The 144,179-nt window shown below is 44.8% G+C and overlaps 2 protein-coding genes across 2 annotated transcripts in view; both read right to left on the bottom strand.

Annotated features, from left to right (window-relative positions):
- TMEM132B (transmembrane protein 132B) overlaps positions 1 to 21,150 on the bottom strand; it is a 391,123-nt gene extending 369,973 nt beyond the window's left edge. Inside the window, exon 1 of the mRNA XM_032791201.1 lies at positions 20,887 to 21,150. Within this exon, the coding sequence (XP_032647092.1) occupies positions 20,887 to 20,968 (82 nt within the window). The 5' untranslated portion in view covers positions 20,969 to 21,150. The remainder of the gene's footprint in view (positions 1 to 20,886) is intronic.
- A 52,628-nt stretch (positions 21,151 to 73,778) lies between these two features.
- Positions 73,779 to 141,343, bottom strand: AACS (acetoacetyl-CoA synthetase). The gene is made up of 18 exons (XM_032791200.2): positions 141,167 to 141,343; positions 136,780 to 136,883; positions 134,255 to 134,375; positions 130,272 to 130,385; positions 115,889 to 115,986; positions 105,529 to 105,643; positions 104,526 to 104,607; positions 102,963 to 103,110; positions 95,687 to 95,767; positions 93,099 to 93,223; positions 88,997 to 89,061; positions 88,713 to 88,835; positions 87,192 to 87,305; positions 86,194 to 86,319; positions 83,533 to 83,602; positions 81,702 to 81,760; positions 79,240 to 79,442; positions 73,779 to 75,136 (listed from the first exon to the last, which is right to left on the bottom strand). The coding sequence occupies exons 1-18, from the start codon at positions 141,282 to 141,284 to the stop codon at positions 74,999 to 75,001; spliced, it is 2,004 nt and encodes a 667-aa protein (XP_032647091.1). The 5' UTR covers positions 141,285 to 141,343; the 3' UTR covers positions 73,779 to 74,998.
- Between the last annotated feature and the right edge of the window lie 2,836 nt (positions 141,344 to 144,179).

Below are 144,179 nucleotides of genomic sequence, written 5' to 3'. Positions count from 1 at the left end.
AATTCCCATTTTACCAATAGGAAAATGGAGGCACCCCAAGGAAGTGACATGCCCATGGTGACCCAGCAGGCCAGTGTCAAAGGCAGGAATAGAACGGAGCTCGCTTGACTCCCAGGCCAACTCTCTGTCCGCTATGTCACACTCCCTCCATGGGTAGCCACAGCCAGTTTTCTGGAATTAGCAGCACAGCTCTGTTCCTCCAATCTATCATATTTGTTTGGCTGAGCAAACTTTTCAAAGAGGCTTATTCTAACTATTTTAAGTCATGTGGCAAATACTGACTCCTCTCATATAGGCCCCAGTTAAGCAAAGTATTTAAGCAGTCACTTAACTTTAATCATGTGCCTTTGTCTCAGTCAAATCTTAGATGCTTTGCCGAACAGGGATGAACTGCAGAATCAGGACCCTCGTGGATCTCAGAGTTTCCCTGTTTTATAAGCAACTTCACTACAAATCAAAATAGTGTATGCATCTCCCTTTCCAACACCCTTGGTTCCCACTGCCTGGTTCTGGAAAAAGCATTTAATTCCACTAACCACTAGGAAAACTATTGGTGGCCTAGAGACCACAATTCCAGTCGCTTAAACTACATAGACTGGTACAGCTGATAAAATGCTACAGCCAGTGGCTATTTTTGGATCATAGTCTGCATCATGGCATTGTAGAGAATTCCTGAAATATAAATGAAGTTCAGCCTACAAGGTCCCCTCTGACTCGAAGTTTAGCTTTTAGCCTGGCAGCAAAGAGGACAGAATGCAAATTGAAGAGAAAGGATCAAAATCACAGCTATTAAAAAGGTAAGTGTTACAGATTTTTTATTTATTTATTTTTTTAAGAGCCATGTGCAACTTTTCATTTTAGCACAAAGATCTTAATGACTAATTTTACCCTGAGCAGAACAGGAAAATGATTGCTTTTTAGCTACTTGCCGCACTGCTAGTACTGAATTGAGGTCAGCAGGAGACGGTTAGAAATCCTCCATTTATCCAAACAAGTATAATTCTTAACAAGATTGCAAGCCTGGGGTAGGGTGGGGAGAAATGTCTAGCAGCTTGGCAGCTCTGCCATCATCATCAGAAAAAACAAGAAACCCAGCTATTAAACTCTACATTCAAGGGCCTTCAACACACTCCATCTACCAGCAGGTGAGTCAAAGAAGCATTTTCAAAAAACCAGTGAAGAGGCATGTAGTCAGCCCAGGACATCGCTCATGGACAGTTAGAGACATTTAAAGAAAAAATTAACATTGGGAACCAATTTACTGTTGCTGCTCTGTGAAGCAATCATGCCGCAGGAATTGTGAATAAATGGTTGGAGCTCACATCACTGGAACAGCAAAGAAAACAGCATAGAACTTTAATGGCTGTATGAAATTCAGTTGAAACTGATGGCTGGAAAAGTAAAACATTTAACATCCTGTCAATGTAACATCAACATAAACACACACACCCAAAGGCTGGGGACCAATTTCTCCCAACACTGCAATCTGTTCACAGAGACACCATATAAGTGTCCATCATTCCCACAGGGCAGTCAGAAAGGTGGGAGGGAAAAAAAAAATCTTCTCTGCCTTCACACAGTAACTTAAGCAATAAATGAATTTTCACCACTAAGATTTTTATTTAAAGCCCATACATTGTGAAAGTGGCAATCCATTATTAAACCCTGTCCCATCCATTTCTCGGAAAGACTGGAAACTGCTTTTGTGTTTCATTTTCGTTTGGAGCCATAACTCATACGATGTTGCTGCTGTTTGAGCAGATTTTGTATAAACCATCTGCGGCTGACGTACTTTTCAAACACTGATCTCCTTTGTTATGGAGTCTGTCTCCGGCAAACAAATGGAAATACTGTTGATGGGGGTGTACTCTTCTAACGTCTCAAAATATTGTTTTGTAGGGTTGTTTTGTTTTTAAGAGTTTGGCAGAAAGTGGAGAAAAAGACAAAATATTTTGACTGAGTAAAGAAAAATAATTTGTTACATTTAGGCTACAATTTTATTTTTTTAAACTAAGTTACGTTACTAATTTTGGGCCCAAGTCCCAAAGCCTTTTCTCAGGCAAATCTCCTGTTAGAGCGTCACTGGGAAACTTGCCTGGGGAAAGCATTCTGAATTTGGCCCAAACATTTCAGAATTATACCTTACATACACGGGGTTTGAATAAGTACCTAGGATAAACATTTCCAAAAGCTCCGGTGATATAGGAGCTTAAGTGCCACAGACTTTCCATGAGACTTGGCTCTTAACCGTGTAAGGCACAGTTAACACTGAAAACCTAGATCAATATAGTTACCGCACTACGGGGGTATGAAAAACCACACGACTGAATGCTGGAGTAGATGCTTCCACCAACCTCGCTACCATCGCTTGGGGAGGTGGAGTTCCTGCAGCCACGGAAAAGCCCCTTCCGTGGCTGTAATCCGCGTCTACGCGTCGAGGCTACACAAGCATTGCTCCCGCGCCATTGCTTTGCCCCTGTAGTACCCGTTGTGGAGACATGGCCTTGAACATAGGATGATGGTCAATTCCTAAATCATTTGGGTGCTTTTGAAAATATTAATCTCCAGAGCCGGATTCTGAAAGAAGGAATGAACCCCATGAGGCAGATGTTAGTCACATTGCTTAATGCACTGTTGGAAGGCGCTTAGATACCATAGTGATGAACACAGAACCTATGTAATTTTCAGAGGTTTTGACTACCTACAGGTCCCACATCTGAAAACTCAGCACCTGTGAAAATCCGTCCATGGAGTTACACATTACACTTTCTACAGAAACGCCCTGGCATGAGCAGAGGGAAGTGCTCACATGGGCAGTTCACACCATTACCGTATAACTGAACTTGTTCCAGCGTGTTGTTCCAGTTGATTCATGGTTAGGCTTTGAAATGCAAATTAATCATTATAACTTTTAATTGAGCTAATGTAAGCATCATATGTTACTAATTACACAATGCAGGAGGAAAAAAACTATTGCAAATGAATGTAACTGCTTAATCTAATCAGGATGGCAAGTTGTGTTTTAATTACAAATTGGTATGTACAGGCGAAGCACCTGCTATGATTTAGTGGCTATGGTCCAGATGCGCAGAAGACTTGGTATTCTGATATTTCTGCGCATGCTGTTCAAGCCTATGAGTGCCAAAAATCAACCACTTCCTTTTTCCTCCCCACGCACAAACATAGAAACCCACATTCTGAATATGCCAACATGCCCATGGTCCCACTGCATCATTTACTGGGGGCTCTTTCCACGAACACATCTCTGGGATTTCAGCATCTCAGACGCTGGTGCTACAAGGGACCATCTAGCCTCCTTGCTGTTTCTCCAGCAAAGGAAACCCTGCCCTTAAAACTGCCTTCACTCACCATCTCTCCTCTCCTGTGCTGTATAATCAAGGCTGCCTAAGGACTCCTGTACCACTCTGCACCTGCAGTCCTGGAGAACTCAAACTTAGCCCTTAGAAATTACTCTCCATTTTAAGTTGTGTAACAGTTTTCACACATCCAGGCTGAGATTTTCAAAGGCACGTAAGGGAGTTGGGCACCCAATTCCCATTAAAACTGGATGGCGACGGAGTGCCTAAATCCCATAGGTGGCTTTTAAAATCTCAGCCTGAGAGTAAAAGTTTGTACACTAGGTCTTAATTTAGCCCCAAAAGATTGAATCCTGCTCACCTTTCCTCCACATTTAGCCCCATCTGATAGGCTCCAGAGATGGGAAACAACATGTCAGAGATGAGCACACAAAGCCAAGAATAATTAGTTAAATGTGGGGCTAGCATTTAGTTTCTTATCTTTTATACATAGATTAAAAAGAAACCTTATTTAGTCCAGCTCAATATCTGTCAGTTGTGCTTCACAAAAATGAAAGTGCATTTGGAGTTCATTTCCTTGACACTCTTACAGCTCAAAACACTGGGAAATGCATTCAGAAAATAAAATCACTCCCTGACGAAGACTTTGTCATCCGAGCTAGAGCCTGGAGCAAATTTTTTATAACCAGATTAAAACCCCTGCATATTGTGGATTTTAATGGAAAGGCTGATATAACTGAGTGACTATAACATATGGGAATCCAGTTGCATAATGCATCTTCTTGAGTCTGTATTACTGTGAGAAATGGGAAGATGACAATGTTTGCTGCCCGACTCTACTGGAGGGTCAGAAAAATAGTCACTTGCCGACAACTCTGCTCATAATTAACTGAAGCATTTCAGGGAGGGAAGAATACCTCTGAAACGTTATGGGCATTACAACATGGTGTCTAAAAAGCAAAGGCAAGCAGTTTTTTCCTCTCATTTTTTAATCTGATATGGTAGCTCTGATTTGCCAAAAGGATTAATAAAGCCTCATGGTTTCTGCGCACACTCACGTGTGTTTCAGATTTGCCCAGTAAAACACATTAAAGCTAAAAACCATTAATCTTTTTTTTTTTAAAAACATTAGGGGGCGGATTACTGCGGAACAATCTCCATTTCTCCCACTAAGTGGACAGATGGATTGCTACTTTGAAACTGGGTACAGTGTGGAATTTGGCAGAGGTCTCTGATTTCTTTCTTCAAATTCACTGTCTTGCAGAGGTTTAGTGTATGGGCAACACTAAGCAGACAAGAAATTAAAGGAGCTCTTTTAAGGCAAAAAAAGTCTTAGTCTCATTAAGTATTATTTTTAAGTAGCAGAACTAGAAGTTCTACGGAAATGCTCATCACCACCACCTGTTTCTAATGCCCAAGTTGGGTAGGGACAGCTTCTGTTGGTTTCTTGGCTTTGGTTCCTGGATTGCCAGCCACTACAAGTCTCAGCTCATTTTACAGATGGGAAACTGAGGCACTGAGAGCTTAGTGACTTTCCCATGTTCACACAGGAAGTCTGTGGCAAAGCAGAGTCTTAAAGCCAGGTCTCTCATGTCCCAGGTCAGTGCACCAACCACCTGACCATCCTTCCTCTCAAGGAAATGATCAGTTTCTTTAAAAATCAAAGAAAACTGCATTCTCCAAAAAAAATTTGTAAAGGCTCAATCCTGAAACGCTTACTACCCTGACTAGTTCAGGGAGACTACCTGCCATAGTAACTCAGTACAGCAACAAGCATCTTCAGGATCTGCCCATCAGCAGCAACCCTTGTTCTGCTGTCCTTTTTACTCTCACAAGCAAAATAAGGGTGGGCTAGGCCAGTACTTGGAGGGGCGGCTCCTCTCTAAAGAGCTCCTTGCTGCTGCAGGAGGTGGGATTAATTCAGATGGTGTTTCTTAGGGCCTGGCCAGCATTCACTGCCAGACATCATGCTTGCTATGGGGAGCAGGCCCATTCAAGATAATGGATTGCAGTCAACAGCGTCCCTTTCAAGCTGAGGAAAATGGACAGACAAAAGAAATACTAATTTTGATCTCATGAGAAACTATCGTGAACAGCAAATTCCATAGCCGTAAAAACGGCTCTCATCAGTGCAAACCAGAGCCTCATGCTGGCTTCAGCCAACCTCTGGAGCAAACTCCAAGATTACAATAAGCAGATTCAAAAGGCATGAAAGAAATTTCTGAACAAAGCTAAACACATTGTTAAGACTCCAAAGTACATACTTACCCACCCATTTCTTAGCAAGCCTTGCGAATAGGCCGGCATTCTAGTTTGTAAGCACCCTGACTCCTCCGTATCTCCAGCTGACTTTCTGATATATGGGTCAATACTTGTTTATCTGACAAAACATGTCAACTCATTTTTCTTCAGCTTTCAGAGATACCTTTTAAAACAGACATTTATTTTAACCCTAAATTATCTGCCTATGCCGGTCTTCATTCAGAGGGAGGAAACCCAGCAGAGTAAGACGCAGGTAATTCCCCTTGATCTGAAGGCTCGCTTCTAAATCAAATCAATTTTTCCTGACTTAATTTGTCTAATCTAAATCACTGACCCATGCGTGTTCTCACAATCCTTTGACAAGAGCCGCACCAACTGAAGCAAGGCTAAAACGCTTCAGCCAGACCAATTCGTCGAGCTCTTAAGGGGAATTCTTTCATTGCTGTAATTAATTTTTTTAAGTGCCACAGTGGGATGCTCCGAATTCAAACCCAGGCCAAGGAGTAATGATTAAGCTAATGGGACAAGCTGGGCAGTAAATAAGTGTGTGTGCGCCGCTGAAAGAGATCGTTTCCAACAGTGGGCTGACACCACACTTTGTAGATAACCACTTAGATTATAAAGTTCCCATAGTGATTCCCAGACACTAATGGGCTTACACCTCTCCCGCTGTGGGTCCTTCAGGCTTCCCTGGTGATCTGTGCTGGATTTACAGTCCTTCTCTCATTCAGCCCCATGCACTTGAAAATCTCATGGACCTATACGCCATTTTAGAGCACACACGTAATCACCCAGCTCCCAGGGCCCGATCCTGCAGAGGCTGACTGTCTCTTGAAAGACACTGAGCACCCTCAGCTCCCATTGACTTCAGCAGAAGTTAGGAGCATGCTGTACCTCCCAGGAGGTTGCGGGATCAGGGCACTCGCGGGTAATCCTGTACAACTGCTCAAAAAGACTGCAAGCCATAGGCCAAAGATGCAGAAGTGATTTTGGATGTCCAGAAGGGAGACACCCAAGATCCCAGTTCTCCACTGCCTTGCTCCTTGTATAGTCATGGAGATCCGTGCACAGTGGGTGGCTATAAGATGGACACAACCGTACTTCTAATGCACTTTGAGATCTACAGGGGAGAAGCTAGGAGGTGGTATTGTTCTAGCTCTGCCCAGTGTATTTGGGAGGGGAAAGTGTCTCAACTTTAGATGACATTAACATTTATACGACTTGTTTTTAATGGAGATGAGTTTTCTGGCCCAAAGTCACTCATGCTAACATATTTCAATGGATTCCTTTCAAAGGAAATAAAGTCAGTGAATAAGGGCATATTATTTTGGTTAAATAGTTAAAAAAAAGGAAGAAACCTTTTTTATATTAACTCCAGCGGCTGCCAGAGATAAACATATAATAATGCTGATAACTGATATACTCCATCATTGCAAAACAGAGAGGAGGATGTCTTAGTGCAAGATGATGTTTTTAGAGAACGTGGGACCATACCTTCCTCTTCTTGGTTCTTGATGAGCCACAGAGCGTGCTTTCACCGTGTTCAGCTAAATTCCTGTGTCCTTTATTCTACAGATAACCCACCTGCACAGGACTCATTTGTCTAGGCACTGTCCAGCCACCATTTAAATAGGTCCTTTTGTTACCGACTCTTCTGTCAGCTACTGCAAGGTTCTGAAGAGTGTAAGCACTGAAGAGGAAGAGGAATAGCGTAGGGTCATCCAAGGGACAGAGCTGGGAATCATGGAATACAACTGAGGGAAAGGGAAATTTCGGCTGAATATCAGGGAGGTCTAAGACTGTGAAATGAGCTGCCAAAGTATACAATAGAAGCCTCATTGCTGGAGTCATTTAAAAATGGACTAAACAAAGCGCTTAAGAATAGCCTGTACTGAACAATGCAGCATTGTCAGAGGGGATGGAAAAGATGACTTAATGGGTCTTTTCCATCTCTAATTCCTATGATTCTGTGTGACTGATGCACAGGGGTAGCTGAGTGTCCCATGATTAAAAAAAAAAACGAGCACACAGAGTAGCCCATGATCTGTCTTGGTCTGCATAGCCACAGAGCTGCTGCTATTAGAGCAAATGTTTTAGAGTCTAAAATGTAGACCCTAGATTTCAACTTCTCTAATTATAAAATCTAGTTCACTAAATGCACATGCACATGTTCGTCTTTATTTTCACCATTAAGCAATGAAAGAATTGAATAATACTTTGCTCTTCGATGTGATCTTCCTCCCACCTGTGAAATTTACGCTCAGCACTCTGTGAGCTGGGACAGCAGCAGCATCCCCATTTTACAGCTGGAGAACTGAGGAACAGACACACTCATTGCCTGATTTCCAGAGCTGCTGAGCACAGAGTGACTTGACGAATGTTACCAAAGAAGTTCATGGCAGAAGCAAGAATACAATCCAGATCTCCCAACTTGTCCTTCTGTGATTAAAGCCCCAGACCACCTCTCCTCCCTTTAAGGTTACTGTGGGGTTCTCCTCTTCTCTGATTTAAAAATGTCACTTCTGAGTGAGTAGCAAACAGACTACGGCATGGGACAAGGGATGTGCTGGCCGCCACTTCCCGCAGACCCCATTGGCCTGGAGCAGAGAACTGCAGCCAGTGGGAGCTGCAATCGGCTGAAATTGCTGACACAGCACGTAAACAAACCAGCCAGGCCCCCCAGGGTACTTACCCTGGCGAGCCGCATGCCAAAGGTTGCCAATCCCTGCTTTACTGTATCCAGCTTCATAGCATTTAAGGTCAGAAGAGACCATTACATCATCTAGTGGCAGCTGATTTCCATCCAGATACCTCTATAGTTAATCCTTCAACACCTATGTGAGGCAGGGCTACTGGGAGTTCTATGGGTCCCATTTTTCAGGTGGATAAGTGAGACAGTGAGACTAAGGGCTAGATCCACCAAGGGACTTTGTCATCTAATTGACATCTGAGATGCCACAGACCCTCAAAACCCTTAGCTTAGCAGCTTAACCCTGCAGGTACCTAAATCCCCTAGGCCCCAAAGTTTCTATCAGTGAGCAGGCACAAAACCGCTTAAGTCCTGACAACACTGAGCTCCTTGACACCCTAGCTGATGCCCAAGTCTCCAGAGGGGCTTTGGACGCTGTCCTGCCTATCTCACCTGAGCAGCCTGAGCCCGCGGGTGTTCTCAGAGCATGCCTATTGGGCTGGGCCTTACACAAGAGAGAGCCAGCAGTGACCAGATCCACAATGTACTTTGCTGGGACTGGGGTGTGTGTATGTCCCAGAATACCCAATAGCCTAGTGGTTAGTGCACGTCTCCAAGTTGCAGGAGACCTGTTTTCAAATCCCTTCTCTGCCTGATTTCAAACAGGGACATGAACCCAGGACGCCTGCATCCCAGGAGAGCTCCCAGGCTCCTGCACTATTTGGCTTTCTGGGTGCGGGGGGGGTGTGGGTGGGGGAGAGTGTGTCTCAGTCTTTGTGTTGATCCTGTTCTGCTTCATATAAATAAATATTCACTGGGCCAGAGAGAAAGATTGACTTTGTAGCCCAGTGGTCAGGGCACTTCTTGGGAAACTGGAGATGAAGTCCCTGCACTAAATCACTGGGTGGGCTATCATTGTGTGGAAGTCAATCTCCTCTAAAGAAAGGGCAGACCCAGGTGCGGCACCTACCTCCAGGAGGGGTGTCACAGCTGTGAATCTCAGATGGAGTTAGGCACCTGAGTACCTTAGAGGGGTAGGGCCCGAGCCCCACCCTTCCCCCCAGCATTTCCTACTGGCTGAATTAAGCCACTCCCCGCTCCCCTTGCTGGCTTTCTGAGAATCCCATTCATAGGCACCTAACTGTCCCCATGCCTTGTACAGGGAACCAAGGGGGCCTAACTCAGGGCTGAGAATTCCACTAGGGCACCTAAATATTAGGCATTGCAAATTCCTTTGGGGATTCAGCCTTAAGTGACTTGCCCACAGCCACATCAGGAGTCTGTGGCAGCATCAGGTTTCCCCAACTCACAGAGTAGTGCCCCAACCATCAGACCTCTCTCTGGTTGCCGTTTTCCAACTTAGTGGTGGGGAAAGTGATCACACAGAGAGAATCTGCAAAGTGATTTGAGAGGACCACAGCTATACAAATAGAAGATATTGGAAACTGCATAAAAAAAAAAAACAAAAAAAAAAAACATGCATATGCAGTAGGCTCTGGCCTAGTGGAAGACTGATGTTTGCTCCTGGCATACATATCTCCCTCAGCAGAGCCCTTTCATGAGAACAGAACTAAGTGAAATATCTTTCCCAAGCTCTGCAAAATGGTGTGTGCGTGTAAAATCTGATGCCACACTTCGTTTCTGTCTTTGCCTGAAGTGGTGAGAGACAGTGAGTGTTGTAATCAACACTTTTAAAATGATCTCAGATGACAGCCAAATTGATCAAGTGGCAAGTCTCAGCTGCTTTTACACCCGAACAAGCTGGTTTTCTGTGAAAAATAGTGTCTACATTGCCTTTCAATAACTTAACTCCTGAAATATGCGTACCTGCCTTCATTTCAATCACCAAAATTTGGAAGAAAAGCAATTTCCACACAAAATCTGGAGTACCTCATAAATTAATGAAGTTTTCCCAGCTCTAACACCCACTTCTGTAACCAAAGAACAATTGAAAGCCTGTTGCAGGAGTATTTTTTGATTATCATCATCATCAATATACATATATATGTATGTCATGAGGGCAGGGGACTGGACTCGATGACCTCTCGAGGTCCCTTCCAGTCCTAGAGTCTATGAATCTATGAATATATTATAGCACTTGTGCCTAGAAGCCAGCCAAGTTAGGATCCCATTGTGTTCAGTGCAAACATATAACCCTTTCCCCAAAGATCTTCCTCTGAATATACCACTGTGGTCACCCTCCAGGGTAGGCAGGACAGTAGATCTTGCAGCAACCTGAGCCACATAAGGACCTAGACGGAGTCAGATACAGTGTACTCTTTTCCCACTGCTGTAACTCGCCTCAGAGGATGTCTTTGCATGTCAGTTTTGCCTCTTTGCTTTCAGATGTCGACAGCCTCCACTGAGGGACCATTCGGAAAAATTCCTGACAATGTGGAAGGGAAGCATCTTCCACTACCTAAAAAGCACCGAGGGACATAAACAAGTGGTAATTCTCACTGAAAAGCCTTAAAGTGAGACTGTTTGAAGGCTGTATTTGCAGAGTGTTGATGTGCGATAATCACATTCCAAAGAACTAGCAGAGCAATTGTCAAAGGTTAGTGCAATCTTTCTGCTAAAAAAAATTCTAGCCACTGCCTGTCATTAGTAGCATCAAGTGTCTGATGAAAGTTCAATGGGCTGGATTTTAATCTCCCTTATCCCATCGATTTCCGCAGAGTTGGTCCTCACTTAAATTTGTATGAGAGAGTAGAATCGGGCCCACTATCATCAGTAAGTTAGAAAGTGAAGAATAGGCAAGCACAGACTCTGATCCCAGTTACACCACTATGTAAACAACTCACGTCAGAGGAATGAGTCCAGATTTACACAGGAGCGGCGCCAGGGTTTCTGGCGCCCTAGGCAGAATTCAGGGGGCAGCATTTTGTTCACTCCCCATGAGGTGCGCGGGAGCTTCTGGTTCTACTCCCATCGCGCCACCGAAGAAGGATCCTCCGCCGAAATGCCGCAGGCGATAGCAGCAGTCAATTGAGCTGCTCAATTGCCTGCTGCTGTTTTCCACAGCACGTCGGCAGAAGGTCCTTCTTCAGCAGCGCAACAGGAGTGGAACCGGAAACTCCGTGCACCCCATGGGGAGCACACAAAATGCTGCCCCCCGAATCGTGGGGCCCTAGGTGACCGCCTAGAGTTGCGTAATGGAAGTGCCGGCCCTGGATTTACAACTAGTGTAACAAGTAAAGAATGGGGCTTATTAAACAGTAAGTATGGCAGAGTCACAGGCATGTGTCTCTCTGGAAAACATGATCCACTGAGTGGCTGATATGTAACCGATTAAGAATATGCATGGCTCCTTCACGTATGCCAAAAAAACACAGTTACGTGAGCAAAACTTGTATCTTTGCACATACCCATCTGCAGATGCCAATACCATTCTGTGCCCAGTCCTGCTTCCACGGAGAGCATTACAATTGACATCAGTGAGAGCAGCTTGATGAGTTAATGCAGCCTGAAGCTATATGTATCTGGACCCACAGTCACTCCAGCCTGTGGGCAACCCCATATAACAACCAGGGGCAACAATCAGCAAGCAGGTCCTTAGCAGCATCATGGCTTCTTTGGCAGGTACATGTCTCGGTAGCTGGAGTACGGGGCAGGAGGCACAAAGGTGAAATCCTGGCCCCACTGAAGTCAATGGGAGACTTCAACAGAGCCAGGATTTCACCTAACATCTCCGTGCAGATGACAAGCTGGGGATTTAAGGTCTGGACACTCTGCTACTCCCATGGGCAAATCTTGTCACCCTGAAGTCCCAAAAGATTATTTTGGAGGGAACTCAGCAAGTGGAACCTCAGGAGGATTTTCCCTCCCCCATGCCCTCTTCCCACAGTAATTTCTGCAGCAGGGCCAGTCTGGCCCCATATGGTTCCATTATAAAGACTGAGCAGCACCTACTGTATTAACGCCAGTTTAGTCACGGAGACAGCAGTGTTTCGAGTGAGTGTCTCGAAGCCTGGATCATGGCCAGTAATACAGTACAAAAATCCATACAATTAGATTTGGTATGTGTCACTATTTTGGAGTCGAAACCTAAAGAGAGACTATCGATCAGCTAAAAAGTGATTTCAGTGTATGGAGCGTTGAGACCAACCTTGACAAATTGAAGAAAATTATCAAAAATTGAAACACGCTCAGTCTGAATGACTTTCTACTGTTTGAAATATATAATACCAGGCTGCCGTGTCAGTGACTAAAGAATATTGAGCAAGGACAACACTGTACTCTCACTGGACCAGATTCTGATTTCAGTAACAATGCCATCAATCCAGAGTAATTCCATTTATTTCAGTGGAGCTACACCAAATTTACACTGGTGTGATGTGAAATCAGAGTGTTTGAAATATATTCCTTTAGTAGATCTTTCAGCAGGAGGCAGCATATGATTCCATGCACACACATAAAGCTCCATTGTGAAAAGTAACCTTATAAGAGGAAATATTTAAATCTAAAGGATGCTGTACTAATGTGTAAAACATAATCTGCATTTTTAAACTTTGTGTGTGATCACATTTTAGAAATGTATTGTACAACAGAAACTCTGGGTTTTTAGTTTCAAAGATGGCTCTGCATAGAAATGTTCCCGTATTCTGTAGCTAGAGTAATAGGTAGATACATACATATATAATCTGCCTCCACCTCTTCTATTCCAAGTGCTTTTTTTGCACCCAGGGATCTTCATGGCCTGTGTACATTTTACAGTCATTAAAGTAGTAAATTCATTAAACCAAAAGTAAGTTAACTAGGGAAGACCCAGTCCTGAACTCTCCACGTCTCACCCAACAAGCAGACAACAGCAGTGATGCATGCTCACCTGCACAGAAGGAGACAGTACCTCCTGTTGATCAAAAGTGACCACTACAACCAGTTGAGAAATACCTGGAGGGATTCTAAAGAGAGTCCCTTTCAGCTCTTCCAACCTGCAAGGAGGCTAATTGCAATGCCTTAAGGATGGGAAGGGTTCCAGGTGGAATCAGGCAGGCATGTGAAAAGTCAGGTAACTAACCCAGGTCATCCATAGGATACCTGTTCACAGAACCTTACAGACAGCCTCACTGCTGCCAGGCAGAGCCATGGCAACAGACCAAGGACCACCACCAGGAAGATACACTTCAGAGCATGGCATATGGAGCCGCTAGCATCCAGGCATGTGCACCCTGCTTAAAGCCCCATGAGCTCCAGTAATTGTGCCACCAGAGACAGGAGAATGATCTCTCTATTGGAGCCTCACAAAGTGATTTGGGCAACGCACTGGAGAACAAGCAAGTCGAGTGCACTTCAGAAAGCTGTACAGAACACGGTGATGAGAACACAGAGCAGAACAACTGGTCCGAGACACAGAGGTGCCCAAAGAGCTGTCTGAATAAAGCCCCAGGTTGCCATGGCTCCAGGGCTGGCGCTTCCATTTAGGCGGCCTAGGCAATCGCCTAGGGCACCAGGATTATTGGGAGGCGGCATTTTGCCCCGGGGGGGGGGTGCAGGCGGCTCCGGTGGACCTGCTGCAGTCGTGCCTGCGGAGGGTCCCCTGGTCCCGCGGCTCCAGCGGAGCTGCTGCAGGCATTCCTGTGGACGGTCCGCTGCTCCTGCGGCTCCAGTGGACCTCCCGCAGGCACAGCTGTGGCAGCTCCACTGGAGCCACGGACCAGCGGACCCTCTCTGCAGGCCAGCACGCAGGGCGGCAAAATGGCCGTGCACCTAGGGCGCTAAAAACCCTAGCTCCGGTCCTGCATGGCTCTGGGGGTATTAAATAGATGAAATGGTTGGGGTGATCAGTAATGTACCACAGATGATTCCTGAAAGGCATTTGTTAAAATGCTATCACCTTGCAGATGGAAAGCTTGGGAAGATTTCCTGCCTTTCACTGTTCCTCACCTCTCTGGTCCACAAGCAAGTGCACTCAAAGCCTATCAGGCGATGCACAAACGTGTTGTGGGAGTTTGTGAGCAGGGTGTGAACTCCAGCTGCTTTACTGCACACCCTGTATTTCATCCAAAGTGACCTCCTTCCAACAGGCTGAGTTTAGTAGCAATGAGCAATAACACCAAAATAACCATTTTCTCCCTCAAGGTTGGCTGTTCCCAGGGCTTCCCTGCAAAGACCATGTTATCCTAGACCTCAGCTCTTGCACCCAGAAAGACACTTGGATCTCTTGATACATGTTCTGTTCATTCCCTTTGAAGCACATGGCATTGGCCATTGTCCGATCATCGGTATGACCCACTATGGCCATTCTTATGTTTCCTTTCACCAAGAGCCATGCGCCCTTATATCCAGAGGGGAGTTAACATACCACACGTGCTAATGAATCAGGAAGAAATAATCAGCATATCCCTGCAGGATTCCAACACTGCTGCCCTGTGGAGCTATTGGTTGTGCGGGGGGCAGCATTTCCCCTGAAGAGAATGCAATGAGTCTATCCTGAAAACAAACTGTCCACCAGCTTGCCAGTCCCATAATTCCCCTTAAACCTCCTCATTGGGCCTTCACCTGTATCCTTGAGGCCCATGGAGACTATTCATAGAATAAAGCCTGCAAGATCTGGCCCTTACTAATGCCAATTTCTGTGCTCTCAAATGAATGACTGTCAAAGTCGGTAATACTCAGACTGCGGCTCTCGAGCCATGAGTTCCTCTTTAATGTGTCTCTTGTAGCACAATATTAAACAACTGTGTGATTTAATTATTAATTAATCTGAGTTATTAACCAATCCATTGTACTGTGATATTAACCAACAGTAGTTGATAAAATACTTGGTCAGGCATTTTGCTGGGAGAATTTTATATCTATACACACACACACTTTATATAAAACTAAATATTTAAATATGAATATACAGTACTATAGTAAATGAAACAATGAATTCACGTGACTGTGGCTCTTTTGAATAATGTTAATCGCTAATTTGGCTCCTGAACCACTGAAGTCTGAGTATCACTGGTCTAAATTGAGCTCATTAGAAGTGAGAAGAGGAACAGAAAAAACAGGAAGGGGAACCACATTGCTGCTGAAATTGAATAAATTTGTGCACTGCTCCCCATCTTCTGGCTGACAAGGGTAAAAGGCAAATAGTGGACAAACAGATTTCCCTCAAGCAGACATATTGCATTGTCTCCTCGTTAGAGAGAGGAGATGTGGAATATTCTCATTACCTAGCAGTAAAGAAGAGCCACCAGATGCTTTGAGTAGGAACATTTTAAAATATTCTCCCTATTATGGGTAATCATCAAAGAGTTTGGGAGTTTATTTAGCAAAAGAACCCAAACCTTTGCCTGCTTCTCCGAAGCACAGGATCTGAACCTCTTGGCTCTGCAGAACCAGGGCTGGTAGTCTCAGACTGACAGGCTTGCTCATCAAATTCCCTTTGGCTTCTGCTTCTGAGCAGGTTAGAAATGTGCACAAACTCCACTTTCTTGTAGCCCTTTGGCATTTCACCTTCTGCTTCTACTCAGAACCAGCAAACGCAGAAGCAAAGAGACCTATCAGATATAACAAAGGGCAGGGGGGAGTTCTGAGTATTTCCAAGCCTCACAACGTTTTGTGATATCCCAGAAAGTGCTACTTCTGGAAGGTATCAGCCATGCAAGATTTGCAGACTATGCTACTTACCCAGAGGTGAAAGTAAGCTCGTATGGTCTGGCGTACCAGCAAGAGCTGGTACACCGTGCCGGACTGGACCAGCTTCCCCAGTGGTGATTTAAAGGGCCCGGCGCTCCTGCCATTGCGGGGAGCCTCAGACCCTTTAAATCACCTCCGGAGCTCCAGCAGCTGGGCTTGGGCAGGGATTTAAATGGCCCAGAGCTCCAGTCACTGCGGGGAGCCCCAAATCCTTTAAAGCGCTACCGGAGCTCCGGAAGCAGGGCTCAGCAGCAGAGTTCTGGCGGCGCTTTAAAGGGCCCAGGGCTCCCCTCAGTGGCAGAGCCCCGGGCCCTTTAAATCACCACCGGAGCCCTGACACCCCAGGATGGCAGCGGCAGGGCTCCTACGGTGATTTAAAGGGCCCGGAGCTCTGCAGCAGCCGGAGCTCTGTGCCCTTTAATTCACCCCTGAGTCCCGGTGCTCCCAGCTGCCAGGGTGATTTAAAGGCCCTGGGGTCCCAGCCGGAGCCTCAGGGTCTTTAAATATTGAAAGGCCCTGCCTCTTCTGGTTGAGGCCACGCCCCTGCTCAGGACTCCAGTGCACCAGCAAGTCCTTTAAGTTACTTTCACCCCTGTACTTACCACATTTGCAAAGACAAGAATTGGAGGACATGGAAAAGTCCCAAGAGAAGTAAAGTACACAGACCACCCGTGAGCTTCCAAAATCCCCAGAGCTGGTTTGGGTTGTCACCAGTTTTAATGGCCTCATTGGGGGCTCCGAGGACATTTTCTAAAGCTCTGTCACAGGGACCAATGGGGAGAACAGGCAAGAAACAAAAAAGGTACAGAGTGAGAATCCTCCACGTGAGACTCCCCTAGGGCTGGACACTAGATTCAGCTTGCTAATGGCTATATTAGAACAGAATATGGTAGGCACAAATGGTTCCTGTCTTCCCAATGGGCCAAACTTAAACCCTGGATCTCGATGGCCCTGAACTTTATAATCTCTGAAATCCAGCACAGACATGATTTTTGTGACTTGGGGCCATCACTCTTTCCCACCTTCATTGCCAAAATGCAAGAGATGAGGAAACCCCTCAGTATTGTTAGCAGTTTACAACAAGCATGCAGAATGAAGACATTCGTTAGACAGGATTTGGATTAGTCTCTTATTTCTAAAGTAGATTCTCACTCATTCTAACCCCCTCAGCTCACAGACAACAGACTGTCCTGTCATCTACAACCCATACTTCAAGGGTGGCCAACCTGTGGCTCTGGAGCCACATACGACTCCTTGTATAGGCACCAACTCTGGGGCTGGAGCTACAGGCGTCAACTTTCCAATGTGCCAGGAGGCGCTCACTGCTCAACCTTTGGCTCTGCCACAAGCCCGGCCCCTACTCCGCCCCTTCCCAACCCCTCCCCTGAGCCTGCCGTGCCCTCGTTCCCCCCTTTCCCCCTCCGAGCCTCCTGCACGCCATGAAACAGGTGATCGGGAAGGAGGGGGAGGCTCTGATCAGCAGGGCTGCCGGTAGGTAGGAGGCACTGGAAGCGCAGAGCTGATGGGGGGCTGCTGATGTATTACTGTGGCTCTTTGGCAATGGACATTGGTAAATTCTGGCTCCTTCTCAGGCTCAGCTTGGCCACCCCTGCCATACTCGATGGGCATGACACAGGCCAGCTCCAGTGTCTGGTAAACAGGGGCACTAGATTAGACAGGCCAAAGGGACGAGTGAGGACTCTGGAGGTGTTCACCAAACACCAGCATGAACTGCAGCGGCACCGCTCCTTCCCAGAGTGCACAGAGTATTCTGAAGAGCAGAGATAGAACATTACAGAGGTTGGCTAAGAAGGTACAAAGCAGCAACGATGTGGGTTTCCAGACGTAGAAGCACTCAGCATGTTGCAGGAATCACACCCACAACCTACTTTCACCATGGTAGCTACTCACAGAAGTGCAGGGGGAGAAGGCAGAAAAAAGAAGTCAGAAAGGAGATGCACATTACAATGAGTAAGAAACAAAAACCCCACTCCGTTGCTACTACTGCAGACAGAGGCAGCAGCAATGGGTTTCAACCTGTGGTCCATGGACCCCGGGGGGCCACAGACTATATCTAAGATTTCCAAAAGGAACCACATCTCCCTTTGAAATTTTTTAAAGCCTCCACAAATGGAAAAAGAAAGGTTGCAAACCACTGGTCTCCAGCTCTAACTGTCATGAAATCAAATGCTGGGTCTTACTCAGGCAATTAATTCAAAAAGTCAACAGCTTGTAGAGGACTAGCGCATGTCGACAGACACACAGACTCTGCCCAGGCATTCCCCACCCGCACTATGTCCATTAACAGGGACGAGGGATGTTCAGCTTTGGCAAGTAGAGAGTCCCAGGTCTGTTCTCTCACGGGGAGTTGATAAAACACTTTTGCTCGCGTTGCTGGGGAGGGAGATGCAATTTGTGCCTCGCTAGCTGTGAGCTGGCAGAAGGATTTGGGATTAGGAAAAATTTCCCCAATTGATTCTCGCAGGCCAGGCCACTGAGGGGGAAGGTTGAAGTGCAGAGATGCAGAAGGTAAACATGCCAGGGAGAATCCTGTCGGGTTTTTTCATGCTGGAGGGCTACTGGATTCGAGTTCTGTCTGACGCTTCCTATTCTTCCCCCCTTGAAGACATATATCCAGAGAGACTGAAAAGTGACTCCTTTCCAGCTAGCAGTTTACAGCATTATTTTTTCATTCTCTGCTCCCATAACTTAAGGCTCTTTATTGAAATCTGTCCTATTTGCATACAAAGACTCGTGGTGTCCCAGTTAAGAGAGATAACTGGGCTACATTCCCATCACGAGGGTCACTCATATTTAATCTGAAATCCTTCAATAACTAAGTATTCGGTGTGAGCCTTTCTATACTCAGCGCAAGCTAAATATCTGTAACCGAACTTGACAGCCGCGCTGCTCCATGCCCAATAAACACAGAAGAAATGCCGCGCAATTTCAGCACCTGCGCATCTAAATTACATTTGTTTTTAAACTACCACAATTTAGTACCGAACAGCTGTGCGGGAGCCCGCGCCCCTAGTGGAGGGTTCCAGGGTGCCAGGAGAAGGGACTTCTGCAAGCGCACGGGGTGCAATGTTCGCCCTGAAGAGGAAATCTCACCGTTCTCCCACACCGGAGGATGGGCCCAAAATAAAACGCTGCTCTCACGCTCAGTTGCAAATCATAATGCAGATATATTATATAGTTTAAAATCGGTGGCTTTCCAAACATCAATCAATTGGCTCCTCTACTCTAGACCTGATAACCTGCAAGATGCTGAGATTCGCATGGGAGATGCTCAGAGCCCTCAACTCCCCACTCGGCGAAGCTTGCAGGATCAGGTCCTAAATATGCTCGCAAGACTACTGTTAGACAGAGTCTTTAGTCCTGCAAGAGCGGTCCCACTGGACTCGGTGGGGCAGATCAGGACATCTGTTGTTTTAAAGCAGAACCCTATTGTCTGCAAAGATACATTAATGCCGTGCAACGGTCCAAGCGGTTTGTGGGACTGGGACCTCTCTTTCCCAGCTATTCCTCAATCTCTGTTGCTATTTATCAAGACAAGAAAAGCACGCAACGCACTGCGTCCTGGCCAATCTCCGCACATCCAGGAAATGTGGCACTAGCATCATTTTACCTACGAGTTCTGAATTCCTGCATTTTCTTTCAAAGAAACTGCAAAAAAAGGGGGAGCGCGTCCGGTGAGCCTTTCCCACCAGGGAGTCTTCACGGAGCGCTCAGCGACACCCCCACCCCCCTTACACTTCTGTTCACTCGCTTTTTGTTAACTCTGCCCTGGCCCCGGCGCTGTTAAATCAGCACGTCGGAGTAACGTTTCCGCGGGATTTCTTGCAAACACACAGCAAAGTTTTCCTCCAGAAAGCGGCAAAGCCCTCAGATTCGGGGCTGTCCCCACCGATCTGCGGGATGATTCCGGACAGGGGCCGAGTACCTGGGAGTAAACGCCAGTGTGCGACCACCAGGGAACCTGCTCACCTCGAGTGACTGCACCGCATAAGTCACAGGGGAGCAATCAGTGCAACCCCGGGGAGAGAAAGCTGCTCTCTGGCACACGGATTTGCGGGGACATTTCACCTCATGAGTCCCCATTGTCACTGGGATTCGCAAGCCTGGGGCGGGCAAAGCAGGAGCAATACAGATGGCTTCATACTTTCTACAACCATCCCTGACATCTCCCCAGTGCTGGCAGAGGCACTGCCAGACATTCCTCTGGCCACCCACCTGCGCCTTTGGGAGTCCCGGGGGGGGGGTCACACGCGGGAATCGGCCAGCTAGCCATAGGGGAGGAGAGGGCATAGAGCATTCCCACGACCCGAGCCCAGAGGGAGGGGCTGGGCTGGGCGAGAAGGCGAGAGACCCCAGCAGGTGGGTGGAAGCAGCAGCTGTCAGAAAACCCTCTCCCCTCGTTCCCGACTCGGAAAACTGGAGCTCCCTCGCAGCAGCCGCAGCGAGCTTTGCCAGGGGTCAGGCAGGGCTTATGGGGTCGACCCAGAGCTGACAGCTGGGTCCTGAACGGGGGCTGCTATTTCCGGCACACATATCCCCTCCCCAGGAGAATGAACCCCAGGACCGTAGTGGGAGAGAGGGGCCAGGCCAGGCCAGGCAGGGACTGTAACACCAGTGGACAGTGTGGGAGACGCTAGCCCCCCTAGAGTGAGAGATCAGGGGGTCCCAGCAGCCTCAGTCCCCTGCGGAGTTTGCGGACGGGGAGGGGGTGATTCCGCCTTAAGTTTATTTGCGTAACTTTGCGCTGCCCGGATCTTTCCTCTCCAACGCCACAAACGAGGGGACTGAAGGCTGGGGACACGCGTGGGAACGGACACGCCAGTGAGCCCCATCCTCCCCGGGTCACACGAGAAATTCCAGCCCCACGCCCCCCGCACATGCCCCGCATGTCCAGCCTGCAGCCTCGGGGAGCCACAGGTGAAAACCCATCAACTAGAACGAGGATAACTTCGGGGGAGGGGGTGTTACCTTTGCACAGCAGGGCAGCCAGCGCCAGCGCCAGCACCGGGCACCTGGACACCATCCTCTCTGCTCCATCCCCAGCAGTCATAGTGCGGAGTTATTTACTGGGGGGGCGTGTTTGGGGGGGGTCTGAGTAAACAGATCCCCCTCCCCCGCTTTTTTTTCCTTGTGGTTAAACCGAACCCCCCTGAAGAACAGGCTACGGCCCGCTAGCGATCATCACAGCCCCCGGGAAAGCCGAGTGCCCCGGGGAAGGGCCGGGGCGCAGCAGCCCGTCGTCCTCGGCGCAAGGCGGCTGGCCCCGCGGTCTCCTCGCATCCCAGCGCCGCGGGAAACCCTCGCCCATCCCCGGGCGCCGCGGCTAGAACCTCCTGCACCGGCGGGTGCTTCAAATCCTCCCCGGCGGCCTGCCGGCTCCACCCCGGCGGCGGGTTCCTGCTTCTTCCCCCGCCTGCGGCCGGAGCCCAGCCCGGGCGGCTGCTGCGCTCCAGCCGGGGACCGCGGCGCGCCCGTCTCACCTCCGAGCGGGGCGCAGCGCGGAGCTTAGTGGGGCTGCGAGTGACAAGCCGGGCAGGGTCCAAGGAAGGGAGTGGGCCTGCGGAAACGGTACAGGCGGGGGGGCAGGCGGACAGGCTGGACCCCAGGAGTTTGCGGGGGGGGGGATGCCTTTACCTGCCTGGGCTGGGAGCGCGGGTCTAGCTCGGGGAAGCAGGGGGGGAAGGTCTAGCCGGCTCTCCCGGGCTGGCTCGCCCCGCGGGAGGAGGGCGCAGGACGGGGGTACGAAGGAGGAGCAGCCTAGGGAGAACCCGGGAGGGGGGTGGATCTCAGCCAGGAAAACAACCATGGGGAGGCCGGGAGAAGCGGCTGCGCGGGAAGTTGTTCAGCTGCGCTGTGCAGGGGGTGGGGGACACCCCAGAGCCCCTCCTGTGCCAGGGGGAAGCGCGCACACCGCGCCCCGCCGGGGCTCCCTCGGCCCCGTTCGCTCCGGGCCAGAGGAAGGGCAGCACTCAGGGGTTCTTACCAGCCCCCGGCTGGGCTCTTCCCCCTTCGCTGCTTCGCTCCTAGCGCTGCCGGAGGTTTGATTCCTGAGCGGTTAGCGGTAGGAGAGGCCAAACCCAGCCCAGGGTCCCCTGAGGAGCCGAGATCGATGGGGCAGGACCGAGAAGAGGGTTGCTTGGGGAGTGGGAGGCGGCTTTAGGGGACAGTCAGTACCGGGTTGAGGCTGGTTTCCCTCCAGGTTAGCTTCCCCCCGTCTCTGTCCCCTTCAAACTACTTTGGGGGCCCAGGAAAGCCAGCGCCCCACTCACTGGTGTTTCAACAGGTGCAGGAGAGGGGCACAAACAAGGCCCAGGTTTTTCCCGTTCACTTATTGTCACAAAACTCCATAGAGCACCTGGCCACAGGGCTATTTTCGAACCAGCTCATTACGCAGAGCGCAGTTAAGGCAGATCCTGATTTAAAAGCAAATGGAGGGGAGTAGAGCCAGTGCTTTCTTTGAACCCACCTTAATTATATTTGTGCTTGCCACACTGCCTCTTTGTAAATAAGGAGCAGTCCCCAGCTGTTCAGAAGGTCCTCAGCCACCATGGAAAGCTGTCTCCCTGCAGAAGAACAAAACTTACTGCAGAAGGATTGAAGCTATTCTTCATTAATATGAGAGTAGCAGTCAGGCTAAGGCTGGACAGAGGTGTAGCAAAACACACCCCCTGCCCCCACAGAGATACAATCTGTACACAGTCATCAGAAGGTGATGGAAAATACCAAGCACTAACCACAATTTTTTTTTGCTCTAATTTCTCTGAGTGACTGCCCCCCCCCTTTTCATTGTGGTCACACTAGATTGAGTGGGCGAGTGGATGCCTCAGAGATAAGGACAGAAATGCTGCAGCAATTTCTGAAGAAGCCTTTTATTAGCTGAATGTGTGGCAGTGCTTCTGTGGTGGAGGAGTGTAGAATGGCATGTTCCAAAGCGCAGCAAGAAAGCCTCTGTTGGGCCTGGCTTTCCTTTACTGGGAGCCTAAGAGGGCATATCAAGTGCATGGTGTGACTTGCCAACTGGGGACCTTTGCATGGCACCACAATCTCAGGAAGGATTCAGAGGCAGCTCTGGAGCATGGTAAGGGAATGTTCAAAAGCTGCAGCCACCTACAGACCGTAACTTTGCCTTCCAACCCCAAAAGCAAAGTGAAGGCCAATGCTTCCTGCCTTCCTTGGGTCTCCCGTGCTCCCACCAAGTTCAAGCAATGCCATTGGGAGCCTTTTGTGCACTGCAGAATGGATGCAAGTCACTTAAGAACTACACAGAATGGCAAATCAATCCTCTGCGCTTTTCGGTTCCTCTGGATTCACAGCTGCACACCCTCATAGCAATAATATCAAGCACTATAATGGAAGAGAAACAAGGGACAGCGGCTGCCCAGAGCACAAAGCTTCTATTCTCAAAGGGTTTTCTCCAGAGGAAGAAGAGAGAGAAAATTCTACTTTTTGTTTTACTTTCAAATATTGAAGTTGTTTTTCACCATCAGCATCACCCTGAAAAATCCACCCAAGCTAAACTCCATAGATCCATAGCAGCCACTGCTATGTTTAAAAACTACCTGCTCATTTTGCCATGTTGCCCCTTTTGACCCAAGCACCCAGTCAAAGTTTGGGGCCTGATGGGTGTTCCAATTGGGAGTAGAAATTGGTGGTAGGCTGGTATTTCTTTGATAGAGTGTTGTCTATTTACAAAGAAATGACAAAGTCCTGTGTCTCTGAAGCAAAGATAATCAACTAGTAGGAAATGGCTTCTTTTGCTTACACCAAGTGCATGCTTTTCAGCCTGCACACCTGACAAAAATCTTTCCCCAGTTTTCTTGCAGGGTCAGCCATCCTCTTTCCAGCTGCTCCTTTAGGCAGTCTCTCTCTCCTGTTTCTCTTGTCTGTTCTCAGTTTCCTCACGTTTTGCCATGCTGCATGCACCCCCAAAACAATATTCAATCAAAGCTCCAGCATGGCTTCACACGCTCCTTATGTCTAAGGTGTGGGGCCTGTCTCCATCCCCCAACCAATCATGCCCATGAGCGAAGTTCCTTGGGGCAATGTCTATTGACTCCTGAGACACCTTTGAGGAGCAGTGGGTGCTGTCAGGGTTTCTCTGCTCAGTGCCCCCCTCTGGATCCCTGAGTTTTAACCCTCAGTCTCCCCTCCTATTTTTTCATTTGTTGTCCCCAGTGCTCACTTGCAGCCTAGGTCCGATAGCTCCTCCCCCTCAGTGGAGGGGGTGGGCCTATCCTTTGGGCAGGCCCACATGTCCTAGTATATAGGTGGGGGGTTGTGTTTTCAGTTATTATAACTGAAGGGTGAGTTCATATCTATCAATCTCAATCCCATAACATAGTGTCACCCAGCTCATAACGCTGGTTATCATGAGCGGTTTTGTTTTTCAGTTGGTCTCTCCCAGCCCATACAAGCCCAAATATAATTAACATCCCCTTCCCACAAACTGATGAAATGACATCCACTGGATTTTATATAACTAAATATGTATGTGGTTTTCAAAAGTAAAAAGGGTCAGATTACATTTTAAGAGAATTTGGGGCATTTGATAGCATAATTTCTTTGCTTTCAGTACATAAAATACTAAGCCAGATATTAAAACACGCCATTTGGCCATGAGCATCTTCAGAGCCATTGTTAATAGGTGCCCAACTAAGTTTCAGAGAAAAGAATTTGCCATTCCACTTGGAGGAGAATGTGTGTTAACAGCACACTGACAGCTGAGCATAGTCAATCTCGCTGGATTGATTTTTGTTTCTGAAGCATGTTCATCTACCCAGAAAAAGCAGAGAAACAACAAGAGCTTCCTTCCATGAGAACAGTGCAAGAAACCTCACATCCCTAATCTACTGGTGGCAGGATGGCCAAACTACCCAAGGCACAGAACTGAGATTAAATTCTGAGTCAGAGTCTGATCTCCTGTATATTCCATTCTTACTACTTAGTCTCATTTTATGCATGAAGCTTCAAGATTTCTTACCCATCTTTTAACTACAGCAGTTAAAACGTATAACGGCTCCCCCTACGAATCATTTTGCTGCAGTTTCAGACAGGGCTTCTCCTGACAACAGGCTTTTGGGAAGTGCTGTATTTATGCACTTTGCCTCTTGCCTCTTTCCCAAGCATGCATTTAAAACTGCAAACGCTTCCAAATGCAAACCTAGGAACGCACTAGAGGGAAAGGCTCCGCTAGTGAGTCAGAATTTTAAAAGCACAGGATTTACTTATAAAAATTTAGGTTCTGATGCAGGGATACAATAGGCTGCGTTGTATTTTGAATCCTAACTTTAGTCACTAAATCCAAGCCAGGTTGTTTTTCAATTCAATAAATTAAGCAGAGGTTTCCAAAAAGCAGCTGGCAAACTGGTGTGGATTTTTTATTCAACCTGTTTTGTGCATAAACGTAATTCTTCTTTCCTTTTGCACAGCTTTTGTGGTTAAACATTTTTTCTTTATTTTTTTTCATCTGAGGATTGCTACATTTAGGCCAAACTTTGTTTTTACTTCAAGATAAAATGAAGAGTTATTTCCAAGGGGCTTTGCTAGGAAAGGGGGAAGTATAACAAAATCCCCTTCCCTTGGGATCTACTTGGAAACAATTCTTAACAGTTGGGATTACTCACTGTAAATATGCCTATGAATTTGGTGCTCTTGAGAAGGTGCTGACTTCACTGGTTAGACAGACAGGTGTTCTGTAAACTTTAGCAGAGCAAGACAGCCCTGCTGTGCAATCCCAGCCTGGGTCCTTGCTAGTAGAAAATCCCACTTTTGTCAAACTGGGCCAACTTGATGTGTTTGTAAACAACCATCTACTAGGGACTAGGTGGAGCCCACCAAACTGATTTCACTGAGCCCCAAGTAGTACTGAGCTCCCATCGGTAGCAGTAAAATGTTTTTAGGGCATTAGCCCACTGGGTCACCAAATCACCTACTCTAATGCAAAATTAAAATTTGCTCTGATAGTAGGAACAATAGATGACATCTGCAACTGATCTCCTCCAGCTCTGGACTGACTAATGCAGATCCTCCCTGCAATCATCCTTCACTGCAAAAACCCACAAAAACAAAAAAAACCCAAAGGATCCAACTCTCTGTTCTCTACAATATCACTCTTGCCTCTGTTCAAGAGAACATAATTATTCAGAGTCCTCAGTTCCCCGGGCAGAATTTGTCACATCTGTGACTGATCCATAATGTATGAGTGCGCCATTTGCCCCTGCAAAACTGGAGAGAGAGGGGATTGCATGGTCATGTCTTGGAATGAATGTTATCCACATAGTACAGCCACACAGTGTAATCACAGCAAGGGGCAGCCCTTTCAATGCCATATGGCAGCATCTTCTTTGTAACCAGATGGAGGCGCTGAATTGGTTTCTCTGCAATGTTTTGCTTTGCTCTGCATAACCTGCCTCGCTCTGCATTTGGTCTGGTTCCTTCCCTGTTCCTTGCTTTCACAGGGACTCCCTTTCTGGAGATGGAAGAAAGCCTCAGTCCCGCACAGGACCTAAATGCTGATAACAGGTTCTCCCTCCCTTCCCCCAGCAGGCTGCAGTAGCTATCTTTAAGATACTGATCTGTACACTCAGAAGCTATCAAGTACAGCAGGAAACGGGTCCATCCTGCACTGCAAATTTCCACAGTTCAGCTAGGGGCCTTGGGAGGGAATAGGGTGTGTTGATTACACTTCTTCATCTAGATAAATGTCAATGGTCCATCCATACTGCTTAAGTGCAGAAAAGGCAAAATGACCATGTCCTAGATGCAGTTCCAGTGCTCAAGGGGTCCTGATCTTTGCTTTGATTATCATTTAAAATATTTTTAATGACCTAGAGACTCCCCAGCAACTGATGAACTTTTTCTTGCAGGCTAAAAGGCAGCGTCTGGGTGGTCACAATCCAGAATCGGAGCTTTTCCAGTGCATCTGTCCTTACTCAGCTGGCCAAGTTACTGCCTATTGATAAAAGAGCAAGATTCCCCTCTAGCGGTCACTCTCATTATTGCTGGGAGGAAAAAAGTTGAGACATCTGTGGTGGAATAATCTCTCTCACATACATGTGCAAAAAAATCACACACACACACACACACACATGCGGTAAAACAAATCCTAAAACTAATCATAAATTTCCTCAAATGTGTTTCAATTAAAAAAAAATCAAACTACTAGATATTTCCTGAACTGCCCTTTAACAAAATTCACTGGCTCTAGCCCTTGCATCCAAAAATCTGCTGCAGGAACAAAAGTTTCAATATTCACTAAAAAGCAAACCTGACTCCTTTAAGGATTGAGTTTTTAATGCGATTACAAAAAAACTGCTGGGAAAGAAAAAGGAATGAGGAGTTTAGCTAAACCTATGCCCATGGGCTCCTCTGAGCTTTTGCAAACATGTCTCTGGGTTTTTCTTTTTCCCTTTTCACATGAGCCAGCTTTTATGTAGCACTTCCTGTAATCCTGTTTGCCTCCTTAGCAACTATTATTGTCATAAAATTTTTAAGTCTTATTATTTACCACTCCATGCAAATAGAAACATGAATAAATGCTTATCTTCCATAAGAGGAAAATGAAATGTGATGTAATTGTGAGACTCAGAGAAATAAAAGAAGTCCAGTTCATTCAGGAAGAATTAGGCCAAGGCAGGTAAAAGGAAACGCAGGGGTTTAAATTTCCTTAAGGAAACATAAGGTTAATTAAAAGAACCCAGTGCAATAATGAAGATCACCTTGTGGTCTTCTCTTTTACTCACTACAGTAAAATACTATATGGCACATTTAGCTGCTAACTCAGCTTTACTGGACCCCAAATAAGTTTAACTGGATATGATGCGCATTGTTCAACATCCTATTTCTTTCCCTGAAAAGAGACTAGCTACTGGCAACCAGTCAAGTGGTGATAAGGAAACTAATGTTACTGACCTAAGGTAAAATTGTCCTTGACCTGGATTCCCTCAATGACCAAGGCTTCCTTGAGTTAAAGCAGAGAAGAAAGGAACCAATTCTTGTTTCTCTGGAATTAGGTTAAGTATCGCTTTCTTCTCTGAATATCTCTTTGAAGCACCTACAAATGTAAAGCTTTCCAACATTTCCCCCCTTACCTTAGAAGTAGTCAACAGTTATTTGCTAACTCCCATGTGCGCTAGGTGCTGTTCAAACAAAAATGCATTCCCCCTGCCCCAAAAAGGTTACGAGCATACTTCTCCACAGTCTCCCCCTTACTTACAAAGACCAACATAATTTCACATCCTTCATTAGCTTGTCCTAATCCTATCTTCGAGTCTAGTTCCGTGCTGCCCAAAATATTGCAAACAACCTTCCAATCCTAGTGCTCTAACCTCCCCTTTCACCCCACCTCATCTTTTTATTCAAATCCCTTTAAAGGGTTCATTTTTTCCAACCCCCTCCAAAATAGTAACTCACATCAATCAAGGACCTTACATAGGAGAAATTGCAAGACAAGACAAGAGCAGGGTATCTGGAAATCCTCCCATTATTGCTAGGAAATTTTCTATTTAAAAAAACCCCTAACTAGTATTTGAGAGGCAAGAAGATCCAGAGATTCTGAAAAACTCTGATGAGTTCATCAGGAGCACCAACTTATATATGTAACAATGTAACTGGCTGATCGTGATCAGTGGCATTCCATTAGTTGCATACATGATTCATTTGGTCAGCATCATCCCATATCGGAGGGAGAATATAAACATTAAATATGTAGGCCAGGAGTAATCAGTAGGTGGACTGTAGCCAAATCTGGACTGACAGATGCTTTTGAATGGACTCTGAATTATTTTTATTTACTAATTATTGTTATTATCTCTGCAGTCGGGACCTTCACTATACCTTGACCAAGAAATTTGGACCTTGACAAAAAATAATTGACTACCCCTGAAGTTGATTTCTCAACAATTCATGAACTTCCTTGTTGTAAGTATAATGCTTTTCTTTTAAATTTCTTCTACAGCGACCTTTGACTGCAACATAAAACCACTCGGCTAGCTAATAAGTGGGGAAAATGCCTTATTTTCATTTACAAATTGTGAAATGGGTTTTCCCCCATTAACACGACTCTTTCATTTTCTTGTGGGCAAACATATTTGCCTTGCAACAGACAAATCTTAAAAGAGAAAAAGAATGACAGGAAGGCAGACCTTGGAGGATTTTGTCACCAAACGCTAGGGATTCTGTACAAATCAACAGATGAAAACTAGATGTTCTCAGAGATAAAGGGTATCAGAATGAAAGAGCTTTTCAACACAGAATGCACTGTGCATGGTGATCCTCTGGTAGGGAAGTTACTTCTATAATAGGGGCTATTGGGAATTGTTTCAGGCATTTTCAGCATCAGAGCACAAAGTGATACAGAGAATCCAGTGAGTCACTAAGTACAGGGGCAGTCTGGATTCATTTTCCTCATTAAGTCTAAAGCAGTAGGTGTGAGACATCAGCAACACCACCAGAAGGGGATTATTGGGGAATAAAACCCCCCAGGAAGTGTTGCAACTGAATCAATGCAATACATAGTTACAAATGGGCATTCTCATCAAAGCGTTAGAACAATGGAATGCTTATTGATTGAACTTGCTCAATTTATCTGAGCTTTTGGTTTCTGTATCAGTGACTGAGCTGCTTTCAAGCACCTTGGCTGGCTTAGAGTGAGTCTTGTCTTTTCACGTTCTTATGAGGTGAGAGCAGCACAAGCTAACTGACGAGACACTGTGGAAGCAGCCAAGACACACAGAACTGTGGCTGCCATGAGCTGGCTTTTCCCACACCTGGTTCTTGAAACAAATCTTTTCCCGAGACAGTTTTATGTAATGAGGTTGGTACACTGTTGATTGAGCTTCCCTTATGCCCAAGTGATTTTCACACTCATGAGCAAGCTGTATATGAATGATGGGGAAGAATTTGGAACATCACTAAGTCTAGGGTTTTTAATTCACTTGAATCTCAGACTATAGTTTCAGGAATGCCCCATGTTAAACAGTAAGGTTGAGAAATAGGCTTTAGGTATTAAGTGCCCAAGTCCCATTGGAAGTCAATGGGAGTTAGGCATCAATTCTCATAGCACCTTAGAAAATCTCAGCCTAAGATCATGCACTCTTTGTATATTCAATAAACAGAAAATGTTGGAACCTAGCTGTAAGCTTGAATGTCATTAATGATGGGAGAGTGTCAGAAAGTGTCTGAACAAAATCTGATCTAATCAGCCAAAAACCCACTCCCACTCCCTCTTTGCTCTGCCAACTGGGGTGGAAATCTAAAGAGAAAAGGCTCTCATATAGTACCCAGTACCTTCCCTCGTGCTTCTGTATTTCAGTATGTCATCTGGTCCTCTGGAACCTGGAGGAATCATAGCAGTGAAAAACAACAGGCAGGAGACAGTAAAAGGACATTTTTTCAAACTTCAGAAACGTGCAAATTGAGTTTTGGGCTCCAGCCAGGATCTGAACCAATCAGAGCTCATGCCTAAACTTTTATCTCATAATCAGGACAGATCTCCTAATTGAAATCTGTGCCTTCATTCTGAGCCCAGATGCAAGGAGGAACACAATAACAGGAAAGTGAGATTCAGTTTGGGCACTGCTCAGGTATAAGATCAGGATTATACCTGTTCAACATAACCCCCAGTTTCAAAATCATAATAATAAGTGTTATCTGGGTGGACAGAAAAGGGGATTAGGTGTCAGAACTCCTGGGTTCTGTTCACAGTTCTGCCACAGAGTCAATACCTGACCTTGAGCAAGTCACTTAATCCCTCTGTGCCTCAATTTACCCCCCTTTTTAAAGGGGATAAGCCTGTGATGCCTAAGGAACTAGTGTTTGTAAAGTGCTTTGAGATTCTTGGAGGAAGTGTACTGTAGAATTGCAGAGCCATAGTACTGGTAATTATTATTACTTTCGGTATTTGAACTTCGATGGTTAGTGAGAATTCAGGAGGGTTTCCTTTTGACAAAGCAAGCAGGCTCCAGTTCTCATGAGCAGAACAGGAACAACAATACCTTAGGAAATTGCAAGGTAAGGCGAGCAGCCAGTGAATATTATCTCATCCCTGCTTTGTTCTGCTGCTGATTCATAATGAATGGAAAGAATAACATTTAATTACCTATTAAGGTACATTATACTATTTGAAAGCTTCCTACAGCATTTTGTCATCAGCTTCAGTTATGACCAGCATGACCAAATCTGGGTTTATTAAACAGCATTTCAAGCTTAAAAAGCTGGGGCCCAGGATTTTCATTGTCTCTAGAGAGATGACTCCTGCTACCTCCATTCGGCCAACCCCATGCCTTCAAAAGTCATGAGACTGTCTTAAAAAAAAAAAATCTCACACATACTTTGGGTTCATTTTATTTGCCTTCTGGTTGCTGAGCTTTTCAGAGTAGCCGTTTCAGGCTTTTCTCCACAATCCCAAGAGCTGTACACTTTCCCTGTATTTTAAAGGTGAGATTCTCACATAAAGCCTCGGCTTCTGGATGCAGGGTTAAGAAAAAACACCCAATATGAGATTGGTCCACACTGCAGTGATTCCAGAGTCAATGGAGCCTGTTCTCTCCTGCTGTTCAAGGCAGGGCAGGAGGCAGCAAGATCGGAGATAAAATCCTCTCTGTGCTCCATGGCCATTCCCCGAGTGCTGTTTCACATGAGGACAGGAAGCGGGGAATGGGTTGGTGGACTTGATGCTGTTCAGAGCCACCACTTTCTGCAAGCCATCCCAGCTCATTTCCTCAGGCTCCATGCTTGGCTAAGGCCCCCTTCCTCAGAATTTACCTTTAGGCTTCCAGCTTCCATTGACATCAATAGGAGTCAGGTGCCTAACTACCTTTGAGGATCTGGAGCTACAGAGCCCTGCAAGAACTCTACGGGCATTTTCATCTATGCTGGCTCTGTACTTGCTTCCACCTTTGAAGCAGAGAGAGGATTTGATAGGCGTCAGGGAAGAGGCCCCTCACTACATTGGCCTTCCCTTGTTTAAACAATATGAATCCACCCCCCACAAAAGAAGAGACTTTGCTCTAGAGTTGGGTGTGGTTTGGGATTTGTTCCCTCATGTCTCCTCTCCATTGCCTGGAATCAGATCAGCCATGTCCACCTTAACCGAGGCAAAGCTCCCACTGAAGTTAGTGCAGGGAGCATAAGACTCATGTCAGCATCAGGGTCTCTCGTACCCTGCAACAATTTAGCAACACATTCCAATTATTTAACACTGGGAGCTGAGGACTGATGGAATTAAAACATTTAATGCTGCCTCATGAGCTGCCAGTCTGTTTAACCTGGATTGTTAATAGGCACCAACTGGACATTGCAAATCTGTCAGCCAGTTTCCTTGTAAGAAGCAGCCTTCATGCTGTGTTGCGGAGAGATGGTGGCAGGTAATTGTGCCAGGGTGCCAGATGGCCCCATTAGAAACCGTGGTTCATTTTAGATCTTCATTAAATCAGGTGGTCCCCTCAGACTACGTCTGTGTGTTAGCTCACAAGTCGTGAGCTAGCTGGCTAGAGCCATGCGAGAGAGAGCCTAAATCATGCAAAAATGTTGCATCAATTTTGTGAGTTAAAGAGATGGGGGATATTTTATCTTCTTTTAAGCTTTTTCTGGGTATGTCACTGTCCCTTTGTATTGCAGGTGCACCAAAAACTCCATTGGTAGCAGGGCCCAAGCATGCTAAGCACAGCCCACAGACATAGTGAGACAGTCCCTGCCCTGAAGAGTTTACAATCTAAATAGACAGCTGGGGAATGGAAACCAGGGGAGATTCAGTGACTTGACCAAGGTCACAGAGGAAGTCTGTAGCGGAGCCAGGAACTGAACCCAGATTTCTTCAGTCCTTCTCAAGTACCTTAACCCCATAATCAGCCTTCCTCACTCTATTCAATCTGACATCTCTCTGCCTCTGATGGATATTTGATTAGAATAGTGTCATAATCCAGCAGGTAAAGAGTTAACAGCATCAATTCACTGGAGTCTGTGAATTGTTGTGCTCTGATTAGGTAGAAGGGCCTGAGAAGATTAAAGGGTGATATATTGTTGCAATTTACATTCCCTCCTGCACCTGTTTCGTACAAGAGGTTGAAGGCAGATCTGAGCAGAAGATTAAATTTAAAAAGAAATCAAAGCACCCATGCACATAGATCAGTTCAAAACAGACACACACAAAACAGAAGTTATCAAATGCAAATATTTATAGATAAGTGCAATTTTAAAAAGCACTGTCCCAGTTGTCGTCAAAGCCAACCTCTCCCATATCCCCCTCTCTTACACCATCTACTGACACAGTTTGACAAGGAGGCAGAGTTCAGACTCCTCTGTTGATCTTCCTGAAAAAATCATCAGCTTAAGGAAAACGTAAGTGGGTATTTTGAGATTCCTTAATGAACAACTCCTACCCCCTGACAACCCTAAAGTCACTTTTAATATTTCCATCTCAGGTTAGCTGCCACCTTCTCCGCTGCTGCAAACACAAGCATCTACAAACAGAGACAGAACATAACTGCTTGAAACTGCAATTCACAATTGCTTGGAAGAGAATTAAAGTCCTTGTCCTGCCACATCAGACACAGCCAGATTCTGCATTTGGTTAGGTCAGCATATATTAGGAGTGACTCCATAGAAAACAGCCTCCTGGCTGTGGAGAAACCAGAGCAAGCAAGATCAGGATCCAGCCTGTGGGATTTATTTATTTCCTTTTTGGTAAGGGAAGATTCTTTGCTCATGAGGCTTTATTTAGTGGAAGCCGCGCACGGAGAGATGTGGAAGAAGCTATTCACAGAGCTTTGTTTGTCCCAGGAGAGCTCTCAGCAGGTGGGCAAGGAAAGCACTGGCAGGGAACATCTTGCAGTGAGCCAGAGAACATGATTGCCCATTCCTCAGGAGCCAAAGGAATCTGGAAACAAAGACGGGGAGGACACATCCTCATCTTGCCTCAGGCTTGAGCATTAGAGCGATAAGACGCCCACAATTACAGGGAAAAAGAGAAAAGCCTTGGAACTGCTCAATGCCAGCACAACATAAAACCTTTACAAGAAAGAAGTGTGCACGTATCCTGGCTCCATTTCCACCGTCGGGCCCCCTCAGCCGAATACAGCCAGAGAGAGGTGGCTCCTCTGAGGCTGATCAGACCAGGAGCAGGTTAGATCTCATGGTTTGGATCACATTTTCACCTGTATTTTTCTACCCCTAACAGCAGCCTGTTTCTGCCTGACAGCACCCACCCTCTAGTCTGAGTATCATCAGCCCCGCCTTTCCGGAAGCCGTGTGGTACCTTGTGTCCAGAGCAGGGACTAGATCAAAGTGCACCAGGGAAACGTTCCTGCCCGGCGGCAGGATTCCATGGACACTTGGTGCCCGGCAGACTAGATTTAAATCCCAACTTGCCACAAACTGAGTGTGTGTCTAGACCAGCTGCCACCCACCCCTCCATTATGGTTGTTGGAGTGTGTAACCCATTCCTGACCCTTTGTCTCCATTTGAACTCCTGCCGGCCTCGAACCAGGGCACTGGGCTTTGTGGGACAGAGGCACACTTGGTCTGACCCTTGGGACTTTAAAGCCAGCAAGTGTAGTTGAGGGCATGTGCTTGCTCCTTGCCGCATGCCCTACAGGAAAGCACATGGAAGGCTTCCCACCTCCTAGGCATTGGAGAAGATGAGAGACCGAGTATTGAGAGAGAGGTTTTCACTAGAGGAGGTGGGAACATTTTTGACAAAATGAAGTTTCAGATCTGTTTCCATGAAACTTTTGTTGGGAAAGAGGGTGACAGACAGACTTGCTGACTGGCTGGTTAAGGCCCTGACCTGTGATGCTGGAAACCCTGCTCTGCCTGATACACAGTGATCGGGAATTAAAAATTCTGCTCTGAATCAAGCAGAGCACGGACTTGAACGTGGGTCTCCACCATCTCAGGCTAGAGCCCTAACCATGCGTATGCACATGCAACTTCCCCTGGCTTTGCGCACACACCTTCCCCCACCTTTGCGCACGCACGCACACACACACATGCACACACACACCACTCTCCTGCCTTCCTGAAGCAATTTTGCTTTTGTTATGCTGTTCCAAAGGTTGGGGTTTTGTTCCAATGCTTAACAAAAACCTGAAACCTCAACAATTGCTATGAGACAAATTCTCATTCTCCACTCAGATCTAGATTTCACCCCATCGGGCAAAAGAGGGAAGACCTGCAGGGACTTGGAGCCAGCTTCCAAGGTCTGCGTAGCCTTGGAGACCAGGGCTAAGACAAGCTCTGAAGAGCAGTGAAACTGTTCAGGTTGCTTGGCTTCAAATCTTTGCTTCTAAGTTAGTCAGATAAAGCCCTGAGCAAAGGATCTGGAATTATGAAGCTGTTTGCAGCAGGCTATCATCTCCCCACCTACTTATAGTCCCATAGCCATGTCTGTGAACCATTTTCTATCAAGCAAGGTCACGCTGCACAAAGCTAGGCAGCGACACCCGCCGGCTCCAGGCATCAGGCCAGCCTTTCCACCGATTAGTTTGAGGACTGTGAACCTTGATTCCCCAAGGAGATGCAAGCGCCCAGAGTGCTGAAGGCAAAGCCACTGAATGAGCTGTCAAAAAATGAGTGCCAGCTCTTAGAATCACAAACAGGCGCTGAGTGCGAAATAAGACAGGTGGGGTCTATTAAGACAAAGCTGGAATATGCCGAGGGTTTTGACAATAAGCAGTTCCGAGTTTCCAAAGAGAGACGGAGTTATTATTCCAATCTTCAAGAGCAGGTCAGCATGAACTGAACTTTTGTTCTCACTGAAAAAAAAATTATACAAAAAGCTCAGTGTAAGTGTTTCTGCCTACGGTACAGGGCAGCCATGCCACGTTCTCCTAAGCAATCGCTTTTATGCGGATTCCACGTTAACAGCTCTCACAGGGGACAGAGAATCAGCTTAAGTGCAAAGCAAAATAAACTGGTAGGAGGCGAGTAGCATAACAGATCCCTCGGCCCACCCCTTCTGTGGGGCTGTGCTCACCAGAAGCTTATTTGCTTCCGAGTATTTTGCTTGGTTTCTGTCACTGAATTGGATGCCGATGAGCTCAGTCCTAAAGTGTCCTGCCTGTAACTCCCCTCCTACCCCTTGCTCAGACCAGAAGACCAGATTCCTTATTGATTCATGCACTCCAAGCTCCAACCCAGAGAATACGCAAAGACCTGGAGCGATGGATTCTCTCCCACATGATTCCCAAACCAGCTGAGCCCAGATCTTTGAAAGGTATTCCCATATCCAACTCCCCCTGGATTTTAATAGGAGTCTGGTTCCTAAATCCTTTGAGAATCTGGGCCCTCATGATTTGTTTCTGGCAAAGCAGCACATCCATCGCCATCTCAGAAAGCAAGAACATCTGCACGATAAACTCAGAGGTCCCAAACCTCTCTAGCTTTCCCCACAGTATTTGATTTCATTGGGATCCCATGACTTGGTATTTGGCCTGGACCTCTTAGCTTTTATGTGGAGCAATTATTTGGATCAGTTTGTATTTTTTTCTGTTGTGTTTTTTGCTGCTTTATTTTGGTCTGACATCTTTATATATAAGGCTCTCAATAGGCATAACAAACAAAACTAACAACAGGGCTAATTCTTGGGGCATCTCCACAAATTTCACTCAGTGTTACTAACCGCCTTGGAAGGATTCGATTTTTAAGTGATGAAATCGACATTTACCATACGTGCAAGCCAATGAACAAATATTTCCATTGATAATTCAGATTTACAGATGAGAAAAGAAAGAAAAATGCTGCTTGAGAATTTATTAGAATTTGATTTGTATATTTATACTTTTAGCATATTTGCTTTGTATATTTTGACACGGGATGTTCACAATGTCTGTTTTAACTGTCAAAACTTTTGGCTTTATGTCAAGGGTCATTAAATTATGATGGTCTTACCCCCTGTTGTCTTACCTTCCCCCCCAAAATTCCTGCAACTGTAAAACTGTACATTGAAAATGTTTAGAACGCATTATCTGTTGAAATTATAAAAACAAAAAACAAATTCTGCAAGCCTCTTTGCAAACAATCCTTAAGCCTTGTTACAACCCCCTATTAAACAGGCAAGTGTTAGCAAACCCATTTTGCAGCAAAGGAAAGAGGCAAAGCTATTGCGGGGGTCATATTTTCAGAAGAGTGCAGGGCCAGCCAGGGGGGCTGGAACAATTTGTATAGTGGGGTTGCTGAGAGCCATTGAGCCAAACTGTAAACTGTGTGTGTGATGGAAACCACTTCAAGCCAGGGGGTGCAGTAGCACCCCTAGTTCCAGCACCTATGGGCCCAGCGTTTTGAAGTGCTCAGCACTGACAATTGCGGCCAGGTTTTCAACTGAGCCCACTTCCCAGTTTAGGCACCCGGAGCATATCCAGGTCTCCTGACACTCTCTTGTGGCCAGAACATGTCCCTGTAAGTCCCACCACTCCACTAGGGTGATCAGATGTCCCAATTTTATGGGCACAGTCCCCATTTTTGGGTCTTTTTCTTATATCGGCTCCTATTATCCCCCACTCCCATCCCGATTTTTCACATTTGCTGTCTGGTCACCCTAGACTCCACAGTCTTTCAACCCAAAGCCACCCTTGCTGAAGGCTCCTTTATTTACATACCAGCTTCAACTCCACCCAATCATACTCTTTAAAGAAAAGGCCAAGTGCCACAACTTGGGAGTTTTCAGCTGACTCTTGTGATTTGTTGTCCACCCAGACTCTCCTCCCGTCTCGTACAGCTCACCTTTCCAGCAGGAGGCCCACCAGATTGCCTCAGTGTCCCCATCTAGGGTTAAACACGAACCCCACAGGATTAGTCTCCACTCCTCCTGGGCTCCTCTCTTTAAATCCAGCCAGGGCTTCCCACCAGGTAGTCTGTCCTTCATGCAGAAGAGCAGGCTCAGTCTCTTTCCCTTTCCAGGGAACTCTCAGCCTTCTGCAGGGGAATCTGAGCAGCTTGCTCCTGCTTCTTCCTTCCTCTGAGGAATCTGGCTGCCCTGGCTTGAGCTCCCCTGCTCCAAGCAGCACTAACCCAGCAAGGGTCCCTGCATGCCTTCCAATCCCAGCTCTTTTCTTTATAGAGGCTCCAAGTCCATACCCAGCTGTGGCTAACTGAGTTGGCCCCAGGTAAGCTACATAGTCCTGACTGAGAGGTAGATAATGAATCACAGGGGACTGGCCCCATTCCGTCTTAAAGGGGCCAGGCACCTGCCATGGGCTACAGTAGAGCCAATGTACCTGCCTCTGTTTCCATCCTTCAGAGGCCCCAGTAATGCCATAATAGCTTCCTAGCCTCAACAGACTCCCTCATTGGGGCAGGTTTATTACCCACATGTAGGGCAAATAGTCCCAAACATAGCCCATTTCTCACTGTCCAACACCCAGTGTCCTTAAAATCCCATCATCCCTAGCCCATCATCATAGCACATGCTAGCATGTTCCACCACACCTGTCCTCTCCTATTCTTTCACCAGGCAATCACTGCAGCACTTCCAGATGGAGTGCAACCCTGCCCCTCCAGCAGGAACCTCCACAGCTTTTCTCCTGGGAGCCCGTCCTCACTAGGGAAGCACCCCTCACTCCACCTGGCCCTCAGCCCTCTGTTCCCACTCTGCAGCATGGAGACATCAGCTGCTGAGTGCCTCTGCTGCTCCCTGCCTTCAGCCCTCTCCGGCTCTCTCTCTCACCTGGATTCTCTGGCTTGGGGAAGCCAGCCAGCAAACCCCTCTGCTGCTCTCCTACCTTCCCCCAGGAACTTCCCACCATCTCCTGGTCTCTGACAGTTCTCCCCTGCCCTGTTCCTGGCTGTCCTTCTGCCTCACACTCTACCCATTTCTATGGCCCAGGTGCCTTCCGGTGGGGAGGTAGCTGTCTCTCCCCTCTTAAAAGAGCCACTGTCACCCTGTGATCTACAGGTGCTAAATAATTTTGAAAATCTGGCTCAAAGTGACTTACATAAGGGGCTGGCGCATGTGCTCTTTGAACATCCAAAACTGCCATTGCCTTCAGGTCATCACGCAACATTGTACAGCAAGTCAGTGGTCAAACTGGGAAAAAGAACTCAGGACATCACAATCTGCTGCTTTAACTACTCTAAAACATATTCTTTGCCTTAAACTGTAGATGCCTGGTGGGAGTAGATAGGACTAGAGTTCACTGTCCTCAGTGGCAGAGGCAGGGAAAAAATAGGAAACTGCCAGAGACAGAATGGAGCGGGCTAAGAAATTACGTAATTCTGAGACACAAAATTCAGAATATGAACTGGACAAAAGGCAATTGTTATGACACAATAGTGTCACCAGCTGGCACTATCACACAGTCTTACAAGTTCACTGTCTTAGTGTGCAAGTAAGTTTTTAGTCTTTGAAGAAATGCTGTATTGTTGTTAGTTGTTTGTAGTTTGCTCTCTCTCAGTTCTTCAGATGGGTGAGCTTCCTGGGAACCAGGCACTGGGATGTGGGCTGAGATTTCTGGAAGACTGTGCACAAAAAAGCAAGTTACAGTTAGAATACACCCAAGCGGCTCTGCATCGCTGATTTCTCCTCCATAGGGAAGCAGATCTACAAGGCCCTGGGTATCTGCTCTCACTCAGCGGAGGGGAAACACTGGGTGTTATAAGCAGGACACTGCTGTAAGAAGGAACACCGTTAACCAAGCAAAAGACCTGATCTTGATCCCTCTGAAATCAATGGGAATTTTACCACTGACTTCAAGAGGAGCAGGATTAGGCTGTAAAATTTGTATTACATACAGCTAGGGAAAATAGATTTTTATGGGTAGGGAAAGAAGGCTTTAAAGGGAACAGTTTCAATTATATTTTTATTGGGAAAACGTTATCTTTACTGCAAAATGTGTATAGCTAGGCTTGAAATGTTCATGTAAATATGGCTCAGTCATTCATTTTGGGTGTCTCAGCAGTTGCACAGCAGATGACGACATAAATTTGCAAAACTCTTCTGCAGGCAGTGCATGCTTTTCTAAGCATGTTCTATACGCCTTGCAAACAATGTCTGCAGGAAAATAATAGGAGCCCAAGGACTTGTGGAAGCTGATCATAAAGCCTCCTTCAAGTAGTCTATTTATTTTTGCTAATAGCCGGAAATAAAAAACATTAAAAAAAATAAAAGATAATTCAGCATATAAACAAACACCAGTTGTATACCACACAGATGCCATTATTTGCATAATTACAGGGAACCTGATTTTATCTCATAGCTTTGTCAAAATAAAGAGAAATAATTTCATATCATATTCTGGATGCATCATTTTCTGATGGCTTTTGCCTGATCAAAACGGCAAGCTTCCTCATTTTGGATAAAACCAGTGTGTTTGTTTACTTGTCATCAGATTTCTGCTTTTATGGAATGGTACTGAGGATTGGCTGCAAATTAAAAGCCTGGTGCTGCAGCCCTTAGGCAGGCAAAGCTCCCATTGTCTCCAAAGAGAAATTTTTTGCACCTACCTCAGCAACCTGGTGTTCCAGAGCATATTTTCCACTGGGTTTTGAATCCTTTGCACCAAGCAGTTCTATATCATACAATATGGTGCTCAAGATTCTCCAAAGTGACTAATGATTTTGGCTGCTCCAGCTTTAGGCATCTTAGAGAATCTCAAAGCCCCTTTAAAAAAAAAAAATTGAGTCCCTTTGCGGCATCTCAAGCCAGACACCCAGAAAGGGAGGCACACAAAATCACTAGTCACATTTGAAAATGTCAGACCGTAGATTAACTTGAGGCCAAGGGGCCAGAGTTTATAGGGCCCAGTCCTTCTTCCCCTTGGAATAAAACACCCGTCGACATCAGTGGGAACAGGATTGGCCCACAGACTATAGTTAGCACTTTACTTCAATAGGTGACGTACGCAGCTTGTCTTTTTCCTGCTTTTGCAGCTGAGTGGCGGGTGAGTGGCCACTGACAGCACTGGCCCCTGAAATTGAAGCTGGTCTCTGCTCCTGGGAATCCAAATGCTGCTGTTTACCTGGACAACTCCTCTTTGAGCTCTTCTTCATTCACGCCTTTTAACATTCTTCTTCTGGCGTTCAGTGGCGTTCATAACCCAGCCATTGAAATTAGCAACGGGTGAACTGCTAAGGGTTTGGATCTTCACTTCAGTTCTGGGAAACATGTGAGCTGTTAAGTAGCTTATCCGCACCTCTTTGGCCAAGGAAATAATGCTGGAAATCTCATTGATGCTAGACAGGTCACCTCCCTTCTCTCCTGACAAGCGCTAGGCACATAGAGTCCAATCTTGCAGAGTCCTGAGCAGCCCCATGCTCCGTGCTGAGTATCCTCCACTCCCATTGATGTGGCTGGGAACTGAGAGCACCTCAGAACCTAGCAGGACCGGGCCTATATGCTGCTAAAGGAGTTAAGGTTAAAATCCTCTTTTCCATGGAGTTTGGCTCCAGCGTGCCCTTTGTAGGCATCAAAGATCATTTCTGGGGTCACGATTACAGTGGCATTTTCAGGAAAACTCCCAATGTTGACCACCAGCAGGGCACCTGGCTGAACAGCAGCGACTGAGGCTGTGGTAGCATACAGAGGCTGAGGGCATTTTTACAGCCGTGTTGTCCGATTTGTCTCCTCTCAGCGGCATGGTGGTCTAAACATCTGTGCCATGCTTACCTTTGCATTCCCAATGTTGCTGCCACCAGCAAAGCTGGGCTGGCAGTAATGCAAGGCATAGAGATTTCCTGCAACGTGCCAGCCCAGATAAGGCTTCTGTGCCCCATGCAAAGTTTTATTTGATTTTTTTCAATGGGAAAGAAACCAAGCAGCTTGCCTAAACCCGAGCGCACTTTCCCAGGGAAGGTAGCAGAGCTCAGGGCGAAAATTAATTCTAATACTACAGCAGCTGTCCCAGTGTCAAAATGTCATTCCAGTTCTGTACACAGGTAGGCACATTTTAACAGACATCTTGAGCCGATCCAGATGTTCCTTTTACCAAGCTACATCGTTATCAAGAATTAGCTTTGAGTCATTAGCACACCAAGCCATCCGCTCTGTTCCTGAATGTCATCTGGAACGGCTTCTTCCTCATAACATGGCAGGCAGATGGAGACTGCTTGAAAAGCTTTAACTATAGCTCTGTTCAGAGCTGGACGGGAAGTGTATAATTATGATTTTTATGGGCTTTTTGTTGTTGTTGCTATTTGTGGAGTGGGCCTTTATTTTATTTGGCTCCATGCAACCCTCACACGCTTGCCGAAAACATGACAACTAGAGGCTTTGGTACCCAGCACTCACTTAACACTCACACCCTTGGGTCAGGGTGTTTGGTGAGACAGAGAAGAGCCAAAGATTTGCATCAAGGAAAAAATGGTCTCATGGAGAAGGCCTTGGACTGGCACTGGGGTGTTCTGGATTTAACTCCTGGCTTTGTGATGTTGGGTGAATAATTTAAGCTCTGTGTGCCTAAGCTAGCCATCTCTAAAATGGGTTTAGTATTTTCTTTCTCCCTCTTTTGTCTTTTTTAGACTGTAAGATCTCCAGGGCAGGGATGATCTCTTGCTATTTGTTCACACAGCACCTTGCACGATGGGCCCAGATCTCAGTGGGGGCATCTAGGCGCTGTCATAATAATAATTAAAATAATAATAAATAATCATGTCTTCTTTTCCTTTTCACTGAAGCTTTTCTATGAAAAAAAGATGTGTGCTTTAGCAGCTAGGATGCATAATCGTCGTGACGGATGCAGAAAAGAAGAAGGTCCTCACGGTAGACGTCATGGTGACATTTGAAAACAGGTCACTAGCCTTCCACGAGGCCCAAGCATGGAAGGCGTTGAAGTATACCTCACTGGCCAAGACCCTGAGAGCCCAGGGCTACGAGGTCCAGATTCACGCCCTGATTGTGGGAGCCCTGGGCTCGTGGGACCCCAGCAAAGAGCAGGTGCTGAGAGCACGTGGAGTCGGTTGACACTGCGCCCAGCTAGGGAGACAGCTCATGGTGTCTGACACCGTCAGGTGGGCCAGACACATTTATATGGAACATCACAGGACACCGTCAATACCACGTTGAGTAATCGAGACCGCCGACCAGGGAAATAACCCACTTCCTTCCCTGGTGAACCAAGGGACACACACACCCCATGTACTTATTCACTACACCAATACTGACTTGGACCGTTAATACATTCCATGGGTGGCGTATCCGAGCCCACTTATCACTGACACTCTAAAAACTCCCGTACCCCAATCTGGGTCTATGCTCATTATGTGATATGTATGTATCTCTTTGTCCTTGTAACCAATACCGATAATCCCTCATAACTCAAGCCTGACCCCAGATGTACAGTACCTTCCCTCTGAACTTGTGTATATTTAATTTTAAAACATTAACTTTAATAAAAATTTTAATTCTGTATGTAGCACTGGTCCTAGCCATTGCAGTTTTCAGGCCCTATCAGGAAAGGCAGTTTCAGACTTGCAGATCCTACACTGCATCTACTTTTCCACACAGGTTTTCCCAACAGTGGGTCAATGGTCAACACAGGCATTCGTGATTGTGCACTTCAAAAAAGGCTACGCAGGTGGTTAGCTCCTAGTGCCAGTCCAGTCCCAAATAGACTCGCTGGGTCTATTTCTTTCACACAGTGATTACTTGGCGTTTTGGGGAAAACACTCGTGTTTTCATGACAGACATCACAGCTGAAAAGTTAGCAGCTGATTCCATCTGAGGAGCCCTTCTTAGTTAAGCTGCCTACTGTATACGCACGTGCACACACACGCACACACACGCCGGCATTCTTACAGGTTGATTCTCCTAAGTTTGCACACTCTGCACACACACAACTTCTGTGAAATGCCTGCAGCCCTCAAAGAGACTGTTTCAAAGGTACCTTGCAGACAGAAATGGAACAAGCCGGCAAATAAAAAGCCTTTCTAGTCAAATGAATGGAGAACACATCCATCCCCCTTCCCCACCTCCTCCCTGAATGGCATTCATGCTTTGGCTTTGAAGAATTACCTGCCAGTCTGCTTTGCCTCAACCTTTATATTAAGACAGGCTTGCCAAAAAACACTATTTTTAAACCATCTCCTCCCGCCCCAGCCAATATCGCTCTGTAGATATTCTTAGCCGGAGAGTTTCAGGGAATGGGTCTTTAATAAATAGGAGCCTTAAAGCTAGACTAACGATCTCCTCTGCTATTTGCCACCTGCTGTGGGGCTGTATTCACACAGAGCAGCTCACTAGCTGGGGGAGCATCCTAGAGTGGATGGCCCCTTTACAAAGGGGTGGGGATGGAGGCTGGTGTCAGACAAACCAATTAGGGCCAAGTCGTCCTCACCACCTGTGCCTGGGGAACGGGGCTGGCAGCTCCTTTTGTGGGGTGCAGGGGAAGGAGGAAGTGATGCCTTGTTCCCCAACTAAGTGACTTTGCAGAAGCCCTTCCACAGAGCCCAGGCAGCACACCTTGGGAGGGAGCTGAGCTGGCTACAGGTGGAAGGTTGGAGCAGGAAGGACAGCTGCTCTCTGCAACTCTGTTCCCCCCTCCTAAGCCCCAGAGGGCTTCAGTGCAAGCCTTGGCTTAGCTCTAGCTTCCCCTTCCATGGGTTAGAGCCCCCACACCACAGCCTCTAGAGCAGCAGTTCTCAGCCAGGGGTATGTGTAAGCCTGGGGTATGCAGAGGTTGTCCAGGGGGTACATCAACTCATCTGGATATTTGCCTCGTTTTACAACAGGCTACACAAAAAGCACTAGCAAAGTCAGTACAAACTGGAATTTCAGAAAATGACTTGTTTATACTGCTCTATATACTATACACAAACGTAGGTGCAATATTTGTATTCCCATTGATTTGTTTTAGAATTATATGGTTAAAAGGAGAAAGTCAGCACTTTCTCAGTAACATGCGCTGTGACGCTTTTGTATTTTTATCTCTGATTTTGTAAGCAAGTCGTTTTTAAGTGAGGCGAAACTTGGGGGTAACAAAAGACAACTCAGACTCCTGAAAGGAGTACAGGAGTCTGGAAAGGTTGAGTGCCTCTGCTTTAGATGAGATGTGTTGTCAGGGGGCCAGAGGGGACAAGGGGTAGCTGGAGTCCTGGTAAATACACAGGGACTTTGCAGCTCTCAAAAACCTGCCGGTGTTGGGGTGAGCTGGATTCTCCTACTTGCTCTATAGGGACAAACTCTGCTCCCCCAGGGAACAGATGCTCCAAGAGCTCATTAAGGAGATCCTTGCGGAGCCTCCAGGCTCCTGTGCAGGTAATTACCATACTGAGAATGCTCTTCCGTCTGCTTTTGGAGATGTGACTGCAAAGCTGCTTCATGTGCCCGGACAAATGAGTTGGATGGTCCTGAACTGGGAGGACGTTTGTTCCTAGCACAGAACAGTCACAGTTCAGTCTGATTCAGCAGGACTTGTTCAGACAAAGAATAAGGCTGGAATTACAGTTTGGGGGTTTATCCACGCATCATTTTCCCTCTATAACTGGGTTCAAAAAATAATTAGGTAAGATCCAGGAGGATAGGTCCCCCAATGGCTATTAGCCAAGATGGTCAGGGATGCAACCCCATGCTCTGGGTGTCCCTACACCAATGCTTGCCAGAAGCTGGGATTGGACAACAGAAGGTAGATCACTCAATGATTATCCTATTCTGTTCATTTCCTCTGAAGCATCTGGCACCAGCCACTGTCAGAAGACAAGATACTGGGCTAGATGGACCATTGGTCTGACCCAGTATGGCCACTCTTATGTCAACACACACACTTGCATTGGTTTCATTAAACCAGTGCAACCCTCTGTGGAGCGTCTTACTTTAGTCCGAGTGGCTTATTTCAGTTTAGATTAACCCTGTCCCTGATCAAACAGAAGTAAGCCTGGTTTAAAGAGAAATAAGAGTAGAGTGGCCCTAACTGTGACCTGTCCAAACTGCAGCCCTCGACGCTGCACTGAGAGCCGTGCTGGCAGAATCCTGATCCTGCTACCCCTGGATTCAGGGGAAGCAGGAGTGAGTGGTATTCCCTGCTCTGAGACCCCTCAGATCCATGAAGTGACCCAGCCCATCCGGTGTCAAACACAGGTGGGGACGGGCATAGAGAACAATGAAGCTTCGAAGCGAATTACAAGCAAGTTGAATCCTGCCGGGGCTGTTCTCTGCACGACCTGCCCTTTTCAGACCCAGGCTTGTTTAGTCTCTCAACCAATGCACAAAAGGGATGAATAGCAGACATGTTCATTTTGTCAAAGCACAGGAGCAGGCCTGGCTAGAGGCTACAGCGCCACGTTAACAGGCCCAGGCTGCTTCGGGGAGCAGTTTCCACAAGAGACCCACCCTGCATGGAAAGAAGACAATCCAGAGACCTAATGGCCAGCTCATCAGACTGATTCTTCTTACAGCCAAACAAGCCTTTTCCCCCGGGAATAACGCGGGAGCTGTTCAAGCACCTTCTCATTCCATGTCATAGCAGCATGCGTCGGCAAAAGCCTAAGGCTTTCCCTTCAGAAGTGCTTCCTGCTCTCTGAACTAGAGTGAGCAAAATGGCGTCCGTCCTGGATGTGGGCTCACACTCCATTCTTGAGGATGACACAGGAGAAGAGGGGGAGCTGGGGAGAAAAGCACCGTCAGGACACGCGTTTAGGCAGAAGCCCAGACTTTAAAGTAAACGCCAAGTGTGTTCATTAAGCTAACCAACGCCTGGAGTTAATATTTGACTAGCTGATGTAAGAGCTGCTTTCAGTGTGAGAGGCAGAGGTGTGAAATTCCCTCCATCCCGTGCTATCAGAGTCTTTAATCTCAGCCTGCTAAGCGAACAGATTGCTGACACCAGCCTGCACTCCATCTGGAAAACAGAGACTAATTAGAGACGGTACTGAGACATAATGCCGCTTTCCAGGGGTTTTTGCCGGGGATTAAAAAAAAAAAAAAAGAGCGTATAAAATATCTTGGGTAGAGGTGTTAGTCTTTCAGATGAGACAAATCATTTCTCTCTCCCTTTCGGCATGGGAACAAGATCCCCAGGTGAAATTATAAGAGCTTTAAAGGAAACCCATTAATAGAGCACAAAACTCATCCATCTGTCAGAGCCCTGGGTTTGTCAGGCAGCGACGCTGAGGAAAGATGCCAGCAATGAGGAATGAATATAGATTTTCCCTTTGATAACACTTTGCACTGATAGAGCACCATCCGCCAGAGCACCTCAGAGAACTTTACAATCATAAATTAAGCCTTGCTTCACCCAAGGAGGCAGGTATTATTACAGTCATTTGGGGGAAGGGTAAACTGAGGTACAAAGCAGGTTAAGTGGCCACCCCTAAGGCACACAGTGAGTCAGTGACAGGTAGGAATAGAATCACAGATCCCCGACTTCAAATCTCCTGCTTTAACCACTAGATAACATCCCCTCCTTCAACGCCTGCTTCTCTAGGCTAGCACGACTCTCTATGACTGACCTTCGCTCTAGCACTACCTACTTCTGCCTTACTCCCCAGATTAATAACCTGCTTTTGTCAACTTCATAGGTACTTGGGCCGTTTCTGAATTCACATTCGCATCAGAAGTAAACCCATTAAAGTCATTGGTGTGATACCAGCCTCTCCCACCGGCTGAGGGAGCTAGGATGGAAGAGGTCCTGCAGGGCCCAGCTTGGGAAGAAAGCTTAGCTGGACCTTTAGGTCTTCTAGAAGCTATCTGACTTACCGATGGGGCCAAACCCCAGGAAATGGTGAAGGTTGGACCATCCACATTTGTACAAAGCAGGGTGGGAACACCACCTATGACACCCTCATCTTCCCCTTCCCTCAGCCTCAGTCATCATTTCCTGTGGGTCTTGGATTGAGGATACGTATCTTTAAGGGTGTATTATGGAGCCACATGTCTCCGGGGGAGCAGCTGAAGGCATGGAGCAGAATGCAGCACTCCAGAGCACGCCGGGGGAGTGCACGTGCTACTCCTCTTCATGGGATGCAGCTCATTTTCCCTGCTGTGCAGGGTGGAGAGGGGAAGGGGAATGGCTCCTCCCCCTATGTGCCCCCAGGGGAATGGAAGCAGGAAGTCTGCCTGAGCCCAACATGGGCTGTGCAAGGTGGGGAGGACGCCTCTTGGTACCTGCCTCACAACGTTGCCCTCGTGCACGTAATGGGCAGGCAGAAACGGGCCTGTAGATGGTCTTTTTTTCAAGGCTGGGACTCTACAGCACCATGATCGCTCTATAAATCTAACCAATAAGAGTAACTGAGCTGAACAGCAGAGCTGTGTTTGCACATCTGGCTGATCAGGATCAACAGTGGGACCAAGTGGCAAAAATGTGGCTGTTAAAAATTACAGCCAAGCGATTCAAAAGTAACTAGTGATTCTGTCTTCCCAATTTAAGGCCTCCTTAAAGGAGCCTCATTTTCAGAAAGCGCTCAGCACCCACCCTCTGAAAATCAAGCCCCTCTAAGGCACCTCCAGTCACTAGTCACTCTTGAAAGATCTTGAGCTCAGGCTTTGCAGCACATGCTCATCTTAGGGCTGCCAGGTGATCTCGCCCTGCCAAGGAGCCCTGCAGTAAGTCTTTCTGTGCTTGCCATCAAAACACTATTTTATAAATTACTTACCGGCAACTCTCCGTCTTCAGCTCAGTTTAATATTTCATCTTTTCATTAAGTAAAACCCAGCACAATAGCACAGAGAAATCAAAGTCCAGCAAGGAGCCACAGAAATGCCACTATCTGAGGGGCTTAAAAACAAAGCCATGTGTGCTGGTCTCCTCTGTTCTTCAGATCCGATGTGCAGCCACCTTGCAGGAATTTTTCATGCTGTTCTTCTGGTAGACAGCCCAGCAACTTCATCGAACAATGCAAGCAAGAGCTTTTTCTAAGCAGCTTGACAAACCAGAGTGCCTCAGCTCTGCAGCTGGAGAATGAACCTGTGCACCCTTTTTTGGTTATCCAAAAGTCTGAGCAGAAACAGCTGCTCTCCAGGGGTGCGTGCATCCACAACCTTCCTTAGAAGGATTTATAACAAGTAAGAGGATCCAGGATTCCCATTTGTTCTTACAAGCAGTGATTTTCCTTTTCACCCCCAGAGGAGGCAATGCTTCCAGATGGAGGCCAGGACAAGTGCATACACCAGATCAGTGACATGGAAGAATTACAGGAAACTCCCCTTTCCAGCCCTGAGTCAGTGTTTGTCCCTCTAGAGAGGCAGCTGCTGGGCAGTCCTGAGCTGGAATTGAAAGCTGAGGAAATCCCAGTGGTGGCAGGACTTCCCCCAAATCTCCCCCAGGATGAATTCCTCCCCACTCTGGTGCAGTTTCTACTATGGTCGAAGCCACTCAGTGTGGCATGCTGTACCTCTTCTAGTGATGAGCAATTACCAGAGGGTGATGAGCCTGCTACAGGTGTGGCCAGCAGGCAGTAAAGACTCACCTCTTTAGATCGAGGGGTTCTCTGCTGCCACCAGCTCACTTGCTGCACCATGCACCTCGTAGTGGGGATTGAACCTGGCTCCTCTAGACCTTAATGGATGAGCCTCTGCTGCTGAGATGCAGCTTTACTGTGCACATACCTGCAGGAGTGAGTCTGTCCCACCAATGGCAGAAGTTCTACACGTTTCCCTCCCGTCCTTTTAAATTGATACTCTAAGTGCAGGGGAAGGTGAGAGGTTCCAGAAGGGATTCTTTAAGGCCCCTGTAGCAAGGCACAGCTGCGACCCTCTGGCCCCTCAAAACCAGTCAGGGCTGCCTCAGGCAGATGCAATCACCAGTGCACTTTCTTTGTAGCTATTCCCCCCGCCCCATCTATATACAAGTTTGTTTACCAGCCAGGCTTTACAGGCAGCAGACCAGAGCCACCCATACCTCTCAGCCTCTCCATTCCTCCTAGTCCTTTTATAGCCCGTGGCCAATTAGGCTGGCAGCTGTTGCTAGTTGCCAGGCAGACACAGGCCTATTCAGCCTGCTCCAATCTATTCCCCTTAATTGGAGCTGGCGTGGCAGGAGGCCGACGAAGCATTCCTTGCCCAGTCCCCTGTCACAGCCCCATTTCTGTAATCAGCCATGCATTGGTGGCCCCTGTGCAGAATTCCACCAAGGTCAATGGGGCACTGCCCACGCAGAGTTCATTGAAGGATAGGGACCTACACTTCCACTCTTGTCACTGGCCCAAATCCTGGGTGCTTCCTGCAGTGGGAATTGGCCTAAGGAAGGTCCATCGGGTTTGCCAGGTGTCTCAATAGCAGAATTTCCAAATGGATTTGGCCAATTCTCACTGCCCTACAGAGCAGAACAGGGTCCTATGTCATTCCTTGATCTGTCGCATAGTTTACTGGACCTCACTGTATTTGGCCACTGTACTAGGCCAAAAACCAGCATTATTTCACAGCTCAAATGGACAGACCAAGCCCTCGGAACTGAGACTGGACAATCAACCTTATCTCCGACCCCTTGGGCTAATGCCTTAAATGTCAGGTTGTGTTGATACTGTTATGAATCGCCATTGTGTAAACACAATACAAACCTGAATTTCTCAGCCAATTTTCAAAGAGTTTCCAGTGTGCAGAGTATCTTGGTTTGTGCTCTGCTGTCTTGGTTATCAAGCCTGACTGAGACCTAGAATCCCAAGCCACGTTTGGAGACGGTCAGCTTTGAAGGGTTAAAGTCAGCAAATTGAAACCCATTAAAATAATTAGTTTTTAATTATTCCTACTCCTTTTGGAGGGACCGGCTGTCGCGAAGGCAACAGGAATGGGGGAAATGAGTTCTTAGTCTAGGTTTATAAAAGAACACAGTGCTTTAATTGGTATCCTCTCAAAAATGCAAAAGTACAGGAATTAAAAGAGATTTTGAATAACTAAACATTTTCCTAGACTCATACAAAAACATTGACACAATCTAATGAGTCACCATAGCACAAACAAAAAGAGAAGCTTGACTACCAACAGACTCTTGCTGGCAGCTTCTCTTATTATTCACTAATATTTTTACAGCAGTGTGGCATTACCTAGCAGCCCGAAAAGCAGACACACAGAGTCAAACCCTGCTCTGAAGAGATCACAGTCTAAACAGACAAGCCACAGGAGAAAGGTGGTACATTTTTTCAACCCCTTTTACAGGTAGGGGACTGAAGCATAGCGTGTGCCTCCCCCAGGGTCATACAGGAATTCTGTGCCAGAGCCAGGATTGAAACACTGAGCCTTAGGCTAGTGCACAACCAGCCTCTCTTGCTTTCCCTTAGCCAAACTCTTCCCAGCAAGGTCCCATGACTACTTTGTAGCCCTTATCAGTGCCTCCCATTAAGAGAGAGCAAAGAGCCATCTCCTCTTAAGGAATCTCTCTAGATAAGCTTGACAGAATGGTGTCCTGCCTGGTGGTAAAATCCAGTCTTGTCTTTATGGTGCACTTCAGTTGGGTTCAATAACAGGTTTTCCCCTTAACACACCCTGTGGTCACCAAGCACACAGCTCCATTAGTGCCACAGGACAAGGCAGCCATCATGCCCTGAGGTATGGAGCAGACCTCTGGTTAGCTTATGCTGCATGATGCTAACCCAAGGTAACGTCAGCAGAAGCAGCTGTGGCCAATCCTACAAGTTGATACCTGATAGTCCTTTACCCCCTTCCCACAAGCCCCCCAGGCATTTATTTTTTTGTACTTTCTTGCCATCTGTGCTCTGACCCCCTGACCAGAAAGGTTCTACCTTCATATAATAATATATATGCCTATCTCATAGAACTGGAAGGGACCCTTAAAAGTCATCAAGTCCAGCCCCCTGCCTTTACTATTATGACTAAGTACTGATTTTTTGCCCCAGAGCCCTAAGTGGCTCTTGCAAGGATTGAACTCACAACCCTAGGTTTAGCAAGCTAATGCTCAAGCCACTGAGCTATCCTTCCCTCCACCCTCAAACTCTATGCATATTCCCAACAATGTCTAGGAGAGCTGGTAAGGGCATGTCTACACATATACTTGCAGAGTAAATCTGGAGTTCCAGAAGGCAATGCACTAAGCGTCTGCATGGACTGTTCTGATGCAACTAGAACTTCCCTACTGTGCTTTGACAAGCTCCAAATGAGGCAGGAAGCAGCACCAGTTTGCTTTTAGTGGATCACTGCTATTCCACCACCATCTGCACTTGCTCAGCATGTCATTAAATTGCATCTTGTTTGGCTGGCACAAATCAGGAAAAACCTTTCAGCATCCAGGGCAGCAGAGGCTATGCTGAGTCATGTAAAATCATAGCTGGCACAGACACCTCTTTGATGACTGTGGTGTGGGGGGCAGGGGGTGAGGGGGAACAACATACCAGCCTGCCCATGTTCAAACAGGCCAGACCTCCAGAATACCCAGGCATCATGCACCCTACCAGTGCACCCCTAGATCATCACAATGGGCCCCAAGAGCCTGCATAATGATGGAACTGTATCTTTTCCTGTTACGGGACTTGCTTGCTTGAAATGGTGGTATAGGATGCTGCATGTGCTGTCGATCACCGCTGCACAGCTTGGGAACCTCATCTGTTCAAACTGCAATTACTTCAGGAATGTTTCCAATTTTTTGCAGCCCTGTGGGACAACCCAGCATTAATTGCCTTCAAACCTCCATGGCCATTATGCCAACCGAGGATTTGCCTCCCCCAGGGTCTGAACTTATTGCCAACGGGTCTGTAGCAATATGAGATTGCCAGCTTCCACAGCCCAATAGCAACGCTCTTGCTGAGCAGTATTGGTTCTCCCATCTAGCTTATTCTGCCATGCACTTGCCAGGGTGAACTCCTCACGCAGCTCCAGGAATGTGGCTTTCCTCATGGCAAAGTTCTGCGCCCACTGCTGGGCATCCAAGTTTCCATCACAGTGTAGTCCCACCCGTGTGCTTGTGGCCCTGGTCCAGAAGCAGCCATGTGCATAGCAGGGGATCTGCCATGAGAAACAGCATCGACTCGGCCCACGCTCCCGAGTCCCACTGCCTCATCGTCTCCTCCTCTTATTGTGCTTCTGCTTGTAAGCCTCTGTCATAAACAGATAGTTAAGGGTTAATGTCTCTTTTACCTGTAAAGGGTTAACAAGCTCAGTGAACCTGGCTGACACCTGACCAGAGGACCAATCGAGGGACAAGATACTTTCAAATCTTGGTGGAGGGAAATCTTTGTTTGTGCTTTTTGGGTTGTTCTTTGTTCTCTCTTGGGGCTAAGAGAGGCCAGACATGCAACCAGATTTCTCCAATCTTTCTGAAAGTGTCTTCCATGTTCAAAATAGTAAGTATTAGCTAGAAAAGGCAGATTAGATTTATGTTTGTTTTCTTTATTTGCAAATGTGTATTTTGCTGGAAGGAGTTTATCTCTGTTTGCTGTAACTTGTATCGTATGCTAGGGGGGAGGGAGTCCCTCTGGTCTATGTAAGCTGAGACCCTGTAAACATTTTTTCATCTTGATTTTACAGAGATAATTTTTACTACTTCTTTCTTTAATTAAAAGCTTTTCTTTTCAAGAACCTGATTGATTTTGTCCTTGTGTAAGACCCAAGGGGACTGGGTCTGAACTCACCAGGGATTGGTGGGGGAAAGGAGGCGGGGAGGTGAATTTCCTCTCTGTTTTAAGAGTCAAGGAGTTTGAATCACAGTATCTCTCAGGGTAACCTAGGAAGGGGAATGGTTTATTTCCCCTTGTTTTAAGACCCAGGGGGTTTGGGTCTTGGTCTCCCCAGGGAAGGTTTTGGGGGGACAAGGAGCGTACCAAACACTATATTTTGCTTGGTGGCAGCACTACAAGATCTAAGCTAGGAATTAAGCTTAGAAGGGACATGCAGATCCCCACTTTCTGGACACTAAAGTTCAAAGTGGGAAAGAGACCCTGACAGCCTCTGTCTCCATCTTCTGCAGGCCAAAAGCTGCCTCTGAAACACTTGCCACTGTTCTCTCGGCAGCAGCTTCTGAGGAGGCCTGGAAAGGATGGGCAGCAGGTTTAAAGAAAATAAAAGGAAGTTCTTCTTCACACAGCGCACAGGCAACCTGTGGAACTTCTTGCCTGAGGAGGTTGTGAAGGCTAGGACTATAACAGGGTTTAAAAGAGAAGTAGATAAATTCATAGAGGATAGGTCTATCAATAGCTATTAGCCAGGATGGGTAAGGAATGGTGTCTCTAGCCTCTGTTTGTCAAAAGGCAGTGATGGACGGCAGGAGAGAGATCACTTGATCATTACCTGCTAGATTCACTCCCTCTGGGACACCTGGCATTGGTCACTGTAGGTGGACAGGATACTGGGCTGGATGAACCCTTCTTCTGACCCAGTATGGCCATTCTTATGTTCTTATGTCACACGCTCCCTCTACGAAAAGTGGCAGCTATCAGTTATTGGGGCGAGTGGGATCCATACCTTCAGCACGCAGCAGCACATTGCCATATCATCTTGAGTCCTACCGAGGTCTAGGCCATTTCCTCCCACAATCCCAAGCAAGGGCAGACAAGCTGCCCCCAGCACCCTATGAATGTGAGCACAGCACCAGGCAGTGAGTTGCAGCACTCTAAATCTCAGGATACTTGCCCATAGAGGGCCAGATACAGCCCCACCGCGGATGTCGGGTATGACAGCACATTATCATCAACAACGTGGTCGTACTGTCGCAGGTTAGGCTACTGCATCTTGACTACCTCCCAGTTAGCATTCAGTGAAGACGAGGCCTAGAAAAACTCCTCAGCCCTCCCAATAGACCGACTCAAACCCCAGGGATTCTGTCACCAGCTACTTTAAAAGGTCATTCTCCATTTAGATCAGCAGAGGCATTTCCCTGTCCAGTAAAGGAGCAGTACACAGCCAAGTTGAAGAATGCCCCATAAACGTTAATGCTGCTTTCTGTTGTGGCAAAGGTTTACCCATTTTTACGTATCCTTTCCTGAAATAATAGAAGTTAGAACTTTAATTGTATATGGTCACTCCGAGCCCTCCACCCTTCTCTAATCATTCAAAAGTTGCTGAAGAGGTTTTGTTCAACTTTCAGTGTCCCCTTCCAGCAGAGACCAAGCAAGACAGATGACAGCACCAGAAGAGAAGTTATGAATTTGTAACAGGCTCCGTAGGGGCAGGTCCAATCGGAGGGGGGACTGCAGGGTAGACAGACCTGCGCACGGCTAGCACTAGCAGTAGGGGATGCAATGACATGGGCCCCAGGGTTTTGGGCAGGAGTGCCAAGCCCACTTGGAAGCTCAGGCTGCTGGGTCTTAAAGCTAGCATGATATGCCTCCCTGAGCTGCAACCACACCTCCAACTGCAGTGTAGAGACACCCACAGTGACTTTGAAGAATCTCTGTGCCTCAATTCCCCACTTGTCCAACAGGGATGCTCGCACTTCCTTTGTCTGTCTTGTCCATTTAGACCGTCAGCCCTTCAGAGTAGAGGCTGTCTTTTACTATGTGTTTCTAGAGCACCTAATACAATGGCGCCCTGATCTCAATTGACACCTCTTGGCACCATCATACCACCACTCCTCCTCCTAATAACAACCACCTTATCCTTAACTCTAGCAATTACTATACCACCATATCTTGTCATAAGCTTCCATGCCAGTGGCTCTGCTCCACGGCTTCTGCTCAGAGGAGCACTGCTGGCTGACTAAAGCCATTGTCAAGGAGGGTCTTCCTGGCCAGGATCAGAGGAAGGCCTCATAGCTTCTTCCTTCAGGTCCTTCCTCGGCCTGAGCTCACGGGCCTCTCTGGTTCTGGGAGGGAAGGACTTACAGATGCTGTGCTTTGCAGAGATGTGCACCTCACCCAGACAGAGGCACCATTGAGGCTCATCGCTGGTGGAAAAGGAGCAAGGGCAGGAGAGGCAGTTCTTGAAAACTGAGACCGTGGTCATGGTCCCCGGGATAAAAAGTGGGTTCCTTGACTGGGGACAGGGAGGGTTCTATGCTAGACTAGACTAGACTATGTAAACTAAGATTTCTAAACTACAGGATGACTATTTACAATGAATATCTACAGCTCCTTTAGAGATTAAAAGAGCGAGGCAGAAATGGGTTCTGACTTAGGCCACGCGGTGGTCAGAAGGAACTGGAGTGATGTTGACCCACCTCACCCTTTTTACTCTTGGTCAGGCCCACGAGGGAAGATATTGCTTACATGCGGTTCAATGGCCACTGCCTGGGAAAACTTCCGGCCTCAGGCACTCTCACATGTGGAATTCACCCAGCGACCAGCACTCAAAGAATCCCACACCAGTTCTGAGAGAATGCCCATTAGTGCGATAAGGGGATGAACATACTTGCAGAAAGACAAGGCCTTTGGAGGGACAAGGAGCCCAATTTCTAACATCTTGCATGTCCAATGTAGGTAATGCTGAGCAGGGCCGCCCAGAGGAGGGGCAAGTGGGGCAATTTGCCCCAGCCACCGGGCCCCGCATGGGCCTCCACGAGAGTTTTTCAGGGTCCCTGGAGTGAAGTCCTTCACTCGCTCCAGGGGCCCCAGAAAACTCTCACTGGGCCCGGGCCTCTGGAGCATCTTCTGCTCCATGTCTTCGGTGGCAATTTGGCGGCAGGGGGTCCTTCCATTGCGGGACCCACCGCCAAAGTGCTCTGAAGACCCACAGCGGGGGGTCCTTCTGCCCCGGGACCCACGACCAAAGACCCTAAACCCCCTTAATCCTCTGGGTGGCCCTGATGTTGAGAGAAGCCAACATGCCTATCAGGAGCCTACCCACCTCCCTCGATGGAGGGAAGGGAGTTACTGTGTCACTAATGTCAAGCTTGTTGGATAAGGAGAGAAATACAGTTCGGTAATATCCGTGGTCCCCATTGTCCTGACCCTTCTTTCTTCTCAGCCGGCGACTCTCCCTGCTCTCAGACTAAGCTGACACAAAGCTTATTGTAGGCAGCGATTTTAAGTGTCTAATGTCACAGAGTTTAAACAGATCTTCTCCCACTGAGATCACTTATTCATCTAATGCACAAGTTCTAAAAGGAAAGGAATAGCAAAGAATACAATGGTTCTGGATGGATATTTGAAGGTTGCTGCACTCTTCAGAAACAGAATCTTTACTTTCTATTTGGCTGCACACAGGAAGTTCTCCATTTTGATTTCAGCAAGACATGCAAAACCATTTAGTCTGGGACAGGCACTTATGTTTTTGCGCACCCCAATTAAAAGGTCACCAGAAGTGCCTAAGTCAGACCTCAGTTGTCACAGGAAGTTTCCTCCCGGTTTCCCCCAGTGAATTGCAAATGCAATAGAAGAAAAAGGGCTGTGGTCTCATTTGCTCCGTCCCAACAAGTTGGATCCAAGGCTGGAGCTTGTATGTTAACCCTCTGATTTCCTGAGTGGCTGCATTCAGTAGCCCAGAACATAGGGTTCATCACGGTCAATTCCCATTGTTACGTTACAACTCAGGAACATTGCATTTCCCAAATAGAATCAGACCATCAGTCCATCAAGCCTAATAACTTACCCTGAGCAGCAGACCACTCCCCATGGCTTAGAGGAAAGTTTAACACACCTATAATGGATCCAGCCAAATATTCATTGGAATTGTTTATAGGACATTAGCTCCAAGAGGCCCAAACCAAAATCAGAGCCCCTCTCTACCATGAGAGATAGTCCCTGCCAAACCAAAGAGACAAGACAGAGAAATTATGGGAGACAGGACATAGTATTATCCCCACTTTACAGTGGGGAAACTGAGGCACCGAGCAACTAAGTGACCTCTAGGTGCTCTTGTAATACAAATAATTGTAGTGAGATGTAATCTCATTCATTGCTCTAGATCCCTGCACTAGCACAGAGCTCATGACAGGATCAGGACCCTGATTGCTCGGTGCCTCAGTTTACTCTCCTGTAAAATGGAGATAATATTATGTAGCTCCCTCAACAGGGAGGGGTGTGAACTCTTGGGAAGAACCTCACAGTCAAGTTTAAAGCAGCAAAGAGTCCTGTGGCACCTTATAGACTAACAGATGTATTGGCGCACAAGCTTTCGTGGGTGAATACCCACTTCGTCAGATGCATGGTTGGACCATTACGTTTGATTAACTCAGACTTACAGGGGCGTTTCACTCATCTGTCCTGCTGCCTCTCCCTCCCTCCAGGACTTTCCTTTCTTACCTCTAATGGTCAAAGTTAGGGTCCTCTGAGATCATAACAGGGGCGTGGTAAGGTTTGTCATGTACTGCAAAATAGGATAGATATTTTTAAAAGTCTTCAGTGTCTTGAATTTTTATAGGGTCTCTTCAATAACACTGAAGCCTTTCCTGCTGAAGATAACAGATGTTTCAGTTTCTCTTTTCTCTTCTCGTCTTGTTCTCCACTTTAATAAATGGCAGAGGGAAATTTCCACCAAGAAAGATCAGGAGACACTGAGCATTTATGGTATCATTCACTGATTGAAAAAAGATGTGCTATAAAAGAACATATTTGGTAACCCAATTTGAGTGGCTCATTACAATTATATCAAGCTAATTGCCTGCCTTATATTTCATTTGGCAACTTGTTAAACTAATTGAACAAAATAAAACTAATGAACAATTATAATGAAGTTTATAATTAGACTCTTGGAAAAACATGCTGTGAGAACATTTAAGATACAAAAATGGTATTGGAGATTTAGAGCTGGGGTGGAGAGGGGAGAGAAACCCTGAAAATTTCAGCAAATGATTAACTTCTCTTCTTTGGACGTGATTTCTCCTGTGACCTGAAATTATTGTTGTGTAGTCTAGTTCCAACTGATATCAACTCAGAGGTTTCTTCCCTCAGCTATTAATGCACATACAGCACCATCTTACAATGCCCCTAAATCTGGGCCATACCTGCTGGAGATGCAGCTCAGACATCATATTTTTAACAAAGTCATAATTATATAATGTAGGAGCTATATTAAGCCAGCTTTATGATCATACCCAATGAAAAACAACATTGCCACACTGGCTGGCTGAGCTATTCTTTCACTGCAAAACCATGTTTACATTTCAGGACCCAGGAAGAAAGAAATAGGAGGAATAACGCAAACCATCACTATCTATGTGTTTGGAGCCATTCAGAAAAACAAACGTTATTGTCCCCAAACTCAATCCATATGCAGATTTAAATAAACCTTTTCCAGTTTCTTTCCCCCCTCTCCCCCAAGTCTAGGCAAGGAACTTTAAATACAGTGATAAGAAAGCAGCACTGACCTTTCAGAGTTTCAGTGTACAGGGTCAATCAGGTACGCACTGAAACCTAACAGAATTGTCACATCAGAATCTGCACAGTTTTAGAAGTTCTTTCCTCAAGTTTGTACATGACAGTAATTATGGAATACATAACCTGGCGGGACATTGGGTTTTGCATCAGGGAAAGAAAGACAAACACCCCAATTCATGGAGAAGAACTACGCAAGCCTCTCTTCTAAAAGGCTGGACATTATTTGTATTAACGTACCACCTGCAGGCTCTGATCAAGATCAGTGCAAAGCAATTGTACAAAGCACTGTCATGACAGCCCTTGGCCTGAGGAGCTTACATTCTAAATAACCCAGACGCAGGGTGGGAGAAAGGAAATACTAGACCTATTTTACAGATGGGGATTGAGGCAAGGAGAGATTAAGTGACTAGTCCATGATCAGGTGGGACATCTGTGGCAGCATCACAGGGTAATCTAGTTTCAGCAGGTGTCCTAAGCCAATTCATCTTTCCACTTACGTTACGGTTTGATTTTTTAACTGAGCAAGGTAAGGAATAGTTGGAGGGAAACCTGCTCACCTTGAGGGCTATAAAAAAATACTTTCACTTGCCTCCTGCAACATTTCAACAGAGTTACAGTAATAGAAAATTCCATTCTTGTCGTCAAGTCTCAATATTTTTATGACAGGGGATTTGACAGTCATCTTTTCAATCTAATTACAGGTTTCCCCGTGCATGTGAGAATGGGCTGGTGTCAACATGGATTTGAAATGGTCTGCGGCAATCTCGCCATTTCATCATTTTTCCATGGGGTTTGTTTTGTTTGGAGGTTTGAGGGTGGGAGGGGTGTCTTTTTTCTTTAAATCAGTCACCCCCAAGCCACTGCAGGTAAAACTGGTACGAAGTTTTACAAAGTTTAAAGTCTCTCTCCCCGTCATTCCATTCTGTGCTGCCAGTGCAGTAGTTGAAATTTTGGGCGATCAGGGAGCTGAGCACAACTGTTTGTGAAAGCAGCATGGGTGCCTCAGAACTCATTCAGTTGGTTTCCTCAGCCTGCAGAACTCTCATAGGAGCCAACAGGAGTCTTACCCGAGTACGAGTTTCAGGCCTGATTCTACAGCATCATTTGCACCCAGCACCTTGCTATAACTGCAGCCAGTGATTGTTGCAGAACAAAACCACCAGGACTGAGCTGAAATACACTTGTCTTCCCAGAGCAGTCTCTTAAGAAAAGGCCTTCTCTCATGGGCAATGCATGTGGATTATTCTTATTACCCAAACCCTGGCATTTCCCCCCCGCTACACACACTTTTGAGGCAGGGGGGCGGAGAGGTGGTTCCTTTGTGAAATTTTTAAGACATCCCTCTGCATGCTCACCCTGCCAGAGAGGTAGAAACACATGTAGTGTAGCTATCAAGCCTTTTTTCCCCTCCCTCAGCAGCACTTGTAATCCAATTCACACCAGAGGAGTTTAATAATGCCTTTCCCGAACACATTTCCTGAAGAAGGGGGATAGCAATCTGACACGTTGATCTCGCTCATTGCTACTTTCCAACAATTCCACAGGTTGGTAATAGCCTGCTGAGCCCCTAGATGTGTTAAAAGTTCACAAGTGTGTGCAAGCGCACAGGCGTGTGTCTCCTTCTCCCTAGCCCACCCCACACATCGTGACAATAAAATGGTTCAAGAAAAAGAACAAAACTCCTAATGCGAAGCGTGAAATAGGTTTTGTGATCCCAGATAACCAGGTCAATTTATAAACCTCACTCTGAATTTGCACTATAAGAACTAATCCTGTACAAGAATCTCTTTTCATGCCTTATACGCTTGCATTAATGCATGAAGTGTCATGTATCTAGCATATTTTATTAGACATGAGAACTAGGAGAATTAAAATTCTTGGATGGATATCATTAGGTACACTCAGGACTGGCTCCTTACGGCTTGTCTACACACACAACAGTTACACCCATTTAAACCAAAATCCATTTTTAAATCTTTATTTAAACCAATGCAACATTCTATGTATACATTCTTAGCTTGGTTTAAGAGCAATTTATTTCAGTTTAACTTTAACCTCTTCCTAACCAATTTAAGTTAAATTAAATAAGCCAGGTGTGACAGTGTACCCCATAAGGCTTTATGGGGTTGGGGTGCTCATAAATGTATGTATGATATAACTGGAATAGAGTTTTGCTACATATGCCAAATAACATATCTATGTAAAAGTTATGATCTACTGGTTATGTTCATCCTAGTTGTATCCAGGCACCATTTGTGTGTTCAGAGTTATGAACATTGGCTGTATAATTGCTTGATTTCTAAGTAGCCTTAGTTAAAACATTTGGTCACTTCGTGGGAAAGGAATGTGCAAATTAAGTGCTCAGTCCAGAAGTGCTTAACGGACAAAAGAGCTTGGAAGGCTCCGATCCACATAAGAAGTCTTCCTGGAGACATACAAGATACCATGTGGAAATTGGCTTCTGCCTGTGAAGACTGAGTCATGCATGTACATGTGACTTGCCCAGGTGACTCCAGAACTCCATCTTGGAGCTGAACTTTGCATAGAAGTGAGGAAGGGGGTCTCCACCCACAAGAGAAAGTCTATTTAAACCCATGAGAGACCCCTCCATTTTGTCTTCAGCTGGCTAAAGAAGGAGCCTCTCCACACCCCCAGGATACTTAAAGGAAACTGGGGCAAAGGACAGTAACTACAGGGGCTGTGAGTGATTGCTGGACCCAGGCTGAAAGGAGATTAGCCTGTAAAAGGGAACATTCTGGAACTGGGGAGGATCTTATCTGTATTTAGTTTGATTAGCCATAGATTTGCGGATTTTATTTTATTTTGCTTGGTAATTTACTTTGTTCTGTCTATTACTACTTGAACCACTTAAATCCTACTTTCTGTATTTAATAAAATCACTTTTTACGTATTAATTAACTCAGTATGTATTAATACCTGGGGGGAGAAAACAGCTGTGCATCTCTCTCTCTCAGTATTATAGAGGGCGAATAATTTATGAGTTTACCCTGCATAAGCTTTATACAGGGTAAAACGGATTTATTTGGGTTTAGACCCCACTGGGAGTTGGGCATCTGGGTGCTAAAGACAAGCACAGTTCTGTGAGCTGTTTTCAGGTAAACCTGCAGCTTTGGGGCAGGTAATTCAGACTCTGGGTCTTTGCTGAAGAAGACAAGAGTGTCTGGCTCAGCAAGACAGGGTGCTAGAGTCCTGAGCTGGGGGGGGAAAACAGGGATAGAAGTAGTCTTGGCACATCGGTTGGCAGCTCCCAAAGGGGTTTCTGTGATCCAACCCGTCACACCGGCTTTAAACTAAAATGAGAGTGCCTATGCGGACTGTTGCACCAGTTTAAATTGGTTTAAAAAAAAATCACATCTTAAACTGATGCAACTCTGCATGTCGATGAGCTCTTAGGCAGCAGCATTTCACTGGATATGAAGCATCCTACCTGCTCCTTTGCAGGCAATGAACAGATACAGCTTAACAACAAAGCCTCACCACCTAGCTAGCATCACCCCTAGCTGAGCACTCAGCAGAGAGCAGCCTGAGCCAGAACTACAAAGCCAAACGCTTCTGCTATTTAGGGAGGGGAAATCAGACTCTAAACCCAGATCTGGATCCAAAGGTCACAGCTGGCCAATCTCCAATGGATTGAACCCTTGGATCATCCAAATGTCCTTGAAGTCTACGTGGGAAGGGAAGTTGAAATCTGGCCACAGAGTCTGCAGAGCTCAGGCCAACCTCTGGCACTGGCGAGCTCCCAGACAATGTTCTAGGTGCGTGTATAATTCCAAACGCCTACTCAAGCGCTTGCACTCCCCCTAAGAGTGCTCTGCATCCTTCCATCGTACCGAATTCCTGTGTGATGTCACAGACTCTTCAGCAAACTGTTCTGAAAGGGGGAAAGGAGCAGGGACTCAAGCAGAGAGGAGAGGGTGAACTGTAGAGAAGGAAGAGAAAGCAAAGCGAGTAACCAGAAAACCCAGCAAAGGTAGGTTGGTTCCTGAGTACTCTATGTAACTAGTTGCCACTGTAGTTTACCCTGGGTCCTATTATAGTCCAGCAAAATTTAGTCCTTCAGTCAGGGGCGGCTCTAGATATTTTCACCGCCCCAAGCACAGCGGCATGCCGCGGGGGGCGCTCTGCCAGTCGCCGGTCCTGCAGCTCCGGTGGACTTCCCGCAGGCATGCCTGCACGTGGTCTGCTGGTCCCGCGGTTCCACTGAGGCCGTGGGACCAGTGGACCCTCCGCAGGCACACCTGCGGGAGGTCCACCAGAGCTGCGGGACCGGCAACTGGCAGAGCGCCCCCCACAGCATGCCGCCCCAAGCACACGCTTGGCGTGTTGGGGCCTGGAGCCACCCCTGCCTTCAGTGAGACCAGGATTCACCCCACAGTGCACAAAACTTTAGAAGCTTTCCCAAATATCGGAGTCAGAGCGAACAGGATTCTCCAGCCACTGGGGGAAGATGAGAGGGACAGGTCAGTTAAACCACATTATATGAAAGTCACCCTGTCAAAGAACAGTAGGATGAACAATACGAGACTCCCATCATTCACTCTGACCCCCTGCCTGTCACAGATCTACTCCCAGGACATCCTTCTCAGTAACGCAGTATGGCCAGTGCTTAATTTGTGCCAGGGCTGAGTTCTGGCAGCTCTACGCTTGGTAGTTCATATTCCCAGCACCTCTGGGCTTGCTGCATCAATTATGAAATTTTAAAAATGGCTTGAGCCCTGGCACCTAATTGCTAGAGCCCCAGAACCTCTTTCATTACAAATTAAGCACTGAGTACTGCCAACTCCAAATGTTCGATCTAAAATCACGAGCCAGGCTCACCAAAAATCATGAAATTGACTTTAAAACCATGAGATTATGTAGAAATAATAGATTTGGTGTTTTTAATTTGTCTTCTGCTTTTTGAGCCTTTAGGGTCCACTGGGGTCACATTTTGAAGCTTTCTCCACAGCCACAAGGGTTAGAAACTTACTTTTTCTTTAAGAACGAAGGCTGAAATCATCACATATCCACTTGCCTCCAGGAGCTGGGGCTTTCAGGAAAACAATCATAAGACTCATGACAAAACCATGAGAGTTGGCACATTGCTAATGTCTTGTCTACTCTGTTCTTTGATCTCGGCAGTAATACCAACCCGAGCTCCTTCCTCAGCTGGTTTTACTGCTGAGCTGAGACCTTGTGAATACTGTGTTCACACGGATTGCATTGTGCAGCAGAGATTACATAGCCCAGCACACTATGATCTTTATTTCTTGTTTACACAGACACATATACCATCCCACACCCTCTACTGCCTAGAGGTCACCGTACACATTCATGCCTAACATGGCGAATATTCCTGCTATGAACCTATCCCTTTCTGATTCACTCCTTCCATACTGCAGTAACCAGAGAGGATACCCAGTAACGTCTTGGAGAGCATCAAATAATATAATTAAACAATTTTTTGTAGTTGTACGTGAAGATTTAAGCTGAAAGGAAGGAATTTTTTCACACCTCTGGATAATTTGTAGCCTGAATCTTAATATCCTAGTACTGGTATAAATGGCCTCTTTGTAAAAACTAAAGCAGAAACCATGCTGGAATACACTTTTCACCAGTAGAACTTCCCTCCTCTCTCCCCAGTAGATTTGATTGTCCCTTTTCTTTACTGCAATAGTGCCAAACGAAAGAACTAAGCTGCAAGATGGAGAGTTTGAGCAAACTCTAGTAGTTACACAAATCGACTACGTGTGTTCCGTTACATTTGCTATTGTACAGTAATTAACTAACAGTACTAGAAATTAAGGTTCTTCCAAGGGACTCAGTCATTTGTGGTTGGTCCTGCTTTGAGCAGGGGGTTGGACTACATGACCTCCTGAGGTCTCTTCCAAGCCTAATCGTCTATGATTTCAGCTTAACCTCATGCTGAGCAGTGATAACGCACTTGAACTTTGCAAAAACGCCTGCCTAAAGTAGTAAGAGAGACGTGACTTATTTAAAATCTTCTCATTGGGAAGTACTAGATCCAATTAAACGTTAACTAATGTGCTACATAATCCAGTTATAAATGCTAGGGATTCTCCACCCTCATCGCCCCTCCTCCAACATCTGTACAGCTGTGAAATGCATCTCTGCTGTGTTGCTTGGAAAAATCCCTGACACCATCAGAAGTAATGATGAGAGTTTGTGCAGATGGCTGCTGTCTGCTACATCAAAACTTGAGGACTTCTTATTGTTCTGTGACTAAAATTATTCTATCCGAACCACTCTGACTCCCTTGTGACATTTGAGAGACTGTCGCCCTCTGCTTTGCATAACCGATTCACTTCCACTTCTCACACAGATCATGCGGAGCAAGATGCTTGAACTGATGTTGATTATCTTATCATTTGAATCTAAAAAGACCCCTAATTCCCAGCAAGGAAACATATTACCCTCTCCAAATATCTATGGCCACCATATTCTGTAGTGTGTGACTGAAGCTCCATGAAGATTTATAGGCGTGCACTGATATTTTTTCAGTAAATTACAATTGACCAGATGTAGTTTTCACTTAAAAAAAAAAAAAGGTACAATCTGGAGGAAAGGGAAATTAGATCTTCTTTATGTATTAAACCCTGGTCCTTTAAAGCTAGAAATACTCCGTCTTCAGGAAGGCAGCACAATTGGAGGGAAAATCAGGCACAGGTGAAATAAATATCTCAGCTCTGTGGAGACAGTTGAGAACTAGATAAGTGACTAAGAAGTTGTTTTTGTCAGTAACCAGATGAGGGGTTGAACCAAACAAACTGCTTGCTACAGACCAAAAACTTTAAAGGAAGACAAAGCTCAGGTGCAGAGAGACCGCAGACCAGATCTGTTCTGGCAGACAGGAACCTTTGTCGGCAGAGTCATAGAATGCACCATGGTTTAAAAGCTGAATACAGAGCAATCAATGAGAGGAGAGGAGTCACTGGTGCCAGGAGAGAGAGAGAGAGAGACACTGCTATTTTGAATAATATTTAAATTCCTCCCAATCAGAGAAGGAATCTACACTGAAACTGAGTCAAAGCAGACAGAGTGCTTTCAAATACAATAATCAGCCCTGCTGTCTCTCCTCACCCCACTGTGGTAAGGCACTCTCTCTTTAGTGACTAGCAGTGCAGATCACTGAATCCAAGTAATGAACTACAAATAATTCACTAGGGCTTGTTAGTTCTGTCTGACAAGTTTATTGATCTTCTCCTGAATGAATAGGAAGGATGCAATGCTCCTCAGGGAGGATGACCCTGTCTTATGCTGCCCACCTTACTTACGAATGGGGTGGAGAAACAGATCAGTGTTATTTACCTATTTGCATAGCACAAGAACCAGGGGTCTCCCAATGAAATTAATAGGCAGCAGGTTTAAAACAAACATGAGGAAGTTCTTCTTTACACACTACACAGTCAATCTGTGTAACTCACAGCCAGGGGGTGTTTTGCAGGCCAAAAGTGTAACTGGATTTTAAAAAGAACTAGAGAAGTTCATGGAGGATAGGTTCATTGATGGCTATTAGCCAAGATGGTCACGGATGCAACCCCATGCTCTAAGTGTCTCTAAATGTCCAGCTGCCAGAAGCCTGGCCTGGACAACAGGAGATGAGTCACTCAATTACCCCATTCTGTTCATTCTCTCTGACGCATCTGGAATTGGCCATTGTTGGAAGACAGGCTACTGGGCTAGATGGACCATTGGTCTGACCCGGGATGGCTGTTCTTATATCCTCCCCACTTCAGCTCTTGATATGCGATTGCTGAATGCCAATGAACAGTCCAGAACAATGGGGTTAGTTACTAACATAACCTCAATATCCGGTAACACTAAAGAATCTGAGTGTTTGTCACTCTGACATGCCACTTTGTCAGTATGACGACTATGTCAAGAGAGAGCAGGCCAGGACTCAGACGCATGGAAGAGATAGCCCTGGTTGTGACAATGATACATGTGTGCACCTTTAGCAAGCATTTGGCTGGATCTCACTTCTCTCTTGGAGCCATCCATATAGCAAATAGTATTAAAGAACCTTAACACTGCCGTTGTGTCCTGGGATTCTCTCTCTCCAAAACATGATAAACCGTATCTCAAGTGTTGATACTGCTCTCTAATGCATTTTAAATTTTATTTTAGCACCGATTTACCTGTTAGCCCCTGATAGTGCTCCCTTGTAAATAACATACTTTAAAAACTATGTGTATTAACCTGAAAGACAATAATGGCTCCAGTGAAAGTCCACTCCATCAGGCAATTACCTGTGTTTTTAAGTCACTGAATAGGTAACTCACGTAATCTCTTTTTCCTGCACATACAATAATGATTTTAATCAGCTGTAACCAGTATGGGCTGTTGTGTTCCTACTTCTTTTATTTCCTCTTGGAGAACTACCACTAAAGGGAAATTAATTTTTTAAAAAGTAAGCATGAGGGGAAGGACATGTTTTAAACCAAAGGACAAAAGCAGGGGGATTTAAAAGTAGGGGCATGATAAAACAACAAGGCACAACTGGATGAGTTATGCATTAATTATGAACCAAACCAGCTGGAAGAAAGAATTTAAACAGAAAAATGTGAATGATAATTGGGAATGGTTTAAGAACATTTTACTATGTGCCAAAAAGCCACAATCACACAGCTGAGAAAGAAGGCCACACGGGTTTATAAAACAACCTGGCTTCGAAGGGAAAGTGAAACCCCATATATAACAAACAAAAGAAAGGGGAAGTTAATAATAATGAATATAAATTCAGAAGATAGGAATTGTAGAAAATTAGTAAGGGAAGCAAAAGGCCTCAGAGAAAACTGTGACTAACAATCAGAAAGAGATTTTCATGTATATTATTAGGAACCAAAGGAAACCTAACAATGACATTGCTTCATTACTAGATGAAAATGGTAGAATTATTAATAATAATGGAGCAAAGATGAAAGTGTTCAATAAATATCCTGTTCTGTGTTTGGGGGTGGGGCAACAAGTGATCTGGTCATATGATTTATGATGATCAAATACTTCCTCCATTCCCACAGTAACTAGAGAGGCTGTTAAACAGATGTTTTCAAACAAGCTAGATGTTTTTAAAATCAGCAACTTCAGATAACTTGCATCCAAGAGTTTTAAAAGAGCTGGCTGAGGACCTCTGGATTGTTAATGTTGATTTTGTTGATTTTCAACAAGTCTTGAAATACTAGAGGACTAGAAAAAAGTTAATGTTGTTCCAATATTTTTAAAGGGTAAATAGTAATTACAGGCCTGTCAGCCTGACACTGATCCTGAGAAAAATAATGGAGTAGCTAATATGGGACTCAATAACAAATTAAAGGAGAATAATACAATTAATGCCAATTAAAAAAAGTTTATAGAAAAGATAAAGATTTTTTTTAAACGAGATTACATGTTTGGTTGAAAAAAGTAATAGTGTTGATGAAATATACTCAGACTTCGATAAGGTATTTGATATAGTACTACACATTTTGAGTAAAAAACTAGAATAAAAAAAATCAAAAAAATCAACATGGCACACATCAATTGGATTAAAAACTGGCTAACTAATAGATCTCAAATGTACCTAGAAGCAGCTAATCATCACTGAGCTGGAGTGTTGCTGGTGTGGTCCCCCCGGGAAATTCTTGGCACTCTGGTAGTTAATTTTATCAGTGGTCTGGAAGAAAACATTAAATCATTACTGATAAAGTTTGCAGATGGCACAAAGACTAGGGGATTGGTAAATAATGAGGAGGAAAAGTCACCAATACAGAGTGATCTGGATCATTTGGTAAACTGGGCTTAAGCAAACAATATGCATTTTAGTATGACCAAATGTAAAATTATACAGCTAGGAACAAAGTCTGCAGGTCGTACGTACAGGATGGGGGACTCAATCCTGGGAAGCAGGGACTCTGAAAAGAACTTGGGAGTCATGGTGGATAATCAGCAGAACGTGAACTCCCAGTGTGATGCTGTGGTCAAAAGAGCTTAGTGGAGTCTGCTGCAAAGGTTGTTATGCTGCTCGGATGCTGACAGTAGTGCAGAATTGCAGCACCCAGCAGGAATCATTCTGCAAACTCTGGAACACATGGCTGCTGCGCCACCCTGGCGAAGGCTCAGCATCAACCTATCTTGGTGTCCAGTCAATTCTTCCTCCCAGGGCACAGGGCTACTGGAGGAGGCTATTGCGAATAGCAACACTGTCCTCACCTCCCTAAGTGCAAAGACTCCTAATGCGCCAGCTCCTAAGAGGAGAGCACAGGGCATATATCTGGTGGGGGGTGGAGACCTGAAGGAAAGAAGCTCTTTGAGCCCTCTACTCCTCCTGTATTCCCATGCAAGGACCAGTCAGTCTGTCCCTGCACCACATACCAGCTTCATCCTGGTACTGTATTTTCCCCGATAGGGTGGAATGTAGCCAGTGCACCCAGACTTGTAGATGTAACTAACTTAACAAGAGATTTGCATTTGCCTTTGCCTAGCTTTAGGGGTGGTGGTTTTAATAAAATGTTATTCGAATGCGGGAGTGGGACTCAGGAAATCGGAGACCTGTTCCCAACTCTGCCACAGCCTCTCCTAGGTGACCTTAGGTAGGTCATTTCAGTGCCTGATTTTCAGAGGTGTTCAGCACTCACAAATCCAACTGACTTTCAACTGGAGTTGCAGATGTTCAGCCCTTGTAAAAATCAGACCCTTAAATCGACTGAGGAATAAAGAGGTTATCTGTAAAACTGGTATACTTGCCTACCTGCCAGGGTGTAATTCAATGGTTCTTAAGTTCTTTGCATTCCTTAGATCAGCAGTACTATACAAATGCAAAACAGCACAGTATCCTTCATCAAGTGTGGGGTTAATGCACTAAAGCCATTTCCAAACTACTTTTAAATCTGAAATTTGTAAGAAATCGAATTCCATCTGTTAACAATCAGAAACTTTCTACTGTGCATTTGATATGAGACATGATTGAAAACACACACACACACACACACACACACTATGCCTAGAGGTTGGGTATGTCATCAACATATCTGTGTCTCCAAACCATCTGTTTTTTATAAATGAAATAGTCCAAAATTACTTATAAGGATCTGTGCGCTCTATAAACTCCAGAAGTTTTGCATGAATTAAAGAACAGTGTCATGAAGTTTTAATGACTACTGTGGCAAATTGCCGGTACTGATCTGCTGGGTCTCGCGCTTTCTCTTCTCTGGGGTAGGTTCAGAGCGCTATTACTTGCCTCTGAACTGGTTCTTTATTACTCCACTAGTGTCCTTGGAGGAGGGGAGTGGAGAGGGAGGGACCTGGGCCCGCCCTCTACTTCAGGTCCCAACCCAGGGGCCCTGAGGGTTGTGGTGAACCACTTGATTTAGCGGTTCCTTCCCCTGGGTTACTTCCCTCTCCTACCCTTCAGCTTGTGAAGGGGCTTCTTGCCCTCCTTCTACCCAAGCCTGGTGCCCCTTACCAAGGGTTTCTTCTGGACTTCACAATCCACTGCAGCACTCCTCCAAACTTTCTATTTCTCTCTTATCAAACTCTTCTCTTCTCCAACTTCTGCAACCTGCACTCTGCTCCAACCAAACCTTCCTCCTTCAACTCCCATACTGTCTAACTGAAGCAGGGGTTTTTATCACGACTGAAGTCAGGAGATCTTAATTGGAGTCAGGTGCTCTAGTTAATCTAAAGCAAACCTTCCTCCCTTGGCAGGGAATAAGGCCCCCTGCTAACACTCTCATGCTGCCCTCTGGCCATGCCGTATCACACTACATATACACAGTTAATATAAAATGTATATTTAGCATGCTGGAGGAGCAGGGAATTCAAAGTACATAGCAGGGACTTTTAATCATAGGTTACTGGCAGCTAAGCAACTCACTTCTCTACATTTCTAGAGGGTGCACAGCCTTTATATGGAAGCGTACATCATATTAGCACGATGAACTGTCTACCCTGGCACAGCTCCGAGAGTCACATGGAAACTGGCTTGTTTCAAAATCTCATTTGGCAATGAAAGATCTCTGTATTCCACCGTGGCCCTGAAGCTGTTCTCCACAATGACTGCATTATTCACTTACCCAGCTCAGGCGAGGCCTGTTTGAGAAAAGTTGGATCAATAGTTCAGTTCAAATCATGAAGGCAGGGATGCCTGCCTATTAGGGCATTGATACAACATCACTGCTAACTGCATATTCAACACCTGACTAATTTTCACTACAGCCCTTTGCTTGTTCATAACGGACAATTAAAGGGATTATGTTTTGCTCTAGGGGAGTTGAACTGTAAGGCATAAGCAAGCACATACTTAACTTTAAGCACCAGTATCTCTGGTGAAGTCAGTGGGACTGTTCTTATACATAAGGTTAAGCACATGCACAAGCACTTTGCTAGAAAGGATAAGATTTGAGGCACTACTCTCTTACACTCTTTTTTTTTTAGTTTCAAAGTCAGTAAAGAAAAATTCCACGGAGACAACAGATTTGGCTCAGCAATAGTGCTCTACTGGCCCCCAAAAGCCGGGAAGGTGTTTCCAGGCCTGCAGCTTCCTGAAATAGAGAGAGCCAGATTAGCAGTTGCAGAAAAGTTCCACAAAGAGTTGTGTGTTGGGGTGGTGTGATATTACCCAGGCTACAGTCTGCACTGACGGACAGCTGTGTCTTCGCTTCTCCAACCTGGGGTGCCTTTTACACCGCATTGCTGTGAGATCGACCACTCCTGGCCTGCCCACACACAACTTCCAGCATGTAAATCACCCCTCCCTAGACTGGCCACCATCTCATCAACTATATTCAGTTACAGAACCCCACCAACAAATTCCCAGTCCCAGACTTTCCCCCAGAAATGTGCATCTTGTGCTGCTCAGCACCCTCCTGGACAACACAAGCTCAGATAAAGTCTGACATTTCATTTATAGAAAATATGCACAAATCGCATTATCCCAAATGACGTTTCCCACACACACATTTCGATAGAACATTAAAAGAGGTTTATTAACTACAGAGAGATTTTAAGTGATTACAAGTAATGAGGCATAGATCAGAATAGGTTACAAAGAAATAAAAAGGTAAAATGTAAACTAATACCTAACTTAACAAGCTAAGTGGATTCAAAGCGAAGATTTCTCTCACCACATGCTTTAGCAGTCTTACTGGCTGGACTCTTTTCAGCCAGGACCACTCCTAGTTCAGTGTTAATTTCCTTGTCCTTCAGGTGGTGTTGCTGCCCTGAGTAGAGATGAAGGGAGAAATCATTTGGAGTGTCTGTTCCCCATTTTTATATATTTTTCTTCCCTTTGTGAATCATCTCCAGCTGGGGTTCAGGAGACAGTCTGTGAGATGGGAACTTCCAGCTGTTTCTTTGCCAACATGTACATTTCTCACTCACACCCTTTTTCCTGCCAAAGAATGGCCGCTTAACCAGGTGATGGTCCATTTGATTTTGACGAGACCTGGCTGAGGCATCAGTCTGCCTTTTGTCTTTGAGGAACCAGTTTGTGCCTGCTTTTCTAAACACGGAAAATGTTTCAATAATGTTATAAAGTAGAATCTTAACCTTTTTTTTTTTTAAACATACATTGTTGCTACACATTTTACCAGGACAATAATGATCAGCACATTATGAGTTTTCAAATAAAACCTCACAAGGTATACCCTGTATAAAGTCTATTATAGTCTTGTAAAAAAGGTGAACACAGGGATACAGTCTCAGATGGTCATGATTCTGCACCCTCCCTGCTTCTACCCACAAACCTTCCTGAATGCGAGGGCAGATGGAGACCCCCGAGAAAGCTGTGCAGCACTCCAGGGGTTTGGACCCCTTAAGCAAGCTCCCTGAAGCTAGTCTACGACACCACCCAGGGGGGCAACACTCTGTTGCCTACTAGGCTCTCTCCCTAGAAGATTTGACCCCCCCCCAAAAAAAATCACTGTCCCTATGATTATGATGTTTCTCTTTGCCTTATCCTTCCCCTTGGGAAGAGAGTGTTCTTCGTTGTCTTATCCCATCAAGATGGGGCAACAGTTGTTCTTCATCTCAGGCACATCTTCCAAACTGATACCAACCTTTTTGTCTTCCTTCAGCATCTCATTCTCAAGCCACGTTTTTTCCTTCACCTTCCTTATGATTTGTCCCTTTTTGATCAAAGCTTTGGTTAGCTCTGATAGCACATTAACTAAAAGTTCACTTCAAGTTACAACCTGTCAGCAAATGAGAGGTGCAGTAATACAGACCTGAGATATTCTTCATTGAAGAAGGTACGTATTTACAGTGGGACAGCTAACATAAAATGCTAGTAGAGACAAGGCACTGGAATTTATACTGGACAGAGCTACGGGAGGTAAATGCCAGACATGTAGGGGAGACAGGATTGACCTCTACTAGTTCCACTGAGATAAAAAACTCCAGTTACTTATCTCCACTAGCATTTTACACTGCATTCGCTGTCTCCATATTAACACACACTTTTTGCAGTGAAGATCTAGCCTGACATACTGTTTTATTACAGTGCTGGTAGATGTAAAGCAGAGGGGCACACTCCCAGCAGGCCTGCTTCCGCATTATTCACATGCCCCACACGCATATTAGTAATGTGCCACTTGCCCAGTGCCGTACATAAACATGAAGATGGCAACCCCTGCCCTGAGAAGCATACAATGTAGGAATTTTGGGGGAAGAGGAGAGAGAAAAAGATTATAACGTGTGTGGTGGGGGGAGGAAAAGGAAATTAAGCTAAATCAGATCATACCGGCGGGTGGGGTGGGGGGGTATCAAACGAGAATTGAGTGAAAATTAAAACCAATGCTTAAGGATCAGTTTATTTCATTTTTATTAAGTTTAACATATTAACAGCGTTGAATGCACTGAACACAAAGTAAGGACACCCATGATTTTAATGCATTAAATATTTTACCTACAATATTCAAATAGTGCATGGGATGCTGAATGCCAGGGGTTCTGTATACCTATTGCAATTGTATCTTTTGTGAAAAACAGTGTGTTTCCATTTTATAGTGTCAACATACTTGTAAACGGTTTTTCCCCTCTATAAACTGGAAGGATAAAGAATTTAAAAATTTTTAGTTTTTCACTTTCAACATCACATTTAGTAAAAAGTTTTACAAAAAACCACTGGCTTTTATTACATTAATACACTGGAATTGTTCAGCTAATGCAACACTGGATTTTTGCCCTTTAGACTCTTATAATGGATTTTAGAGAAGTAAAAGTCAAATTCTATCCTCAGTTACACTGATATAAATCCAGAGTAATTCCACAGGGGGGAGGGGGGAAATCAGACACACACTAGATTTTCACCAAACGGAAATGTGACAGCATTCCCCCCCTCCAAACAAACAAATCTATAAAAACATATCAGCTAAAAGTTTAAAACTATATGTGAAGATATCACAAAATGAAGCAGCAATTACCTCCAAGGATACAATGAGATATTTTAAGACTGTGCTCAAACTGAGACAGTCAAATAAGAGATACAGTGAATTAAGATGTGGCTTTATAAAAACAAAAACTATTCCATACTTTTATATTTCATGGCCACGCTGACATGCCTTTACCCTCCTGCATAGGACAAACATCAAGTATTTAAAAAAAGCCACATCCCTGCACCTGGCTCTAACAGTGTGGTGTTTATTTTATATAAATAGCTTGAATTCCATTTTAAAAAAATGGAAAAAGTCCGTTTTATGAACACAATATTCCATTATCAATTGGAAACAGTTTGCTATTTAGGTTCTAGTTTGTCAGGTTGTTGATATAAATCTATCCCGAAAAGATGCATTTGTCACATGTATAAAAACCCAGACAGTTTTCCCTCTTCCAGGCTTAAAGCTAGACTCCAAGATATATGGCATAGTCATCTGGTAAAAAGAAGCTACATTTTACCCAAGCCTTTCATAATGCACTTAATGAAATATTTTTCCTTTAAAAGAACCACTGGTATTTAAATAGTTTTTTCTTTACATACACTATTCATATATACAGTACAAACACAGAACACAGATGCCAAAAACATTCAGAAATTCTGAAGTTCAGGAATATTTTGGTACAAGTCCAGCGTCTCTGGATTTGAGAAAGATCCCCGCTGATCAACGGCCTTCCCTGCAATGATCTGCTTCACAGCCACTTCAACTTTCTTCCCATTTATTGTGTACTGCAAAATTAAAAAAAAAAAAGAAAAAAAAAAAGTCAACAATGAAGCTGCACTCTTGTCTGGTTGCTTTATGGATGGTCCAATGGAAAAGCCACCACCAAGACTGGAACTGAATCATTACCCCTAGCAGAATTCCTGCCTCCACTGCTACACCTGACACTAAATAGTTTCTTAAACAGTTTGAAAAGCAAACTGAATTTCATGAGTTTTATTAGTGATTTTAGTTTTGTTTTTAAGAGACAATACCATTAGCCTAAGCCAGCTCCCATTTACTTCTAGGGAAGCAGGATCAGGCCCTTGATGCAATAGTTAAAATTTTAAAACTTACTGCCATTTAAAATTACATATGATTTTCAGCTTTTTAGGTTTTCCAGAAATAGGCCCAAACCAAAACCCTAGATCGAAGAAGCCCGGGATACATGCATGTGTACACATGTACCTTGATCTCAATTCTGCATGTGTTCCCTCTCTTTATAAGGGGCCAAACCAACACCCTGCCTTTCAAAGCCCTGAGCTTGGAGATGGAGCCAAGCTACACAACTTGGATTCTATTTCAAAGACTTTCAATTGTTTCCTAGAGGTTTAACTGCTGTTAATCAAACAGATTCAGATAGAAAATCTGCTCCTGTGGAAACAAGACACCATGAGGAGGCAAAAAGACAGGTTCTCTGTCCTTGGGTTTCAGTCTTGCTCACCGAGGCACTACTGCAATTGTGCAGTGAAGAATTCCCAATCTGTGCTCCAAAACAGTGGAATTCTTGGCTGGCAAAAGCCAGTAGGAAAGACCTGTCTCTCCTGTTGGTAGGAATGATCCCTGAGGGATGGTCAATCCCATTTTAGGGAGCACAGGGCATCTCCATTAAGGAAGCCGTTGAACAAAAGCTTCATTTGGTACTGAAAACCAGGCTAACCACCACCTTGTTTAGTCTAATCTTCATTTTGGTTAAGACAACCGAAGTTGCAGCAAGATAACTCTGAGCTGGTCCATCTGCATATGGACCAGGGACTCCACTGGTTACTTTGCTAGATCTCCTTAAGGTGAAGCACAGAAATTAGTCCTTCTGAGACACCTTTTCATTAAAAATCTTTCAGAGCAGGCCAAATGGTCTTTAGCGACACTGTATAGTTAGGAAATTTTCAGGTATTAGGTCTAATTTTTCCTTGTTTAATACTACATAGTTTTTATCCCCTTGCATGACCCTAAATAGCCATTCTTCTTCCTCAGTAATTACCAGCCTGGTTTTGAGACACGAGGAGGACCTAGAATTCCCAGTGATGTGGATGGAAGCCGCTGGAAGTGCACTTCTCAGGCGCCGGGGGAGCTGGTCATACATGTTTCAAAAAAGCTGGCAGCAAGCATTTAACTAAGTATATGCTTAAGTGCTTTCCCAAAAATCAGGGCCACCATGCTCAGTCAAGATACTGCAAACCTTTCCCAGTTCTAATCCCCTAAATACTAACCCTGAAAGGTTTACTCATATCAAAAATACCCATTAGACAGAACAGCAGGGGACTTCCACAGTTTTGTATCAGTTAACAGAAGCACAGTCCAAAGACAGCACAGCTGTCAAAGTAGATCAGGAGTTCTGACCAGATCAAGAATATTATCAAATTTTACAATATAAATTTATGCTTGTGTGAACAGCCCTTTATCACTGTAGATTATCTGTGCACAGGCAAAAAAGTTCTTTAAACAGAACTATAAGCATGAAATAATTTCCAAGCCTTTTCCAGAGTTTTTGATACACCTCTACCCTGATATAACAGGAATTCAGATACAACGCGGTAAAACAGCGCTCCGGGGGTGGGAGGGCTGCACGCTCCGGCGGATCAAATCAAGTTCAATATAACGTGGTTTCACCTATAATGCGGTAAGATTTTTTGGCTCCCAAGGACAGTGTTATATCGAGGTAGAGGTGTAGTTTGTAAAAAATAGGCCTGATCCAAATTACACTTACAGAGGGGTTTTATACCACTAACTCCACTGATGCCAGAGTTATTCCCAACTTCAACCAGTGTAAAATGACACCAGGCTCAAAGCCCTATAATTTTAGATGGGGGCAGGTAGTTTGTTTTTATAAACGCAAATTTACATCTAGAAATAGCCGTATATGGCAATATTTTTTCTTCCCAAGTAAAACCTTCAAAGAAAGCAAGGAGACAGCTCTGATCACTTTACTGCTGATACATTTTATCATCTGAAACATAATTAAAATTCAGTCCATTGTAAATTCAGTCACAGTGTGAACTAATTAACGATCTAAGCAAGCATTCCCAAGGGGCTGGCTATCATAAATGCCTCATCGCCATCAACTTCGTTCTTTACATTCAGGTGATTTATGCATCTTTGAAATTTAACGTTTTATGTAGAAGCCAAAGTTGCTGTCTAGAAAATCTATATCATCACTCAAGAGGTAAGTCATGAGGGTGGGTTTTGTTTTTTAACCCTCATGCAAACAAGACATGCTAGGCCCAATGCTACTTATTTACAGCAGTGTAAGCCAGGGGGAACTCCCCTGCAATCAGACACCAGAATCAGGCCTCTGAAAGGCAGGCCACCAAGTCAGGAGCCTACATTTGGATTTAGTTAGGCATCAATGTTTGCAAAATTAGGCTTACAGTGCTTTAGAGAAAATGCTTGAAGACAAACTAATATGCACATGGCCTGCCAGCAACTACCCTGCACCTTCTGGCTTTGTCAACAGTGAGCTGCTCACAGAGCAGCAGATGGCGACTAGGGATAGGGTTTTCAAAATGGAGAGGCTCCTCCAGTGAGTTGGAAGAAGGACAGAGGAAAACCAAGCAGGCTCCTCTCAGACAAGGTGCCATAAGCCTGACTTACAACGGGGTGTGTCAGTAACTCCACTGAAGACAAGACTGCTTACTGTGCTGCACGGTTGAGTAGAATCAGGCCCAGCATGCCCACCTGCACACAGGCATGTTTGAAAATGGAGGGTCTCTCTCAAACAAATGTATAAAGGTGTCCACCACTCTGTGCAGGCAGCAGGGTTTTCCTTGAGAAGGAACGAGGTGTTCGACTTCGCAGAAAGAACCTCTGCGGTTTAGCAGTGACACAGTCAGTCATTTACTGACAGTATACTCTTCTCTGGGGATCCTAGCTCCAGCCTTCCATATTGGTACTGAATTACTGGAAGATCTTTCACTGCTGCTTATATTTTTCTGAATTTAGGTAAAACTTAAACCAGGGAAAGTATTTTTGACAATCATCTCTGCTTTATCAGAAAAGAAGGTTTCCCACACCTGAAAACAGAGGCAAGATGACTATCTCTTTATACAGCGTGAAAATATAGCCATTAAAGTACGATTCATTCACACCTGTGCTCACAAAACGGCACACTAGACAGGATAAAGGCCATCACTAGGGACTTCCCCTTTCTCCCTGGCCTTGTTAAATACACTATTAAGATCACAGATTTATAATAGCTCAAGATGGAAAAAGACTCATTTCCACTGAGCCCATTCAATGGGCAGAGCAAGATATAGCTGTGTTGAAGAGAATGTGTCTGACATTAAAATGATGCTGCATTGGTGCTATATATAGTGTGACTGTAATTATATATTTGTTAGACAAACAGAGAAAGGTCTCTTACTGTAGTTTTAGCTATTGTTAAAAATACGGATGGACCTAAAATTGAAATGCAAAACTGATGTAAAAGTGATTTCAAACATTTGCTCAATGCTCTCAGCTTTCAAAAACATACCGTTTGAAATGGAAAAAAACTAAAAGGCAAGCAAAAGCTTTTTGGCACGCCTAAAAGCTAAAATTAGTGTTATAATACGTATTGAGAAAAGCACAGGAAGTATTTTATAAGAAAAATATAACAATCTTTAGCTCAGCAAGGCACATGTATATTTATAAACCAAGGATGGGCAGGGATAGTTCCAAAAACAAGCTTAGCTGAGAAGAAAGCAAAAAAGTAAAGTCACTAGGCAACGTAGACAAACTATTTATAAAACTTGAAAATGCTTTTTAAGATGCTAAAATTTCCAGGCGTGTGGGTTTGAAGAGTGATGACAACTGCTCCTTAATTACTGCTCAAGGTGAGCAAGAAAAAAAGTGAGGCAGTGTTTTCATGACATACCGGAATGCCTTTGGTTTCTAGAATGAGGCTAGGAACATGTCTGGCAGACAGCGCTATGCGTATTGCATCCCTAATCCTTTTCACCAGATCCTGACTGAACACCTGGTCCGACGCCATCTTCAGGAAGAGGATCACTCTTTCCTCCCCCTCTTTGTTGTACTGAGGGACACAGAGACTATCTGAAACCTCTTCAAAGGCTTCCACTGAAAGAGAAGTAGAGTGCTTCGTTATCACATGTACTTGTGTTTTCCACTGGATGCTTTTTTTAATTTTACACTAAAGGGCATATCTCCCATCATCTGTTCAGGCACTGGTGAGGCAAACAAAAAGCAGATATTCACTGGGATTCTTAAAGAGAACGCCTAAGGGAATTAGGCACCCAAGTGCCACAATGTCAGTGGGACTGGCCTACCTAATTAAGATTTTCAAAGACGTTTAAGGCAATTAGATAAGCAAACTGCACTGAAAGTCAGTGCACTTGGGTGCCTAACTCCCTTGTGGTTTTTTAGTTTTGTTTTTTTAAATCCCAGTCATTGATTTCTGTTCAAGTGAATATCAAAGTTTATAGATCCAATAAATACTGACTTAGGTCAGGCCAAAATTTTGATATAGTTGTTGGATTAATAAACCTTTTTGTTCAGCACAGGCAATACATTTGCTGATTTATCACAGCTAACTAAGGTACTTCTGTGCTCCCTATTATCACTGTCTGAACACTTTTGGGTCCTTAATGTATTTATCCTCAACAACCAAGTGAGGAAGTCATTCTTCCGCTCTACTCTGCACTGGTTAGGCCTCAACTGGAGTATTGTGTCCAGTTCTGGGCACCACATTTCAAGAAAGATGTGGAGAAATTGGAGAGGGTCCAGAGAAGAGCAACAAGAATGATTAAAGGTCTTGAGAACATGACCTATGAAGGAAGGCTGAAAGAATTGGGTTTGTTTAGTTTGGAAAAGAGAAGACTGAGAGGGGACATGATAGCAGTTTTCAGGTATCTAAAAGGGTGTCATCAGGAGGAGGGAGAAAACTTGTTCACCTTAGCCTCTAATGATAGAACAAGAAGCAATGGGCTTAAACTGCAGCAAGGGAGATTTAGGTTGGACATTAGGAAAAAGTTCCTAACTGTCAGGGTAGTTAAACACTGGAATAAATTGCCTCGGGAGGTTGTGGAATCTCCATCTCTGGAGATATTTAAGAGTAGGTTAGATAAATGTCTATCAGGGATAGTCTAGACAGTATTTGGTCCTGCCATGAGGGCAGGGGACTGGACTCGATGACCTCTTGAGGTCCCTTCCAGTCCTAGAGTCTATGAATCTATGAATTTTACAGATGGGGAATGGCGGTCCAGAGAGACTAAGTGGCTGTCACAAGGTCGCTTAGGAAGTCTGTGTTGGAGCAGAGAACTGAATCCAAGTTAGAGAGAGGCTGGTCAGGGCTCAGTCTCTTTCATTATATGACTGCTTTTCAACCAGTTATGAGGCAGGATGTCTTAAGTACATTTCACCATGCGCAGCTGGATAATCCAGGCAGTACCATCTCAACTGGATTAAAAGAAGGTGAGGGGACATTATCAAAACACAGGCTGATCACAAACTGGTCCAGTATTCAACTGCATCCAACTGAAACAAACGTTTACTTACTATTCTGATAGTTACACAGCAAAGCCCTTGAACACAGGGAGCCAGAATCAGGTATCATTTCCACCAATGCAACCTGGCTCAGAATCTGGCTTGTATGTTCCAAAAACAAGACAAGACAAGGCAGAGACTGTTCCAAAGCTTACATACGGGAGTAACTAAAGTGAAATGTAGCCTAGGGCAATAGCCATGAACATTCTGAAAGCTGCCCCTCCGCCCATAAGGGAAGCTGACCCTCCAGATTTCACATTGTGCAAGGAGAACAGCTTTTGCAGCAAAACAATACCTCGATTCACTATGCCAGAGGAATGCTTGACACCATCTCTCTGCCCTCCCTCATTGCTGCTATCTTTCTGCTGACTTCACACACTGCCTTTGTGCTCAATCACTTATGGCAGTAAAAAAAGGCACAAGAATTTATTTTGGCTATTGACAATGGCTCAGTAAAAACAAACGAGCACTGTCTAACAGTTCGCCTTGGAAGGACAAACCACGGAAATAATGGATTCTCTTACAAAGTAACATAAAATGGTTCACACGATTCTTGTAAGCCGTATTATGTGAATGCAACATCTTATGAGGAAAATGCAGTCCATTTCAGTTAGTCACCTCCAGCTCTGTAGATCCTTTCGGAAAGGAAGCAATTTCATAAGACAGCAAAGTAGTATTTTCTTGTTAATTATATCCTCTTCTTTACTCCCCTTCCAATGAAAGATCTCATGTGTTATTAATTAATCCTTTCAACAACACAGTAAATTTTCACATTTCAGATTTAAGGCTACACAAATGTCACAGTTGCAAAAGATGGATGAAAGTTTTTCCTACCTATGTTATAGATTTCAGAACTTCCAAATCTCACTCCATTTGGATTTAGTGTACCATCACTGAAAGTTACATACAAACAAAGGAGCATTAAAATATAATTAGGGTTTGATGAAGAAAAGAAATGATGGAATTTACCAAGTTTCTCAATATTTGGTGCGGTGAAATATGCAGGAAGTTGTAATAGAAATAGGATTACAAGAGATTTTTGTCTAAAAGAAGCTCCATGGTCATTAAAATGAAGTTTTACACAGAATCTAAACAAACCACATTCTTCAACTTCATCATTTGTTTCTTCTGTGCCCCAAAGATTCCACTGCTATTTCTCACTTAAACCTGCATGCACACAGGCCTTCACAAAAGTAGCCACTAATATCCAGCCACGAAGTAACAGAGCCAGGTGCTTTGGTGATACTCCTTGGCATTACTATTGTCTCTTTCCCTTCCCACCACCTGAGGCTGAGCATCTCCATTTCTGCAGCACTTCTCACTCCCTGAAGACAGTGGACTCCACGAGCTGAGCCTATAAACTGAACCAGGACTGTTGCGTGAAAAGCTGGACACAATCCTGGACCACTAACTCCCCATTAAAACTGAGAGCTGACTGGTAAATACTGCCATATAATTTAACAGTGCTCCTGATTGTGAAGTCCTATTAACTCTTCAAAACAAGCATGGCAATTTATAACAAAGTAACACCTCACACTTCTAACCTGTAGCTTTCAAAGTGGTTTAAAAAGATGGGCAAGTACCATTATCCCACCCTGCCATAGGGAACCTGAGGCACAGAGAGCTTAAGGCAGACATTTTCAGTCCCTCCATTTTCTGAGAGCCCAACTTGAGATATGTAAGGCCTAATTTTCAGAAGGACTGAGGAGTTATCACTGAAGCCCACTAGAATTGTGGTGCTTGGTACTTCTGAAAATTATACCCATGATGCCTCAGGTTGGACCTCTGGCAAAAACCAAAATGAAAAACAGAAGAACTCGAATTAAAGGATACTTTTAGAAGTGCAAGCCAGTGACATTCTCAAGTTTATGCAGCAAATCAAATGCAGAGCCAAGAACGGAGCCCAGTTTTGACTCCCTGTCTGGTGCCCCACCCACTGGGCCTCACTGCATTCTGTGAAATCCCAGTTTCTCAGCCTCTTGGGTTTTGAGAAGTCACACTGCTGTAGGCTAGCAAGCCTGCAGGAGTACCTTATATTAGCTATTTACAATGTGCTGTCCCTTTACTGTGAACTTAGGAACAACTGAAACGTTAGAACATAAAAACAGCCACACTGGGTCAGACCATAGGTTCGTCTAGCCCAGTATCCTGTCTTCAGACAGTGGCCAATACCTGGTGCCCCAGAGGGAATGAACAGAACAGGTAAACATCAAGTGATCCATCCCGTCATCCATTTCCAGCTTCTGGCAAACAGAGGCTAAAGACCCCATCTCTGCCCACCCTGGCTAACAACCACTGATGGACTTATCCTCCATGAACTTAACTAGTGCTTTTTTGAACTCGTCTTGACCTTTCACAACATGCTCTGGGAAGGAGTTCCACAGGTTGACTACACGTTGTGTGAAAAAGTACTTTCTTTTGTTTGTTTTGAACCTGCTGCCTATTAATTTCATTTGCTGATCTGTAGTTCTTGTGTTGTGTAAATGTTGAAATTTACAATGCTAAAAGTAATAAGATTCTAGTATATTTCCTCATCAGATCCTGAAACTCAGTCAGCAAGTAGAGTGGGGAGTCATCTGAAATATGCACATCTTCTCCTGCAACCCAACAGAGCCTGCCAACTTTACACGTTTCCTCAGAACAGTTTTACCAAAACATACATTACCTGCGGCCAAGCATGACGATTCCTCCCGTCTCAGGATTTATTTTGCAGTAGTCACCATGGGCCCAAACACCTGTCAGGAGGTGACAAAGTGTTAACCAGCCCATTTGCCATCAAAGCAGGTCTGACTTACTTTTACCATGCAACTCCAATTTAGTTACCAAAGACCAGAAGGGGACAGCACCAGAGCGTGGAGAGTGAGTTAGACGGAAGATTAAAAAGTTAAGTGTGTTGAGTTTAGCTAGAAGATGACAAAGGGGACACACAAGTCTAAAAGTATGTGGAAGGTGTAAGTCCTTTGATTCTGTAAGTCGGACTACTCCTGTGAATATGCACAGCCCTTACTCATCCCAGGGAGCGCTATCGAATCCTAAACATTCCAGGCACGATTCTGATCCTCCACACAGAGGTTTAACTCCCCTGATTTCAACAGAGGCTTGTTCTAGCATGCTGCAAAGCATGCCTCTGTATGGGACCCAGATTTGGGAAGTTGCCCTTCCCAGTCAGAGAGTGAGGTGGAGAAAGACTGATTGGCCTGAGCGTGCTCAGAGTCAACACCCTGCCTCACTCCACATACTCAGGCTCCTGAGGCTTGTGTTAAAGGCTTCATTGAGTGTGTGGTGCAGGATCCTCAGAGAGATGACTCAATGCTTTGACCACCACCCACGGTGAGGCATGAGGGTCCTCCATTAGAGATAACAACATGCCCAAGGGGTATCTTCCCTGGTGTCTCCCTCCACCCTATCAGTAATTCTGGGGCAGAGGTACTCTCTGGGATTACATGGCAGGCTCTCAAGGGAGTCCACAGGGGGCTCCCGTTTGCTTGATGGAGTTACTCTGGATTTACACTAGTGCAAAAATCAGAATCAGGCCCCAAGAAGCTGGGCCAAACATGTTGGGCCAGATGTTTTTTTCTCAGCTTCAGTGGGGTTAACATGGAGAAACTTCAGTGCTAGGAATGGAAACACAACCCGATTTGATTCAAATTTTCCTTAAAGACAAACAACTCCAATCACGCATGCGCAGTCAGCTGAGGAATGGCGTGGTGACAAGTTTTATAACTAGCTTCAACCTGAAACACCACCAAAAATGGGGTTTCCAACAGATCACTGAAACCACGATCGCTACAGGTTTCTCAGGGAAGACTGCCGTAAAACACGGCGATCTCTCCTTTTAGAGTTGTGGTTGCCACGGGTGCATGTGCACACGCTTTTTCATGGATTCAGTGGTCCTTTTTGTGCCTGAAGACCCCCTCTGTTTAATGGCCAGTTAAGTGAAATGTAATGTAACTGCCAAAGTAGCAAGAATAAGAACGAAATAATCTACTGTTAAAAATAAACGCACACCTCTTTCCAGCAGAAAGCTTACAAACAAAAGACAGACGAAGTGTCTGTGTATTGGTAACTACTGCCATAGCTAGGCAGAACGCACGCTGTGGTTTTCTACGCAGTCTTTCAAATTGTAGTAAGGCAGCAATGGAAGAACACAAAAAGACTGTTTTGATTTGTGACTGTGGAACAGTTTGTGTGGAAAGCTGTCAAAGATCTGTTTTAAGCACATCAGGGCTTTATTTACAATTAGACTTATTTCATTGTGTATGATCCTATGCTATCTGCTAGGAAGAAAAAAAACTTTATAGTAGCATTACAAGTGTCTGCATTTCAAGTTTTAACGTGTGGAGTCTCGCTGAGCATTGTGATGTCAAGCAGTCGTCCCCCTTCCCCACCCCCAGGGAAGTAAACTGGCCACTCAGCACAAACAATGGGACATAAAAGGTGGCTAAAATTATAAACATGGCAGCAATAGCTTCATATTGTTATAATAAGAAAAGAGCTAAAGAATGGAGCAGTAAACAGACCCCTGTGGTTAAATGCAAGGTAGCACTCTCCTGCTGTAGACTGGGGCTTCTAGCAGTTAAAGGCACTCTTGTTACTCACTTGAAACGTCCTTGTGAGGCTGTGACTGATAAACATCTCCATCTAGCTCTGAAAAGAAGTGGACTCAAAGCCTTGATCCCACAAGCCGTTGCCCAACGTGCAGCAGGGAGTGCAATGTTGCTGTGCTTCAGTGCAAGTCTGAGCAAAGGCTACAGGTGGACCCAGTCCTCCAGAATAAGCACAAGCCAGCGTCTAGCCCACTGCACATCTGTCCCTTTACTCTTATCAGCACAGGGCTGGTGCATGAGCGGAGACGGTGCATGCCACACAAGATACTGGCTTTCGCCTCACGCTAATGAGGTACAAGGCCAGGACTCATCTCCTAGGACTCACTTCCTATACTAGGCAGGAACAGTCTGGTATCAGTACAGGAGCACTCAACAGAAGATTGCTCCTTTCACATGTATACGCCCAACAGCATATGCCTGTGCTTAGGCAGATAGGAGTACTACAGCAGCTTGAGCTGGCTCATGACAGCAGTAACAGAAAGGAATTAGTTTTCCAGAAATTCAAATCTGACTAACCCAGACTGAAATTCAGACTAAAGCACTAGGGAATAAATAGCAAGATATTTATCAAACATTTGTTACAATTGCCACCCTAGCAAATCTAAATACAACTGTATCTGCCCAACCATGGCAAAGAGCAGGCTTATACTTCTGTAAACAACTGCCAGTTTTGTACGCCTGGTCAGTTCAAATAATGAACTAAGCATTTCACTACGTACCTGGGAATTTTGAAAAATAAGCTTTCCTGTATTTGTTTCCATTCTCATCATTCCAGAAGTGTGTAGGCTGACAGGGCATAGGCTTGGTACAAACCAGCTCACCGCTTTCGCCCCAAACTGGTTTGCCTGTTTACAAATAGAGACAAATTTTCTGCATTTCCCTTTTGTAAACTGCTGGGTACCAAAGCAAAGCACAGCACATAAGATCATCATCTGCATAATGGTAACACCCAGAGGCTCTGTCACTCCGGGCGTTGGCAGCTGATCTAAAAAGTTTATGGGCAATGGGCTAAATTCAACCTTGATTTAACTTCAGACTGTAAGGTTAGATGTTCTAATGGTCCCCTCTGCTCTAGCCTCCTGTTTATCACAAGCCTCTCCCAAAGACTTCAATTAGACCAAAGTATTTCAGTCCTCAGAAGCTCAACTTTGAGCCACAGGGACAGAACAGGAAAGACCAAAGTACTATCCATGCCCAAGCTCCCTAGAATGGCAGGAAACTGATTAGGTGAGATACACCCAGATGATCACAGCAGGCAAATCATACTCCACATTGCAGAGGAAGGCCAAAATAAAAAATCATTAAAATTTAATGGAATTACATCAGTGGTGAATTTAGTCCAGTGTCTGGTATAGACAGTTTTTAACTGGACAGGATTGTAACTAGTAAAGACAAATACAAGATGCTGGGATATGGTCTCATACTAACACAGGTTCCTGAACAGCCATCAGATTTGATCAGTCCAGTTTCTTGTGGGACAAGCTTCCACAAAGACCACCACCATTAAGGGCACGGTTGTAAAACTGTTTTGAGATCACTAACTCATTTACAGCTAGCCCCTTAGCCACAATATGGTTATCACTTTTGGTCACTGGGTTGGATTATCAGCTGATCAAGAGACGTGTGTCTCCATCAGTCCCATAAATCACCAACCAAATTCCTGCAGCTATTACATTTTAGTTAGAAATTCCTACTGAGTTGACTGGAAAATGGTTACCTTCATCATTCCACGCTTCCACTGCCATACCCAGGTTCCTGGCCTGAATCTCTCCTTTGTAAACCGGGATTGTAACATTCTGACCCATGAAACATGAAATGATATCTGTTCCACCTATAACAAAAGGAGGGACACTTAGAATTCAGACACTTTTAAAGAACAACTTTTTAAAAGATCAAATAAAGGCCATGTGAGTTTTTATTTTCACATAACACTGAAAAAAATTCCATCCACTTTAAGTAACAAAACCTAAAATACACTGCCAAGATTGTCTACTACTATTTCTATGCAATTCACAACGAAGAAAGTTACAGGCTTTTCTTACAACGTGCATGCCCTTTATATAGGCATATACCTTAGGGACTGATTTTTTTTCCTCCCACTAGTTTTGCACTAGTAAAAGCTTCATTAACTTCACTGGAGTAACTCCTAATTTAAACAGAGTGAGTGGCGATTCAGGCCCCTAGTCCACAGTTAGGTCACATGTTCACAGATGTTTGAGATGAAGAAATGACACTATGCCATTTAGTTCCTTGTGGTATCTCGCAAGCAAACGGTATAGCTGGACTAGACAGTTGCTGTTCGTCTGTTTCTATTTCTTGTTCTTGAGCATTAGCACAAATGTAGTTATGTTTGGGATCTTGGCACTCACGGGGAATATTTAAGCCTTAATTTAAAAAAAAAAACACACACAAAAAACAGTTTTCATTCGAGTAATTAGGATATTTCTATTCATATTTAAATAAAAAGGCAGAGTTACAGTAAAAGGCCCAATCCTGCAAATCTCACTCACATGACTATTCTTTGACAGAGACTATTAATAAATGTCATCTTAAGGTCCAGATGTGCTCCCATTAAGTCAGAGACAGAACTCCCATAGACTTTAATAGCAGAAGAATTGGACTCTGGATCTGGAGTCTAAACTAGGTTGACATGGTCCCTCTGAGACCTGATCCTTAGTACCCCACACAACAGGGCCCTGTATGAGTGCGACTTCATATGAATAGAACAGAAACTGCCTAAGTGAGCTCTCATACCACACTAGATATGGCTTAACACATCTCCATTGTCAATTAAATAATCTATACACTGACCCATCTATCATGGCCATTAACTGAAATAGGAGTTTGGCAAAAGTCTCCTCAGGAGGAGTTTCCTGGTGAAATCAGCTACACACAGAACAATGCGTGCTGTAGGGTAACAGACACTCTTCCTCCTCTCACCCTGCAGCCCTCGAGGACAGCCAGTCAAAATAAAAAATCCTGCTTCCTTACATCTACTCTGTCACAATAATTCCATTTCAAAGTCTTCGAGTGCACCCAGTTCATTACACTAATGCATTGGCATGCTGAATTATGCAGAAAAACCCTGCACAAATCAAAGGTAGTTGCAGTTTAAGTATAACCGAGGCTGACTGATCTCCAGCCCAATTTTCCTGTAAACAGAGTTGCAAAGAGGCAACAAAGACGGAAACTGGCTACAGAAGGAATTAGCAAATGTAAAAAGCTTTTGAAGGATTACCTGAAATGGATCCCAGGAGGACGCTGCTTTTTATATGTTTGTAGACGTACTCGTAGCTTTGAGATTTGAGTGGTGACCCTGTAGATAGTATAGTATGTAGTGTTTGAAGATTATGGGTGTCACCTTAAAGAGGGAAGAAAACCAAGAATTACAAACATTTAAGTTTTATCCTACTATCTATTCACCACTTAAATAAATCCAAGAAGTCAAACGTAACCCTCAGCTCACTGTCTGTGGACAGGCTGCAAGGCCAGAGAAAAAACACAAAGGGGTTTGAAGCTTACATGGTTTTAAATTTTTCTCTTCTAGCACAGCCAGCCACTTTGCACCTGTTCCAAGGATGGTGATCCTAGAGAGGAGAAAGACATTTTCAAGGGCTTTGATCCTGCAAGTATCATAGTTGCTTAAAGCTTTAACGATTGAAGGCATGTCTTCTTCAGCAATCAAAATTAGTCAGGTCATTGGAGTCATTTCTGTAGCACTGAAATTTTTAATTCTGGCTTTAAAATATTAAGCACAGCCTTCTCATCTAGCGGAAAGCATTCACTTACAGTTTCAGGAATTCATAACTACAGAGCACTCCAAATACATTAGGAAATCTCCTAACATATAATTGGTTAATTTGCCATAATTGTCCTATTTAACAGCGCATCGTCGCCTCGTTATAGTCTCATGTATTGGAATTGTGTCATTCCAGTGCAGTGTAATAGAAGACAGTAATCCAAGTTTTGCTCTCAGATACATACTCAATTCCAACTGAAGTCAGTGAGAGTTGCATTCATAGAGAGCATAATGTATATACGGCTGCATGTTGAAGAATTCTAGAATCGGGGAGTTTTCTTAAGGAGAAAACCCTGTTCAGCACCTTTCAGGTACTCACAAAACAAGACAATTTTTCCCTACACTTGCTGAGTTAAAGGCAAAGGCACCATGTTTAGTATCTAAGTTTGAGCAGTCTCCTTCTCCCAGTTGCAAATTACAGATCTTTAGGACAACATAATCAGCTCTGCAGCATTACTATTCACATTACATAAGATATTCACACCAACACTGACGGCACAGTGTAAAATAAATATTTCACTTAATGCAATAAATAAATAAGATTTATAGCTGGAGAATGTTAACAAATGCAAGAAACAGACAAGCAAGTTAAAAGCATCAAGAGCACAAACATTTTCCTTGCACGCTACCCCTCTCTCTCCCCCAATCAAGCTTCACAACATCCTGAGGAGTTAAAATATTCTTGTAATACCCATTTGTTCAGGTAATGAGAGCCAAAGTGACTTACTCAAGGCCTGTATCAGAAACAGAATCCAAGAGCCCTGGCTCCATCCCCCTGATCAATCCAATGGACTCTAGAAGCATTGCATAGCAAACAGCAGTGCGGTAAAAAGAAATCCTACTAAAACTTGGGAGATTTTCAAAACAGAACAGTGGGTGTTATTCAAAGTTAAATTATCCAAAGTAATCAATAAGGCTTAATACCTACATTTGTCTACATTAGTTAAAAATATAACTGGGGCTGAAATAGAATCTCAAGAGCTTTATCTGCCTACTGCTTTAATGTGTGATTTCTGAGATGCCATTAATCTAACCAAGAAACAGATTTTTAAATGACTGCATACAACTCATTTTCAGTTCTCTCATCACAAAGAAGGAGAGAGAAAAGAACGTGTTCCCACACACCAATTAAAAAGTTAAAGTGAAGCCTCACTCAACTCCATTTATTGCTGGACATGTTAGTCTGACCTATACACTAAGGGCTGGTCTACACTGGGGCAGGGGTATTGATCTAAGATTTGCAACTTCAGCTACGTGAATAGCATAGCTGAAGTCAATGTATCTTAGATCGATTTACCTCACGTCCTCACGGCGCGGGATCGACATTCGCAGCTCTCCATGTCAACTCCGCTACTGCCACTCACTCCGGTGGAGTTCTGGAGTCGATGGGAGTGCGTTTGGGGATCGATATATCGTGTCCAGATGAGACGCGATATATCGATCCCCGAAAAATTGATCGCTACCCGCCGATACGGCAGGTAGTCTGGACATAACCTAACCTTCAAGAAATCCTGCTCCTGTGTGAGTAATGCTCAAGTGATTTCTGCTAGCAATGTGTTAGTTTTACATGGTGGCAATAAACTCCCTTGTGGAGATGCTGAAGTGTATGAAGATTATTATTATTTTTGCAAGGTGCTTTAGAGACATTCAAGTATATGGAATATTGCACGAGCTAGGGATGGACACCTCCAGTCTAAAAAATTAATCACAATCTCTTCTCTATTACCAATGGTGATTGGCTGGCCCTTTGGCTGTGGTTTACTACAATCATATGAAGTATTTTTATCCTTGTGCAATATTTTACTTACTAGTGCCCTCTGAGACATTTGTAATAAAGCAAGGGTACTCTATACCTGTCTGGTTTTTGGACTCTCTTTCAGAAGTCTGTGGAGTAGTCCCCCCATCTGCATTTAAGACCAGTTTACCACCAGGGGTGGACAAACTTTCTGACCCAAGGGCCACATCTGGAAATGGAAATTGTATGGCAAGCCATGAATGCCCACAAAATTAGGGGTTGGGGTGTGGGAGGGGGTCCAGGCAGGTGTTCTGGGCAGGGACCCGAGGGTTCGGCGGGGCATATGGGCTGGATCAGGGGTGCGGGAAGGGGTCAGGGTGCAGGATCTGGGCGGTGCTTACCTCAAGCAGTTCCCAGAAGCCGGGGCATGTTCCCTTTCCAGCTCTATGCAGCGGCGCAACCAGGCTGCTCTGTGTGTTGCCCTGTCCACAGGAGCCGCCCCTGCAGCTCCCATTCACCGCGGTTCCTGGCCAATGGGAACTGCAGGGGCCGTGCTTGGGGCAGAGGCAGCATATGGAAACACTCCGCTGCCATTTACCCCTATGCATAGAAGCCAGAGGTGGGGGGACTTGCCGCTGCTTTCAGGAGCCACGTGCAGCAGGGCAAGTCCCTGACCCCACTCCTTAGCTGGAGCTTGAGGGCCAGATTAAAATGTCTGGAGGCCGGATGCAGCCCTTGGACCATAGTTTGCCCATCCCTGACTTAAGCCCTTGATATGGGCTAAATCCAGCCCTACTGAGCAGAATCTTTACTAAAATCATCCCAATTAAGTAGTTATTGCTATTCAATATCACCAGGGTAAACAGTTATGTGCAGCACACTGCACCTTCATGACAGGGCATAAAATAACAGCCTTTAATAGCTAACATGAATATTTTGCAACAAAGTACATTAGAAGGCTAGCATACAGTTGGCTAATGCTTTTAGCAATAGATTAAAATATTAGACTTGCATACATACTTGAACTGATTTCGTTTACCTTCCGCATACCAAGATGATGCTCAGAAATAATTGTTCTATTTCTAGACTAACTTTTTACCCCACTGGTTCTGCTCTTGAATAAAGTTAACAGATTTTAACAACTCTCCACTAGAAACAAATTTCACTGAGATGTAACTTTTAATTATAATAGCCAGTGCCAAAATGTCAATTGTTAAATATTGCATAGCACAAAAGGCAACGCTGCATTTTAATTATTAATTGGTAATAGTTAGAATGTGACTGCATCCACTTTCCACCACAAATGTATTAAAACTGAGCATTAAGTAATTTAAAAACACTGCGTATTTAAATAGTAAAAATGTAAAGATCTGCTATTTAACTCCAGTTTTCAAGATGGTATAATTATAAAAATCAATGCTCTGTCCAGTGTGTAAAGGTAAAATATCATGAAAGGTCTTAAAGCTGCTTCTGTTTCAACGTTATTTCTTTATGCACCAGTAGAGGGCACCCAGCACCTCATTATGTTCACACAGGCATATATGACAAAGAATTAAACAAATTAGAAAGCAGAATATGAAAATACAGGCAGCCCTGCTGAATGGGCCCAGTCAATTTAAGGTTTTCAAATTCTATCAAGCACCATATTCAGGTTTATGCTGAGTAGTCTGAAATACAGGACTCTTATTTCACAAAAACTGAGTGCACTGAGAAATTACTCTTTAGACTGTTCCCAATTACTGCCTTTTGAAAAAGCTGCTCTTAAAACTGACTATTGAACTGACATTCTTTATTTACAGGGAATCGAAATGCTTGAATGAATTCTAAAACACACCATTCAACCTTTTGTCTTTCACTCCCTCTAAAAAGACTATTTCAATAGTCTTTCAATAAGATTTCAATAGTTTATCCTAAATTAAGCCAAAGTTTAAAAACTATGCCACCCTATATGTTGGCTTCAGATCAAGCAAATAGCCTCTATTGAAGCTGTTTTAATGTGAGATTAGTAACGGACTAACGAGTGAAGACAGCAATTTCTAGGACTTAAAATGAGAAGTTCTATAGTTCACTTCAACATCTTCTTTACCTACCCTAGTCGGTCAACCAAATCCCAGAGCACATTGGGCGATGGAACAAGAGGAGATCCATCATATAAGACCACCGAAGCTCCTGCAGCAAGCGCAGACACTAACCAATTCCACATCATCCAGCCAGTCTAGAATAGACAAGACTCCCATGTTAGTTTCTATCTTTGTGAGCTCACATACTCTTATGGAGACATCTCTCCCAACTATTTATTGACCTGTGAATTCAGTGTCTCAGTGTTTCTTGAGAATACTACTGCATTAAACTGGTTTACTGTTAGAGTCAATTCATCAGAATCCATGGACCAGTTTCAACTGTTAACATCACCGTAAATCCTGGGTGACTCCAGTGAAGCTACTCAAGATTTACACTGGTTGTAGCTGACTCAGAACCTGGCCCCTGCTTTAGTAACCTTATTTCAGGCCTTTTAAAAAAAAAGGGGGGGAGTGGAGTTAATGTAGGGCCCCAAAATGTGTGTCGGTTTTAAATTAACCTAAGAATATATTACTGCGGTAAGGCCAGAAGGAACCATTAGATCACTCAGTCTGCCTGCCTAACACAGAGGCCAGAGAGCTTCATCCAGTTGGTCCTGTACTGAGCCCAGTAACTTGCACATGCACCAGAATGGCATCCTATCTTGATTTGAAGATATCAAGAGATGAAGAATCCATCACACACAGGTTAGCAGAGTCCCATGTACTTATACCCTACAATAATTGTAATCTGTGATAAGACCTATCTGGTAATTACACACCAAAAATACAATAGTTTTATTTTGTGTAGCAACTTTCACAAATACTTTAGAGTGGTACTTGATTTGGTATTTAGCCCAAAATATTTCACAGGATACAAGTGACAGCAGGTATTTGAGAGAACTAAAACAATTCTGACATGGTTTGCAGTATCTATTGTGTATTTTATGACACTCCATTGCTGCTTTACACTGAATTCCATCATATGCCAACACAATATGTCTTGACATTTTTTAAACTTTTAATCAGAAACCAGGAAAGTTCCAGTGTTCACTGTATGTACGCATCTCCTTGCGGAACACAGGTTTGGTGCCTGTGCTAAAAAAAATGGGGGGAAAAAGGATTCTTCCCTCCCTCCACCCATACATGTCACTTTGGTAGCGTATGGGGACGTGCAGCTGGCCAGGAAAAAATCTCCATGGCCCAGGCACTGATTAGGGCATCTGTAAGTGGTCCTACTTGCACAACTCCACTCCAAGCTCCAGCAGACAAGTCATGTGTTCATAGATCTGAGCATTCGAGATTGTGATTTTTCAGAGCAGCTTGGGAGAGGCAGCAGTTGCTCTGATTTACGTCAAGCCCCTGTTCTGGCCTTCGGCAGGACTCTTACAAACTAAGCACAATATTTAGTTTTCCTAGACCGCTCTAATTTTTCCTGCCTCAAACTGCTACAGCCTAAGAGTTTATAACAAAGATCTGAGTTTATGCACACTTCTGCTGATCACGTCTACTTGTATTATCTTGTTTGCCATTAAGGTACGAGTCTAAACAACGATGGGGAAAAATAACCAGACTCCTCAGTGGAGGCAATGTAGGTTAGCTATTACTGCCACAAGTTTATACAGGAGCTCACCAGGGAAAGACAGGCTAACCAAGCAAAAGCTCCTTTTATACCATGTACAGTATTGCAGATATCTTCTACTTTGCTACTGTTCCAAAATGATACAAACAAACTCCAGCAGAGATGAATTTATACCTTTCTCACCAGCATATAAATGACTGTTGGCAGCTTGGAAAGCATCACAGTTTAGTAGGATAATATTTAAAATGTTTGAAAGGTCCCAAAACTATCCTTTTAGGCTTCTCTTTTCTTAGAAAAGAAGTCACTGTTAAACCTAAGTTGCACTGTCTTGACTACATTAGCACTAAATAAGGACTGTTAAACTCCAAGAAGTCACAAAAACAGTCATTCTATTTTCTTCCCTTTATATTATTAGAAATCACTCATTTAGAACATGGGCATTTCCAAAATGGAGAAGACCAATGGGCCATCACATCTCTGACAGTGGCCAGAACCAGGTGCCTCAGAGGAAAGTGCAAAGAAAAGAGCCCCAGTGCACTTATGGGGTTCCCAAGTCGTGGTGACAGAGGTTGGCTCATTTGCCAGCCATGAAGGTTCATAGTCTTTTAGATATCCCCTCCACCAGGGCTCCCAGGAAGGCACAGATTCTTGCCACTCCACCAAGATGAACAGGATAAAATTGCCACTCATCTCCAACATGGCCTGATCCCCACATGATGCAAGAGAGTAAAGTTGCTTTGAAGATGCAACTGAGGATGTCATTATAGCAATAAACTAAAAAAAAAAAAAAAAAAAAAAATCCAAAAAACCCACAATCCATTTCTCACTAATTAGCAGGAACATTTAACACACATTTGACTTTTCAGACAACACCCAACTGCATTTTATTAATCCAGCTGATTTTTTTAACCCAATTTGAACACAGCTCTGCTTATAGAGACCACCACCAGAAACGCACAGAATTGTATTTGTAGTACTGTGGGAAAGGCCCTCTCTCTTTGAAAAAAAGTGTTTTATAAATAAGGTAAGTCCCACTTGCCGTTGTATAGTACATAATAACGTCATTGCTGGTCGTGTTGCCATGAAGAATATGTTCCTTCAGGTGCTGAATTAGTGTGCCCTGAAAAATAAAAAAAGTGAAGGGGAAAATAAGTTTATGTAAATATAAAGCAAAGATCTGGTGGCAAAATATACTTTTCAATATCTTAATGCTGCACAGCCTGCACCAGTGAGTATTTCAGGGTTACAGACAGGTACTGAATTCCACCCCCCGTTCAAAGTAAAACACAAACAGGCAACAGCTCCCACCCCTATCCACGTCAGCATGGATAGCATTCTCCACTCCCCTTTCGTGTAACCTACAACAAAACAAACAACCTGCTCCCTACAGAACTGCAGCATCACTCCATAGCCAGCCATTAGAGTTGTGCAGCACCCTAAGTGGCCCATAAGGATTTGTCTACATGTGGATATTGACCAAGAGAACTATAACAGTGCAGTTCTACCTATACCCTTTGATAGATCACTCTAGTTCTGCAGATCCATTTCCCCAAGTGAACAAGTCCTTTGACATGGTTTCCCACTCACAGTACACCCAGCTGACTGGAAGAAGTGAGGGACATAAAGTTGTTCTGGACTTAGGCGTCATGGCACTAAGGATTCACATTATATATTAGGTCACAACAGTAGCTCTAGCAGTCTCAAACTGTAGTTCTTTGGAGACTGCAGACAGAGCTACATAGACCTCCTCCTAAGCATTCGTACAGCTGGCAGCATGGAAAATTCCACTGGCCAATGACAATGCGCTGAACTACGCTATTACTCATTTCTCTCTTTTGTTGGAAATGTGGCTAAAATACTTTGGATCATCATTCAAGAGTGACTTTGCAGGATCAATGAATTTATAAACTGCTTCCCTGTGTCACTTTACTACAGTGACACACTAAAATGGTGATTTAAAAACAAAAGCTGTGCTTCGCATTTTTGCAAGTGTTCAAAGTGGAGCTATTAGGGACTTCACATGAATCAAGCAAAATATATATTGAAAGAAAATCCACTTTAGATAAAAATTTAAAAAAGAAACTAATGTAAATTGCACATGCTTTAAGGAATGGAAAGGAAAAAATATTAAATAAAAATATACAAGCAAATCCAATTTTCCCTAAGCATCTCAGAGGAACCACATCTGGATTTTACCTGCTAATGCTCCAGTGCACTGAGATGTCACAATGCTGCCATCTAGCTACAGACTACTTTCTACAACCTGCATTTAAAATGCAGAATTCATGGTTTTGATATAACCACAAATAGTAAATTAGAAGCAATCTTGCACAAAAGATTTACATGCATGTTTAAAGGGACTGTTCACAGTGTGTGACTGAAACACAGGCTTAAGTCTTTGCAAGAGCAGGATTTTTACTGGTACCCTTACAGTTATGGTCCTGTAGAAATTAAGACTATACCCTATTTGGATCAAATTCAATTAAATTTTTATTGCCTCTTCTTGCCAATTTACACTTTACTATTTCAGAGCCTGGGAATCTGAATGAAATTTTTAAAGATGAACCCACCCACAAACTATGAACTACTACTATGGAGAAAATGGAGTGTAAACCAGGTCAGAGTGGTAGAACACTGCTGAACTTTTTTTGAAAAAAATCCCTTTAGGTCTTGGATTCTAGCTGAAGAACCCAATTCTCCTTTTGCTTACGTGGGTGTAAATCAGGAAACTGCCGAGGTGTGAAATCGGTGTAAGGGAGATTAGAATTGGGGGACTATGTTTCTGTGACTTAGAAATTTAAAAAAAAAAATAAATAAAAGTCACTGGATAATTTGTTAGAAAACTAAAAACAAAAACCCTACAATCACCTCCATGTGTTTATCTTTAGACCATTAATACACTAGCACATTAATTTAATTTTTATACATATATACACATATAAACAAACACACACCACACACACACCCTTACTTCTGCCTGTGGGATAAAACATTTTAAAGGTTTGTCTTCTGTTAAATTATTTAAATATACACCACCACAGACATGCAGAAGAAACATATGAGCTTACCATATTGCACACAGGAGGATATATGAAGTTAAAATTATAAGGAAAAAACATTTCCTGTAAAAAGATCCAGGGGATAATCAAGCTATTTTAAATCCACTGTGATCATTATTTAAGACACTTTTGCTGTCATTTCAGCTCCTTTAGTATTTTTGACTATTGAAATTAAACGTCAGCTGTATCAGCACCACTGTGTGGCTCCAACCAAGTTGGGAAGATGAGGCAGATGAAGGGGACGGGTAAGGTTCAAGGACAAGCTAAGCAGCTGTGTAAATAATCTGGTGATAAACCTTAAAGAGGGAAAATTCCCTTCCCTTTATCTTTTCTATCTGTCAACTGCATTTATCACACACCTTTGACCACCTTCTCTGCTCCCTGTCTTCACAAGTGCTTATCCTAACATTCTGACCCTGGAGCAGCTACCAACAGCTGCCCAACTGTCTCAAAATGGTCTGGTCTACACAGGGCCGGCGCTAGGATTTCTGACGCCCTCAGCGCCGGGACATTTTGCCGCCCCCCGCGCGGGTCTCGCGGCTCCCTGACTGGGCCCAGCTTACTGAGTGATCCAGATTGCTCTATATCACTGTCCTATCTTCCTCATTATTCACCACTCTGCCCAACTGTCTCAAAATGGTCTGGTCTACACAGGGCCGGCGCTAGGATTTCTGACGCCCTCAGCCCGGGGGCGCCCCGGCCCGCCGGACCGCTGCGCCGCAGGCTCCTGACCGGGAGACGCCCCGGGCCGCGCCGCCGGCGCCCTGACCGGGAGACGCCCCGGGCCGCCGCGCGGCTCCCTGACCCGGGGAGACGCCCTGGCGTTGCCGTCCGCTGCCGGCGGCTCCCTGACCCGGGCTGTTGCCCTCAAGCTGCCGGGCTGCCGCGGCTGCGCACTTGACCGGGGGCGCCCTAGGTTGCCGCTCTGCGCGCGTGACCCTGGGGGCGCCCTAAGTTCCGCTCTGCCGCGGCTGCCCGCGACCCCGGGGGCGCCCTTCAGTTGCCGGGGCTGCAGGCAGCTGCTGCCGCCTGCAGCTCGGACTAGCAGCGCCGCCCTGCAACCATTTTAAACATTGGGGGGGGGCGCCACTTTATGCGCCCCCAAATTCTTGGCGCCCTAGGCAACGCCCAATTCGCCAAATGGTTGCCCGCGCCCTGGGTCTACACTAGGACTATTAGTTGTTTTAAACTAACATCACTCAGGGGGGTCAAATTCACCATTGCCCAGTGAGTAAGCTGACCACCCCAGAGTAGACAGCACTAGGTCCATTCGGAAACATTCGTTACTGCTGTGGAGTGTTTTTAAATGTAGTTCATGACTCTAGACTGGAAGGGACCTCAAGAGGTCATCGAGTCCAGTCCCTGCCCTCATTGGGCAGACCAAATTACTTGTCTAGACCCACCTGATAGACAGTTATCTACCTACTTCTACATATCTCCAAGAGATGCGAGATTCCACAACCTCCCCTAGGCAATTTATCCAGTGTTTAACTACCCTGCAGTAGGAACTTTTCCTAGTGTCAACCTAAATTCCCTTGCTGCAGTTGAAGCCCATTGCTTTTTCTTCTATCATTAGAGGCTAAGGTGAACAATTTTCTTCCCTCTCCTGACGACACCCTTTTTTTAGATACCGAAAACTGTATCATGTCCCCTCTCAGTCTTCTCTTTCCAAACTAATAACCCAGTTCTTTCAGCCTTCCTTCATAGCTCATTTCTCAAGACCGCATCATTCTTGTTGCTCTTCTCTGACTCTCCAAATTCTCCACATCGTTTCTTGACTGTGTGCCCAGCACTGGACACAATACTCCAGTTTGAGGCCTAACCAGCGCAGGTAGTGCGGAAAATTACTTTCTCGTGTCTTGTTTACAACACACCTGTTAATGCATCCCAGAATCACCTTTGCTTTTTTTTGCACCAGTATCACACTGTTGACTCATATTTAGCTTGTGGTCCACATGACCCTAGATTCTCTTTCTGCCATTATTCCTTCCTAGACAGTCTCTTCCATTCTGTATATGCTGAAACTGCTTGTTCCTTCTAACTGCCGTGCACTTTGCATTTGTCCTTTACTGACCTTCATCCGTTTTATCTCGACCATTTCTCCAATTGTCCAGTCATTTTAATTTGACCCTGTCCTCAACAAGCAGTTGCAATCCCTCCCCAGTTTGGTATGTTCTGCAACTTAATAAACGTACTTTCTATGCAGCATCTAAAGCTGTCGATGAAGTATTGAACAGATTTCTGCGTCCAAACAGACCCCGCGGCACCCCACTGTCTATACCTTTCCAAGCAGATTGGAGCCGTTATAACTACCTCTGAGTACGGGGTGCGTTACTCCAGCCATTATTGCACCCACCTTATAAGAGCCCATCTAAATTATTTGCCGTAGTTTATCGATAAGGATATTCATGCGAGACCGTATCTAAAGCCTTTACTAAAGTCTAGGATTACCACATCCACCGCTTCTCCCTATCCACACGACTCGTTATGCCTATTCAAGAAAGCGGCAGGTCAGATTTGGTTCTGATAGGAGCATTTGTCTCCTCTCCACTCCAGATGCTGGACTTTGCACTTCCCTGTGCGTGGCATCCTTCCAAGGTGTTTGCAGGATGAGTTCTTTAGTATGCAGGTCTTGCCTTCCATGGTCTCTCTGGACACGACTTTAGACTAACTGGTCTGTAGTCCTGGGTGTTGTTATCGGCCACATTTCCGGTTCATGGCAAGGCGACGTGTACCTTTTCCCTTTTTCCAGTCTTCTCGGGTGCTCTGCTGTCTCCATTTGATCGTCTCTCCAATAAAGCAAGGTCTCAGATACGCTCAATTACATCTGCCGCTGTCAGGTGTTGTCCTTGGTCTGACATCTCTCATCAGTGCCCTGACTGACACGTCTCGCGAGGCATGTAAGTAACGTCTTCCACATGACACGGAGTTGTGGCTTACTCTTTTGGTTCCCTCTCTGTCCATTCTCCTCGTAACGACTATTGCTCCTCCTCCTATAAGCATTCACTATGTTAGACATTGTCTGCTTTCAGAGCACCTCTCAGTAAAGACCAAAAACAAGAGAAGTCATAAAGCATCTCTGCATTTCAAGTTCCTGTACTGTTTTTCTCCCTCCTCACTGAGCAGGGGAGCTTACCCGCTTCGCTTGGTCTCCTCTTGCTAGTACCTCTCGCTAGATTGATGAAAGTGCTCTGCTCTCCTTAAACCCTGGCGCCGCTCTGCTGACGCTATCTGCTCGACATCGAGCGGAGTTGAGGAGCTCCGTTTTGTGCCTTTGCCTTTCTATCTTGGCCTTGCACCGCGTGTGTATTTTAGTCCTTATATTCTTCACCTTGGTAATCTGTATCCTAGTTTCCATTCTCTTGTATGACTCATTTGTTTATTGTGATAGTGGGATGAGTGCGCAAGAAGTGCCGCTATTAGCCGAAGGTGGGTCTTTCCACATTCCTCTCCTCTCTTCTACGTGGGACAGTGTTCGCTATGCGGAATAGCTTGCTCTCTTAGGGGCTCTTGTCCGTTTACTCTTTTTGATGAGGCAAAATGACCTCCCTCTCGTCCAAGCGTCAGTTGGTTTTTCCCCCTCAGTCTTGTCATCTCACCACAATGGGACCCTGTGAAACCTTGATACTCCTCTCTTGCAGATCTACGCGCAAAATCCCTGCTCTCCTTAAAGAATCTCTTTCCGTCTCGTATATTTGGCGTCTGCTCCCTCCCATATCTACCCTCCCTCTCTCACGCTCTCCTCTCCCGCTTTCGTCTCAATTCTCGCTTGTTCATGCCCATGCTCTTCTCTCTACTATACATGAATTCTGCATTATTTTCCTCGATATTTTGTAAAGTACCAGTCGAGGCATAGGACCTCTTCTCGCCTCGTGCTCTGTGAGTAGACCTTATTCAGGAGCTGCGCTGTAGAATCCAGACTTTAGTCTGCTACATGCGCCATCTCCTGAGAAGAGTATATGGCTCGTCCGCGGATGCCCCATCGCGGGTGATAGGTAGTGCACTAGTCTCTAGCTGACTCCTGCCCATACTGTTCGCTGGCGTTATATGGGCTCCCCTATCAAGCTCGACCATAGTCTGGACTTATGGAGATCCGGGTATTAGTAGTTGAAAGTGGCTGTTCTAGAGAATAGAGGTGCTCAGTGCACAGCTGAGATTTTCCTCCACGCTGGGTTCCCGCAGCGGCCGTGTCAGTGCTGTGAGACTTCCACGTTCCAATCGAGGCATCTTCCCAACGCTCGCCCTAGTGTCTTTCTCTCTAACACTCCAGCCCTGCTTTTTTCTGCCTTACACTCACGCCGGCACGCAGCCAGTATTCTGGGGCACTCACAACACTGTGGCGCCGTTTCTGCCTCCATGGTCCAATCCAGTCCACCACATGCCTCCAGTCCCCACCGCTGCTCGTGTACCATGTGTGTGATATGTGTGATACATATTGGCAACCCTGCTCCTCCCCTGTTATCCCGTGTCATCATACCTATTTCTGCTTACTGATAGTAATCACCTATACCCATCGTACACCAACATTTCAATCATAGATTGCTATTATCCCACCAAGTTTTCCAGTGATGCACAATGTCTATAATTGATTTATTTATAGCACTTCCGTTTTTCCTGTTCCTGCGTTATTTACCACATTCTCGCGTTTTGTATATAGGCATCTAATTACTGGTTGTGATCTGCTCCAGTTTTGCCCTGACCCTTCTTTCTCTCTGCCATTATAGCCCACGCTCCCTCTTGTTTCCAAGACATCTCCCAGGTCTTCATGTAGACAAGCACTAAGTGAATTTACTGATGGAGATGGTTTTGGATTGATAGCTCAAGTGGCTGAATTCTTCTAGTCACAAAAGTCCAGCATTGGGATTGCAAACTTCCCCATGTCATCTCTGCAAATGAGATTCAGACCTAGCCACAGTTTTCAAGGCTCGTTCAGTCATTTGTCTCTATCAATAAGTGCATCAGTTGTGCCACCTGTGGTTGTGTGACGGCTACTTGTCCACTGGGAAATGTCATGAACAACCAGAACAAGCTCCAGATAGTAAGGACTTTTGGTCCTTATTGACCCATATCTTTCAACTATGGACCTACAGGTGAAAGGTTTCACGCAGTCAGTTATCAAAATCCACTGAGCCAACCAGTCCCTCTTTGAAACTATCACCACATATACTTAAAAAAAAAAAAAAAAAAAAAAAGGATGGAGTGTCGATGATTATAAATAGATAGTGCTACACTGCAGCCCCACGAGGGAAGACCTACCCCTGCTGAATGAACCATGCATTTTGGTGCTCCGGTTGTGCCAGATGAATACATGATAAAAAGAGGATGACTGAAGGGCAGCTGTTCGAACTCCAGCTGGGGGGCCTGGTCTCCTTTACCAGTAGCAAGGAAATCTTCTAGAAAAACACTGCACAAAGAAGACAGGGAAAAGCAACTATTAAAACTACTTCAACTTTAAAAACAAGATCAACTGCTAATCACTACAGATATCTATAAGATCATTTTCAGACCCAACAGCACTCTTACAATAATGCAGTCTGTATATGTAACCCTACTTTTTTTCTTTTGGCTTCTCAGACTTTTGTTTAAATTGCTTAGTTGTTTGGGGGGGTTCTTTAAAATTAAATGTCAACAAAATGTTAAGACTAAGATATTAAGGGCTATATTTTAAGAACAGGCCTACAAATTTGCACATATCAACAGCTGCCACTCTTAAAAGCCCCATACAGAGGCAGGAGTAGCAGGTAGGTACTTGTATAGCCCGCCCCCATCACACAACCAGAGGGCTTGTCTACATTGTGACTCACCACACAGCAAGCCAAGGTGTGAAGCTACAATGCATCAACTTGTGGCACAGTTAACATCCTGTGCAGGCTCTGCTACAGGCAGACTGGAAGTCCTAGAATGCAGATTATCCTACTATACTCACCATAGAGCAGGAGTCTTATACACGCGGCTCATGGAGTTATTTGCTGCGACCCACCAAGCTCCCCTCACCCACCGTTCCCCCTTCCCCCACCAAGCATGCTGCATCCCCGCGCCCCTGCCTACCTCCAGGCACTTCCCCTGTTTGGCAGTGCTTAGCACTTTCCAGGAGGCGCAGGGAGCCACGCGCTCAGAGGAGGCAGCGGAGAAGAGGTGGGGCAGGGGTGGGGATTTGGGGAAGGGGGGAAGAGGCAGAGTTGGGGTAGGGACTTTGGGGAAGGGAAGGGGTTGCGCCTTACGGAAGGGGTGGTGTGGGGGCAGGGCCAGGGGCAGTAGTGGGCGAGGGGCATGAGTGATGCGGCCCTTGGGCCAATGTACTAGTCCTCACGTGGCCCTCACGGTCATTTGAGTTTGAGATCCCTGCCATAGAGCTTATGGTGGTGCAGAGGTCCTCATGCCAATTCTCCACAACAGAGAGTTTCCCCTTTAGTTCAGATATTGCTCCTGGGTTTTGCAGACATTCCTCTCGCACTTTGGGCAATAAGCACTTCGTTGTCTCCTTTAAATCTGACTCCACAAGTTGTCCTAGTAACAGTCACTCATCAGCTCTCTGGGCTATCAATTAAAGAAACGCATTTTCTAGTACACAGAAAAGCATCAAGGTTTATTTCTCAGGGAACCAGAAGGAAGAAGGGGAGAGAAAAGGTGAAACTCAAAATATTCAAGCTTCAGTAATAGAACTGCAGGACTGGAAAGGACCAAATACAGCCAAATTCTAAATCTTCCCAACATTCAGGGACGTACTGGTGAGAAAAATCCATGCAGGGTTCCAGGTCCACCCCATCTCTAGTTCTGATAGACACAGCACATGCCCAAAAGTTGATTTCGTCCCATTACCTGTTTGGTATTTTAGAAATATCTATCACTTCTCTTGATGAAACATATGGAATTACCACCACTTTTCTTAAATCTGGGAGTCCTAGAGAAAAAATGAGTAGAAAAAACATTATTCACTTATTTCCAGTTACATAAACAAAAAAGGCCTCTTCTCTGTTACAGTTAGTTTGTGTCATACATGTACTGAGTAATGGAAACAATTCAAGCTTTTCCCAACTCCCATCTTTCTGTTTGTCACTGACAATGTCAAACAGCACAAGCAACAAGAGACTGAAACTTGGATGTAAATACAGTGTAACATCAACAATGGGAGGATTAGAACCAGTCCCACAGGCCAACTTTTTCTTATTAGAAAAATCCACACAACCCCGGTGAGTCACAAGTTTCATGAGCATACGAGACAGCGGAGTTTGGCCATATGAAGATGAATAGCAATACCCAGCTCCAATAGACCACTGTTCATCAGGAGACCTCAACATGCTTTAAACAAAAGGCCAGTATCATTATCCCTATTTTACAGATAGGGAACCCGAGGGCACAGAGAGGTAAAGTGACTTTCCCAAGATCAACCATTAGGCTAGTCGCCGAGATCGGAATAGAATCAGGTCTGATCCAGTGCTCTGTTCACTAGCAAACACTGCCTCCATCTGTTCAGCATAAGCACATGGGGCATTTTTCCTCCTAAGTATATAAATGTTCCATGCTCTCTCTGCTTCTTTGAGTGGAGAAAGGCCCAATCCCAGGTAAGTGAGCCAGGAAGCAGTGGTAGGAGGGAGAAGTCAGCTCAGCAATATGCTCTTTCGCACTAATCCTGCAGGAATCACACCATGTGAATTATTCTCATCAAGAGGAAAATAAGGATTTTTACAGTTGCTGTTTTAATTAAAAACCCAAAAAGGCTAAATAGTTTTGCCTAAAGATTGGAATTCCCTCATCACTTATAAACAGCTTTGAAGTTTCCCCACAAGCTCTACTTGCTGTAATAGGGTATGAAGTGAAATACCTTTTACTACATTATGCAGCTTTTCCATGTGGTTGTGTTCTTTGCCATTGTATACGACAGCTTCAACAGAGAAGATCAGTTTGGGCTGAATTTGGGAAAACCTGTCCAGTACGCCCTGTGGAGTAAAGGGAAAGGACAAGAAATATAATCATGAACAACACTGCATAGGGGAAAAAGCCACTGGTTGCGAAGACCAAGCTATGTCACAAAATGTCAAGAAGAGAACAGGTCTGGCAGCATACGGGGATAATGTTAAGATACCAATCACTTCTGTTTTCTCCATCCACCCCCAGCATTTTAAGGAACAGTGGGTGTGAGGGCCAATCTGTTTTATAATCCCAATGCCTGTCCCAAAAAGTACTACGGTGTCCTAGATCGATTACCTAGAATAACATAGTAACACTATTAGTTGTAGGGTCAAATTTACAAAGCTCTTTAGGTGCCTAATGATGGAGCTAAGTGCAAATATGCCTAAGTGGGTTAGGCACCTAATGAGCATTGACTGTAAGGGAGATAGGTGCGTACCTAGCACCAGGTTCCTATATGCATCATAAGGCACTTAAATCTCTTTGGAAATCTGGCCTGAAGCCACTGCAGCAAAATAATGTATTTTTCTAAGAAACCAAAAAACATTTCTGCATTTAAATATATTATATATAGACACACACACACACCCCAACACCAGAAAGGTCACATCACTTTGAAACCATAGCTTCTGCTAATGAAAGTTAGTAAAGGAAACACTAATTTGATTGACATGATTAGGCATTGCAAAAAGAAAAAAAAAGTTAATGCAGTTCTTTGAGTTTCTTCTCCCTAGGGCACAAATTTTAAAAAGGGAAAATTTACCGGATTGGACCCAAGTTTGCAAATAGTTTCAGTCACCCTGAAACTTCATTTTTCAGCAAATGAACACCTCCATTCCTTTCTGCCCCCTGCCTAGCCCTCTGCATATTAGCCCAAATCAGATACAACAACTAGTTTTCTAGGAATTCCTGTGAGCTTCTTATATACTGCACTTAGAGCAATTTCCTTAAATCACTCACCCAGGAAGACTATTATTTCTTTTATACACACAGTAAATGTGGTAACAGCAACTAAGAAATTGTACTAAATAAATAATGAGCAGCTTACAAGTCTCCTGCACAGAACCAGCCTTTGGGACCAGCCCAACTGAAGTAGAAATCTAATTAAACCACTACAGTAAACTGGAAGTCCCCTCCTCCTCCTGCTTAAAGCCAGAGTAATTAAGTTCTGTGTGGGCTTGGGAAAAGAGACTTCACCCACTCAATCTGCAGGCACAGCTGCATGACTACAGCCTGTGTATGTCTACTATTTCATTCTTCGCAGCAAAACACCAGCAACTGTCCCTATGCAGATTCATTAATTCCAAGGCCAAAAGGACGATTCTGAGCGACTGGATCTGCACAGCTGAGGATAAACTTGGACTGATTCTGCTCTCAGGCCAGTGTGAACAGGAGTGAGTCCATGGAGTTACTCTCGTGCAGGACTGATGTGAGCAAGATCATAACCAGGCATCTTGTAGTTCTTCCCACTCTGTATTTTCTCCATGCTGGCCTAGTCAGGGTTGGTATGCAACCTCCTGAAGGAGTGCAGAGACCCGGCCGTGCATAACCTCTCCAATGTCCACGCAGCCTCACCATAGAGCAGGATTCTTAAATACGCGGCTCATGGAGTTATTTGCTGCGACCCGCCAAGCTCCCCTCACCCACCGTTCCCCCTTCCCCCATCAAGCACACCACATCCCCGCTCCTCTGCCTACCTCCAGGCACCTCCCCTGCTTGGCAGTGCTTAGCACTTTCCAGGAGGCGCAGGGAGCCACGCGCTCAAAGGAGGCAGCGGAGAAGAGGTGGGGCAGGGGCGGGGATTTGGGGAAGAGGGGGAAGAGGCAGAGTTGGGGTAGGGACTTTGGGGAAGGGAAGGGGTTGCGCCTTACGGAAGGGGTGGCGTGGAGGCAGGGCCAGGGGCAGTAGTGGGCGAGGGGCATGAGTGATGCGGCCCTTGGGCCAATGTACTAGTCCTCACTTGGCCCTCACGGTCATTTGAGTTTGAGATCCCTGCCATAGAGCTTATGGTGGTGCAGAGGTCCTCATGCCAATTCTCCACAATAGAGAGTTTCCCCTTTAGTTCAGATATTGCTCCTGGGTTTTGCAGACATTCCTCTCGCACTTTGGGCAATAAGCACTTCGTTGTCTCCTTTAAATTCTACTCTCATCTGACTCCACAAGTTGTCCCAGTAACAGTCACTCATCAACTCTCTGGGCTATCAATTAAAGAAAAGCATTTTCTAGTACACAGAAAAGCACCAAGGTTTGTTTCTCAGGGAAGCGGAAGGAAGAAGGGGAGAGAAAAGGTAAAATTCAAAACATTCAAGCTTCAGTCACAGAACTGCAGGACTGGACGGGACCTCAAGAGATCATCTAGTCCAGTCCCCTGCCCACAAGAGAAAGATCATCCCTGAGAAGTGTTTGTCTAACCTGCTCTTAGAAACCTCCAACCTCCCTAGGCAATTTGTTCCAGTGCTTAACTACCCTGACAGTTAGGAAGTTTTTCCTAATGTCCAACCTAAACCTCCCTTGCTGCAATTCAAGCCCTTTGCTTCTTGTCCTAGCCACTGAGTTAGTTGAAAAATCCCCAGTCTCACTCCAGTGACATGACACAGGTTTTCAAGAAACTTATCTAAAGCATTCACTGTTGAGAATACTCAGACACGCTGATTTAATTACATTACAACATTCAAGTCGCTCTCCAAAGAGTTTATAGCCAAGTCTGTGACAGTCTCACATCAGTTTACCATCTTATGGATTTGTTTGCAGTGTTTTCCAGGAATTGTTCAAGTATCCTAGTAATATGCACACACACTAAAGACCGCTGTCTCCCACGCTGAATACAGTGTCTAAATAAGCGGCTTTAAAAACAAAAACAAGAAAGTTTAAAAACGAGACTGACAGAATACCAGGAATGTCCTGTGTGGCAGGAGTTGGGGGGAGGGAAGTGGAAATCCAAGACAGACAATCACAAGATGGGGGGAATCTTATCTGGGCCATGCTAACCAGCTGGACTAGATTCATGACAGGATGAGATCAGATGATCCCAAGCCCTCCTCTGCAAGGAGAATACAAGTAGATGGAACTTGTTTCACTGGTGATACCGTGACTTGAATCCAACCAGATAGCTCAGCCGGGATCAAATCTCAAGGAAGCCCAGATGCATTAGAATTAGCTTGATTCTCTTAGGCTCAGATCTTCTACTCAGACCGGTGCAGGTGGCCTCCTGTTCCTGCATGGGACCACACTGACTTCAAGGGTCTTCCTGCAGGGGTTTGTCCACACAGTTCTCAGTGTGAGATCTGAACTTATGCTTTTATGTCCACATGCATGGGCCAAACTGTCCCCTTCGCCTGTGGCTATACCTCTGAGGCAAACAGAAGGCCCACAAAGGGTGTTGAGAGGAGGAGGAAGGACTCCACACAGGAGGGAACCCCTTAGTTCTCTGTTTTATTTGCCTCTGGCAACAGGTTCCCTCCAGACTTGCCTAAGATTTAGGAGATGCAGGGCCTATAAAATATTGATTGAGCAATGCAAGATGACCGCGATATTTCACAGAACAAATATATACCTTTAATTATGAAATATTGTTGAAAGCTACAAGTTACTTAGAACCACACAGTTCCACCTCAAAAATGCAGATGTGCAAACTTTAATTGTGTTAATGGAGTTACATGTATGCATGGAAGGAGAAAGATCTACCCTTTGGGTGGGAATTGATATTGCTACTTCCCTGACTATCACAAGGCCACCAACTTGGATTTAAATTTGAGCCAACCCAGCCTTTGACTAACAGAAGGAGCATAAGTGATATTGATGGTACAGATATCCCAAGGCTAAGCCTAGTTAAAAAAAAAAAAAAAATCACAAAAACTTAATACAACTGGGCACTGAAAATAGCCCATCAGCATGGAGAGAAACACATTTGTACATTGTAGAACAAGTAAAATGAACAATCTTCCCCAGATGAAAGATCAAATTATACTGCAAAGAAAATACTCTGTCATTTTCAGACCAAGCAGAAAATATCTGTAGAACAGATTGGTCATTATAAGGTAGAGAGTTTTTTTTAATCATTGTATTGCACAAAAGATTGGTTTTTCAACAAGAAAATGGAATTATGGTGCCCTCTAGTCCCTATTGGGCACAACAACAGTTCAATATTTTTAGCTATCTGTAGAGCTTCATTCTGGGTCCAGGTCTGTTCAATATCTTCATCAATGATCTAGATAATGGCATAGAGAGTACACTTATAAAGTCTGTGGACAATACCAAGCAGGGAGGGACTGCAAGTGCTTTGGAGGATAGGATTAAAATTAAAATTATCTGGACAAACTAGAGAAATGGTCTAAAGTAAACAGGATGAAATTCAATAAGGACAAATGCAAAGTACTTCACTTAGGAAGGAACAATCAGTTGCACACATACAAAATAGGAAATGACTGCCTAGGAAGGAGCACTGTGGAAAGGGATCTTGGGGTTATAGTGGATCACAAGCTAAAATATGAGTCAACAGTGTAACTCTGTTCCAAAAAAAGAAAATATTCTGGGATGTATTAGCAGGAGTACTGTAAGCAAGACACGAGAAGTAATTCTTCTGCTTTACTCCATGCTGATAAGGCCTCAACTGGAGTACTGTGTCCAGCTCTGGGTGTCACATTTCAGAAGGATGTGGACAAATTGGAGAAAGTCCAGAGAAGAGCAACAAAAATGATTAAAGGTCTAGAAAATATGACCTATGAAGGTAGATTGAAAAAATTGGGTTTGTTTAGTCTGGAGAAGAGAAGATTGAGAGGAGACATAAGTTTACAAGTACATAGAAGGTTGTTACAAGGAGGAGCGAGAAAAACTGTTCTTCTTAACCTCTGAGGATAGGACAAGAAGTAATGGACTTAAATTGCAGCAAGGGCGCTTTAGGTTAGACATTAGGAAAAACTTCCTCTCAGAGTGGTCAAGCACTGGAATAAATTACCTAGGGAGGTTGTGGAATCTCCACCATCGGGAATTTTTAAGAGCAGGTTGGACAACAACCTGTCAGGGATCGTCTAGATACTTAATCCTGCTATGAGTGCAGGAGACTGGACTAGATGACCTCTCAAGGTCCCTTCCAGGTCTATGATTACTAACCATTTATATTGCAGTAACACCTAAATCACTTAACCAGGTTGGTCCCCACTGTGATTTCTACAATACAAATATAACAAGCAACAGTCCCTGCCCCATAACACTTTCAGTCTAAAGATCTTGCAAGAACGAACAGGGATTCAATATTCCTGTATTACCATTGTGGTTTGCATCTAGTACGGCTCATGATGTGCTAGAGAGTTTACAATCCCATCCCATAAGATACAGTTTATGCCTTAAAGTGGATAAGAAAATGAAGGTCAACTAGCTCAAAAGGTGCCAAGCAAGAACTGTGATGTCATGATAGTTTTAGTGCTTTCTGTGTAGCAGTTTCATTCCGCAAAGACAGACAGCTTCCACCCAAAAACTGAATACTTACAATATAACCTACTAGATTGCCTGTCAGACCTTGTGATAAAGTGATAGGCAGTTACAAACACAAGCTTATCCACAGTGACTCAACATAGCTCTGTGCATCAACATTCAAAAGGCCAAAATCAGAAGTGCCTTCTATATTACTGGAAAACCAACCTGCAGCGCAGGCTAAAGATGAATTAGATTAGAGACTATAACTATGACATTGAGCAACACACACTGCCAGTAAGATCACTTGCTAGTTTCTACATGCACATCTTTAACTAGAAACTTCCTCTCTCCTACACACACGGCAATGAACATTAACAAGGGGGGAAGGAATGCAAGCCAAAAACAGGGCAAGAACAAGTTAAAGAATATCTAAATAAGTTAGATGTACTCAAGTCAGCAGGGCTTGATGAAAGGCACCGTAGGATACTCAAGGAACTAGCTGAAACAATTTTAGAACCATTAGCCATTATCTTTGAGAACTCATGGAGGATGGGTGAGGTCCCAGAGAACTGGAGAAGGGCAAACATAGGAGAAAAAAGAGACCTCGGGAATTACAGACCAGACAACTCAACTACCTGGAACAAATTATTAAACAATCAGTAGGTACCTAGAGGACAAGAGGGTTATAAGTAAGAGCCAACATAGATTTGTCAAGAAAAAAAATTAGATGATAGATATAGATATCATCCCAAACTTAATTCCCTTCTTAGACAGGGTTACTGGCCAAGTGGATGGGATGGGAAGGGAAGCCGTAGACTGGATATATCTTGATTTTAATAAGGCTTTTGACACTGTTCCACATGACATTCTCATAAGCAAACGAGTGAAGAGTGGCCTAGATGAAGGTATTACAAGGTAGGTGCACAACAGGTTGAAAGACTATATTCAAAGAGTAGTTATCAATGGTTTGCTGTCAAACTGGAGGGAGCGGGGGTGGGAGGGGAGAGAGAAAAATGAATCTAATGAGATACTGCTGGGGTCTGTCCTACATCCAGTACTATTCCATATTTTCATTAATGACTTGGATAATGGAATGAAAATATGCTCCTAAAATATGCTCCTAAAATTTGCAGAGGACACTAAGCTGAGAGGGGTTGCAAGCACTTTCGAGCACAGGATTAGAATCCAAAATGAACGACAAATTGGATAACTAACTAGTCAGACTTCAACAATAAAAAATTCAATAGGACAAGTGCAAAGTACTACACTTCCGAAGGAAAAATTCAAATATATAGCTACACAATGGGGAATAACTGGCTAGGTGGTAGTACTGCTAAAAAGGGATCTCAGGTTTATAGTCGATCACAAACTGAACATGAGTCAATGTACCGCAGTTGCAAAATAGGCAAATATAAACAGTTGAAAAGAAGGCTAATTTAATTCTGGGGTATATTAATAGGAGTGTCGTATGTAAGACATGCTAGATAATTGTCCCACTCTACTTGGTGCTGATGAGGCATCAGCTAGAGTGCCGTGTTCAGTTGTGGAGGCCACACTTTAAGATAGATATGGACTAATTAGAGAAGCCCAGAGAAACAGAAGTAATAGAGCCCTGTGCAGATACAAAAAAGTGGATCCGCCAGGATCAACCCGTGATCCGACCCGCTAGCCGTCTTTTACCTGTATCTGCATCAGCAAGCAGTCTCACAAGGGCTGGTGATGGGCAGGAGGGGAAGGGGGGCAGGAGTGAGTGGGCGCAGCGGAGTTTTGCAGGGAAGAGACAGCATGAGAATGAGGACTGGAGGTAACAGGCAGTGCAGGGGTGAGGTCTTGAGAAGGAGTGGCATGAGGCGGGGAGGAGCTGAGGGGAAGGGGCATTGGCTCACGAGGGATGGCACATGGCGGTAGCAGCACATGTTGCATCCCAGTGGGGCAGAGGGGTAGGGCACTGCCCGCTCCAATCCGCATGGCTACAGACCAGTCCTGCTGTCCAGGAGCTGGAGGGCCAGGAAGCCCGGCCAGTACTGCCAGGCCGGGCCATGGTGGGGATATCGGCACTGCTAGCACTGCCTGAGGGCCCTGAGCTGCTGGACAGGAAGCAGTGCAGCGAGCAGGCGCTGGACAGCCCCAACTCCAATCTGCTGCCCAGCTCCAGGCCCCAAGCACTCTGCGCCCTACGGGCTGCCTGAGCCGGCTGCCACTGGCCAGATGCCACTGGTGATAGAGCCCTGCCCAGCTGTGTCTGCATCTGATCCACTATCCGCTGACCATTTTTGTGGATATCGGCATCCGCGGATGTGGTTATCCGCAGGTTTTCAGGACTCTAGTAATAAAAGGTTTAGAAAACCTGACCTATGAGGAAAGGTTAAAAAAACTGGGCATGTTTAGACTTGAGAAAATAATTATTGAGGGTGGGGGTGGGATGGGGGAGAGCCTGATAACAGTTGTCAAATAGATTAAGGGCTCTTAAAAGAAGAGTTATCAATTGCTCTCTATGCCCACTGACGGTAGGACAAGTAGTAACTGGCTTAATCTGCAGCAAGGAAGATTTAGGTTAGATATTAGGAAAAACTTTCTAAGGATATTTAAGAAGTGGGATGGGCTTTCAAGGGAGATTATGGAATCCCTGTCATTGGCTGTTTAAGAACAGGTTGGACAATGTGTCAGTGTAAGTGAGCAGGTACACTCTATGCTAATTCTTTAAAAATTTTGTGAATCAAATTAATCTCTGCTGTCTTACTGTATGGCAAGGTTTTAGATAAAGATCAAGAAGTATAAATAACCACTGCATCTCATTGCTTATGTAGCTGGTCTTCATTTATGTATTTTTATAAACATCTGCACAATTATAGTTGAGATTCTTATGCCACTAATGTAGGTGAACAGTTTCTCAATCATTAGTATGTCACCAACATATTTGAAAAATACAATGCTACAGGTAAACATTTTATAAATTTTTTAAAAAAATTTTTAAGTAGGGGCACTGCCAACAGATAGAGGGACGTGATCATTCCCCTCTATTCTGCATTGGTGAGGCCTCATCTGGAGTACTGTGTCCAGTTTTGGGCCCCACACTACAAGAAGGATGTGGAAAAATTGGGAAGAGCCCAGCAGAGGGCAACAAAAATGATTTATGAGGAGCGGCTGAGGGAACTGGGATTGTTTAGTCTGCAGAAGAGAAGAAAGGGAGGGGGATTGGATAGCTGCTTTCAGCTACCTGAAAGGGGGTTCCAAAGAGGATGGATCTAGACAGTTCCCAGTGGTACCAGATGACAGAACAAGGAGTAATGGTCTCAAGTTGCAGTGGGGGAGGTTTAGGTTGGATATTAGGAAAAACCTTTTCACTAGGAGAGTGGTAACGCACCTAGGGAGGTGGTGGAATCTCTATCCTTAGAGGATTTAAGGCCTGGCTTGACAGAGCCCTGGCTGGGATGATTTAGTTGGGGTTGGTTCTGCTTTGAGCAGAGGGTTGGACTAGATGAGCTCCTGAGGTCCCTTCCAACCCTAATCTTCTATGATTCTACGATAACAGGATAAAAGTAAAACCAGGAAAAAAAACTGGGAGAAAGTAGATACCGGTTTTTCTTTTGTCATATAAACACTTGCAAAACCATCCGGTGGCAGTGAATATTGCAGGCAAATAGCTCAGTATAATTCAAAAGACAATTAGATCTATGAATAGGAATAGCTTCCGCAGTTGTAAACTATTCTAGCTAGCACAAGAGCTATTGATCTGCATGTTCAGGGCATAAACTCATTGAGAGATAAGGACAGGAAGGAGTCTCATACCATCCACAGTATATTCTTACAATGTTTATGTGCTGGAGCCGTACTCTGGAGAGGCCATCTGGACACCAGGAAGACTGTCAGTTTCCATAGCCTACTCAACCTTTGGCCCTGTCAGCAAGGGTGCCATTTGGTATTAACTGGTGGTGCTTTTTGTGATCTATCCTCTGCGGAGTGAATCAAGCACCAATTCACGTAACACGGCAAATGAGCAGTCAGACAGCAACAACTATTGCACACTACCAACCCAGGCTTGATTTGGAAATGAACAATTTAAAGATGAAACTTTAAAAAACTTCTCACGGACCTGAACACCTAGTTTTTGTTTAAATTAATGGAAATTGGGCTTCCAGATTCCATGGCAGTTTGAAAAGTCTCAGCCCAATCCCCCTGGTCACTCGATAACAGACCTAAATGTCGCAATATTACAACAAAAAAACCTCAAAATAGACTCCAACGAGAGACTGCTGAATTGGAATTAACTTGCAAAATGGACACCATTAAATTAGGCTTGAATAAAGACTGGAAGTGGATGGGTCATTACACAAAGTAAAACTATTTCCCCGGGTTTATTTCCCCCCTACACACTGTTCCTCACAATTTCCTGTCAACTACTGCAAATGGACCATTTTGATTACGACTACAAAAAGTTTCTCTCTCCTCTGCTGGTAATAGCTCAACTTAACTGATCACTCTTGTTAGAGTGTGTACGGTAATACCCAGTGTTTCATGTTCTCTGTGTATATATATAATATATCTTCCTACAGCATTTTCCACTGCATGCATCCGATGAAGTGGGCTGTACCCCACGAAAGCTTATGCTCAAATAAATGTGTTAGTCTCTAAGGTGCCACAAGTACTCCTGTTCTTTCAGCCCAATCAGTTTCCTTTCTCAAATTGGGAAGAAAATCTAGTTTTCTGGGGTTTTGCCACAAGATGGCAGAAGTAGTAAACAAATGGAACATGTACATCTTCAGTCAACTCTAAACAGATACATCCCAGATCTAACAACCATCTGCACTAGGCAGGCTCATAATTATAACTTCCGTGGAATGGGAAATACTGAGATTACTTACATTAATTCCAAAATCAGGCGAAGTTGAACTCCAAATAGCACCAATACTCGCAGCAGCCAGCATTGCTTCCACTGCGTGAATACCATTGGGCAAATAACCTACAAACAAGATTTCAATAGTTAAAGAATGAAGAAACCTGGAATGTGCAGATCTTAAAGTAAATTTAAACTTTACTGTAGTCAGGTTATACAGACGTGCAAATAAGAGAAACAAAATAAAATGTCTCATCAGAAACATAACTGCACCTGCAAGTTTCTACTGCCAGCTGCCATTCCCCCCTTCTAAGAGACAGCATCTATTACAGACACTGGAGAAAATTAGTTGTAACTGCACTGAAAGAGTTACTCCAAATTTGAGGGCCTCCCAATTTCCACTGCAGTCACAAAGATCCAGATCTTGTTTATTCATAAAAATCTCATGAGGCCGAGGGGGAAGGAAGCTGAAGATTTGCACAGGGATGGGAAAAGAGGAGAGTAATTTAATGGCCAGGGCAAATGTGAACTGAAGATATAGGACTACCCATTACTGAAAAGCTACCAGACACTTAGAAGTACTGGAAAACAAAGTTTGTTTAGAAGTGAGATTATGAAATGCCCAGTATCCAACTGTAAGGCAAATTCAGTCAACAGCAGCCCTCTCCTCACAAGCATGCCAGGGCAGGTGGAAGGAGGGAGAAATAATCCGTGTGCAGATTGCCTCTCCACATCCACCTTTGATAACCTAACCAGCTTCGTGCAAAAAAAGCTATCCAGCCAGAGGCAACATTACATTGCATACATGAGCAGAAGTGACAAGACATCTCCGGTCAAGATCGGCTGACTTATTTCTGGTTCCAGGCCCCTAATCTTAATCATGAGAGCCAGGGGCAGAGGTGCCAACTCTCACAAATTCCTTGTGATTGACACAATTATTAAATAAAATTAAGCCCAAAGTATGATCTCGCAAAAGAGCTCTCAAATGTCAAATCTCAATTTTTATTATATTTTTTAAATAATCCTGGGCGAACTCCTGCTGTTCATCAGCCCCGGCAGCCAGGACTCCAGCAGTCAGGCAGCCTCAGGGCTGATGGCAGGAGCCCCAGTCACCCAGGGCTGACAGCAGGAACCCTGGCCCCTGTGAGGAAGCCAGTTAGCCCCATGCCCAGGGAATCTGGAATCCCCAAGAGCCAGGGTGGCTGCACTGCAATCACTTGATCGCTAGGACCCAGGAGGTGCTGTGATGCAACTTGGTGATAACTGGGGTCACTTGGTCCCAGTGGAAGAAGGAAATGAATTACACTTGCTGAAATAAGAGTAGATTAGATTAATGCCTGTCCGAGATGGTCTAGACAATATTTGGTCTCCCAAATATTGGGGTCTCTCCCCAGTGGAGAGACCCCAGCCTGCTCAGGGCCCCCCTTCCTCGGACCCAGCCACCTGCTCCCAGGAAGCGCACCACGTGGAGGGAAGGTAAGAGGGGCCATCCCATCCCTCCCCCCGCCCCCGGGAACCATGCCTTCTGGTTGCACCCTGGCTGCAGACAGATAGTTTTGTCCCAAGCTGTTCCCAGCTGAGCTGACTGTGATTCCCTGCCTTGTGCCCAGGAAAGTTGGCCACCAGCTCCCATCGTTTACAGGGAGCGTGCGTGCCTAGGGACAGGGGAGGGGACTGAGGGATGTGGGAGCCAGTGTCAAATTTCCATCCACTGCCCCATACAATCTGCTGCTTTGTGTTACCTGTCACTGACCCTGCTGGTGTGAACTAAGGATGCTCACTGAGATCTGCCAACATCACCCCTGCCCTCACTCTGCACCCCTTTGGGCTGACAAGGAGCTCCTAGCTGTTTCTGGGGAGTAAAACGAGCAAGTCGTAGGGGAGGGATGGGCAGTATCTGAGCAGGGGCCAAACTGAATGTGGAGAAGGGTCCAACAGCTGGAGGCAGGGAAGGAGAGGGGTCCAGGGGCAAAAACCAGGGCCTGGGCTTTGGAGTTGAGGTTAAGAATGGGGTACAGGCACTGCCAGATATGGCAGAGGGGGGAACCCAGGAATAGGGAGGGACAGAGGGGGATAAAAAAGTCACCCCAGATGGGGTGAGCCAGTTGCAGTGCTTGCAAGAGTAGGGTGTGGGGCAGAGGGGCTTTGCTCCCCATTTCCCAGGGCTGCGCCCTTAAAAGCACCATGCATCACAATGCCTAGACAAGGCAGCTCTTCCCTCTTGGATATGGCATGTTGCCAACATCAAATGGATGTGTCATGATTTCAGCCTTTATTCTTAAAGAAAAGGTAAGTTTCTAGCCCTCATGGCTGTGGAGAAAGCTTCAAAATATGACCCCAGTGCACCCTAAAGGCTCAAAAAACCCAAAAATCTATTAATTTTTATATAATGTGATTTTTGAACATTTGGGGTCAGCAATACTGCAGGGTATATACAGCAGATCCTAAAGTGATGTACCCTGTGTACATATACATGCACTTTTCAAGCAGGAATGCAGTCAGTACATTTTCACTTTGCATTCAAAATCCATTAGCTTTCCAAACCTGAAATACAGCTTTATCATCAGCCTGCAGCACAATTTTGAGATTTAAATACACAAAGGGATCCCCTTTGTCAGATATTCTGACAAGAGGAAGAGTCAGGAGAGGTAGATTTTCAACAGGTTGATCCTGCCCCCTTCAAAGTCAATTGGGAGCTCGAGATGGATTTTTGAATCGTCAGGATTGAAGCCACAGATTAAAAACACAAATTTCAAATGACATCTAAATTAGGGGCCCAAACATGGATTTGGACACTTATCTCTTCTAAGGACCTAAATGACATCCAAGTAAGCAAGCAACAATGCCCAAATTCTGAATAGGTATTTTATTAGGAACCCTAAAGTTTAAAATTGAGCCCATGAATATATTTATAAAAATGCTCTTTAAAGGACAGGAGGCCTGGTTCACCAAAAATGCCAAGTACCTGCAGCTCCCATGGATTTTAATGGGTCCAATTTACAACACAGTAAGTTGTACTACTGTATTCCACCACGTGTTAGGAACTTTCCAAAACACAGAGAAAGACAATCCCTGCCCTGATGGGTATTTCTAAAAACAAGGCCCTCGAACCGCCTTTAAAAAAAAACCACCTTAACTCAGCAGTTATTGGTTTCTGGGTTTGTTTTGCCACTCTGGGTTTGTTTGCCAGTCTACTGGGATGCAGTTTAAGAAGCTGCCTGTTCCCATCTTTCAAGCACTAAATTTGCTTGCGGGTGCAGGGGGAGGGTTTCTAAGGTGGACCAAGATATTTCTGTGCTACCCTTCATATCATTGGCATGTGCCACGTTAAATAGGGCTGACCACTCACCACTAATTTATGGACCACTAGACTTTTTGCCATTAGTCATGGAATATCACATCCAGTGTCTGATCAGAGATTAAATAGGCCTGACATGCCCTGACATAAGGAATTCTGAAATAAATACAGGACTCGGTATACAAGTCTCTCAGCATACATCACCCTGGTATTTCTTCACACTGCCCTATATAAAGTTTGCATTGTTTCTACCATATTTGACTTTGATCTTTCATATTATAAGTCACATGCCCAAAGGCATAAAGGCTCATTTAGGAACCTCATGCTCATTCCCTTGCGTTCAGGGTCTCAAAGGCAAAGCTCAATATTCCTGTTTTCAAAGGCAGTCTCACATTTCAGAGCATGGACTACTTTTTAAAAAGTAGAAATCTTCTTGGACCTCTCCTTCCCTGGCCCAAACCTTCCCTATAACAACTCCACCATTTGGCTACATGCAACAGGGCAGTCTGCATGAGGAGGGCCCTGAGTCGTATGTCGTGTTCCCTCTGCATCCGAGCAGGGCCGGTGCAAGCACTAGGCAAACTAGGTGGCCGCCTAGGGCTCCAAGATTTGGGAAGCACCAAAACAGTGCCTAAAAATAGGACCGGATAGCAATCAAAATGCAGGCTACAGATCACAGAGTATAGGGAGGACGTAGATAAGAACCATGCTCTCAATGAATTGCTCTCCTGCCATTTAGACAGCCAGCAATTAGGCAAACCCTTTGATTAGATCACAGACTATAGGGATGTGATAAGAACCACACTCCCAATGAAGTGCTCTCTGACTCCTGCCATTTAGAAAGCCAGTAAAGTCCTTTGATTGTGAATCGATAATTGTACAGATTGCTGTGCTGGTAGGTACCTTATTACGGTACTAGCTCCTCTGTCTTGTAGATTGCACAGCAGCTGCCACGAGGAGAGTGGAGCAGCTGGAAGTGTAAGACCCCCCGACTGGGGCTGAGCTGCGCTGTCAGTGTGGTGCAAGTGGGGCCGGCTTGCACATGGTATGCTCCTCCAAGAGCAGGCTGCAGGTTTTCCAGGGCAGAGGCTCTGCTCCCTGGGGAGAGAAGGGAGGGAGGCTCCAGCTGGCAGCTCTGCAGGGTCTCTCGTGTGGAGGGGCGGCTAAGCCACTTTAACCCACCTCTCTGCGCCCCAGCTTTCTACCCCCCTGACCCTGCCTTCATAGTCCTGCCTGCCCCCCAACTCCCTGCTGGAGCGAGAGCCCAGCATTCAACTCCCCAGCCCGGCCACAGGACGGACTCGTGAAGGCAAAGCAGGCCACACACTCCCATTGCCCTGTAGCAAGTGCACTTGGCCCACTGCTGCTGCATGCCAGGGACTGGAGAGGATAGTGCCCATTTCATCTTGTGGCTCTTTGAATCCTACCCTGCCTGCCGCCCCCGCTCCACACCCAAACCTGATCCACTTCCCTTCCCCTCCCCTGGCAAACCCAGTCCTCCCAGTGATCAAACCCAGTCTGCTCCCCTTGCACTCTCCAGCCGAACTTGAACCCCCACTGACGAAACCCAGCTTACTTCCCCTCTCCACCAAACCTGATACCCGACTGACTCAACCCGGGCTGCTTCTCTTCCGCTGCCCAGACAAACTCAATTCCCCACTGACCCAAACCCAGTCTGGTTCCCTCTCCTCCTGGCAAAACTCGAACAGTCACTGACTGAATCCCATCTGCTTCCCTTCTTTGCCCCAACCAAACCCGAACCCCCACTAACTGAACCCAGTCTGCTTCCCCTTCCCCATGGAAAAATAAATTCTAAATTCTAACGTGTTACTCTTTGACAGCGTATTGTGTAAAATGTTTGTGATTTATTTTAAGATCCAGGCTATTTTGTGCAAAGTGAAAACAACAACGTCAGCATCATTAGGTTATTCATTTATTTTCATTAAATAGAATAATTAATAAATTCTCAAGCTGAACGTGTGTTAATTCTAAAAAACAATGCCATATCATGCAGTATTCATTTTTGAAAGTTTTTAATAAGCGATGTGGGGGGAGGGAGGGGGCACAAGGTGGAAGTTTCGCCTAGGGCATAAAATATCCTTGCACCGGCCCTGCATCCGAGGAGGAAAGTTCTTCAGATGTGACAACACCCCTTCATGTGGGATTCCCAGAGACACTGCAGGGTCACTAACAGGCATAGGAGCAGGGCTTAAAACCCAGAGACAGGGGCATGCCCCACCTACAGCAAAGTCCCTACAGGGACCCTAACTAACTGAACATTTAAAGGGTTACTTAATTACTAACTAACAAACAACAGAATTATTAACAACTAGAAGGACAAGGCTGAGAAAGAAACCACCAGCCAGCTTGCAAAGCAAGGGACAGAGGCACGCCAGAGGGCTCAGGGACAGTGGTGCCTGATATACCACGGCATGAGCAAAAAACTCTAGGAGGCGCCACAGCCAGCCCTATGGATACCACTAAGACAGGGGCTCTCAAACTGGGGGTCACAAGGTTATTACATGGGTGGGATCCACAGTAAGCCTCCACTCCAAACCCTGATTTTCCTCCAGCATTTATAAAGTTGTTATAAATTAAAAACACATTTTAAGGGGGCGGGGTGTCACGCTCAGAGGCTTGCTATATGAAAGGGGTCACCAGCACAAAAGTTTGAGAATCGCTGCACCAAGGCAAAAATCTCCAATGACCACACATAGGGGGACACACACACCTAGAATGGAATCAACATGAGCAAGCACTTGAAGAAAAACAGCCTGGTTTCTGTTCTTCTCACATCAGCACAGGTCAGATGCTGTAGGGCAAATTAAACCCTTAGTAAGTTGCCCAGGTGTGGGTAACTTACTGCTTTCAAATCATGCTCTCAGGAATATCCTTGGAATCCCCCAATGCTTTCAGTATGTTTGCCCAGGTGTAAGTGACTGAAACCTGGTAAGACAGTTTTTACTGATACCCGAAAGAGGAACAGGACGAAGTGTGTGTTCTCTGCTGTGTTGGGCCTGCAGGACTAAAAGAACAATGAGCTTATCTGTTGACTGAGAAAGTGCTATTTTTACAATCATTTTAGGGCCAGATTCACAAAGGCCTTAACTCCCATTGATTTTGATAGGAGTAAATTATTAATTACCTTTGTCACACCTACCATTTACAGGTTAGGACAGTGTTCTTAAAACTAAGACCAGGAAAAGAGTGCAGATCCATTTCCTCAACAGATCCATCCTGAGCATCCAAGGGGAAATTTCAGACTAACATTCCTTTTTCCTGTAACAGTTCTGCGTTTAGCAGATACATGCAAGCAGGTTCTGACAAGCTCTCCTGACACTGACAGCAAACAAAGCTCAGCATGAGCGACAGCATGAGTTTTCTCCTCATTTCCCACACTGTAAAAAAAAAAAATCACACTTCTATCAATGTACTCTGGAAAAATCTCGGAAGCTAAAGAAAATACAACTGGCAGGGACAGCCTGGATCATCAAATCCAATCCCTTCCTATCTCAGGCAACTGTGTTACATAATCCCTTTCATAAATTCATCAAGCTCCCATGCAAGCGATCCCATGCTGTCCCAGATATGAGCAGAGAGGATATGCAAGTTGGTCCACATGGTGCAATGAACTTCGGAGGTCTTCCCACACAGAGATCCAGGTGTCCAACTGACAAATACAGCTACACCTGGGAAGGTGGCCCTTTTCACATGGTAGAACCCAGACATAAGGGATATTTGTTCAAACCAACCAGTTCTCCCCACATGGATAGAAACCAGGGACTAGGTACCGGGAACAAGGGGGCTCAGCCTCCTATCAGCTGAACTCACTGCTAGCTCAGGGAGCACACATCTTGTACTACTAGCACGCAGCTTCCATGAAAACAAAGGCAGCATGAGTAGTGCCCGTTGTAAATCAATTTCACAGAGGCCATGACACAGTGAAAATGTCCCACCCCATGATTTTAACGTATTTTAAAGGAAATTGTCTGCAAAGTCTCAAATACAAAAGGTGACCTTTGTCCATTTCAAGGATACAATGACTTTTACAAGTAGCTTGTAAAAAAGTCACTTGGCCCTTGAAATGGACATTTATCTGTAAAATTAATTCAGTGCAAGCTCTGCAAAATTCAGTACTTCGCCAATTACACTGTCAGGAAATTTCTTTAATAAATCATGATTTACACAGGGCTCTAAGCACAAGCTACATCCAAGTAATTTAACCTATGACATCCACTCTGGCAGGACACAAGTCAGACCTTAATACCACATGCTACTTAAAAATGAGAAAAAAGTGGCTGTTTATGCTAAAAATAGCTTCCAGACAGAACTGTCAAGTCTTTGCATTTCCCATGAGTCACTATTTACCTGAGCTGGTGTTTGCTGAGGTTTTAAGTTTAAACATCTAGTGACATTGCAATGCTGAAGTCAATCCTGCTGAAAGTTGCAGGCCAAAATTTCCACAGGTGGCCAGGGAGTTTGGTGACCAATTTGCAACAATGACAAGGGACCCAATTTTCAGAAAATGCTGAGCATCCAACTCAGAAAAAGAAATCAAGCTCCTCTGCAGAATGAAATTGGGCACCCAGAAACTGAGGCATCCAAATGCCTTTGGATGAAAGACTTTGGCACTCAGGACAAGGTTTACTTAAGCCATCAAACCATACAACGTAAGGAAAGCAACAAAGTTAAGGCTGAAAAATCCTCAAAGCAGCTCCTTCCCTACTCCTAAATGCCTGGTATAAGGGGACAATTCAAGGTCAGAGCCCCAGTGTTAGCTTTTAACCTTAACACAACATTTTGTACTCCTACTTGGATTTTTAAGCTAATATTACTACAGTCCAAGACTATTAGTAACCCGCCAATCCTCTTAGAAAGCTAGCTTTAAAAATCACATTAGTAACTGTATTAGCCCTAGTAGCTTAAGTACTAGCTTTAAACAACAAAATGCAACGCTGTTTTGTTGAATGCAGTTGAGGAGTTTGTTGGCTGATAAAGACAAGATCTGCTATAGGAGCACAGTAAGAGTCATCTATCCAGAGATGAGAAATAAAGATAAACTGGAGCTTATTTTATTCCTGATATCAGTTAGTTATTTGCCAGCTAGGATTAGCAGTGGTACTGAGGTGGAGGAGGGGGTATCTCAAGATTGGCTCGTATACACACCCCTCAAAGATCTGGGTAGACTTGCAAAACATCCCCAAACAGAAAAAACAGATGCTGCCACAGCTTTTGAAACTATGCTTGCTGCTAAATGTCTCTTCCTCACAGCTGCTAAGCTTTTAAGTACATCTGGCAATGATAAAAAGCTGAAGACAAAGGAGAAGATACCAAGCTGAAGGAGAAAGCCCCAGTGCAGTCTTGTTCACCTACCTCCATCTTTGTTAACTGTGGTGATGCAAGTGTTCATTGCGCTTAAAACAGAGGACATGTGACCTATGGTGAAGGGTTTCTTGTCCAAGAGATAACTAGGCAAGAGTAAAACATTCACAAGGGATGTCTGGATGGGCTGATTACTTTCCCTTATAGATTAGGCTTCTGTGGAATTAAGGTTCTAACAGTCCAAGACCCCGCTACTGTGGTTGCAGACAAGAGGGCTTTTGGGGCCAGAAATGACAGGGAGAGCATCCAAATCATAGTAGGGTAACTGGAAAGGTCAGGCAACGCTCACTCAGTTAAACAGCATTTCTGCCCATTTGAAACGATAACTCACCAAGGTGGGGAAAAATATGCCTATTACTGCTGCTGTAAAATGCACAAAAGTTCCCATACCAAACAAAAGGTTTTCTACGTGCTATTTTTATGTTCAAAACAGGTTAGGTCTTGGTGGAAGGTGGCAACCTTTGGGAGGATCTGGACTGTGATATTGCATGTGGGTGTGGAAGTCTGAGCTGAAGCTTTCCCAGCCTAATACTCCACACCCTTCACCTCCTTCTACAGTGATAAGGGTTTGGACAGCTACCACCTTAGTTTCAGCCTCCAGCAGTGATGTCACAGTGCCACTGAAGTGCAGCCATCTCTAGAGTGGAAGGTGGCAGCTGTTTAACCTAGAACACTACCCAATAGTGTTTTAGGACAGAAAGTGGAATAATTTGTAAATTGCCGGGGCTAGGTAGGACACTAGGCAAACAAAGGTCCGAGTTGATAAGGAAGGCGGTAGTAGAGTACATGTGGTTTTAAATATCAACTGACATCTCACTCTCCCCTCCACATGTTTATCTATCACACAGAAAGATGCTCTCCAGGACTTAGATACCAACTGGAGTTTGATCAAGACGAAGAGTTAACTTCCTTATTCCTGTGAAAACCCAGATCATCTCCAGAGACAATACATCAGGACCTCATTTTATCCAAGAACTGGTACCTCAAGCAGTGCACCTGAACACTACAGCAGGCCACTGGCTCAATACTAACTCAGAAGACTGCATCCAGTACACTGGGTTCTCCTTGAAGATCTCTCATAAGAGCTCTGACCCAGGCCAGCCTTACTTAGCTTGTGAGATCTGAATCCAAGTGATTTTAGTATTTTGAATGAGACATTTTGAAAGAGCATGTAATGTAATAAGACCCACAAAATTAAAGGTCAGACATGAACTCCTATGCTATCAAGGCTTGAAAAGTCAGATCATAGACCACTAAAAAAGTAGTTTTCCTTAGAGTTGCAATAAGGGTGTATGATATTATGACTCCTACCTAGGTTCTCTTAAAATAGCTGTTCTTCAGATAGGAATCTTTGCTAGCGTTTTACATAAAAAGTCTTAGAGAAACATTTGTTTTGGTGCCTTGGAGATCTTAACATTAAAAGTGTAGCCACTACTATGGAGGATACATTCCCTTTGTACTCATTTTGAAGACCAATTTAAGCTGGCAGAAATAGCCTGAGAAATAATTTAAAAGGCTATTAAGGGCTGGGGGGGCAGGGGGAGAGAAGTTATGAAGAGAAAGGAATAAAACATGTAGACAAAGTGACCCCACTGTGGTGACTAAGATGCATATTAATAGATCACAAATCCATGAAGATAAGTGTTTTGAAATTAAACATTTTGCTCTTTCCACTATACCACAAGTATTTCTCCCTAAAATTTTCAATTTAAGTTGTGTGTTTTGGAAGTAGTAATACAACAAGACAAGAAATGCCAATTTATACCTCTTCTTGTGGTTCTTAAGAGTCAAGCCTCCCAATGAAGCCCAAGAGAATAGTCTCATGTTAGGACAGCAGGATTGGGACCCTAATGATTGCACCTCATCCTTGACGCCTACACTTCAGGAAGGAGGGAACACTGGCATTAGTTAAATCTGGAATTGCTTGGCTTTTGGACGTATGTCCCCTGACCTTACTTAAAATAAATAGCATCTAAAAGCATGTTTCAAATAGGGTGACCAGATAGTCAGTGTGAAAAATCGGGGTAGGGTGGGGTTAATAGGTGCCTATATAAGACAAAGCCCTGAATATCAGAACTAACTTTCTTTCTTCAATCAATAGTCTCGGGACATCCGGTCACCCTAGTTTCAAGTAAGCAATAGATACACCCTACTTGTTCCTCCCAACATGGCTTAAGATATTAGTACAAAACACTGATCATGCTGTTGGCACTACCTTTTATTGCCTCTTAAAAATTAGCATTAGCAAAGCCTTTAACAGAGGCTTAATTCTGCTCCTGGATGTAATGGTGTTTTGCCACTGACTTTAAAGGAAGCAGAATCAGGCCTTAAATCGGAAAGGAAGGAGATATGTTAAACAGTTACTATCAACACTATATGTTAAGTAACTTATTACCTAAACACACCCCTACTTGGAATGCATTGAAGTATTTCAATTAAGCAGAGATTTAGCAGCTCTAAGTCAAAAAAACAAGAGCAAATAAGATCATAGAATATCAGGGTTGGAAGGGACCTCAGGAGGTCATCTAGTCCAACCCCCTGCTCAAAGCAGGACCAATCCCCAGACAGATTTTTACCCCAGTTCCCCAAATGGCCCCCTCAAGGATCAAACTCACAACCCTGAGTTTAGCAGGCCAATGCTCAAACCACTGAGCTATCCCAAAAGTCAGCCAACCTATAATAGACAAAGTGAGAGAGAAAATGCTCTCATTACAGGAGCTAATAAAAGAAGTTCCTAGATGGGCCCAAAGCCTCTTCTACCTGCAGTGCAGATCTCTTCTACATATCCTACCTGTGGCAGGAATTTGATAGATGGCAGTGTGAAAGTGTACGCAAAATAAACACACAAGCAACAAGACAGATCGGATTTTTTTTTTGCCCCAATTCCTTCCTTTCCACCCCCATCCTCCCTCCCGGCTATGGCTGTATCCACGCTGCAATCTGTAGCTGCATGCAGCAGTGGGGAACTCCCAGAGCCTTTCCTCGCTGCCAGAATCTCTGACTCGAGCAGGGAAAGGCTGCAGCAGTGGGACACTACACTACTAAAAGTAGCAGTGTAGATATGGGAAGTGCCTGCTTGGGCAGGTAGAGAGCTGCGTAGGATATATACCCTAAGGAGGGTTCTAGTGTGTCTGTACTCGACTTAGCAAGGCAGTGCCTCACCGTCTGCTGCTATTCATACCTGTGGCTAGCTCGGTGTGCAGTTTCTGTACTCTACACACTGCCACAAGTGTAGACACCCCTTATGAACAGGGCATTTGGGACCCTTCTGGATGAGAAGAGTTCTAGACAAAAGTTATGTATGAGATTTTAATTCATGATCCTACACATGGCAAAGTTCCCAACAAATGAAATGCTTTAAGAGTGAATCCAGAATGAGCCTTCAAATCAAAGAAGTTAAACTTGCCAAGTCTAGACTTATTTTGAACTTTTACAGTCTAGTGAGAAATTATTTCATCCCAGAGCTCAAGACACTCAATTTAGCAGAATTCACCATCAATGCACAATACCCAAATAATGGACTTTTAGGGAGGAATTAAGCAAAGGTGGGTAAAATGGAATTAACCTAGCCACAGACAGGCAATGGAACGGTAATGAAGATCCTGCAGGGCCAGTATTCAACCCTGATGGCTAGAAATGTGCTGCAATCCCTCCACATCCCTATGCTAAGTTTTGCAGCTTCTGAAAACATGCCTATGGTACTGCTTCTGAATTTCAACCCCCACTCTTCCAAAGCTACCCCTCAGCAATTTTTTTTTGCTAACATGAATCTCGCTTTTGCAGCATACAGATGAGATTCAACACACCGCACCACAGGAGAGCCCTCGGGATTCAGGTGAACATTTAACAGCTTGCAACACTTCGGCATACAGTTTGGAGAACATCTGCTTGCAGAGATATTCTGTGGTAAAAAATGTCACAATTTTACAATATAAAACAAGGTATGTTGCTTGTTTCCCTTGCTCCATGAAGTACTGTCTACAAACTAGTATCTGCAGACGTCCTTCTGTGCATACCAGGGGAAACTTCATTTCAGAATAGATGGTGCTCAAAGTCTGCACAAATTTGTTCAGTCTATTCCACAATTACATGCAATCAGACACTACAAAGATGATCTGAAAAAGGAACTGACAATTATGCAACTCAGGCTGATTTTTCAAGTGCCTTCAGTTCCTGTTTCTTGTAGTGATCTGACTGTTTGCTGTGGTGAATAATCAGTAGCAAGCATGAAGTCTGAACTTCACTCATACATGACTTGCACTTGTTAAAGATACCATGCCCCGAATAAGACGTGAACTGGAACCATATAGATGCAAGTGCTAAAATCTGAACTCTCCTCCACCCATTAGTTTCACTCAACATTTGGTTTCAGATTTAAAAATTGTTTTCCTCAGTCAGTTATGAATCTGACACCAGCAGGATAAAATCTGAGGCAACCTGGAATCAGGCAAAGCACCACTGACTTTGACAGGCATTTCACCCAAGTAAGGGCCTCAGGACTTCACCGTGTATTATTTAATAAGTGTCCTTCTCTTTCACCAAGCCAGAGGCTGATATATCAGTTGAAGGTCTAGTTATCTGATCTGTATAGCATAGTACATGTTCCACTTAGAGTAAAGGTCTCTATGGCATGGATTTCATCTACTTCCATTTGTAGATTTTGGAAGTACCATTAGTGTGACTTAAACAATGATGCACAATCTTTTCATCTTTGAAGATGTGGGTTCGTGTTCTCACTTAAGTCTAGTGTGACCAGATGCCCTGTTTTTATAGGGACAATCCTGTTTTTTGGGACTTTTTCCTTATATAGGCACCTATTACCCCACTCCCCTGTCCATTTTTTTCACAGGTGCTATCTAGTAACCCTACTTAAGTCATAAGTGAGAGTGAGCTCCATTAGAGTTTCCTCCCCAAGACCAACATACAATTTAGCATAGTTGACAGATACTATTCAAGAGACATCTACAGTTGGGGAGTGAGGGTAGTGGTGGCATAACAGTATATCAAGGGTAAAGATGTGCTCCACTGCCCACCAGCATGCATGAGTGAGAACTTGAACCCAGATCTTCAAAGATGAAAGGACTGTGATCATTTTTGCAAGTCTCATTAGTGTGACATATGATGTGCAGACACAGATAGAGGAGATCCATGCCCCAAGGACCTATTCTATATTTCAGACATGCTACACAGATCAGAAAACTGAAAGCTAAAAAAAAAAGAAAAAAAATCCACCAATGAGGTACGTTGACAGAGCTGAACAGGAGAAGCTAGCATAACGCTTGCCTATACTTTGCTTGAATTTAGCCAATATCGTCCGTTCTTCAGGAGACAAAAAGGATACAAAATAAAAACATATGATAACAGAGAGTTCAATGAGAGTATTAATCTGCTCAAATTGCTGCAGACATTATATATTATTAACAGGATCACCAGTCAGCTGTGTACATCTTGCTCACTTTCGATTTCCACAGAGGGCTTATTAAGTTGTGAAACAGACCTCAGTGTAAAGACATGAATAAATCATTTACTTTTTCCTCCAGAGATGGAAAACCTGAGGCTAAATGAGCTTCCATCCCTCCAGAAGCATATTTCATAGCAATACAAATGCACCAACACAAGGGTCTTTTCTTTGGTGTGCTCCTCCTGTGTGTGTGTTTCTGGGGCCCCAAACAACTCACTTCGTTTGCTTTGGGGATATTTCACCTCCAGCCCTGCCCAAAAGCTTACTCACCAACAACTCTGTCTCCTACTTTCACTCCCATTTTCCTCATGGCTGAAGCATACAAAGCAACATCTTGTCTTAATTCTTCAAAAGTGACTTTCAAGATTTCTTCTTTGCCTTCCTCTGAAGAAAAAAGGTTTATAACAGAAATCAATTAGAAATGGCACACCACAATCTAAGAACCAGAATCCACTGCAACGGATTAATCTTGGGGGAAAGAAAGACGAAGATGCCATTTTGAGGAAAAAGCTCTCAGACACTTGTGAACACTGGCCCTTTAATAACATTCTTGTCCTATGCAAAGCCTGTCTTTATAAAGAGACCTCTGTGTTAATGGATGGGATTCACTCACTACAGGGCAGGACTGTACATCTGTTCCTGACAATGTAAGTTGCTGATTGTAGATAGGCAAAAAAGTCAGGAAGCATTTGTTTAAAATTTAAAGCCTGGACTGCTTCCTGCCCGGCCCCCCCGCATACTGTTCTGATCTAGAAAAAAAAAAAAGGACTGCTGCCTAGTTTTCTAATTAGAGCTGAAAAACAAAATCTGTTGTCTGTTAAGCTTAAATTTGATTTAAATTTGCCAGTCACTGGGTGACTAAAGAAATGTATAATCCTGTTAGTTATGTCTCAGTTATGGTCTACTCTAGGCCTCCTAGCATTCTAGGATCTCCAAAATGCCAAGAAGAAAATTCTGCAGTATTTCTCTGGTGCAAATATACTCATCCGGGCCAGATTTACCTCAAGAGACAACTATCAGGAGTTTTAAATTTTTGTACTCAAGACTAGATGTTACATAAGTCTTTAATTGGCTAAATAAAATAAATGAATGTCTAAGTTATGAAATGTAACTGTCTTCCCTTGGCTCCCCAGTCTGTCTCCCACTGACTAGTGGGCCTGCCTTGTCTCCAAGGTCCAGAATTCCAAACACACATACACAAGTCCAGGAACGTGGCAAGTAAATTGCACTAGTGATGCTGAATTTTATAGCATGTATTCTAGCACAATGGCTACCGTCAGTGCAGCTCCTTTAGCAGAGTAAAATATTTGCTCTTCCTCCTCTACAAGTTTAGCTGCCTGTGGAGTGAGCAGTAGGCCTCAAAACATTCATAACCAGTTGTGTGAAATATTACAAGAGCCAAGATGCAATCCAAATTCAAGGTCTGCATGGAAGGGGATAGAGGTTTATAAGCGTTGCATTTAATCTTCCATCTGAGATGCCCACAACCTTTCTACAAAATCTCCACCAATGACTGCTGGAATCAGACAGATTCCCTAAGCTCCATTCTGACACAGCAGTAATATACTGAAATAAGACTACTTAAAAGATTAAATGTAGAAAAGGGCCTGGAATAAAGATGCAGAGGCAACTCAGTACTCTCTGCATAAGACGTACTGATACTCACTGCACTCATGCACTCCTACAGTACTTGCCCATGCTTGAATCAATAACAGTGCAGATTTAGAACTATATATTAAAAAATATCCTGTCAACCAGGAAATATTGTTTCCTCCTACTGATGTTGTCTCACATGGTTAAGCTAAACAAAGCAAATGAGTCTCAGGTACACCTAACAGAATAAACAAAGCTAATCTCTACATAAAGGGGACAACAATCATATGTTAAATCAACTAATTCATTAAAACAGTTCACTCAGAATTCCTTAATTTTATGAGAACTGAAAGAATTTTAGAAATCATTTACCTCATTTTACTTTTAATCTTTTCCTTGAGACAATGGAAATTAAGGCAGTTTCACAGATTTACCCACTTTCACTAACTGTTTGCCTTGCAGCCATTGCAGAGGGCTTGTTTAAAAACAACTAACTGCATTTTCTCTTTTAAATACACAATGTTTCTAATGCTCTTAAAAAAAAATATCTAAGTGATGAGTCATTCTTTCAAAGTTGAAGCTACATAAGCCTCATTTCTATGACACTTTAACAGATCACTTCTTGTTGCACCTGAACCAGGTTACAGATTTTATCACTCACTCTTGACTCAGTATAGATTTTATACAGATGTTCAGTTCCATTTTAATTAATCCAAGAAACAAAATGCATCTGTTTATACTTTTCCTTCTCCATTAGGGTAATCTACTGCAGATGGCTCTCCTGTGTTTTTATTTATGTATCAGGGAGGGGGGATGGGGGAGAGGGGAAGAGAAGGAAAAACAAAAAACCACACCACTGTTCTCCATATTAAAGAGAAAAAGAATCCCACATAGGCTCTTTACAATTCCAATAGCGAGCCTAAAATTTTACATCGTGTTTTGTCTAATTGGAGTGTTCAGGCTGCAAGTCATATGTCTTTGATTATTATTAAGCAATTAAAAGGGGCATTTTTCTCTGCCAGTCCTCACTGGAAGGATTAAGCCTGGCTAAAGCTACATGGAGCGCTCAGTACAACTCAGTAAGGAGCCACCACACACCTTAAATTAGATTATCTCCTTCCAAGGGGTGTAACTGAAATCCTTAGGGTAGGAGATAAAAATAAAAAAAGTTGCAAAAAAAAAAAAAAAATCTGGTATCGTGAGGTACTAGGAAGGATTTTTGAAAGGAAACAACTGCACTGCACTGTTCGGGTGGTTCTGTATATATCTTTAAGCTCTGCCCATTTATGCATATGAAAAAAAACAAGTTCCATGACAAATGTAAAGCTACATCTTAATTTTGGTACATGCAAGCAGGGCTGAGTGATTTAAGTGAGGATTCAGATTGCTTTGATTTAAATAAATTTTAATCTTGGTTTTGTATTTGTACTTTTTAGTTATTTTCCTAAAAAAAAGTTGACTCATCGATTGGTAACCGTTAAGCTCATTGCTTTGAAACCAGATTTAGCCTTTACACTAAATTTGGTGCATCTTTTTGCTAAACAGGAGATATATTGCAGTCATATACGTTTATTTAGACACTTAAACAGCATAACTTATTCAGATTCTTAAGAGTGCCAATTATGTTAGGAAATGATAAATGGTGGCATAACAATTACCACAGCTTGTGTGTTTGCAGTAGCAGCCCCAGAGCAGTTCCACTGCTGCACTTCTGGGCGGAGGAAGAGGCCACAATGAGACTATTATTATCATTATTATTATATTATAATAAAAAAAGGATAGGAGAGACTACACACACAAAAAACATCTGCTAATGTGCAATAAAGATCATGTAAGTGCCAGAATCTCTTTTCTGGCTATGCCTCTTCAGATCCAAAGCAAATAATTTTCAGATTTCAGCTCAGTTCATACAATTCTCTTCCATGTATATCTGTGACTTGAAGACTTAAAGAAGCAAGTTAGCAAGTGTTTGTAGAGCATTTTTTTTAAAAGCACAACTAAACCTCAAGTGTATGAACAGGGCAATAAACATCCATTAATAGAGGATTCCATCCATCATCCTAAAACCTTGATTTTCCTGAAATTTATTCTATTACAATGGGGAAGATTTATTGGAACTGAACTTCGATGTTACTGCACAGCAAAGTTTGGAGTTCCCCTACTCCCATGTGACCCTTTCTTCTCGTAATATCAAAAAAGGATTTTAAACCTCCCCAAATCTCTGACCATATCTAAGGTAACGGATTGGGGTGACTATCAGAAAGACCCCCATTTTAAAGCAAGTGTTTATAACAGCAATCCCAATGATGCTGGAAGGCAGACTATTAAATGAATGGATTGATGATGGTGCTAAACAAGACAACATAATCCCAACTAACCCAGCTCAACTTCACCAGTCCATAGGGAATTTTCCAGAACTGGCTGCTTGCCACCACAAACCATCTTCTCACTGTCCTCCGAGATAGGGGACCTAGGAAGATGCTTCTCAACTGGCTGATTTTCTGTCCATCTCCTGCTTCATCCAAAACCTACTTTATCGCAAGGTTTATCAGGAGGTAATGGGGCACGTGAAAAAAAGCAAGGCCCATTTTAGTTGGGCAAACTCACTATCTCACAAGTGAAGAACACAAGGCTACTGGAAGTCATAACTAAATACTTACTTGCCGCATAGAGAGCAATTTTGTCATTTTCCTTATGTTTCAGAAGGTTTTCTGCATAGTTGAGCCGACTGCCTTTAAACCACTCTGGAACATCTGCAATTCCCTTAGATGGGTCAACTACCTGCAGGAACAGTATCAGACATCCTTGGAAAATAGGAAAACCTGCAGCTCTTCATCTTCAGAGGACTTTACAGACATTAGCTAGAGAAGACATTTTTAACAACCAAGTACCATTATTCCATTTAAAGAGGGGCAGACAAGCTAGGTCCCACAACACCGGCCACAGAAAGTTTAGTGACCTGCCCATCGCCACAGGTGAAATCAGTGTCCAAGCCAAGATCAGAACTCAGACTTTCCTGTCTGCCAGTCCTGAGTTCAAGATAGAACATACCTTGAACTAAACCCCATAGTCACTATGATTGGTCTGTGTGACTTCTTGAATAATATACAAGTAAAGTCTTTCCAGAAAGTGTGCTTTTTGCTCTCATCTTCCAATTAATTAAAAAAAAATATGGACACATATAGCAAGACAAACTTGTATTTACATTGTTTGTCCTGGTTTCCCCTCCCCCACTGAGCTCAATAAAGATTTAACACTAATCTCATAACTTGAGTGCAGCATTTCCTTCACAGGAACAGTCTACCCTGGTGCCCAAGTGACAGAGTGCTGTCCTACTTGCAAGCAGGCAGAGCTTGAGTGCCAGGGCAGCAAGAGGCTGGAGTGATGCGATGTCTAACACCCTTAGCTCCAATTATGAAATCCAGAGGAAGTGCTAGATATTATCCAGAGATTTCAGAGTGCTTGACAAAAGGTAGGTATTAACTGCATTTTTTAGGGATAAATGTAAGTAAAGACGTTAAAATTAAGACTTGCCTAAAAAAACAGAAGCTGCGAGGTATTTTAAATTGTGCTATGTTTAAATAATTTAGTTAAACTGATGCAATTTAATATGTGGACCAGGCCTTAATTGCCTCACACACACAAGAGTGGGGGGCTGTTAAGATGAGTTTGCAAAGGTAGTGCTCTATCCTTGTCTCCGCTCCTAATGCACAGTAGGACCTATGCATCTAAGTAAACTTTTGCATGGTCTATGACTTGCACATAGGTCTGCAAGAGGAGTTATCTATTCATTAAGCAACGCCACACCAAAGATCCATCCATCCAGGGATCCGAGACCCCCAACAAGTTGGAAAACCACAACAGAAAGGAGTTACCCAAAAAATAAAATAAAATAAAAAGTGCAACAGAAACACTTATCCCCTGCCACATCTTGAACTAATCAGTTCCAAGAAAGTTTCAGGCTCCCATCTCAATTTTTCCCCAAGTTATATTACAAGAAGTCACACTTCAGGAGCAGCTCTAACATTTGGACAAGAAAAAAACTGCTTAGTTTTACTCCAAGCTTCTTGAATGGTTCCAGTGTTTTGCTTTAAGCTGCCATGTAGAGTACATATTAGTTATTTTTCCAAATTAAAATGCTCTCTTATGACCATACAATGTTCTCTTTTTTTGAAAAGAAGCTTCAATTTATGCCCTCAGGTCCTATCACATGGATGGTGGAGTTACTCTAATGAGAAAACTCTTCTGGTCAAGTACAAAGCTCCCTTCTACAAAAGCTTGGTAAGATTTCAGCTACAGGGCTTCTTTTAAAGAAGCGAGTTTTTATGATTGTAAGTGCTCAGCATGTGTCTGTGACCAGAGGCAATTCTGAACTTGCCATCCAAGTCTTTTTACAACAGCAAAGCTCACAAAGAAGCATTGTATTGTCCAACTATGTATTTAGAGGCATGGGTTTGAAAGAGGCCTCAGCTATGCCCCCAGTTTTCGTGCTTGTAACTAACAGCAAGTGAATATTCCAACATTTAGACAACTAATTTGCAGTAACAATCAAGTGTTTCACTTAATAGATTGTACTGTATAAATTAAGAATGAGATAGGGATCAACTGTGCTTCCAGAGGCACAGTTCCTCTCCTGAAGCAGCAAGAGTCCAGATTGCCCTCAACATGGGCCAGTGCTTTAATGGCACAATCTGGCCCACAGGCAGTTTTTGTCCCTGGATGCTTTACATGCTGAACACTGCATCAGGTACAGCCTTCTGACAGCTCAGTAAACTGCCAGGATGTATGTTTCTTAAGTAAGTAACACAGCGTTCGCCTTAGTATCTAGCCACCTGGCACTAGGAATAGTTCCATGCTCCATTTACTAGGACAGACACCTGGTTTTAAACAGCTGGCTGAACATCTGCTTGTATTCTGCTGACAATAAGCGGGCTAACCAAAGAGCTGCTTCAAGCTAGATTAAGTTTCCTATGACTTTGTCACTAAGTTATTTTCCTGTTACTTTAGATGACAATTAGTTTAGGAAGTGATCCTTAAGTAACAGTCTATTAGGTAGTAAAAGTATCTTAATAAAATTGATTTTCCACCTCCTTTCCTAATCCCTTTACCTACTCCAATTTTACAACTGTCAGTCTTTATTAAATCCAAGTTAAATACCACCAAAATTCAGTAAGCACTGACTTACCTCCTCGTATAGACGAGAGAACACAATCTCACTGAACTTCCAAAATTCTGCCCAGAAATCAGAGTAGGATTCGACAGACCATTGGTACAACTCATTGTAGCTGGCTAAAAGTAAAACGTATATTAGTGTACTTATCTACAATTACAAAAAACACAAGTATTTTTAAACAACACTTCTGAGGACATCAACCAGCTTAGAAAGTCAATGGATGAAGTGGAATAAATGGAAGGGGAAGACTGATCATGGATCCACATTAAGAAGTCCAACGAGGGACAATCTGAGGCATCCAAAAGATAAACAGCCATTTCCCTAAGGATATCACCAATATGACTAAGCAGAAGTGATTGATCCACACAGACAACTTAGACCATGTCTACACTACAACTTACTTTGGCATAAGTTATGTCACTCAGGTGGTGAATAAGCATCCCTCTGAATGACACAAGTTATACCTACCTAATGCTGTCGGCACTGATGTTTGTGTCAGTAGGAGAGCTTCTCCCACCAACATAGCTACTGCCACTCACAGAGGCTGGAGTCATTAAGTCGATGGGAGAGCTCTTTCCCATCAGCTTAGAGCATCTGCCCTAGATGCACTACAGCAATGCATCTGTACCAATGGACATGCGCCAATATAGCATTAGTAACAGATGGTTTCAGCTCACCTGAGTGCTTCAGAAGCCATTAACTAATGTACTGAAAAATGTGTATTTGTTTATTCAGAATAGATTCTTAGCCTCCTCCTTTGTCAAGCCATCTGAGAACCATACATCAATAGGCCCTCACAAAGAACAAAATGTTCTGCTTGTTAATAAGCTATTCCCATTCCCTACCACAAAGGTCACCATCAGGGATTATTCAGTACTCAATGGCTTCAAAGGGAGCTGAATGCTCAGCAGCCCTGAAAGTCAGGTCCCAATTGTTTCAAGCTGGGCACCCAATATTTGAGGCACCCTCATTTACTAATGACTTGAAAACCTGGACCTCAACCTCAAGATGTCTGTTTCACCATTTGTACATGAAAAATATCTTGCCCATCTTTGTAAAGCACTGAGATATACAGAATAAAAATTCTAAATATAAACATCATGAGCCTCTTCTTTGCAAGATCCCTAGGTATAAGTAGTCACCATCACACTGTCAATGGCTGACAGATCAGGAAGTGATACAACCATTTATTTCCTGTTTTGATGCCTTCACCTGGGAAGTAAATATCATGCAGTCTAAGCCCTCAATCAGAAAAACTGACAACAGGCACCTTAGAAACACCAGAGATTGACTGATGGATGCACATGAAGATCATCCTTGACTCCTCTCTTCTACTCTTTCCTCATACCCAGGCCATTGCCAAATCCTGCCACCAATTTTTTAAGATCTCTATATAAAAATGAGTCAGTTCTTTTCCATTCCAGCATTTGGGACATCTTAAATCACTGCAACCTATACCTCTCTGGCCTGCCCCATTCTCATCACTCATCCCTCCAGTTGATCAAAGATACGCAGCCACTGCCAACATAACCTCTATCCAGATGTTCCCAGTAGGTCTTCCCACTACTTGAAAAGAATCTACATCAGTGCCCACTCTTCCACCATATCTTATTCAAACCTCTTCTTCTCCCCCCCACACCCACAAAGCACACCATAATTCCACCCTTGCCTATGTATTTTATCCTAGTCTTGCTTACATATGCCCTAATCTCAACCTCCTACATATCATTCTGCCCTTTGCATTCCACCTAAGCTTCGCATCACTACCCTATTTGTTCCCACATCAATCCATATAAATAGGATAACTTTCCTATTAATATATGACAAACTCCCTTTGTCTCCTCCTTCCAGACATTACAGATCCACATGTTCTCCATGAATCTCATACTCAGAGATGGCCATTCCCCATTTTGTTTGTCCTGTCTTATTTGTACTGTTTGTCCTCACTTGAGCCTTTAGGATATAGTTAGTTTAGCAGCAACATGCTACTGTGTAATACCATGTGCATTCAGCATTGTGTAATGCAATTCTCTAACAGACTCACAGGCCTGGGATCCCCAAACAGATCATTAAACCAAGACAGCAGAATTTGCCTCTTGAGAGAGGCCTTTGCATAACAAAACCTACACCTGATATTCATGTCCTTGGAAGTCGTAAGTGCACAGTAGCCACTAATATTCATGCTATTATGGCTGATACCCAGTGCCAAGACTGACAGGAAACCCACCCATTTTTATTCTTATTCTCTTAGTTCCTAACAGAGCTAGATGCTGCATTCTGAAACCTCTTCATGTATTAGGCACTGGCAGGGCACCAGAGACTGTTCATAACCTGGGCTACCCTCTAGACCTAAGGTGGTACCGGATGCTTCAAAGGTTTCAAAATATGCTTTAGGAATTGTAAGCAACTCATTCCCAGAAAGTGACTCCTCCCACGCCCCACTATTTGCAAATAATATATTTGATATTTCTTAAGGGGGCCCTGTCTGTCTTAGTTATGCAATAACCCAAAGACACAGGGCCTGGTTCCCACATCACTTACAGGGTGCAAGTCAGGAGTAACTCCACTTATGTCAGTGCACTCACACATCAAAGACTGGTGGGGGGGGGGGGAATAAGATCAGAATCAGGCCCTTTATTCCTAGGCACAAAGACAGCGAACTGCCCCTTAAAGCAGGATAACATAGTCTGTCCAGGGCAAAGAGTCAGTCCAGCACAGACTCCAAACACCTTCCCATCCCACCACTCCCCAAGCTGCAACTTGAAAGCTTCCTGGCTGTACAGCGATGCTCACTTCACTGACACCTCCTGGTTCCTGCCACCTCCTACAACCTTTTTAAAGTCCTCTGGATGCCACCTTTGCCCAAGCCACCAACCACCCCGCTGATGGGGCTGTATCCCTGGCAGGTTGCTGCTGCCCAACTCTGCCCCCCCGCTTGCTGATGGGGCTGTATCCCTAGCAGGTTGCCCCAGCTCTGCCTCCCACACACACACCCCTAAGCCCAGACACTAGCCCCCTCTTGCTGATGGGGCTGTATCCCCAGCAGGTTGTTCCAGTCCAGCTCTGCCCCCACACCCCTGGCCCCAGCAACTGCCCTGCTCCTTGTTGATAGGGCTGTAACCCTAGCAAGTTGCCCCCCCGCCCCGCCACTGGCCCCCCGTTGTTGACGAGGCTGTATCCCTAGCAAGTCCCCCCCCACCACCCCTAAGCCCAGCCACTGCCCCCCCTTGCTGATTGGCCGTATCCCAGACGACTGGGCCTGACACTGGCCCCAACCCCCCTAAGCCAGACACTGCCTCCCCCTCCACTGACTGGCTGTGGCTTACCCAGGCAGGTTGCCCCAGCCAGCCACTAGGCCCCCCTCATCTCTCTGCCCAATCTTGCCCTCCCCCACGTTGACGGGGCTGCAGCCTTGCAAGTTGCTCCAGCCGCTCTGCCCCCACATTCCTAGAATCAGCAACTTGCCCCCCCTTGCTGATGCGGCTGTATCCCTGCGGTTGGCCCAGCTCTGCCTTCCCACACACACACCCCTTAAGGCCAGCACTAGCCCCTCTGCTGATTGGGGGCTGTATCCCCAGCAGGTTGCTCCAGTCCCAGCTCTGCCCCCCACCCCTGGCCCAGCAACTGCTCCTGCTGCGCCCCGGGTGTGTAGTGATGCCGAAAGGGTTCGTACTTTATCGCTAGCTAAGTCCGCGCCCACCCCACGAAGCGCGCTAAGCTCCAGCCACTGCCCTCCCCTTGCTCGATTGGACTGTTATCCCAGACTGACTGGGGCCTGACACTGGCCCCAACCCCCTAAGCCCAGACACTGCCTCCCCCCTCCACTGATGGCTCTGTGCTGTTACCCCAGCAGGGTTGCCCCGCCAGCATTGGCCCCCCTCATCTGCTCTGCCCAATCTGGCCCTCCCTCACTTGAACGGAGGCCTGCAGCTTGGCTAGTTGTCCAAGCCCAAAGCTCTGCCCCCCATCTAAATCCAGCAACTGCCCCCCCCCTGCTGATGGGGCTGTAGCCCTAGGAGGTTGTCCAGCTCTGCCTCCCACACACACACCCCTAGCCCAGCCACTTACCCCCCCCTTGTGATTGGACTGTATTCCTGGCAGGTTGCTGCAGCCCAGCTCTGCCCCCACACCCCTAAGCCCAGCCATGCCCCCCTTGCTTGATGGGGCTGTATCCCAGACTGGACTGGCGCCTGACACTGGCCCCAACGCCCCTCAGCCAGACACGCCCCCCCCCGATGGCTGTGGCTGTACAGCCAGGTTGCCCCAGGCCCCCACTGGCCCCTCATCCCCCTGCCCAGTCTTGCCCCGCCCGCGCTGACGGGCTGCACTCCCGGCAGGTTGCCCCCCCCAGGCGGCGGCTCAAGCAGAGCTTCCCCTGGGCCCCCTCCGCCCCGCTCACCCAGGCGGAGCCCGCAAGAACCGACCAGCGCGGCCCGGAACCGGTCCATTTGGGTGTTGCGCTTGCAGTCCGGCTCCCACATCACCCGGGACTCCAGGATCGCCGGCTCCCGGGACATGGTAACGGCGATACTTCCCCGAGCACCCGCCCTGCCGGCTCTCCCGGCGGCTCTGCCAGCACTGCATAGCCCCGCCTCCCGGGGCCGCCTCACAAAGCGCGCCCCTAGCTGTAACCTTCCGCCGGGCAGGTAGGAAAAGAGTGCGCCCCCCGGGGCTGGAGATGACAGCGAGCCAGGGGTCCCACCCTCTGACGTGCTGGGTAACCTTACTCCTCTCCCCGCACACCTCCACCCCAAGCAGTCAGAAGCCCGGGATAAATGCAGCACAGTCCCCAGCACCGTTAATGCTCAGGAAGGAAAGGGGCGGGGGGGAGCAGGGCCAGTGCAACCATTTAGGCGAACTAGGCGGTTGCCTAGGACGCCAAGATTTGGGGGCACCAAAAAGTGGCACCCCAAAAAAATTTTTAAATGGTTGCAGCCGCTGCTGCTGGAGGGGCTGAGCTGCCTGCCGCCGGCAGCCCAAGGTGTCCCCTGGGTCAGGGCGCCACCAGTCAGTGCGCTGCCGCCGCAGCCCAGCAGCCCAGGGCGCCCCCCCACCCCCAGGGTCAGGGAGCCGTGGCTCCGGTGGACCTGCCGCAGGCATGCTTGCGGCAGCGCCGCCGGAGCCGCGAGACCCAGGCGCGGGGCGGCAAAATGTCCCGGCGCCTAGGGCGCCAGAAACCCTAGCGCCGGTCCTGGGGGGGAGGATTTAAGAACAGTTAATGGAGGGAAGCGATCAGTGATGAATGGAGAACAGGCATCTACTATTGCCATCCCTGGTGGTGATGTAGTCACAGTGGGGAATGCCACCCCAAGCTTCTGCTCCAAGCTGGCACTGTAACAGAAGGACCCACTCCGCACCCCTCGCCCCCATACTGGAAAGGTGTTCCTGGGGCACTCACCATGAACGGTCCCTTGAAATATGTGTGAACTACTTGTGCTAAACCAGTGGTTTTCAACCAGTGGCCCAGGGATCCCTGGTGGTCTAAGATTTCCAAAGGGGTCTGTGCCTCTATTCAAAATATTTGGGGGGCCTGCAAATGAAAAAAAGGTTGAAAATCACTGTGGTAAACAATCTGTTTGACCTTGTATTAGTTGTGACACTATGGTATGTCTACACTGCAATTAAAAACCCAGGCTACCACACTAGCCTGTTCCAGCTGACTCAGGAGGTTCCGGGGCATTTGACTGAGGGGAGATATTCAGGCTCCAGCCTAGAACCCAGTCTCTAGGACCCTGCAAGATGGGAGGGTCCCATAGCTCAGGCTGCAGCCTGGGCCCCTATGCCTACACCAAAATTAATCAGCCCCTTAACCCCACTCTCAGGAGCCTGAGTCAGCTGGCACTGACTGGTTTAATTTTCTTTAATCTAGAAAGAAAAATAAGTGTATGAAACCCCAATACCTCCTAAATAAAATCAAACACCAGAGCAAAAAGCACTTAACTATCTGCATCAACACTGGGATGGAAGATGCAAATGGAAGTCCATAGATAAGTTCCCTCTTTGCTGCTGTTGGTACACGAGTAGTTAAGCAACAAAGCAAATAGTTTTAGCAGTATTCTAAGGACATCATAATTTTATTCTCTCCTTTAATGAGAATTTTACTTTTTTCCAGCAGGCCACACTATTTTTCTCTCCAATTTCCAGATTAGGTTGTAATTATTTTGTAAACCTATAGATTTTTTAATGTATGCTATTTCTTATCTCTAAGATGTCCTGCTTGTTATATAAGTAAACTAATATAAATGTCTGGCAAATAGGTATGCTTCTGAGGAGAGCTGCCAAATCCCTCTCACTTTGCATTAATTTTCAGTCAGTTTTGAAAGTACCTTTCTCATTGTGTGTGGTGCAGTTAAGCATTTTACATTTCATTGACTGTCTTTTTTAAAAATCTCATTCAAATCATCCTGGTTTATCAGCCTTTCAGAATGATCAACCATCTCTTTACTTTCTATTACTCAACCGGCAAGAAAAAAAATTCCACAATCATAGTTTATGTGTAGAGTAGAACTATGCGAAAAACTGTGCTTCCCTTAGAAAACTGCTGATTGTTTCTTTAAATAGCACCTGTCTCATGTGTTCTGAACAGCGCGCCGGCTGTGCAAGGCGGACTGATTCCCTACGGCAGCGCACCATAATCAGATGGCACGGTGATTGGCTGGTCCCATATCAGCCCAGAACCCACCTCATGAGAGGCTAGCCAGACAATGGAGAAACTGACACAAGGACAGACTAATTGCCTAATAGCTTTAAAAAAACCTAATACGGTGTGAACCAATGAGCTGAAGAAAGGGATGGAGGTGTGCCCAATCAGAGGAAAGCTTTTAGCTTGGCGGTCGTGCAGATGGCAACCTTATCTATTTTGAGTTGAGCAAGACAGAGACCTAAAGAGAATGCCCAGCTTACGCTCCAGTCTAGGCATATCAGCTGATAATTAAATCTATACTCCATTTAAGTTAATGAAAAAGCAGCAGCAACTGCCTTCCTCCACCCAAAAACAGACCATACCTGAAAAATGCCAGTACAAAATGACTTAGGAGGAACATTGTGGTTTGCTTTACTAAGCTGAGATTTTTAATTGAAAAGAAAGTGGCCCAGTGTACACAGGAGGATCAAAGAGGATGGGGCACTTTGGGAATTTTATCATATATTATGCTCTAACCCACAGAAAATCTTGACATATATTCAGCATTTACAGTAACTCCACTCAGCTTATATCTCTGCTCTCATCTTCCCCTACTGATCCTCTTCCTTTCTTACCTTGTTTTCATTTCTTTCTCTCCTTTTCTCAGTTTCACCCTCAGTTTTCCAGGATTCCAAGGGAGGTTTTGGGAAACTATAAGAACTTGAAGGAAAACTGAACAAGCATCCCTTGGATGTGGTTGTATGCCTACTTTAGAATTTTGTTTTACATT

The sequence above is a fragment of the Chelonoidis abingdonii genome, chromosome 22 (assembly GCF_003597395.2).
Source record: "Chelonoidis abingdonii isolate Lonesome George chromosome 22, CheloAbing_2.0, whole genome shotgun sequence".
Taxonomy (NCBI): Eukaryota; Metazoa; Chordata; order Testudines; family Testudinidae; genus Chelonoidis; species Chelonoidis abingdonii.
This window is presented reverse-complemented; position numbering and strand designations above follow the sequence as displayed.

Bases quoted from the DNA above. Each gene is read 5' to 3' on its own strand.
- AACS (XM_032791200.2), bottom strand. From the start codon at position 141,284: ATGTCCCGGGAGCCGGCGATCCTGGAGTCCCGGGTGATGTGGGAGCCG. The intron at 136,884-141,166 runs GTGAGCGGGGCG...TTTTACTTTTAG, and splicing joins TTCTTGCGGGCTCCGCCTGG to CCAGCTACAATGAGTTGTAC. The intron at 115,987-130,271 runs GTGAGTAAGCTT...TCTTGTTTGTAG, and splicing joins AGTAGGAGACAGAGTTGTTG to GTTATTTGCCCAATGGTATT.